Source organism: Malania oleifera, chromosome 13 (genome assembly GCF_029873635.1).
Source record: "Malania oleifera isolate guangnan ecotype guangnan chromosome 13, ASM2987363v1, whole genome shotgun sequence".
NCBI classification, from domain to species: domain Eukaryota; kingdom Viridiplantae; phylum Streptophyta; class Magnoliopsida; order Santalales; family Ximeniaceae; genus Malania; species Malania oleifera.
In genome coordinates, this window is record NC_080429.1 from 79,334,040 (window position 1) to 79,478,218 (window position 144,179).

Genomic DNA, 144,179 nt, shown 5'->3' on the forward strand with positions numbered 1-144,179 from the left:
AAGCAGAGTTGGGACCCCATAATCGAAAAATTCAACAAGTGGTTGACATCTTGGAAGGCAAACCTTTTTTTTTTTTTTTTCTGGTTACACAGGGTGTCCCGTGATCATTGGGTGCCACCCCTCTCCTACGGACTAGTCCCACGCCTACGTCGACTGTACTCTCCACCTGCGTAGGATGTAAATCACGGATATGCACTCAGCTGGTAGGTTCCGAACCTGAGTTTATACCGTCGAGCGGCCCGCCACAGTCTCGTCCATAACACCCGAGCCTATGCCAACACAATGTTTAACCAACACAAAAACAACCTGTGGAAAATGGTCATTTGCAGCAAATAAAACGTTCCAGAGGAATCTTAGGAACCTTCCTTTTGTAAATCCTTGCATGGCTGCGGCGTTTGGGAAGGCATATTATTCGCAAGTAAAGAATTTTGGGAAGTGGCTGGAATAATTATTGGTGACGGGACTCAAAAAACTTATTTTTGGACAGATAAATGGGGAGCAAAAGTTTCTTTGGGTGTGTTATATCCGCACCTCTACAAGACTACCACTTCCAAAAAGGCAAAACTCTCTTGACTAGAGTTTGGATCATGAATTTGTATTGCATTCTTTCTAAAGCAGAAGGTGAATCATTAAACCATCTGCTTTCATATTGTAATATCCTTATTTGGTTAAGGCTCTTCAAGCTCCTCAATTTACATTGGATCATGCCAGAATCAGTCTAAGCTAAATGGAGACGAACTAAATTCAAAGGCAAATTGAAGTACCTCAAATTTTCTATTCTAACAGCAACTTTATGGGGGATCTAGAAAGACAGAAATTTAAGAACATCTTAGGATATTTTAGAGGTGTAGATTTTGCTGAATCGAGCATTGCACTTAGTATTTCTCTTGTCAAGAACCAACCCCATGATGCAGAATCTCACTTGACACTTGGGAATAATTTCTTCATTTGCTTCCAATGATCTGTATTCTTTTTTGTGCAATCTCCTTTTAATTTAGTTCTTCTTCTTGATGTGTAATCTCTGTAGTTTGAAAACATCTTACTGCCAAACCTTTTGCTGGCTTTGCTAAAATACATCACCTTTTACCATTAAAAAAAATAAAAAAGATTCAAAAAAATTCATACCCTTTTCTAAAGCATGTAATGAAGTGATATTGAAGAAAAGAAATATGTTATAAGTGTTAACACCGGAGTTCATGGGTAAACTTGATACACATGGGTGAGTACCAACTTGACCCAAAAATTTAAGTCTATCAAGTTTTGCGTTCAACCATGTATATAAGCATCTATCATCCACTCTATTTCTTCAATGTGGGACAAACTTGCAAGTGAAATTATCAATAATATCCACCTCACTTGTGAGTTTCAACTGCTTCTCCTTGAACGGAAATCGTCTCCCTCATAGGAGTAAACCTAATTCTCCAGCAGTTTCTCAAGTGGATCTAACCACCACATCTTACGTGTCTCGAATTGCATTCCATGTGTTTCCAAACCAATCTTACCTCCTACCTTTTAACTCTATTCGAATCCATCTTCTAGGCGTAGATGATCTTTATTGGCCTCGGTCGCACACTTGGTCCTCCAACTGGTAGCATATCAAGAGAATTAACTTCATACTTCGACTTTTACGATGTCGCTCACCTATATATAAACCATTGACTCTGATACCACATTTTAGCCTGAAGGAGTCCATGAGTAGACTTGATATACATGGGTGCCAAATTGACCCAAAAGTTTAAGCCTATTAAGTCTTGCGCCCAACCATGTATATAAGCACCCATTATCCACTTTATTGTTCCAATGTGGAACGAACTAGCGAGTGAAATTCTTAACAATATCCTAAGGCAATTATCCAGTGTGGGTAGTCCCATTTTACCCAATTACAACCATCCAATAAGAAATTAAGCTAACAAATAAAACCAATCCTAGGCCTAGTTTACAACAAAAATTGCCTCCTTTAAACCAAGCTTGTTCATGGACACCATGCCTAGCATCTTCTTCAGCCTTAAGAATAATTTTGGCTTCAATGGTTTCATGAGCAAATTTTCAACCAGATCTTCAATCTCCTTGTCCTTCACTAGCTTCTTGATGTAGTGAAACTTGATATCAATGTGTTGTTGGCGTGAGTTTTCCTCCAAAAGAGTATAGGAGGGAATTTTGGATACAAATCTCTCAATTATAGGGTTAGCCTTCAATTTAGCCTTGACATATGTATATACAAATATAGATAAGTTTCTCTGTTATTGACTCATTCTGAATTGTGATTCCAAGTGTAGAAGTGTCAAGTTGTATCAAGGATAAGTCCGAGATCATATTCCACATGAACCACTCATTATCAAAGTATTTGTAAAATGTTGTGTGAAATTCTTTTTGGGTTTTTGTTTTTTTATGTTTATGGGAATAGTAAATAAAATGGGAAGTACTTAAGAAAAATGTTAAAATGAGATTGAACTTTTACTAAGATTTCAAAAATATAAACCCTATAATGCAGCCAAAAACAAAATAGAATCACTTGGGTTACGGGTTCAACGCCCTTTTGCTTCCACCATTTACTAATTTCCTAGGCTTTACTCCTCTTATTGTTGATCCAATCAAGGCATTAATAAAATGAAATTTGCAAACCTAAGTTCGAGTAAATTTGCCACATCCAAACGGAACAAAAGAAATACTTTCACTAAGCATCAACCGAAATTCGTGTAAAAATTAATTCATGAAAATCCTAGATTAAATCAAGGTTTTGTTGTGCCTAACGTCAACAACAAAGTAAGAAATAAGAGCAAGCAATTAATCAATAATGTCTTCAATTTTCAGTTTTAGCCAAATAAAAGTTTAATAATAACATTGACGAAAAGCTAATAAATCATGGAAAGCAACCGACATTGACCCGCAACTCAAGTTTTAGAACTTAACTGTAGAGACTTGAAGAATTATAGTAATTAAATAATAGAAGAAAGGAGAGAAAAGGACTTTAAAAAAAAAAAGGGTTTCACCCGAGTCTTGTCGACAAGCAAGGCTCTTGGACTCGTCGACAGGGACGTGTGTCTGGTCAACGAGAAATTATCAAGAGGACTATTTCCAGAGCCTGAAACTCATCGACAAGGAGAAGGTGTTCGTCAATGAAACTCCTTCTTGGACTCATCGATGAGGAGATGTGGCTCGTCGATGAGGCCACGTGGACAAGCATTCTATATAAGGCCAAGAATTCATTTTTTTCTGCGAGAAACATACATAATTTCTCTTTTTCTCTCTAAACTTGTCCCCCTCTCTCTAGGTTTTTGGCCCAGTTTTCCACCGGCTCGACGATCCAAAGCCGCCACGCTACTTCTGGGAAGCTTCTCTTCATATCTGTAAGAGTAGATTGTTGGTTAGACCAACTTGGGCACCATCCCAAAATTTGGATAAGTTAATTATTTTAAGCCTTGTTAGGTTTTTGGTGTTTCTGGATTGAGGAGAATATGTTAGGAAAGATAATACTGAAGTTTTGTTGGGGAAAATGTAAATTTCAAGATGTTAAGTTGGGGAACACTACAGGTATAATTTTAGAGTAATTGGTGGTCTTCTTAGTCGACGGTAAGGGGATAAACTAAGCTACTATTTTTCATGAAATTATTTACCATATTACAACATTTATTTCAAAAATTATTCTGTATTAGTACAGTGTTTGGGGAATATTACTGTTGAACAAGAAAATGGACTTAATGATATTTATCAGGAAATATGATTTTAGATCAGGTTTTATGCATAAAAGTATTATTCATACTTATATGACATGAGTACAATATTCATGAAATTATGTCGTATCAGAATATTATAATTTTTCCAGAATAAGCATGATTTACTCAGTTTTCAAGAAAACCATGAAAATAGAATAAGAACTATGATTTTATGAATATAATGTAAATCAGTGTAAGAATTTCATGTTCAGTATGTTATGATATGCCGGCACAGATGTCGTGATTTTCACGTTATGATATGCCGGCACAGATTCCATGATTCATGTTGGCTTAAATGTCGTTATTATGTATGATATGCAAGATTTTATGAAATATTAACATGTCAAATATTATTATGATTATGAAACAGTTATGTAACAGTATATGAAACGTATTATTTGTTATCAGAACCCAGATGGCTTAGTTTAGTTTTCACGATGCACGATACCGTAACTACAAGTTCAAGTTCAAGTTCGAATTCAAGTACAAGTTCATGATAGTGTTACCACACATCTTTTGTAAAGTGTGGGAGATGGAAATCGATGGGTTTCATGGTAGTGCAGGCGCTCACCTAGCAATCTGGACTAGGTGGGGCATGCCCATCGTACTTATAAACTCATGTTTGACTTAGCATGGTCGGCCAGCCATTGCTAGGTCCCGCCTTTGGGTTGCATAAGTCAGTTATGTGGGGGTAATACATGACATCAACTAGCTATCTATCTTGGGTATTATTCATGTATTGTACAGTTATATAATACTATTTCCACGTGCTATAATTTTGCATGTTATATCATGTTATGATGAAATATGTTTTACTCGGATACGATATAGACAGTTTTTACCAGATACGATTTATGTACTATCATTATTGTAAGGACCTGCTTATAAATTCATATAATATAATTAAAATACACAAAATAGTCAACCCGAGCCTGTGGGTAATGGGGACACCTATCAATCTCAGCGGAAACCTAAGCAGCAGTAAATATAAATCACATTCTCAAAACCATAGAATACATAATACCAGAGTCTATTGTAATTCCATAATACTGTGTTTATATACAATCTCCAAAAGTGTCAAAATAAACCTAGGATCATACAACAAAAATCTCCTGATCCTAGTACAAGACTTACCCTCCTAACGGGGTAACTCAATAAACTCAACGGCGGTCTCGCCCCGCCGGTCTCTCAGGGTCTCCTAAAAAATTTATTAAATTCGAGGGTGAGACACTTCTCAGTAAGAAAAAATAAACTAAATACAGTTGTGTGGCAACATGAATATTTATTGCAATTATACATACTCAGTACATTTCATATATTTAAAAACATACATCATAACATGGTGGAATAATCATATACTTTCATATTTTCTAATAATTCATATCGTTCATAAAACATCTATTATAACTGATAGTACTGAAAACATACCCAGGATGAATAGTTAGCTGATGTCATGTATTACCCCCCATGACGGGTTGTGCAGCCTGAAGGCAAGACCCGACAATGGCTAGTCAACCACTACCGAGTCAAAAATGTCTGTAAGTACGATGAACTCGCCACACCCTGGTACAGACTGTCAAGTAGACGTCCACACTCTACTGAAACCCACATTGACTATCCATCTCCCACCCCCTCGTGGGGTGGTTAGCACCAATCTGATCATAGATATCTGATTTATAAGCTATGGTACCGTGCTCCTAAACTGAACTAAATTAGCATTCGGGTTCTGATAACATATAATACATGATATTATAGCATTTTTCATCATTTCATAAATACGACCTCGCACCGGCCTCACGCCGAAATCATTCTATATATATGGCCTCACGCCAAACATTTCATAAATATGATCTCGCACCGAAATCATTCTATATATACGGCCTCGCACCGAACATTTCATAAATACGGCCTCACGCTGAAATCATTCTATATATACGGCCTCGCATCGAACATTTTATAAAAACAGCCTCGCACCGAAATCATTTCATATATATATATATATATATATATCATTCTGAAAATAAATCAATTATTATGTATTTTCAACATCATTTGTACTGTAACGTTTCATATTCCTGAAAACATGCTTCATCTGTAACAAAGTCATATCATAATACATTTCACATAAAGTAATATTCATGCCACACATTAGCTGTATAAAGCCATACATTGTATTCTAAAAATCATAATTTCTGGCGTCTCATCATATATATACATTTCAACATAATCGCAGTATTTTCCTAGACGTGCATTTCCTTTGTAATATACAGATATAATACATGCTTTCCTAAAAATAAGTTTACTCATACATAATATTAATTTGCATGGAAAATATCTGCTTTAGTTTATTCCCTTACTTGATTACTGAGAAAACCCCTATAAATTCTGGACTCACACCCGTAGGATTTCCTAATCAATAACCTGAAAATGAAAACTCTCAGTACTAAATTTTAGTATTTTCATGAGAATATAATTTCCTATAACTACAATAAGACCAAATTCGACATAAAAAGTCTTACCCCAACTCAGGGATGATTTTCAACGGAGTTCCACCGACAATCCGCTACGGCAGATATGCAAAGAACTTCTCCAGGAGTGTTGTAGTGGCTTCAGATTGTCAATCCGGCGAGCGACGGAGTCGAAATCGAAGAGAGAAGGGAGAGAAATCGAATGGAGAGAGAGAGAGAGAGAGAGAGAGAGAAATTTTTCTAAATTTTGATGTTTAAATCCAGATTTTTTATATTTATAGGACTGGATTCGTCGACGAGACACGTCACCTCGTTGACGAGTCTTGTATAAAGTTCATCGACGAACCTGCACCTTCGTCGACGAATTTCAGGCTTCCCCAAAAGCCTCTATCGGTATCTTCTCACCGGCGAATCTTGTCTTCACCGACGAGGTTCTCTTATACCCTCATCGACGAATCCCCTGTGTTCGTCGACGAGGCCTTAATAATTTCCCTTGGTTATTCCTTCCAAAGTGCAATGTCGTCGACGAAGTCGATTGCCTCCTTTTGTTACTATTTCTATTTCCCTTCCTCTTTATTATTTTAAATACATTTTTTATTATTCGGGTCATTACAATTATGCATAACACGAAAATACTCATGTTGCCACACACTGACGTTAGTTTATTTCCCTTACTGAGAGGTGTCTCACCCCAACTTACAAAACCTTTCATGGAATCCAAGTAAATGGGTGGACTGAGCTCCGCGATAATAGAGGCAGTTCTTACCACCCCGGTAGGAGGGTGAGTTACTGAGCTAGGGTCAGAGGGTTTTTGGATTATGATCCTAATTTTCTTTTTGGTCTTTTGGAGAATTGTATATTTGTATTACATAAATGTTATGGATTATAGTTAAACTTTGGAACTATTTGTTATGGAAATAATTTATATTTTCCATTGCTTAAGTGTCCGCTGTGTATGAGCTGTGCATGACAGGTGTATCCCCGGCACCCACAAGTTCGGGTTGATTTTGTTATATTGGTATCAAGGTTATTATTAAGTATGATATTTATGTATGTGAAAAAAAAATTATGGTAAATAAGCAGGCCGTTACAATTTTGGTATCAAAGCCTAGGTTGCTAGGTTCTGTATACTTTAGAATGTAGCGAAAACAGTACTAGAGTATAGCAAAAGGATTTAAGGTTTTGTTCTGCAATTTACAGGCGGGACTTCCGTGGTGGTTTTTGTGTCTTTCTTGGGGTGACAATTTTAGGAAAGTCATAGTAAACTATTTTCGGATTGTGTTTCTAAAGTGTAGGATTGAATCTTGATTTAAGATAAGGATGCTAAGATAGGGAGATGATATAAGATTTTAGTTGGATATGAAAATTATAAGATAGGGTCCCTAATTCATGTTTATTGTCTTTTCAAGATGGACCCTGGAGGTGGTAGTGCATATGCGAGTGGTAGTGAGGGTGCAGGGCCCTTGGGTGCAGGTGGGGCTAGCTCAGACGCAGTATTACACAGCATGGCTCAGTAAGTCATGGCTGAAATTACTAGAAGCTCCAGGGAGTTGGGAGGTCCATCTACTGGCCACGATTGTATGATTGAGAAGTTTACAAAGATGAATCATTCGTCTTTCTCAGGAGGAACTGTTCCTGCAGTCGCTGAGAATTGGATGCAGGAGATTTAAAAGGTGTTGGCAGTGCTACAGTGTACAGAGGAGCAGGGAGTTTTATTTGCCACGTATAAACTAACAAGAGAGGCTAGGAGATGGTGGACGTAGTGAAACTCTTTAAGTAGCAGAGGTCAGTGCCTATAAAGATGACATGGTACTGATTCAAAGAAATATTTTTCGATAGATATTTTCCTGCCACTATTAGAGAGGCCAAAGTTGTGGAGTTCCTGAATCTGAAGCAGGGACAGCAATCAGCCCAACAGTACATAGTGAGGTTCATAGAGTTGTCTCACTTCGCTCGGTATATTGTTCCTGATGAAGTAAAGAAGGCACAGTAGTTTGAAAGAGGTCTGAGGTGAGAAATCCTCAAGTAGGTAGCAGTTTTGAAAATGCAAAATTTTTCTGAATTAGAAAACAGAGCAGCTGTGGCTACGGCCAGTAAGCAGATAGACGTAGAGGAGTAGGGACATAAGAAGAGATCCACACCTTCAGGTTTCCAATAGGGGTCTAGTCGGGGCCAGTGGAGGAGAGGAAGCTATGGTAGGGGACAGAGGCAGGAAGCTATGGGTCATAAGGTCCAGGTGGTACAGACCTACCCTGTCTATCAAACATGTTAGAAGAGACACTAGGGAGAGTGTCGAGTGGGGAGGGGCGTTTGTTATCACTACATTCGACCAAGACATCTAATACGATATTATCTTACACTATCTGGTATCGCTCCTACTTCCAGACCTTATAAGGGAGGTTATCAGGTGCCCCATGGAGGCCCGCAGAAGAATGTAGCCCCGACAAGAGTTTACGACCTGACACCAGGTGATGCTGAGACATCTGGCGATGTGGTGACAGGTATGATTAACATGCTTTCATTTAAAGTTATTGTATTATTTGATTCAGGAGACACACACTCGTTCGTATCTATGGGGTGCATTAGATTATATGAGGCAGAAACACAGTTGTTTGACACCGAACTATTAGTAACTACATTGATAGGGTCAGTAGTGATGTGTAGTAGAGTGCTCCGAGGTTGTCCAGTTGATATTCAGGGGAAAGTCTTGCCAGCTGACTTGATAGTGTTGGACATACATGGGTTCGATGTAATTTTTGGTATGGACTGATTGGCATCTAACTACGCTAGTATAGACTGTCGTTTGAAAGAAATGATATTTAGACCTCCGGGAAGACTAGAATTTAGGTTCATAGGGTCGCGTGTGCAATCCTCGCCTCAGTTAGTATCATCCATACAGGCGAGGAGATTACTCCTGGATAGTTGCCAGGGGTTCGTGGCCTTTATAAAGGAAATGTCAAGACATGAATTAAAGCTTGCTAATACGCCAGTGGTGAAGGAGTTTTCAGATGTCTTCCCAGATGAGCTACCCAGTTTTCCTCCTGATCGCGAGGTAGATTTCTTTGTTGATCTACTTCTGAGGATGGCACCAATTTCTAAAGCTCCTTACAGAATGGCTCTAGAAGAGTTGGGAGAGCTAAAGGATCAGTTGCAAGACTTGCTGGATAAGGGTTTTATTCGGCCTAGTGTATCACCATGGGGAGCTCCAGTGTTATTTGTAAAGAAGAAAGATGGGTCTATGAGGATGTGTATAGATTACTGGGAAATTAATAAGGTGGCAATCAAGAACAAGTATCCTCTGCCCCATATAGACAATTTATTTGATCAGCTTCAAGGTACCCAGGTGTATTCAAAGATTGATCTGCGCTCTAGGTATCATCAAGTGAAATTTAAAGCAGAAGACATCCCAAAGACAGTCTTCAAGACCAGGTATGTGCATTATGAATTTCTGGTTATGCCTTTTTTTTTCTGACGAATGTTCCAACTGCATTCATGGATTTGATGAATAGAGTCTTTCACCAGTATTTAGACTAGTTCGTTGTAGTTTTCATTGACAACATACTGGTTTACTCAAGGAGCTTTGAAAAGCATGAGACGCATCTACGGTTCGTACTTCAGATGCTCAAGGAAAAGAAGTTGTATGCCAAGTTTAGAAAATGTGAATTCTAGCTAGAGAAAGTTGCATTTCTAGGGCATATTATAATAGGGGATGGAATTTTAGTGCATCCCAATAAGATAGAGGCAGTGGTAAATTGGGAAAGGCCGAGGACTGTTCAGAAGATTAGGAGTTTCTTGGGACTAGTGAGTTATTACTGTCGGTTTGCAGAGGGGTTTTCAGCTTTATGAAGGCCTCTCACGCGTCTGACTAGGAAGAATTTCAGGTTTGAATGGGATGATGTGTAACGACCTGCTATTTAACTGGGTTTTTTTTTTTCTATATACTATAACATTTAAAATGCTCTGATACCACACTGGATTAAACCCAACCATCAACCTAAGCAGCGAGAAGCAGATATCAAATAAACATAACCATATGTAATTATATACAATACCAGAGTGCTAAATTATTTCCCAAAATATACATGCACGACTGTTCCCCAAAATACCCTCAACTGGCTAGGGCTATACAGAAATACTCCAAAACAAATACTCACTCTCTACTGACAGGACAGTACTGAAGCCCCTCTACCTGCGAGCTTGATCTACTCGCCTACCTGGATCACCTAAAAAATATTAAATTAATTGGGATGAGCCAACGCTCAGTAAGACGAAATATGCTATTGCTAGTGTGTGGCAAATGAGTTACAATACTGTGAAAATCTATTACTATATAGTCATGTATCACTGAATTTGTAAAGTACAATACCAGTAATATAATCTTCATCTTTTACCTGTTGCTTAAAATTTCTGTGCTTTAGGTTTCTACTCAAAATACTGCTAATATATATATATATATATATATATATATATACATATATTTTCAGTTTCTGTAAACCTGTATAAACATAGTAATAACTGTAAACTTCCTTGTGGATAACTGTGTGTCATGATTTAACCCCTCATGACAGGGTTGTGCTGTTCGTAGGTGGGATTTACCTTGGCTGGCCAACCAGGAATAACTCACTATACTCCATAGTCTGATCAGCCCTCCTCAACCCATATCTGATGGGGAGCCTATTCACTCGTGGGCTTTATGCGATCGACCTTTATACCAGGTATTATCTGAATAGGTGGTTGCACTCTATATACTGTATGTGGCTACGGTACCGTGCTTTGTAACTATATGGTCCAACAGGGTCTAATACTACATAATACATCTCTATATACAACTATCTATTTTACCATGATTCTGTAATAACTGTATAAACCATGACGCTGTGGAAAACTATATCTATATCAACTGTGTTTCTGTAACTAACTGTAAATTTGTATGTTATGGTACTGTAAAACTGTATAATCATGGTATTTCTGTAATTACTATAAAATACATTCACTGTCTGTATATTCAGTAAAACACATCTCTGAAAAATACTGTAAAGCATGTTTCTATACTATATCTTTATTCTCAAGCCACACAGAAATTTTAAAACATATTAATCATACTTGATAAACTGTATAAATCTCTACTATGAATAATACTCTGGTAGAACATTTATAATTTTATACTGAAATCATACTCAAATAACCTAGCATAGCATATTTCCCTTACTTGTTTCCTACTAAAATCCCTTACTATAATGGGTCCAATACCCGCAGGGTTCTCCACTCAACACCCTGAAAATCACAAATCTTATAACAAAAAATTACTATTTCTACGTCTATTACATTTCTTACAACTTTTGGAAACTCAAATTCCGAATAAAAGACCTTACCCTAGATTTGGGATGAATTCCAACTTCGTCCCACCGACAATCCGCTCATGTGGGCTTGCAGAGAACTCCTCCAGGGGCGTCGTGGTAGTCTTAGATCGTCGATCTGGCGATTGATGGGGCCAAAATAGAAGGAAGAAGAGGGAAGATTTGTTGGGGTAGAGAGAGAGAGACTGCGGCAAATTTCTGTGATTAAAATCAATTTAGGGCTATTTATACTGCGGGATTCATCGACAAGCCACGTCACCTCATCCACGAGTCCTATTGAAAGTTTGTCGACGAATCTGCACCCTCGTCGATGAATTTCAGACTTCCCAAAATTCCTCTCTCTGTATCTTCTCGTCGACGAGGTCCTAAAGAACCCTCATCGACGAAACCCCTGTGTTCATCAACGATGCTTAGGGAAATTTCTTGAAATTATCACCTTCACGTTCGTCGATGAACTCGACTGCCTCCTTCTATTATTGATTCCATTTTCCTACCTTTTTATTATTTAAATACCATTATTACTCAGGTTGTTACATGATGATTGCAGTAGAGCTTTTAGGAACTAAAATAGAGGCTTGTCACTGCACCAGTGTTGATCATCCCGTCAGGGGGTGATGGTTATGTTATTTACAGTGATGCGTCTTTGAAAGGGCTCAATTTTGTATTGATGCAACATGGTAGGGTTGTAGTTTATGCCTCCTGACAGTTGAAAGAGTATGAAAAGAACTACCCTACCCACGATCTTGAATTGGCTGCAGTGGTACATGCGTTAAAAATTTGGAGACATTATCTGTACGGAGAGAAATGTGAAATATTTTCTGACCACAAAATTTTAAAGTACTTCCTTACGCAGAAGGAATTGAATATGCAACAAAGAAGATGGTTAGAGCTCATCAAGGACTACGACTGCACCATCAACTACCACCCAGGTAAGGATAATATGGTGGTTGATGCATTGAGGTGGAAATCGGGGAATGCAGCTCAGTTAGCAATAGTAATTCAGCATCCGACCATGATGGACTTGGAGAGGCTCGGCGTAGAATTAGCGGAGAGTGATCACCAGACATTTATTGCCAACCTGGTGGTGCAGCCTACTCTACAAGAAAGGATTAAAGCCGCTCAGGGGATGACGTAAAATCAGTAAAGCTAATAACTAAGGTGCAGGACGAACAGGGAGAAAAACTCAGTATTTCTGATGATGGGGCTTTTAGGTTTCGCATCAGATTGTGTGTGCTTGCAAATGCTGATATTAGGAGAATGATTTTAGAGGAGGCTCACAGATCTCTATACACGGTTCATCCTAGCAATACGAAAACATATAGGGACCTTCAGGAGTTTTTCTAGTGAAGCGGCATGAAGAGAAAGATTGCTGAGTTTGTAGCACAGTTCTTGACGTGCCAGCAGGTTAAGGCTAAGCACTAGAGACCGGTGGGTCAATTGTAGCCACTTTTCATTTCGGAGTGGAAGTGGGACCACATATCTATGGATTTTGTTATGGGGCTGCCGTTGGCATTGCATAGTCAGAATGCGATTTGGGTGATCGTAGATCTTCTAATGAAGACCGCCCATTTCCTTCCCATTAAAATCAACTACTTTATGGATAGACTGGCAGAGATTTATGTTCAGGAGATAGTCCATTCTCATGGTGTGCTAGCGTCTATAGTGTTAGATCGAGACCCACATTTCACGTCACAGTTTTGGAAGAGCTTGTATGAGGTTATGGGGTCTCAGTTATCTTTCAACATGGCATTTCATCCCAAGGAAGATGGGTAGACTGAGAGAATGATCCAAATTCTTGAAGATATGATACAGGCTTGCGTGCTGGAGTTTAGGGGTAGTTGGACCCAGTATATGCCACTGGTGGAGTTTGTGTATAATAATAGCTACCAGGCCAGCACTAGGATGTCACCTTATAAAGCGTTGTATGGAAGAAGGTGTCATTCCCTATTATACTAGGATGAGATGGGTAAGCGATGAGTTATGGGGTCAGAGCTAGTGTAGCAGGCATATGATAAAGTTCGGCTCATCAGAGACAAGACCAGTGCAGCTCAGAGCCAGCAGAAGAGTTATACTGATACTCACCGTAGAAAACTGGAATTTGATATGGAAGATCACGTGTTTTTGAAAATAGCTCCATTAAAGTGAGTTATGAGATTTGGAAGAAAGGGTAGCTTAGCCTTAGGTTTATAGGCACGTTTGAGATCCTTGAGAGAGTGGGGATAGTTGCCTACGGGCTAGCCTTACCATCCATTTTGTCCAAAATACATGACATATTACATGTTTCCATTTTGAGGAAATACGTCTCAGACCCCTCCCCATGTGATCAGTTATGGTGAGTTAGAGCTCAGGAAAACTTTGGCGTATGAGGAGGTACAAGTGCAAATTATGGACAGGAAAAAACTGGAATTGCGCAATAAGAAGATTCCTTTGGTAAAAGTCCTGTGAAGAAATCATGCAGTAGAGGAAACTTCATGGGAGCTCGAGGAGCAAATGCAATAGAAATACCCGCATTTACTCAATGGGGTTTAGCAGTATTTAGGAAAAGATGTAAATAAGTATGTAAGGTTCCTTTTGCAGGTTAATCAATACATGTAATAATCTTTTGGTATTAGGTAATATTTTGGTTTTGGGAGAATTTTAGTTTATGTATTTGTAATCTCTAAGGATCCTAAATGTAACCACGGTATTCCTCTACCACAAGTGAGGGTAAGTAATAAAATAAGTAACCCATTTTCTTTAAAGGATGGTGTCAATACAAATAGAAAGTTTTGAGGACGAATATTTTATAAGGAGGAGAGAATGTAGAGACTCGAAGAATTATAGTAATTAAATAATAAAAGAAAAGAGAGAAAAAGAATTTTTTTTTTTAAAAAAGGGTTTCAGCAGCATCTCGTCGATGAGCAGGAGTTTTGGACTCGTCGATAGGGACGCGTGTCTCGTTGACGATAAATTACTGAGAGGATTGTTTCTAGAGCCTGAAACTCGTTGACGAAGAGAAGGTGTTCGTTGACGAAACTCCTTCTTGGACTCGTCGACAAGGAGATGTGGCTCGTCGACGAGGCCACGTGGACAGGGATTCTATATAAGGCCAAGAATTCATTTTTTTAGCGAGAAACATGCAGAATTTCTCCCTCTCTCTCTCTCTCTCTCTCTCTCTCTCTCTCTCTCTCTCTAAACCCATCCCTCTCTGCCTTCTCTCTAGGTTTTTGGCCCGATTCTTCACCGGTTCGACAATCCGAAGTCGCCACGCTACTCCTGGGAAGTTTCTCTTCATATCTGCAAGAGTAGATTGTTAGTTAGGCCAGCTTGGGCACCATCCCCAAATTTGGGTAAGTTGATTATTTTAAGTCTTATTAAGTTTTTGGTGTTTCTGAACTGATGAGAATATGTTAGGAAAGATAATACTGAAGTTTGTTGGGGAAAATGTAAATTTCAGGATGTTAAACTGGGAACACCACAAGTGTAATTTTGGAGTAATTGGTGGGCTTCTCAGTAGGTCAGGTAAGGGGATAAACTAAACCAATATTTTTTATGAAATTATTTACCATATTACAACATTTATTTCAGAAATTATATATGTATTAGCACAGTGTTTGGGAGAATACTATTGTTGAACATGAAAATGGACTTAATGATATTTATCAGGAAATATGATTTCAGATCGGGTTTTATGCATAAAAGTATTATTCATAATTGTGTGGCATGAGTACAATTTCCATGAAATTATGTTATGTCCGAACATTATGATCTTTCCAAAATAAGCATGTTTTACTCAGTTTTCAGGAAAACCATGAAAATAGTATAAGAACTATGATTTTATAAATATTATGTAAATCAGTGCAAGAATTTCATGTTCAGTGCGTTATGATATACCGGCGCATATGTCATGATTTTCACATTATGATATGTCGGCGTAGATGCTATGATTCATATTGGCTCAGATGCTGTTATTATGTATGATATGTAAGATTCCATGAAATATTAACATGTCAGATATTATTATGATTATGAAATAGTTATGTACTAGTATATGAAAGGTAATATACGTTATCAGAACCCGAATGACTTAGTTTAGTTTTCATGATGCACAGTACTGTAGCTACAAGTTCGAGTTCAAGTACAAGTTCATGATAGTGATGTCCCACATCTTTTGTAGAGTGTGGGAGATGGCAGTCGATGTGGCTTCATGGTAGTGCAGGCGCTCCCTTGGCAGTCCGAACCAGGTGGGGCAGACCCATCATACTTACAAACTCATGTTTGACTTAGCGTGGTCGACCAGTCATTGCTAGGTCCCGCCTTCGGGCCGCACAACCCAATCATGTGGAGGTAATACATGACATCAGCTAGCTATCCATCCTGGGTATTATTCATGTATTGTACAGTTATATAATACGATTTCCACGTGTTGTAATTTAGTATGCTATATCATGTTATGATGAAATATGTTTTACTCAGATACGATACAAACATTTTTTACCGGATACGTTTTTTGTACTGTCATCATGCATAACGCGAAAATACTCTTATTGCCACACACTGGTGTTAGTTTATTTCCTTTACCGAGAGATGTCTCACCCCCAACTTACAAAACATTTCAAGGAATCCAGGTAAACGGGTGGACCGAGCTCTTCGATAGTAGAGGCAGTTCTTACCATCCCAGTAGGAGGGTAAGTTACTGAGCTAGAATCAGAGGGTTTTTGGATTATGATCCTTGCAATGACCAAAGCGTGCAAGGAGTTGCTTTGGATGAAGACATTTATACAAGAAATTGGCTTTACACAAGAGAGGTACGTGTTGTTTTGTGATAGCCAAAGTGTTATTCATCTTGGTAAGAATTCAACCTTTCATGTTAGGCCTAAACATATTGATGTAAGGTATCATTGGATACGAGATGTTCTAGACGCTAAACTGCTAAAACTCGAGAAAATTCACACCAATGATAATGGTGCTAATATGTTGACTAAAGTATTTCCAAGAGGAAATTTTGAAACTTGTTACTTGATCACCGGGATGGCGAGCTGTAAGAACCTGAACCATGATAACTGGGTTTAAATAAATAAAAGAGGGGTAAAATTGGTATTTGAACAGGTTTCGTCAATGAAGCCATAGTTCGTCGACGAAGGCCATGTATCCCTCGTCGATGAAGTTTAGAGGCTCATCGACGAGGAGAAGCCAAGGATTTTCGGGAATCGGTGATATCAGGATTCGTCGACGAATCCTCCGTCTCGTCGATGAGAGGACTATGGAGCCTCGTCGACGAGGACACCATCACGTCGACAAGTTTGCCCGGGTCAAAGGGGCTATAAATAGAATTCTCTTTACTTCTCAACTAAGAAAACTCAAATATCTCTCTCTCTCTCTCTCTAGAACTCTCCCTATTCTCTATCTCTCTAGATTTCTTCGCTATTCGTCATGAGGATCATGAATCTAAAGCTACCACGAGGATTGTGGAAGGATTCTTTACAAGTTCTATGGATTGGAATCCTGTTTCGGAGATTTTTGGGTTTTGGCAAAAAATCGAGGTAAGGCTCAGTTTTCAATTATAATCCAGTAGTTTTGTAGGGAACTTTCTTGTGAGTATATTTTGTACTGTTGATTGTAGGTTTTAGAACTCGGTTCGCTGTTTAGGGACCTTAGAGTTCGAGATTGGCTATTCGAGGAAAAGGTAAGGGGAATTATGTTTATATCGGTTATTTTTGAAATCGGACTCGATAGAACTGTGGTTCACAGTCTTGTGTGTGTTTTGGTTACTCATTTAAAGGGGATTTAAAGGGGAAAACTATGTGTTTTTCATGATTACAATTTTGGGAAAAAAGGGGCCGATGGGTTGCATCCTTGGTTTTGTTGAAAACCAAATGTATATGTTGATTTATACTGTGTTATAGGGATGGTTATGCCTTGACTTGTTTAAACTGTATATGTTTGGAAAATCATGATTTTAGATTATCAAATGAGTGTGATTTGTTTGGTTATAAAAGCATGCATATGTTGTATCTTGGTGAAATAGGAACAGCATTTCGAATTGTTCCAGGTTTGAAAATCTGGATTTTGCCGAAGAGTGCGCAATGCCGCTAGACTGGTTGGCTTTCGAGCCGAAGGGTCTGCGAACACCAGATCTGCACCAGTTCAATGATGATGTTACGCTAGGTTACCGGGGGCACCAGCGTTTGCTGACGTTGGCCGAATGGGTGAAATATCACCAGATTATAGGTTTTTACCGAAGGGTGTAAAATACCACCAGACAGTCCGGCTTCGAGCCGAAGGGTGTGATGACACCAGATTGTATTACTTGTTTTGTGAAAATACTGGAACTACTTTTTGATTGTTTTGACTATTGAACTATGCATGTTAGGATGTCGTGATAATACTCATATGCCACACACTAATATAACCTGTGTTCTTCCTTACTGAGAGGTGTCTCACCCCTACTGTACGTACATTTTTACAGGTGTTCGAGTAACCGGAACTAGCATCCTGGTGTAGGGAGCGTAGTGGTTGGTGCATTGTGGTTAGCGCTTGGGTAAGTGCTAAGATTATTTTTGGTGGGTTGCCATTTTGAGATGTATTTGGGCACCCATTTGTACATTTTTGGTAGAGCCTGTTTCTGCTCTTGTATAGACTCTGGTATGATACTATATATATATAGAATGACCTTTTCTGCTGAATATATTCTGTTGTGTTTGGATGTGTTAGGGTGCCTGGGAACCGCATGGGGTCGCACCCTCATCCTTTGTACTGTATCTTTGGACGTTTTATCGGATACAAAGACAGGTTAGATTGCATTTTCACTCCTGGGTCCTGTTTCAGGGTTAGGGGCGTGACAGTTTGGTATCAAAGCTAACCAGGTTGTTAGGTCTTGTAGACTTGGTTAGGCTTAGTTGTGAGTACCTACTAGAGTATAGGATGTTAGATATGGGTAGAGTTGGTTGAGAGTTGTTCTGATACTAGACTAGGATTTGTCGACAGTATTCCATGTTTTTCCTGGGATGACGATTCCACTAAAAGCAGGGCAGATCATTGATGACTTTCATGTTAATGCGATAGGACAGACTTGGACCTGGTAGGGGAGTGGTTAACACGATTAGTGCAGATCATTGTGTTAAATGTATGTGTTGCAGGGATACTGATGGATTCCTATTGTGATGTAGAATGGAGCCCCAGGATAATGACCTGGGAAGTGGCTCCGAGGAGACTGCGAATGATAAGTCTCCTTCAGTGCCTCGAGGTTTGAAGAGGTAGGTACTACAAGAGATCAGTCGGAGTGTGAGGAGACGTGAGCGCTCTCCTACTGCTACGGGGTGTACCATTGAGAGGTTCACACGCATGCATCCTTCGACGTTCTCTAGAGGACCTGACACGACGATAGCAGAGGATTGGGTGGAGAAGACTAAGAGGATTATGGAAGTCCTCCATTGCACGGATAGTCAGTGAGTCCTTTATGTCACCTTCTAGCTATCTGGGGAGGCGGGTCAATGGTGGACTGCGATGAATCTACTAGAGAAGCAGAGAGGTGGTCCTGAGGAGATTTTTTGGAGCCGTTTGAAGGAGGTGTTCTTTGATAGATACTTCCCGGCTTTAGTACGCGATGCGAACGCAGATGAGTTTCTGCTCTGACTCAAGGGAGTATGACGGTGTAGGGATATGTGGCTCGGTACATAGAGCTGTTCTGATTTGCTTCATGTTTGATCTTGAGCGAGTATAAGAAGACTCGGTGGTTCGAAAAGGGTTTGAGGAAGGATATCCACAGACTGGTGGGTATGCTTCAGATCCGTGAGTTCTCAGTGTTGGTGGATAAAGCCACGATGATTGAGACTGGTATTCGAGAGGACGAGGTGGATCAGGAATCGAGGAAGAGGACAGTACCTTAAAGTTCTTAGACAGGATCTCATCACGGATCGTGGAAGAAGAGGAACAAGGGCTCGAGTTACCGTCAGAATACCGAGCACCATCATTCTCATATGAGCCAGACTCATGGACATTGTACCAAATGCCACAGGTGGCACGAGGGTGAGTGCTGGTCATTTGGAGGTAACTGCTACAACTATGGCAAGTCAAGTCGCATGTTTTGTGATTGTCATGCACAGAGGCAAGACATGCCTGCATCTAGTGTGAACCAAGGGAGCAATTAGATACCTCGGGGAATCGTTCAGACGGATACAGCTCCGGCCAGAGTATACTCTTTTACTCCAGCGGACGCTGAGCATGCAGGGAATGTGGTGACAGGTACCTTATTGTTACTTTCAAATAAAGCCTCTGTTTTGTTTGATTCGGGTGCAACCCATTCTTTTGTATCTATGAATTTTGTGGGACAATCTGGGGTTGAGACCCGAGATATTCATGAAGTTTTATCTATTACTACGCCATCTAGGAGTGTATCTTTCTATAGGAAGATGTTGGTGGACTGCCCAGTGGAAATTTAGGGAGAGTTGCTACCAGTAAATCTTGTTGTATATGAAATGTCAGGGTTCGATGTCATTCTAGGGATGGATTGGTTGTCCTCCAATTATGTTGTGATCGACTGTCATAGGAAGGTGGTAGTTTTCAGACCTCCTGGGGAGTAGGAGTACGAATTAGTGGGATCGTGTGTGCATCCAATGCCACAGATTCTATCGGCACTACAGGTGAGGAGGCTACTCTTGGACAGATGTTAGGGGTACCTAGCTTGTGTGGAGGAACCACTGCGAGACGAGTTGAGGCTCGAGGACATTCGGGTAGTCAGCTAGTTCCTGGATTTGTTTCCAGATGATTTACCCGGTTTACCTTTGGATCGTGAGGTGGAGTTTACGATAAAGTTGTTGCCTAGAAAGGCACCAATCTCGAAAGCTCCGTACCGGATGGCTCTAGTAGAACTTCGAGAGTTGAAGGAGCAGTTGCAAGAATTACTGGACATAGGATTCATTCGACCTAGTGTTTCACCCTGGGGAGCTCCAGTATTGTTTGTGAAGAAGAAGGACGGGTCGATGCGGATGTGCATTGATTATCGTGAGATTAATAAGGTAACTGTAAAGAATCGCTATCCTTTACTTCAAATAGATGATCTCTTTGACCAGTTGTAGGGGACGCGGGTCTTTTCGAAGATCGACTTGCGGTCATCATATCATCAGGTGAGGGTTAGAGCTAAGGATGTAGCGAAGACAGCTTTTCGAACTAGATACGGCCACTATGAGTTCTTGGTCATGCCATTTGAGTTGACGAATGCTCCTGTAGTGTTCATGGATCTAATTAACTGGGTTTTCCATGAGTACCTAGATCGATTCGCGGTGTTATTCATTGACGACATTCTGGTATACTCGAGGAGTACGAAAGAGCATGTGGAACATTTGAAATTAGTGTTATAGACTCTGCGGGAAAAGAAGTTGTATGCTAAACTGAAGAAGTGTGAATTCTAGTTGAGTCAGATTGCATTCTTAGGCCATATGGTAACTGGTGATGGTATATCAGTTGATCCTAGCAAGATTGAAGCTGCGGTTGACTAGGTGAGGCCGAAGAATGTGCAGGAAGTTTGAAGTTTTCTGGGACTGGCAGGTTATTATCGTCAGTTCGTGGAGGGGTTCTCTAAACTATCTGGGCCTCTGACTCGATTGACCAGGAAAGGAGTACAGTTTGACTAAACTAGTGATTGCAAGCAGTGTTTTCAGGAGTTAAAGAACTGGCTGGTTACTACTCCAGTGTTGACCATTCCTTCGGGGGATGGTGGGTTTGTGATTTATAGTGACGCGTCTCTAAAAGGCCTGGGATGTATGCTTATGCACCAGGGTAAGGTAGTAGCTTATGCTTCTCAGCAATTGAAAGAGTATGAGAAGTGCTACCCTACACATGATTTGGAGTTGGCTGCTGTTGTATATGCACTAAAGATATGACGACACTATCTGTACGGAGTGTAGTGTGAGATCTTCACCGACCATAAGAGTCTTAGGTATTTTTTCACACAGAAGGAGTTGAACATGAGGCAGAGGCGGTGGCTAGAGTTGATTAAGGACTACGATTGCACGATCAGTTATCACCCGAGGAAGGCTAATGTGGTGGTTGATGCGTTGAGTCAGAAGTCGGGACCTGCGGTTGTATCTACGGTTGTAACTCAGCATCATATCATACGAGACCTAGGAAGCCTTGGTGTGGAGTTAGTAACTGGTGATCATTAGGCTTTCTTTGCTAGCTTGGTGATCCAGCCAACTTTGTTTGAGCGTATAAAGGTCGCGTAGGCTAGTGAGGCAGAGTTGACAGAGGTTATGGAAAAGGTACAGCAGGGACTAACTACAGAATTTAACATCTTTAAAGGAGGTGTGTTGAGGTTTGGGACCAGACTATGTGTTCTGAACGATGATGAGATCAGAAGGACGATTCTAGAGGAAGCGCATCGTTCTTTCTTTACGGTACATCCTGGTAGTATGAAAATGTATTGGAACTTGCGCCGGACCTTATGGTGATCTAGTATGAAGAGGCAGATTGCTTAGTTCATGGAGTAGTGTCTGACGTTTCAACAAGTGAAAGCTAAACATCAGAGGCCGGCAGGGCCGTTGCAGCCTTTGCCTATTCCGGTGTGGAAATGAGAGCATATTTCCATGGATTTTGTGACCAGATTATCGCCAGCACTTCACGGGCAAAATGCTATTTGGGTGATCGTTGATAGATTGATGAAATCTACTCATTTCATATCGATGAAGATTAGCTATCCTTTGAGTAGGCTAGCTGATATGTACGTGCATAAGATTGTGAGAATGCACGGAGTATCGGTGTCCATTGTATCAGATCGAGACCTGAGATTTACTTCTCAATTCTGGATAAGCTTGCAGGAGGCATTGGGGACGAAGCTTACTTTCAGTACAGTGTTCCCCCTCAAACTGATGGACAGTTGGAGAGGACGATACAAATATTTGAAGATATGTTGCAAGCTTGTGTGTTAGACTTCAGTGGTAGCTGGATACAGTTTATGCCACTTGTAGAGTTTGCTTATAATAACAGCTTCCAGTCTAGTATCGAGATGGCACCGTTCGAGGCTTTATATGGTTGGAGGTGTCGATCGCCTTTGTGTTGGGATGAGGTTGGTGAACGTCAGGTTTTAGGACCTGAACTTGTGCAGCAGGCATCTGAAAAGGTGGGTTTGATCCGGGAGAGGATTAGATCAGCTCAGAGTCGGCAGAAGAGTTATGCAGATGTTCACCACTGTGATTTAGAGTTCGAGGTGGGGGTTAAGGTATTTCTACGTATCACTCCGAAGAAAGGGGTGATGAGATTTGGGAGGAAGGGCAAGTTGAGCCCGAGGTATATCGGACCCTTCGAGGTTCTTGAGCGAGTGGGTCCGGTAGCCTACAGGATTTCATTACCTCCAGCACTTTCGAGGGTCCACAATGTGTTTCACGTATCCATGTTGAGGAGGTACGTGTTGGATCCTTCAAATATTATCAGCTACGATGAGTTGGAAATTAGGGATACTTTAGAGTATGAGGAGATACCTGTTCAGGTTCTGGACCGTAAAGTTCAGCAGCTTCGTACTAAAGATATACCGTTAGTGAAGGTATTGTGGTGAAACCACGACATTGAGAAAGCTTCTTGGGAACTAGAAACGAAAATACGCCGGAAGTATCCACAGTTGTTTTGAGCACATGTATGTTATCTTACTTTGGGTTGGGATAGGTGGTTAGTCGTCGGGAGTGTGTGTATTGTGAACTCCTGAGACAGTTGTACATGTAACCACTGTGTTTCTCCGCCATAAGTGATGGTATATATGTGTATGGGTATGGTGGTATTGCGCTGTAGTAGTCGCCAGTTTCTTGTTGATAGCTTTCGTGTATATATATTCCGTGTATGAGTTGTGAATGAGAGATGGCAAATTTTAAGGACGAACTTTTTGTAAGGAGGGGAGATTGTAAAAACTCGAACCGTGATAACTGGGTTTAAAAAAATAAGAGGGGCAAAATTGGTATTTGAACAGGCTTCGTCAACGAAGCCATAGTTCGTCGACGAAGGCCATACATCCCTCGTCGACGAAGTTTAGAGGCTCGTCAATGAGGAGAAGCCGAGGAGTTTCGAGAACCAGTGATATCAGGATTTGTCGACGAATCCTCTGTCTTGTCGACGAGAGGGCTATAGAGCCTCATCGACGAGGACACCATCTCATCGATGAGTTTGTCCGGGTCAAAGGGGCTATAAATAGAACTCTCTTTACTTCTCAACTAAGAAAACTCAAATATCTCTCTCTCTCTCTCTCTCTCTCTCTCTCTCTCTCTTTAAAACTCTCCCTACTCTCTATCTCTCTAGATTTCTTCGCTGTTTGTTGCGAGGATCGTGAATCTGAAGCTACCATGAGGATCGTTGAAGGATTCTCTACAAGTTCTATGGATTGGAATCCCGTTTCAGAGATTTTTGGGTTTTGGCGAAAAATTGAGGTAAGACTCGGTTTTCAATTCTGATCTAATAGTTTTGTAGGAAACTGTCTTGTGAGTATATTTTGTTCTGTTGATTATAGGTTTTGGAACTCGGTTCGCTGTTTAGGGACCTTAGAGTTTGGGATTGGCTATTCGGGGAAAAGGTAAGGGGAATTGTATTTATATCGGTTATTTTTAAAATCAGACTCGGTAGAATTTTGGTTCACGGTCCTGTGTGTGTTTTGGCTACTCATTTGGGAGGGATTTAATGGGGAAAATTATGGGTTTTTCATGATTACAATTTTGGGAAAAAGGGGGCGACGGGCTGCATCCTTGGTTTTGTTGAAAACCAAATATATATGTTGATTTATACTGTGTTATAGGGATGGCTGTGTCTTGACTTGCTTAAACTGTATGTGTTTGGATGTGTTTAGGGTGCCTGGGAATCCCACGGGGTCGGACCCTCATCCTTTGTATTGTATCTTTGGACGTTTTATCGGATACAGGGACAGGTTAGATTACATTTTCACCCCTAGGTCACGTTTCAGGGTTCGAGGCGTGACACGAGCACCTCCACATAGTTGGGAGGGGGAGATTTGTTGGGTTTGGGTATCCCTCCTATGTGGAAAAACCTATTCAATCCCTTAGCCCATTTTCTTTGGACTCTTTATTGAGATTTTTTAGAGGTTTTTTTACACCTCATTTAAGCAAAGAAAATTAGGGTTGGCAGTGTAGAATCCCATCAAAAAAGTGAGAGAAAGTGTGCAATAGAAAGAGGGAGAAGCAGAAGAGAAAATCTGGGATTTTGCTAGTGTGTAGTTATGATCAACCAATGATTGGAGGATCACCTGTGCTCCGATCAAGCTTATGTTTTGCGAGTAGATAGAGGGCTCATAGACGCTTTATTTTGAACCGTCATATTGGTAATCCAAACATTGTCGCGTCAGATATCAACTTTCGAATAATATCCTCATTGAGAAAAAATGAGTTTTTGCAATAGTTTGCGATTTTGATCAACCGATGATTGGAGGATCATCCATGGTCTAATTGAGCTGACTTTTTGTCAATAGATAGAGGACTTATATACGCAAATTTTAAATGGTCGAATTGGTCATTTAAGCATTATAAGGCTAGATATCGAGTTTGAACAGTAACCACATTTTAGGTGAAATTCTCATCTTTCCCTCTTTGATTTTTTAAGATCTCTTATTGTTAGCTAAAAATAGAGTTATGTACTTATTGTGATAGCTAAAAATTGAGGTCTTGTATGCACACTTTTATCACAGTGAAGTCTTTGAGTGCACTCTCAAGTCCCGTAGTTTTTACCCTTTGATTTGAAAGAGTTTTCCACATAAAATTATGTCTCGAGTGATCAATATTTGTGATTATTTTTTAGCTGATTTTGTGCTACTAAAAATATATATTTTTGTGGTGTTGTCATATCATAAGAACTAATTTTGTTAATTGGGAAAGAAAGAACTCCCAGTCGTGCTTCCGCGATTTTTCTAACAAGTTTCGTTTCTTCCCAACACACCACATCCAAAACAAATTTTTAAAAAATTACAAACAAATTTTCTTTCAATCAAATGAACTCATTTATCAAATCAATGATCATACAATTGCAATCACAATTTAAATACTTGTATGCACAAGCAGGCTGCTACCGAAGGGAGAAAACGGAAGAAAAAACTTCCAAAAGAAAAAACACAAAAAGATTGGAAATCTAACACAATTTTCTACCAATAGAATACTATATTTTCATAATTAATTTCTTTACTCTTAAAAGTCTTTTGATGATAATTGCCAATTTATACGCTGATGAAAATTTAATATACAAGATAATAAACAAAATATATCAGATTCATTTAGAATATTTAAAACTATGTTATGAAAAGCAAAAAGAATCTTGAAGATTTTCAGCTTTTTTTTTTCAACCATTATTCCTTTTCTTCTTAGATATACTATCACAAATTGAATAAACAAAAGTATGCGAAGACTTCTCAATATCTTTGAACTACAAATTTTACATGTAGAGAAAACTTTGGGCATGTTTAATTGGGAAAATATTTTTTATTTTTTATTTTCAATTTTCTAGGTAGAGGTAGCATGAAATTCAAATTTCTTGCAATGCGATACAAACAATAGAGCATCCATATGTTAATATCCAAGAAAAATAAACATAAGAAGGTATAATGAATTTCAAATTTGGCAAAACCAAATCCAGTAAAAAAACATTAGAACACCAATGAAACATCACATAGAGGGCACCAACATGGAAACGGAAGAGAAGGTTTTGCCACTAATTTCCGAGAAAACGAACACAAAGCATAACGAATTTCAAATTTGGCCTACCCAAATCAAGAAACATTCAAACACCAGTCAGCTCCACCAATCCCAGACATAAAAAACATAGCAGAGAGGACACCAACATAGGAAATGGAGGAGAAAGTTTTGCCCTAACCTTATTGGCAAAGCAAGGCCTAGGATGGAAGCAACGAAGCAGCAGACAACAAAGCTCACAAACTGAACCGCTGAATCAGATGCACAAATTTCCATCTTCTAATGTAATTTTAATATTGCCAAATAACTAAATCCCGAAGGCCGCAGTTGGTAGCCGAAAGAACAATGGAGTCCCTAGACAAACGCACATACCAGCAAATTACTCATTCCAACAACAAACCCCAATAAAACCTTTAATTCAATAACCAGTAACATTCTAAGCTCCAAGTCATCAAACCACATTTAATAGACCCTTAACAAACCAGCTCAAACATGGAAAACTGCGCTTTCTCCTCATTCTAACTCCCTCTGCTGATTGTCCTCAACACAACACAACCCCATCTTCGGTGCCTATCTCTAGCACCCCCAGCACTGTCTTAGCAGCAACTTGTACCCGTTTCTCCTACACTTTTCAAGATCTTGCCTACAGTCGATAAAAGGGCAAAAGGTAGAAAGATATTTTCATGGTGCTGATGATCGTCCTCTTCGTTTAATCAAGTACTAACTTGATTACTTTAAGCCCATGTATATCAACAACAGAGACGGTGGCAGCCTAGTTTCCACTCTTTCAATCTGAATTGAATGCAAAAAAATCACATTCGATGGCATCAAATGAAGAATTTTGAAATGAAACTGAAACGCATTCCAAACCATCCAAAAGGTGCATGGAAACAAGGATTGTAATACACGCAAAAAAATGTTTTCTGCAATGGCATATCCAAGGTTAGCCATAAGGCAAGATGAGGCAACAAAATAGCTCAGATATTACTGAGCCATAGATTACAAACTAATCATAAGCCGAAACACATCACTGAAACACCAATTGCCTCTCATCCTCCTATTGGTCAACAATTCACCATAAAAATTTTTACATATTTTTACCCTTCTCTCAAATCCTTCACAAGGCAGCTCGAACAAAAACACCTGTCTGAATTAATAGGTTATTGTAAACATATAGGGGGATGAAAAGAGGCCTCGATACATAGTTTTCTGCAAGAACGTAAAAAAAAAGTTCATAGACTAGAATTTTGATTGAGTTGAGCAAACTGCTGCCGCAACACCCTTCTCATAACCTTATTTGTTGCTGTCCTAGGAAGAGATGAGAGTGGAACAATATGAGAAACCTGCACAAATGAGTATCAAGTTAACAAGTGTACTGCAAGTGCAGTGGTGAAAGTTCCAATAGGAAAGGCCACGACTTGAAACCAGAAATCAGTACCCTGAATAAAGGATTTAATTTCTTCTGCACTGCTGAATTAAATGAGATCCTCAGCTGATTTAAATCTGGTGGTGAGGAATTTGAATCCTTGAACACAACAGCAACTACCAAATTCTCAGGTCCACCTCCCGCAGGCGGCACACCAATGGCAGCTGTCTCAAGGATGCTGTCATCGACTGAATTACAAATGCGTTCAATCTCAATGGAGCTTACCTGACCCAACAGAAAGGAAGCAGATTAAACTATTCCGCACATACAATTTTTTTAACAAATATATAAGTAATCCTATGATCTAATAATATCCTTTTGATCTATGGCTACTGCCAGTAAAGCATTAAACTGGGCAGCCCAAAAAAAAAAAAATCTGTGATACGTTAATCTAATAAGTGCAGGTGGGTGTACTTTTTATATTGAGTGTTCCAAATTTCTCCTAAAAGCATTTCAAGATTGACCTATTTGCTTTGTAACACTGGTAAAGTTAAAAAGCGCAGCAAATTGACCATACAAGAACCTCGCATTTGACTAATGAACACTGGACAAAGGATTATTTTAAACAGCACAATTCTTTTGACTACTCCAAGAGAGTCTTGTTAAATTGACAATACATGGACCTAGCATTTGACTAAGAAAATGGGCAATCAATCATTCTGGACGCTGGACAATGGATTATTTTAAACAGCACATTTTTTTTCTGACAACTCCAGGAGAGTTCAAAATGTCATGATCCAATACCATCAGCTCTTTAAATGTAACATGCCATCGTAGATCCTGTACCGAAAACATGTGGAACCACATGCGCACTATTGGTGTCAAGGAAGTGATGGTGCAAGTGTCATTGCAGGTCACCCCTCTTTTTAGGAATGCATGTCTGCAGGTGTATTTTGTGAGAATGGGTACAGACCTTAATACCCCCAAGATTCATGGTATCATCGGCACGACCATGTGCACGATAGTACCCTTGAGAAGTACGCTCAAACATATCCCCATGCCTTCGCAAAACCTGCACAAGAAAAAATCAACTGCAATGTTTCAATAAATTTGGAGCTAGATCTCAATCTAGCATGACGATCTATGTAGAATTTTGCCAACCTTCCCATTCCAAACAGGCATTCCTTTGAAGTAGACGTCATAGTGATCAGCGTTTAGTAGTGTATTTGAAGCTCCAAACATTAGGGGACCAAGGGCCAATTCACCAATTCCAGGTGCATCTCCTAGCTATAAATGAAAAAAATAAAAGGTAATCGGGTACAAATCATGAAGACTCCCATAAATTTTCAAAGACAACAATAATAATAATTAAAAAAAACATTATGCAGCCAACACTTGTTCAAGCAGTTGATAATGCTAAAAAATATTTTGTGAGAAAAGCAAAAAAGTGAACAAACAAGCACACATGAAAAATAGTCTATAAAATTTATTTAAGTTATAAATCTTATATGCAGTTAAACAATGGCCAGGATCAATAAAAGGATAATATAGGATTTACCTAGAAAAGAAAATTGATATTTTCCTCAGAAATGTTATGGTAAGTTTTCAAGACAAGCTCCTATACTAAAAACACATTCAATGCCCAGTGCAGAAAACTCTCACATCAGACTGGGATCTTCGTTCTTGTGTGGGTCAGGAGGGTGGGTAATGCCTTAAGGATGTCTGCATAACTTGAACTTGTGATCTTCTAGTTTGAGTGTAACCCTAAGCATGCCTATGCTGCATACATAAAAATGTGCAGTGTATTGGCAGGTATCAAGACAATTACCAAATCAGATAAAGGTTATATGAGCTACTAATATGTTATTTACCCAGTAAGGGTGTTATTTTCTCCATTTGGACACAGTGAAGAACTTCATGTACAGCACCATAAAAAATCGAGGACTTAAAAGAGGAGATTAAAATTAAAGGATTTAAAATATTAGCAGCAATTGGCAAACCAGGTTTCTCCACAAGTACATATGATTGATAGCTGTTAAAGCTTGGGATACATTGTTGGCCGCAATCTAATTACTTAAGCTTTAAGGTGAAGTGGTAATCTAACATGGTATCAAAGCTGGTTACTAGGAGGTCTTGGGTTCTAATCCTTTTGCCTGCGTTTATTGTGTGGTATTAAAACAATTATTGTATTCCTTGTAATGGGAGTTATTATCATGTGTTTATATCTCCACCTGCGGTCAGCTGCACAAGCCGGGGAGTGTTAAAGCTAGGTACACACTGTTGGCCCACAACCTAATAGCTTAAGCTTTTAGGTGAAGTGGTAATCTAACAATAGAAAATGTGCAAATTTTGATGTCAATATCAAGATTTGTAAGGCATGCCATGCGCAGGTGTGGCATTATAGTCTAAATGACAATTTGTTACGCAAGAAAGTAAAGATCAATATGCTATTTTTTTCAACTTGTAAAGAAGGGCAATGCTTACAATAGGATTTCCATCATCAGCGAGAATAAATAAACTGCAACCCATAGCTGGTGTGCTAAAAGCAGCCAATGACTGAGCCTGTAACAATGATCCAGAAACAAATCCGCCACCAATCTCTGTGCCACCACAATACTCAATGATAGGTTTGTATTCAGCCCTCCCCATCAACCAAAGGTATTCATCTATATTAGAAGCCTCACCAGTGGAGCTAAAGCAACTAGTGTATTCCCAAAAAAAATGAACACATTAAAAAAAACAATTTTAGGAGCAGCATTAATGATTTGTGTAAAAACTACATGCATTTAAAATCCACACCTTTAGATGTGCATACACATACAAGCATGCACTTGCACAAAGAAAACAAGCCTTTATTACAATTTACAAAATACTAGCAGCAATTATCTTGTGAATTGGGGGCTTTAGGGGGGTGGGGGGTGGGGGTGTGGTGGTGGGGATGGAGTGGGGTGGAACGTGGGGAAGTATAACATGAATTGGGATGTTATTTGTAGGTCAAGTATGAGAGCCGCCTGTGTCTCAAGAATTTGGGATCTAAGAACATTGCCCTTGTGAGAAAGTGGTCATGGCGTTGATGCTTCCGTCTTTGGCATGGAGTAATCAAGAGTAATTTTAGCTTACTAGAGATGCATTGGATTCAAATATTGGAATTAGATTTCTCATTAAATCTTGTGGAAATTCACGATGTAAATTCCACCCCATTTATTTCCCTACATTAAACAAAAATTGGTGGCAGCTCGGGCAGGTCTCATGTTGTTTTGGGAGGATTATTGGGTGGGGGGTGTTAATTTTTTTTATCTTTTATTTATTTATTTATTTACTTTTTTCTGTTTCCCTTTTTCTTTTCATTTTACTCTGCGTCCTAGGTAACCTATTTCTTATTTCTTGATTACTCGTGGATGTTTTTTTTTTTCTTTTCTTTTCTATTTCTTTTTTTAGATTTTCATTTTCCAAAGAATCAAAACAGGGAGACCAAGGAGCTTTCTTTGCCTTTTAGTTTATTGGATTCTTTTCAGCTTTCCTATAAAGGGGAAGGCAAAATTTGGACTCCAGATGTCTAAGGAGTGTTCTCTTGTAAATCTTTTCTGTGGATGGACATTCTTAATAAAGTTAACACTTGCAAATTGGAAGACTTCGCAAGAATTATCTCCTGATGTGTGTGATGTGTTATGCTAGCCATGAGTCCCATGCTCATCTGTTTCTCCATTGCTCTGGGCTTGGAGTTCATGGAATAAGCTTTTCAGTTTTCTTGGTGCATGCTAGGCATGCTCTAGTTTCTTGGAGCAATGACTACAAGTTTGCCCTCGATAGAAATTTCAATTTCGATATGAAGAAACATTGGAAACTTATAGTAAATTATGGAAATTATGGGTGAAATTTTGAGAAATATTAAAATAAATGATTATGCGTGATTTTGAGACAAAATGAAAACCCCCAAAATTTCGCCCTTTTTTATAGTTTCTTTCCAATACATGGACCTATTTGTCCAAATTATCAGGTATTTCAGCTGAAAATTTGCAAAATGAAAATTGAAACCTGTTTTCCTTTTGAAGCCTCCCAAAATCTGAAAATCTGATAGAAATTTCAGTGAAATTTCCAAAATATAGGACTGCCTTTGGGAGCATTAATTTCTAAGTGGTATAGAGAGATGCTCATATTTTCCCTGATAGCTCGTCTATTGATCTGATTTAAGACAGGATTGTCTTTTTTGCACTGCCACGAGTTTTTTTTTTTTTTTTCAGTAGGATCTGTTATCCTCGCTCTTGATCAGGTGCATTGGCAGAAAAGGATTCATGTAACCGACCCCACCTAGTGAGTCTTAAGGCTTCTTGTTGTTGTAATCCGTCATCCTCTTTGCATATTCTTCCTTCTAACAAAGTTTCTTTTTATTATTTTGAAAAAAAATTAGGAAGCTAATGGCAGCAACCCATGCAAATGCACGATTTCCAAACATTGGAACATGACAATGAATATTTTGTAAATAAAATATTTATAAAAAATTTTAGTTGGTCAGAAAACATTAGAGAGGGTATGGATGCAAAGAAGCAAATTTGGTACAAATAGGAATAAAATATGAAGTTGCCTAAACTCAACTTGCTTTGAAGCTTATTCACATTCAGAACTATGAACCTGACACTGCTGTAACCAAGTATTCGGATTCTCAGGGTGTCCGATTAGGGGACCAGGCCACCAGAGGTAAAATTCAGGATTAGCTTGTTTTATGGAGGAATTCAAATTTTATCTGCAGAGAATGGAAAGAACAGTGCTTGCAAGGGATCCTCAATTCAAAATGGAAAAATTAAGGGTCTATTTGGTATCATTGTTATTTTCTGTTTTTTATTTTTTTTTTTTCTCCACAGTAAAGAAACAGATTACAAAAACGAGTTTGATTCTATTGTCATTTTTTTGTTTCTATTGTTGGTTTTCAGTTGTTTGTCAAAAAATTGAAAAACAGATTTTATGATTTTCATTTGTTTTTGAAAACCTATTGCCAAAAATTTTAATATCCAAAAATAGTTTTTTTGAATTAAATTATTCATTTTATACACTTTTAAATTAAAATCAAAATTAAATGATCATATGAATTTAAATATAATTAAAAAATATGTATGCATAAATTTCAAAAACTAATAATAGAACCAATTACAAAATACTTTTACTAATTTTCAATTGTCATGTCCAATAAAATTTTTATTGTAAATTAAATTTTGAAAATTGAACAATTAAATAAAATAATTATGTGCATTATTTGTAATTTTATTATTTTAATTCTATTTTTATAATATTATTTGATTTAAAGATGAAAATGAGCATTTTTTAATTAAAATTTTAATTTGTATTAGTTCTATAAATGTTAACCAAACAGGTTGCCGGTTTCTAGTTTTTAGTATTTATTTCTAATTTTCAGCTTTCGTTTCTAGTTTTTGTTTCTCTAATTTTTGACAGTGATACCAAACAACTCCTAAGGGTTTTAGTAGGAAATACAAAGAGGGGTTTAAGGTTTATTAGGGGAATGTCAGAATAGAGAGAGAGAGAGAGAGAGAGAGAGAGAGAGAGAGAGAGAGAGACAACATTTTTCTTTTTCTCTTTTCATTATCCGAGCATATATATGAAAATCATTTTATTTGAAACAGGGTTTAAGATTCTCAATGCCAAAAATAATTGGAGGTTCACAGAAGGGATTTGACATTCTGCCAGCAAAATTAAAGCATAAGTCAAGTGCAGACTATGCAAGGTACAACTATTTTTTCGGGATAGATAAAAAAGAGAATTTATTAATATGATGAAGAATATAAAAGAGGATGAGAAACCCCCCTAAACAATGTGATTATGTGAATAACAATAGGAAAAACAAAAATGCATATAAAATAAAACTAAGATGGCGTACCAATTGACTGTTCAGATCAGAGAAACTAAAACCACTAAAATAACCAGAAGAGAAAACCTATGACAATGCAAAAAATACAATCGTGAACCAAATGAAACCAGTAGGCAAAGAACAATCATGGGAAATGCCAGCATTTCTCGCAAAGCCATACCAACCATAAAACAGCGAAAAATGAACAGCATCATGATCTGCCTGTTTCCTTGCACCTTCCAAAACCTCTTAAAGCAATCAGGAAAAAATGTCTTGAACGATGTAGAGCATAACCAAAACTCACCAAAAGACTAACACATCACATGCATCATAAGACAATGCCCAGTGAGACCTTCTAATCTACATCAGGTTGTTGGTGTTAAACTCTATTAATAATAAGCATCCAAACAAAATCCTCAACCAAAAAGGGAACCTTAGCATTCCACCAACAATTAGCAAAAGGAAAGGGATTAAAGGAACAAATCAAATAAGAATAAAAAGGTCTATAGAACTCATCAGAAACATCAAAAGTTCAAATCCTAGCATTTCTTTCATGGGCGGGATGAAAGGAATCCAAATAACAAGCAAAGAAAGCTCCTCAGCCTCCCTAACAATGAAATTCCTACCAAATGAAAATCTCACAAGGCATAATCACCATCACTAATCAGAAAAGAAAAAGCACGAACACTCAAGCACATAGTAAGGCTAAAAAGAGAAGGAAAAGCAATAGGAGAACAATGCAATCCTACCCATTACCCAAAGATCCTCTTAGAAAGAAACTTGACAACTATCCCCCATTTTAAAATTAAAGGAAAGAAAATGGGAGAAATAAGCAAGGTGGATTTCCATGTGCTTTCATGAAAAGCTCTAGTTCCAATATATATTCTTTTATAGAAACTGTATATCCAATATCAGCATCAGACGCATTCCCTTGCAAAACTAAATTTTCACTTGAGGCAACTCTTGGGAAGATTCTCATTATTAACAAGCTTCAGAAAGCAGTCTGCCTCATCAAAAAATGCTTTTTTGAGTGAGGAAGATGCTGAAAATATTGAACATATCCTCCTGCAATATTCTTGGGCCAGAAAATCTCTGGGATCTGGCCACTGCTCCCATCAGGCAGCAATAGGTTATTGCCAAAGAGAGTGATATCTGGGCCTGGAGAGGTACTAGTTCAAGTAAGGAAAGAAGGAAAGTTGAATCTAATTCTCCTTAAACCAATTTCTGGATTGTGCAGAGAGAAAGAAACGGAAGAGCTTTTGAAGGACAAGATACATCACTCAACATAATGAAAGATAGAAACCACTCTAATTAGTTGATATAGTGGTGGGTACGAGATACACACTTTACAATTCTAATTTTGCGTATGGATTCTTTTTTCTTTTGACACTGTATATGGGGGCACCCCTTTGGTGCCTTTTAATGAATTCTCTATGCCAACCAAAAAAAAAAAAAAAATCATTCCAAAGAGTGGCTTCCAAAAGAAAATGTCAATGGCTACTTACCCGCAAGGGTAATATTTTTAGACACCAAACTCTTGAGACCCAAGCATCCCTCATCCCTAGATAGACAACCACTTACCCACAAGGGTAATGGTTTTAGATGCCAAATTCTTGAGACCCAAGCACCCCTCATCCAACAACAACAAAAAACCAATCTTGAAGTCCTGCTAGGTGGGGTCAGCTAAATGAATCCTTTTTTCACCAATTTATGCGAACATGGGCCAAGCATCCCTCATCCCTAGAGCTAAAAACAAATTTTGAGACATGTAGTATGTCAACTAGGTGCCAACCAATTATAGAGAAAGCAATGTAATTAGAATCACAATTTTATTAGGAGATATAAGATGCCCACCCCAGTGCAGAGGTACGATAAATAGATAGATAGGCACCAATTTTTTTGTGGATTCAAAGGCATAAGTAAAGGGGTTCAACCTCTGGAACACAATGAGAGTCCTTTCTTATTAGGTATTAGTGTAATACATAGATATATAGATATGAAAATCATAGAGGGTTAAGGGCGTTGAAACGTACACTTACCGAATGGATGACCAGTCATAGCCAGTGATGCAATTCATACTTTTCCATGTCCGAACAATACTTGGGATCACGCCAAGCATTGTTACTTTAGCATCCTATACAAGTTGAAGGAGGAAATGAAATGAACAAAATATCAATAAACCCAAGGCCCATAAATATTTGAACATGTAACAGTTAATGATACACAAGTTATTACCAAGATCAGCAAACCTTTTGATGCCAAGAAACACATAATATTGCCAAACAAAGAAGCACATAATATGCATCAAGGAGCTTAAATTGAAAGATTATGCTTGGCTTTGTGCCTATTTGAAAACGTCAATAACAAAATCACTCTACCCTTACCCTGTACTTAGAAATTAACAGCAATGGCAAAACAAAAACTATTATTTATTAACATGATCATGATATACATACTATTTTATCTATGCTCTATTGTTCTTGTAAGCTTCCCCTAACTTCCTTTCAGCCAAAAGATTAAGCCTGTTAATATTCATGGGTTCAGAGCCTATCATCGAGGAAGTAGAGAAAAAAACTTGCTGGGTAGACAAGAAATCTTCTACTTTAAGGGGCAGGGCCCATTCTCATAAGAAGATAGCTAATCTTCCACTTTATTTTATGTCCTTTTTCCAATTCCTAGCTCAATGTCAAAGAGGGTTGAAGACATTCAAAACAGATTCTTATGGGATAACAGCAGAGATGATTTTAAGTATCGCTAGGTTAAATGAGGGATGGTTCAATAGCCCCTATATTTAAAAGGATTGAACAATAAATCTCTTGTTACTGCTTCAACAATGGTTCTCTTGGAAAATGGAACACACAATGCATAGATGGATAAGAAATCTTACAGAGAAAGATTATAATTTCAAAGTAAGTTTGACTGGGAAATCATTAAGGATGTAAAGCGGAGGGTATCATGTAGGCGTTTGGACTGTGGAGATGGACTAGGAATGGATAGTACATTTTCTGGCAACTTGCAGCTCTTGTTGTGGTAATGAAAATTCTAACCTTTTGTGGCATGACAAGCTGCATGGAAACCAAGCTCTCAAGGTTCAATTCTCACAGCACTTTTGGCTTCCTAAGGGAACACAAATGCTAGAGTGACAGATAGAATAAACTGTGTAAAGGACACAGTGGTTTGGAACATAAACTTTACTAGGCAACCATGAGATTGGGAGAACGATCCTCCGATGACTTGTTCAAATGGTTATATGAGCAAAAATTAATTATTCGAAAGAGTGGCTATATGGAAATTAACTAATGGGAGGTCCTTTCAGCATGAAATCTCTCCACGAGGAGATCCAAAAGCAGCACAACACTGGAGACTGCAAGATCAGCTTTTCCTAGAAAGCAATTTGGAAAGTGCAAGTTCCTACAAAGGCTGCCTTTTTTTCTAAAAAAGCAGCCTGGGAGAGAATTATATCTGTTGACAATTTGAACAGTGGAAATATTTACATTCATGTTTTTTATGCAAAGAAGGAGAAACTGTTCACAAAATCCTTCTTCACTGCACTTGAGCCAAGTAGCTATGCGATACCACACTCAATGAACGATCTTTTTTGGGTTAAAGCTGATTCAAACACCTAAGAATTATGGTCCAGGATTGGGCATTAAATTTATATAGTTAAGAAGACAAAACAGGTTATCCCCCTCACTGTTTTTTGAATTGTGTGGAGAGAAATAGGAGAGCATTCGAGGGACAGGAATGTTCTCTCTGCTGGCTCAAAGATAGATGGCTTAGAACTTCCAACCTTTTTGCTACAATGGTTAGGTGACATTGATGTAAATGCTATGATTAGAATACCACTTTATCTAAAAGCTTAAATTAATAGGTTGTGGGCCAACAATATATATCAAGCTTTAACACTCACCTGCATGTGCAGCCCAACAGCACATGGAGGGATAAACACTTGATAGATAAACACCCATTACAGGGAATACAATAACTTTTTTTTTTCAATACACATAATAAACACAGGAAACAAGACTAGAACCCAGGATCTTTTGGTAACCAGCTCTGATACCATGTTAGAATACCACCTTACCTAAAAGCTTAAGCTAATAGGTTGTGGGTCAACAATGTATATCAAGCTTTAACAGCTATCATTAACCTCATTCAACTTTTAAAACTGTCGGTGATTTGTACTGGATTGGCATCCTCTTGGTGCCCTTTAATGACATCTTCCTTTTTAGTGATTAAAAAATTCACAAATTTTGTAGATGCAGGTTCCTAGAGGACAATGGATGCAACTTTGCATACAAGTAATGGAATGTAGTTGTGAAGAGAGGAGAATTGGGCAATCCTAAGAAGCTCATTTTTCAGGCAGCAAGAGGATGACGTAGGGATTATGCAAGGATAAGGGAGAGACGTCCTTGCAACATGGATGGTGTGGTGGATACAAGGCTCTAGAGAGAGAAACCCTAGGTTAGAAACAGATTCTACAGGGAAAGTGAGAGTCAATAGATCTCCTAAATGGGGTAAAGAAAGGGGTATCTATAGTGCTAGCTAGGGGTGAGGCTATTATCCAATGAGGGGAAGTTATGATTGTGCATACAGCTTCAGCCAATAGGAGAATGTGATTTGAATTACCTAATGGTATAGCAAAAATATAGCCTAAAGAAGCAATGAGGAAAGGAAACATGTTGCGTGCAACATTTAAGTAGGCAAAGGAAAGGTTGAGGACACTGGCCAGCCCACCAAGCCAAACCTCTCCACAACATCCTGGGACCCAAGATTAATCGAGGGACTCTGCCACATATCCTATGATCAATCCTAGGCATGGAAGGAGGATCCAACTCCCTGCACAAATTATTGAGTTGAAAGTTAGTAAAGCAATTGAAATTTGATTGCAGATGCACCAAGACTAACAAGGCATCTACAAACATCAAACTCAGATAACCCAAATTAAGGATGTTTCTATAGGACATAGGTTTTGACAAGGCTGCAAAACCTCCTTTCAAAATACCATTCAATGAATATTTAAAATACGTTAGTCCATGAAAACTTTTTTAAAATATATTCCTCTGAGCATGCTAGATTCAAGATGGTTTCACTAATGTATCCGCTTTAGGATTCTTCAATATGAGTATGGATCGGCCATTTCCTTCATATAAAATTTCAAATTTCAAGTCAACTATTATCATTTATTTCTGTTCTGCCCAACTAGGTCATAATTCTCAGGCTGTGTCTACTAACAAAATTCAGTGTGGTTTCAAGTTCAGAATTCCAAACTAGCTGATTATTTAGGGTCCATCTAGTATCACTGTCAAAAATTACAAAAGTGAAAGCCAGAAACAAAAACTAAAAATGATAAACGAACAACTTGTTTGTTTAATATTTCTAAAACAAAAACAAATTAACAACTTAACTGAACAAATACTCATCTTTGTCCTTGAATCAAATAACAATAAAAAATAATATTAAAATAATAAAAGTGCACAATAATAAAAATTTTAAAAATTATAATAAAAATATAAATTTATTATAATTATTATGTTATTTCAAAATTCACTTTACAAGAACAATCATATAGATTATGACAATTGAAAAATAGTAAAAACAGTTTTCTAAATGGCCTCTATTATTTTTTTTTTAAGTTGGTTTAAATTTATGAATATTTTTATTTTAAATATACTTCAAGTCCATATGATCATTTAATTTTAATTTTTAATTTTTAATTAAGGACTTTGTACAAAATTGCAGTTTTATACATAAGATAAGGGAGGGGCGACTTAGAAGGTTTGGGCATTTGAAATGTGGGTCTAATAGAGCACTTGTGAGGAGAAGTGAGTTATGTTTTTTGGCATGAAAATATGTAGGGGTAGACCTAAAATAACTTGGAATGAAGTAGTAAGGAAAGATTTAATAGACCTAAAATAACTTGGCCTAATAGAGCAGTTGTTGTTGTTGTCAATCCACAAAGTTAATTATGAATATTAAAGGATTCTAACAACAGGTATCCAAAACAATTGAAAACAATAAAATTAAGTTTTCAATTTTTTTCAAAAACAGATGAAAATTGACATCAAAAATAAAACTGGTAACATAAACATGTGTTTTCATAATCTATTTTTTTCACTATACAGAAATGAAAATAAAAACAAAAAAGCTAGCCAACAGACCCTTAGTTTCCAAGATTGTCAATAGTGTGGCCAACATAATTCACCCTACCATCCCTAAATAGTTGAAATAAGGCTTTTCTGCTGTCGCTGCTTCATTTATTTTTATATTAGTAATTCTACACAAGGCCATGGTAGTTTTGTCCTTGCAATCGTTCTCTTTACGGACAGACCCACACCCAAGGTTTTGAACTTTAGATTTCAACTAAATTTTTGTGGCTTCAGTAAATAAAATTTGATGCCGACATCCGTTTCAGTTTTAATTTTTAAAAAAGATGGGAATTACTAGTAAAGCATGGAATGTTTTTAAGAAACTTCAGAAATGGTTGACAGACATTATAATGCAACATTTAGAACTAAAAAATAATTAGTAAAATAAAAAAATGACAAGTATATAGTGTGTAAAGCATAGGTGTCTAATTGAGATATGAATCATGAATCAAAATTTCAATTTTAGGAATTGAGTATCAAGAACTGAATCAAATTGTAATATTCAGTACAAAATTTCAAAACCTATTCCAAATTACATGCACAAATGGTCTACAACAAACAAAAGAGCAAAATATATTCATTTCTTTTTATAGAAAAAGAAATTCATTAGATAAAGATAGAATTTACAAGCAGGATAGAGGACATCTCCTTAAACAATTCTGATAATCCTCAGGAAAACCAAAAAGAAAATTGCAAAAATAACCAATGACAAAAACTAAACACGCCCTTAGAAGAGACTTCCAATCACGCTGAACTCCTGAAACACACATTCCCTTGAAATTTCCATAGCCCTACACTGAAACACCATAAAGAAGCCATAAACACTGTCTTTTCCGATGCCAACCAATATGGTAACTTCTTCCCTGGAAATATATGCGCATTACGTCCCTTCCACAAGCCTCAAAACACTGCAAATATAGCACAATTCCATAATGCAATTCCTTCCTTCTTCCTCCCAAGCCCCACAAAAGAAATTGCCAAGAACTCCTCCACTGTTCTAGGACAAACCCAACTTTCTTCAAAGTAATTGAATAACTTGTTCCGAACCTTCCATGCATGATTGCAGCGCAGGAAAAGGTGTGGAACAGACTCTGAACAATTAAAGCACAGCATACAAATATCAGGAAGGAGAGCCTTTAAAGGCCCCCTCATCCGCAACAAGTTGTTACTATTTACCCTATTAAGCACAACCAACCAAAGAAACACTTTGATTTTAGGGGAACTTTTGACCTTTCATATAACCTTGTAAAGAGGAAAAGAGGAATTTGTCTGAATCAAGAATTCAAAGAAAGATTTACAAGAACAGACTCCTAGAGAATCCAACAACCAATATCGGCCCATCATTTTCAGAGGATACCCTACAATTATTCAGCTTAATCAATAAGGAAGATAACACAATAGTTTCCCTATCATTAAAGGCTCTTCTGAATTCGAAATCCCAAGAGGGTAAAAGACCGTCCGAGTCTACTCTAAATGAAGAAATGGGATCATTTTTCCCTGAGCTCAATCGAAAAGGGCGAGGAAAAAAGGTCGACAAAACAACATTCCCCATCCATAGGTCTTTCCAAAAATGGATATTACAACCCTTACCCAAAATAAATTCAGTATGCGAAATAAAGTGAGGGTAAATCAGAGATATAGCTTTCCACGGACATTTCGAAGAGCATCTAAAACCCAAATTAGTAACCCATCCATTCCCATCAAATCCAAATTTACTTTTGATAACTCTTATGTCACAATGAAGAAACCTCCAGCGGTAACTGCCAGAGCCACTTAGCCAGAAGAGTCATGTTTCTAGACACCAAATTTCCAAGACTCAAACCATCCTTCCTCTTCAGTCTTACAAACCACCTCCCAACCCACCAAATGATCCCTAGAACCTGCTACCCCTGACCAAAGAAAATCTCTCATAATTCTCTCAATCCTACTAGCGACTCCCGTTGGAATTTTAAAGATAGAAAGAAAATACAACAGAATACTAGGAAGACAAGCCTGAATTAGAGTAATCCTCCCTCCCAAAGAAAATACAATAGATTTCAAACACTTGAAAGTTATTACTTATCAGTCATATCATTTTAGTAATAATATCTATTTTCAATAAAAATAAACGATTTATAAAGAGAAAAATACGATTTTTGGTTTTGAATCTCAAATTTAGACTCAAAAGGAATTTTTGTTCTGCGGTCAAATGTTTGAAAAATTCTTCTGAAATTCTGAGATTTTGAGAAATTTCAGATTCAACAGAAATTGACTACCATTTCAATTTCAAGGGTTGTGGAAACCAAAACTTGACAAAATTTCCAAACATTTCGTGGACATTTAAGACCATTGCACCATTTCTATTCTCTTCCATTTTTTAGCAATTGAAATCGAAGTAAATGAGCAATCCCCAACCCCAAACAAAGGTCCAAATAAAAATACAAAATAAAAATATGGAAAAATTACTGATGGAACACAACACCATAGAAAGGAAAAAGAAACGCACTCGGATTTTTATAAGTGAAAACATGAAGCTACCAATGAAAATAGGGTTATCTGATGCAGCAGTTTTGCTTGCCATTTTGCAGCCTTTGTTTCAAAAGGCTTCTCTTAACTGCTTTCCTGAAAGGTGCTCTTCCGAAGTGCAAACACTGGGACCACAACCACAAACAAATGCCCACAGAATATTGCCCACTGAAAAACGTTCCAAACATTCCTAGAAGGAAATCAGATATAAACTACACAGAATCATAGGGTCTTAAATAACCAAATTGTAAGCCAGAGGGGTGCCAAAGCACTTGTTTCCCCATTGCACAATTCCAAAAGCAGCTTAGCAATGCAGGCTGTCTTTCCATTAGACCACAAATGTTACCAATTCAATGCTAACAGGGGAACAGGAGCCCCCTACAATAAAGATAGGATAAAAACTAAAACTATGAGACCAAAAGCAACTCAGTAATACAGGTAATCTGTCCATCAGACCACACATGCCACTGATCCTAGGTTAAGACAGGAACAGGAGTCCCCTGCAATGAAGATAGGATACCACCTATGAGAAGGTCTTGCTGTCCAGTTTAAACTTGTAAGACACATCTCTCTAAATATTTGGGTAGGGTAAAATGCTGGGATTTGAAATGCAGCCTAACCCCATAGATTGCCCAGTGCCTCAAACAATTACCAAAAAAGAACCCCAAGGAAAAAGGAGAAAAGGAGAAAAGGATAAAAGGAAAAACAAGGAAAGAAAGAAATAAAGAAATAAAGGAAATATTGTAAACTTCCAAGGGCATCATACTATTGATTAATGAGGGATTTGATGGTAGAAGGAATCAAAGATATCACAAGTAATTTCACAGTACTCACATGGCAGAGCAATGTTCAAGCGTACAGGGGTTCAAATATATGTTGGTGGCAACAAGACTAGCATAATCAAAATTCACATTCCAAGAATTTTGCTTGGTGACCTAAAGGATCCCTGTAATCAACAGGATCATCTAAGCTCTAAACCAAAACCAAACTAGCATGTGGAGCATTATTCAGGGGATACAAGAGAAGGAATATTTGGTTCTATCATCCTACAAGCATATCACCTGATAACAGTCCTCTTAAAACAGTAGATATAAAATAGGCCTAAACTGAAAGGTTAATTAGTTGAAATATATCACATGCATGGTCTTAAATTTCCATGAAATTATAGAAATTTCCGTCAAAATTTCCACTTTCCATCACCCTCATAATTGAAATGATAGTTGATTTCCATCTTGCATAATTTCCATTGAAACTTCAAAGAATCATCCGAAATTTATCGCGATCTCAAAATTTTAGCAAAACTATTCAAAATTTTAACTATAGAGTGAAATTTCCTAAGAATTCAAATGTGAAATTTGGATGCAAAGTGAAGTTGCTCTCTTAATTTATCTTTTTTTCTATTGAAACAAAAGATTATTACAAGGGCATTTGAAATTACATGATAAATTAAAATTTCAACAACAATTTATTTAACCATTAATATCTAAATTATCTTTAATAAATAATATTTAATTCATTTATGAATTTAATTTATATTAATCTAATATGTTCTATACACATTATTGTACAACTATCGCACCTCATACACAACACAGATGTGTTTAATTTGAAATATATTAGTCCTAGAACTTACATTATTATGTCTATTAACCATTTCTAAAGTTTCATAAAAGAATTCCATGCTTTACTACTAATTTCAATCGTTTTTTCAAATTGAAAACAAAGTTCACATTGAAACAAAATTTTCATCAAAATTTCCGAGCTTCAAAATTTTAGTCAAAATCAAAATTTCCTTGATTTGTGTGATAACCAGCTTGCAAGAATAGCTAATGGAACAGCATACCCATACATATTCTGAAGGTAACTACCTGTCACTATTATATAGCTATTTAAATCTTGTATGCAATGGTTTTTCTACAGTATTCAAGAACTTCACTTTGGTAATGTTTTAGCAACCTTTTGCTTTTTTTTTTCTCTCCTTTTTGAAGTCTCGGTGCAGAAGTATGCGAAATGCAAGTCAACTTATAATTTAACCAATTGTTTTTCTATAGTATTCAAGAACTTCACTTTGTTAATGTTTCAGCAACCATCTCCCCCCCCCCCCCCCCCCCCCCCCCTTCTCTTAATATCTTGGTGCAAAAGCATGCATAAAAGAAGCCAACTTAAGTTTCAACAATGGTCAATACCAATTAGATGAACAAGATTAAGATTCAAAGAAACTCTTCCCAGTTCTTTTTTTAAAATTAATAATATGCATCAAATATACAAATAAGACCACCACCACAAACTTAATGAACATAACAGAATTACTGACTCAATCAACAAGTATATAACCCCATAAAAGGACTAAGGAGATAAAACAAAATAAGAACAAAGAAATAATAGTATGTAGAATTTCCAACCTGTACAAACTTTGCAAAGCTAGAACCAAGAGGTGATCCATTATATAAGGCCATAGAAGCTCCATTCAGCAGTGAAGCATAGACCAGCCAAGGACCCATCATCCAGCCGAGATTAGTGGGCCAAGCAACAACATCCCCTTTATGGATATCCATGTGGCACCATGCATCTGCAGCAGCTTTAAAAGGTGTTGCATGGGTCCATGGAATCGCCTTAGGATCCCCTACAAAATGAAAGAGGTCCAGTCAAGACAGCAAGTTGGAAATTATATAATCTTCAACCACTACTACTGCAGCGTATGTCTGTTAGTGAGTTATTTATTTACAGAGAGCTACTGCATAACATCTCTTTGAGCTAAATAAAGATGACACTCAAGGCGGATCCTTTAAAAAACAAATCAAGATTTTTCAAGTTATGGCATCAGTAACAAGTATCTTTTGAACTGGAAATATGCCATGACCACTGGTTTGTTGAGGTTAGGTGTAAACTTGCCACAAATAATATGCATTATAAACTTGTTATTGCTCTGCATTGTAGGGCTATGGAATTTAATGAGGGAGATAGTGTCATGATTCACATTAGACTTGAATGTTACCCAATAATTTCAATATGAAGCTCCATGCCCATGCTGTAGGTCCATTCTCCATCTGAGAAACTTTGACCTAATGCATATTTGCTTGATTTTCCTTATCATGCCATTAGTCTGGTTTTCAATGTGTGGGGGGGGGGGGGGGTGTGGTGACACCATATTGAGGCACGTTTGAGCCACCTACTTTGGATCCTAATGCTCATGCACATTCTGCAATTCCACAAGTTCCTGTCATTCCTCAAAGTAATTTTTTATGACGTTTTGTTTCACAAAGAGGTCGAGCTTTGGATGCTAAATGGATAATTGAATATGTTAATTAGAGTGTTTGTGAGCTATTATATATTTGCAGTCACTTTCTCTGAATCCAGTTTCTTCGGTCTAAGGCAAATGACAGAGGATCGCCAAAATCATTTAAACAGTCTATTCAATATACATATTCTAGGTGTACATTTATCATTTATCAGACTTTGTTCCCGTACTTTTTTGCCATGTTGGAATTAAATTGTATTAATGTATTTTAATTAATTGCAGGGAATCAATACACTTGGCAGTTATAATATGGAGTTAGTTCTGCAATTTGAATTAAAGCTTCATAACCGCTGATTTGTTTCCCTCTGGATAAACAAACCCTTCCAATCTCCAGTTTCTTCATCTTCTTATCCCTTCTTTTTCTTCTTCTTTCTCTGTCTCTGCCCTGTTTCTTTCTCTTTCCTTGCAATTCCCTGTTGTCCATCATCACCAGTTCATTTCTATTTTTACTCAAGAAAAACAAGTGCCTATTGAAAAATGCGAGAAATTTCCCCATGCAGAGTTCCTAGTGCCATGGCATTTTCCTCAATAATGTAGAAAAAGCTATCACAAAAGTTGCATAGAAGAGGCCACCATAAAAAATCAATAAGAAAAAATTTAAACTTTGGCAAGATGATTGGTAGCTGGGAAAAGAAATACGAATTTACATGTCAAATTAACTGTAGACAATCAGGAAAGATCTAAGAGGATGTAAATTAACTGTCTACGTACCCGTAGTTCCAGATGAGAAAAGTATGTTCGTGAATGCTTCTATTGGGCGTTGCACAGCAGCAAACTCTTCTCTGCAATTTGTCATGAAAGATGAGAACTCAGAATAACTGCATTAGAATGATTGATACTTGAATTTTTCCAAGATGGAGAGGACAACAACCAAGCCTGACCTTACAACCCTAGCACTTCTACAAAAGCATTAACATATAATGTGTAACAGATATAACAAATAGATCTTAAAAATAAATCTGGAACACAAAACTATAGTGGTACTAACGCAAGCACATATGAAGTGCAAGGACAATTACAAATATCAAACTTCTGAATCAATAGGAGGTTTAGTGTAGAAATCCCAAGGATTATTAGAAATCCCAAGAATAATGGGTCAATGATACTAGAGATTGTATAGGTATTTCTAGCCTAATACTTGGGCAGATTTCATGCTCCTATTTTAGGCAATGCTTTCCTTGTTGATATACGATTTGTATTATTTCTAGAGAGTTGTGATTGTACAAAATTAATTCAAGAAATACAAAAATCATTCATTCTGATTTCATGGCATTAGAGCTAGGAGATTAAACCTAGCTATCAATGGCGGAAACCGCCGGCCAAAGCAGAGGTTCAATGACCTCTGAATCTCACGAGGGTGAGAACGAAGCTATATCCACCATGGGCTCAACGGGACTTGACGACTCGTCCTTCCAGCTCACGGTGGAGAAGAATGGCAAGAATTTCCGAGAATAGGCAGAATCGATCAAACTTGTGATTGAGGGCAAGGGAAAGTTGGGATTTCTTACCGGCGAGACACAGAGACCTACCCCAACCGAAGTTGCCGCCCTTCAGAAATGGAAATCGGAAAACTCCATGGTCACAGCGTGGCTGGTGAACTCCATGAAGCCGTCGATCAGGAGGACTTATCTCTTCCTACTCTCGGCGAAGGAAGTCTGGGATGCTGTCCGTGAGACCTACTCCGACGCTGAGAACTCCTCGCGACTATGGTAGATGAAGCAGGGAGAAAGGGATGTTACGGATTACTATATAGAGATGACTGCTCTTTGGCAGGAACTCGATCTGAGTTTCAAAGAAGAGTGGGAATGCTCGGGAGATAGTGTCCAATATAAAAAACACTTAAAAAATGAACGGGTGTTTGAGTTTCTTGCTGGTTTAAATCGGGCCCTTGATGATGTCTGTGGAAGAATTTCGGGTCATCGTCCCTTACCATCAACACGCGAAGTTTTCTCAAAAGTGAGACGAGAAGAAAGTAGGCATAAGGTGATGCTGAAGGAGACAATTTCTACTAACCATACTAGACCAGAAATGTCTGCCTTGGTGTCTCGAGGGACTTTTCCAGGATCTAGTTCAAGACAACAGAAGGGACGCCCATAGTGTGAACACTGGCCACACTAAGGAGACGAGTTAGGAGATACATGGGAAACCAGCTGACTGGAAGCCACGGCAAGGCAATGAAAATCGGGGCTACCAAGCCACGGTTGCTAATCAAGCCGAGATACCTCAAGGGGAGAAAAGCAGTAATAGTTCCAATTCAAGTGGTGCATTTAACTCTGAGCAGTTGGAACAACTCTACAAGATGTTCTCTACCTTTCAGACTTCTAGTCAATCTTCCACAAATATTTCTTCGGGTTCTTTAGCCCAAAGAGGAAATTTTTTGCAAGCCTTGAATATAACCTCTAGATCCAAAACTCCTTGAATTATTGATTCTGGTGCCTCTGACCACATGACCGATGCCTATCATCTTTTCTCATCATATTCATGTTGTGCTAAAATTTGAAAGTTAAAATTGCAGATGGATCACTCTTGTCTGTCGCAGGTAAAGGGAATATCCGACTCTCCAACTCCATCACACTGGAGTCTGTTCTTCATTATCCTAATTTATCCTGCAACTTACTATCCATTAGCCAGTTAACTAAATATTCCAATTCTTCTGCTAAATTTTTTCCCTCTCATTGTGTTTTTCAGGACCTATCATCGAGGAAGACGATTGGCAGTGCTAAGGAGTGTGAGGGATTCTACTACTTTGAGGAGACTAATGTAAGTGAACAACGTCAAATTGTTATCTGTGATTCTGCATCTGTTCCTAAGGATAGTATTATTTTGTTATGGCATTTTAGAGTGGGTCATCCCAATTTCTAGTATTTGAGACAATTATTTCCTTCCATTTGCTCGAATAAAAGATCATTTGATTTTCAATGTGAGATTTTTGAAATTGCAAAACACCAACATACTTCTTTCCCAAAGTCCAAATACAAACCAACCTCACCGTTTACTATGATTCACAATGATGTATGGGGCCCGTCTAGCACTCTCAATCGTACCCACACAAAATGGTTTGTTACTTTTATCGATGACCACACTCGTATTTGTTGGGTATACTTGTTGAAAGACAAAACTAAAGTGCGTTCTGTGTTTATCAATATTCATTCCATGATTCAAACACAATTTCACACGAAAATTCAAATTATGCATACAGATAATGGCACAGAATATTTTAATCGTATTCTGGGAAATTATCTCCAAGAACATGGAATAATTCATCAAAGTTCCTGTGTCGACACCCCCCAACAAAATGGGGCTGCCGAACGAAAAATCAGACATATCCTTAAAGTAGCTCGTGCATTGCTGTTTACTACCAATATGCCAAAAAAGTTTTGGGTGATGTCATTCTCACAGCTACATATCTCATTAATAGAATGCCTAATCAAGTTCTCTCTTTTGCCTCACCTCTTCAAAAATTCCAGGCATTTTTTTCAAACTCTCGTCTCAGTTCAAATCTCTCAAAGTGTTTGGTTGTACTGCTTTTGTCCATATACATCATCGACATAAACTAGATCCATTTGCCCTCAAGTGTGTCTTTCTTGGTTATTCTCCTACCCAAAAAGGGTACAAATGTTATAATCCTGCAACAAAAAGGGTATTTGTTAGTCTTGATGTTACTTTCTTTGAAACTATTCCTTACTTCCAAAAGCCCCCGCTTTAGGGGGAGACTTTGAGTAGTAAAGAAGCTCAAGTTTTGGACTTCAATACCTTTATTACTAAACCTGAGCATGTCCCAAACACTAAACTTGTCCCAAACACTGAGCCTGTCTTGAAAAGTGCTTCTAATCTGCCAAATACAGAAGAAAACTTGAATTTAGGGCGAGATGCAGGAAAAAAATATAACAAGGAGATACTTGTTTACTCAAGAAAGCCAAAATTAAAGGACACTGAGAATCTCATACTTGAGGCACCAAGAGTCGGAATTGGTGATAGATACAAGCAACCATGAGTCTTCATCCACTCCTGATCAAGTAATGTCTTCAAGTAATCTTAAGTCCTCCTTTGATAAACCTGCACAGGCTTATCTCAATTTACCCATTGCTCTCAAAAAACAAACTCGGTCATGGATTCTCCATCCCATTTCCAAATTCATGTCTTACAATACTTTGTCTATAGGGTGTCATGCTTTTACCTCTAATCTTGACAAGACAAAAATTCCAAAGAATATTCAAGAAGCCCTTGAGATCCCTGAATGGAGAGAGGCAGTTATGGTGGAAATGCGGGCCTTGGAAAAAAAATGGAACATGGGATGTGATGAATCTACCGAAAGGGAAGAAACTAGTGGGCAGCAAATGGGTGTTTACTGTGAAATACAAAGCTGATGAGACAGTGAAACGGTACAAAGCCCGCCTTGTTGCAAAAGGGTTTACTCAAACCTATGGCATTGACTACACAGTGACTTTTGTACCCGTGGCAAAACTAAATACCGTCTGAGTTCTCCTAGCCTTCGCAGCCAACCTGGATTGGCCACTCCAACAACTAGACATCAAGAATGCTTTTCTGAATGGCGAACTAGAAGAAGAAGCCTTCGTGACAATACCACCAGGCTTGTGTAAAAGGGGTGAAAAAAACAGAGTATGCAAACTCAAAAGGTTCTTGTATGGACTCAAACAGTCTCCAAGAGCCTGGTTCGATAGATTTACAAAGGTGATTAGGAGCCAAGGATATCGGCAAGGACAATCATACCATACTATGTTCCTCTGGAAGTCTAAAGATGGGAAGAATACAATTCTGATTGTATATGTCAATGACATCCTCCTAACTGGAGACAACATAGCATAGATGGACAGATTGAAGAAAGTCTTGGCCATTGAGTTTGAGGTAAAAGATTTGGGACAAATGCGGTATTTTTTGGGGATGGAAGTTGATAGATCAAAGAAGGGAATCAGTGTTTATCAGAGGAAGTATGTCCTAGACCTCCTAACTGAAACCGGCATGCTTGGGTGCAAACCAAGCAATACCCCCATTAAAGTAGGAAAAAGAAGAGAAGACATCGGAAAACTTGTTGAACGAGAAAGGTTTCAGAGATTAGTTGGCAAACTAATTTACTTATCACAAACTAGACCCGACATCACATTTGCAGTAAGTGTGGTGGGTCAGCACATGCATTCACCAAGGAAAAGTCACATAGAAGCAATGTACAAGATTCTTAGATATCTCAAGGGATCTCCGGGGAAAGGACTATTCTTCAAAAAATGTGAAAGCAAAGAAATAGAAGTCTTCACAGATGCTGATTGGGTAGGATCAACAGAAGATAGAAGGTCCACTTCCGGGTACTGCACCTTTCTATGGGGAAACTTGGTGACTTGGAGAAGCAAAAAACATAACGTTGTGGCCAGAAGTAGTGTTGAAGCAGGGTTTAGAGGAGTGGTGCAAGGGATATGTAAAGGTCTGTGGTTACGAAAACTCTTAGAGGAGTTGCATGTCATGGTAAAGTTTCCTATCAAACTCTACTGGGATAACAAAGCAGCCATTAACATCTCTCTCAATCTAGTCCAGCACGACAGGACCAAACATGTAGAAGTGGATAGACACTTTATCAAGGAAAAGGTTGAAGAAGGAACCGTTTGCATGACTTATGTTCCTACCAAAGAACAAACAACCGACATCTTCACCAAAGGACTATCTCGACAAAGTTTTGATGATTTCACAAACAAGTTGGATATGGTCAACATTTATGATCCAACTTGAGGGAGAGTGTAGAAATCCTGAGGATTATTAGATTTCCCAAGAATAATGGGTCAATGATACTAGAGATTGTATAAGGATTTCTAGCCTAATACTTGGGCAGATTTTATGCTCCTATTTTAGGCAATTCTTTTCCTTGTTGATATATGGTTTGCATTATTTATAGAGAGTTGTGATTGTACAGAATTAATTGAAGAAATACGGAAATCATTCATTCTAATTTCATTTAGGTTGCTTTTAGTTTAACCAATAGAAATGCATGAACTGGAATTTCAGTCACTGTATCATGCAACATGTGTTCCCTCTTTTTGTGCTACGAACTTTAGAGAAGAAAGGAGGGTTTTTTAGTGGTTATGGACCTATGGTCATTGCACAAAAATAACTGTTAAAGCTTGATATACATTGTTGGCCAACAACCTAACAGCTTAAACTTTTAGGTAAAATGGTACTCTAACATGGTATCAGAGTTGGTTACCAAGAGGTCCTGCGTTCTAGTCTTGCTGCCCGCATTTATTCTATGGTGTTTGAAAAAAAAAAAATCGTGTTCCCTATTATGGGTGTTATTTATCATGTGTTTATCTCTCCACGTTTTTTCAGGCTGCACGTGCGGGGGAGTGTTAAAGCTTGATATACATTGTTGGCCCACAACCTAACAGCTTAAGCTTTCAAGTAAAGTGGTACTCTAACAATAACCACATTGTTGTTTGGAATGATGGAATCCTTGGGGCAGTTATGTACAAATATGTCAGCAAATGGCTTACTGTCCTAGCCTTGACCACTATTTTGCATATTTCATCTTTGCCTTCATTTGCAGCCAAGGAGAATATGCGAAGGTAGCTCCTGTTCATTCATTATTCTAAAATAAAATAAAATAATATTTAAAAATTTATAAATTAAAAAAAAAGGGATTTTTGCCTTTTGAAGAGCTAAGAGTCTTCTAACCTTCTTGCCTTGTTTTCTAGTGTTCACTAGCATCATTTGAACATATTTTTGGGAACCTATATCTCGATCATACCCTTACATCCTTTTAAGATTGGGGCTTTCATTTGGACTTCAATTCTTAATAAGATCACCATTGATGATATGCTATTAAAGAAAAGGCCTTACAAAGCCCTTAGTGCAGACATTTGTATGCTTTGCAATGAGTACAATGAGACATTTGTATGCTTTGGGTGGCTCTAGCTACAACTTAGGATTTTTTAAAAGTGAAAAGTTTTGGGGTTTTGGGAAGGAGAGAGAGGATATTTTGGGACTAATGTTTTTACAATTTTGTGGTCACTTTTGCTAGAAAGGAATGCTAGAGTTTTTAAAGATCAAAAGACTTCTCCAAATCAGCCAAAGGCTATGAATATATTATCGCTTGAATGAAAAAGCCCTGTAAGGTCACATAAATATAGGATAGGAAACCTTACTCCTATTAGGAATGTAAAATATCCCAATCCAAGTCCTTAATGGACTCAATCCAAATTGATTTGGGAATACTAACGCATTAAATAAAAACCCCAACATTAAATAATCCTAACATTAAATAGAATCCCAATTGATTTGGGAATCATAAAACATTTAATTTAAAATCCCCATTGATTTGAGAATCCTGTCATTAAAAAGAAAATCCCAATTGATTTGGGAATCCTAACGCATTAATTAGAAATCCCAATTGTTTTGAAAATCCTAGCATTCTAACCTCCTTCAAATTGGCCTTGTCCTTGAGGCTGAGCAGCAATGAACTCTAGGAATCTCTCCTCCAAGGATTGATAAGCTTCCCAAGTTGCATCTTCGGACTGTGAGACCAATGAACTAAAGCTTCTATGATGTCTTGATTTCTATGTTTGACCACTCGGCGATCCAAAATTACTTGTGGCTACACTTGAACCTCACCAATAGGAGCAGCATTAAGCAAGTGGCGTTGTACAATAACTTGCTTCCCTAACTTCTTTTTAAGGCAAGAGAGATGAAAAACTGGATGTACCTCAGAACCTATTGATAACTCAAGACGATAAGCAACAGGGCCTACATGTTCTAGGATCTTAAAGGCCCATAGAACCGAGGAGACAACTTCATTGAAAACGAATAGTCACAAATATCTGTCTATAGTACCCAAGGACTTAAATTTCGGTCGATATATCGAAATTTTGACCGAAATTTCAAATTTCGAGGGGTCCTGAAAGGAAATTAAGAGACATTTCCATTTGGAAAAAATTCGACCGAAATTTCAAGCTTTCGGAAAATTTCAAACGAAATTTCGAAAATTTAGGCTGTTCTTCCGAAATTTTCTGGAAATCATGTTGGAGGGAGGAATTTCAGCGCTATTCTGAGTATTCATAGATGTTATTTTGCTTTTCCCACGTGATTGTGCACATTGTGCAACCCATGAGTGTATACAATGAAAAGCAAAAATCTTGCAGAGATACTCTACAGATTCATCATTCAACCCAATAATTCCACCGCTTTACAATTTATTTCTATAAATTAACTTCATGCAGCAGTCGGATACATACCTCAAAGCCTTCTTCTTCTTCCATCTTCAAACTCAAAAAAAAAACCCTAGATTCCAAATTTTCTGCTGCCTCCTGCCTCCACCTTCGAAGTTCGAACTCCGAAAAGCCCTAGCCTTTGGATCCCCTCCTGCTCTGACCCTTCGAGCCTCTGCCTAGAGCCTTCAGCTTCACCGCTTCACCCTCCACCTCCATCATTGTCGCACACTCGCAGTCGCAGCCAGCAGCAAGAACTCCCATCGCTGCAAGCCTGCAATCTTCCTTTCAGCTGAGGCTGTTGCAGAGCTGCGAGCAAGAAACCAAGAGAAGAGAGAAGAGAGACGAGAGTCGAGAGTCCACTGTCGCCCCTCCCTCCACAAGCAGCAGTGGCTCCACGAAATAAAAGGGCTGAAAACTAAAGGCAATTTATGGTTTATGTTTTAAATAACATGTTTTAAGTTTTTTTATTTACTCAAAATCTCCCTTGCCCCCAATATATTTACGACAATGCCCTCCTCTCCCATTTACCCCTTAATCAGTTAATCATACTACTTTGCTAGTATAGTAAATAATAAGTTAGTATAGTAAATAATAAATTAATAACTAGTTAGTTTAGTAACTAAATAAAATTAGAATAATTTACTATTATTATCTTATTAGTATAAATTAATAAATTATTTCATTTATTTAAATATATTCATTTTAAAAATTTATTACTTAATAATAATTTTGTAAAAATTATCATTAATTTTGTAATTTTAATTTAATAATTTAATATTTCTCTTAGTTATTAATTTATCTATATTTAGCATCTAAATATTTTTATTTTAAAATTGTAGAGTAACATCCAAATAATTTTATTTTTTTTTTGCAAATTTAGAGTAATTTAACACCTAATCATTATAGCCTAGTAATTAAATAAATTAAAGTACTTATTAGCTTAATATAGTTTAAATTATTTCATTTATTTGACTAATTTAATTTCCATAATTTATTAGTAATTTTGTACATTATCATTAAATTTTGTAAATTTAATTTAATATTTTAATGTTTGTCTTATTTATTAATTTAATATTGATAATAAAACATCTCAAATAATTTTATTTTAAAATTGTTGACTAATTTAACACCTAATTTTTTTATTCATTGTTAGCTTGTAGGAAAGTAAAATTATCAACAAAAATGTCTAAAGGAAGAAAACAAGATCCAGGCACCAGCATGGAAACATGGGTACCCGATGCCCAATGTAAAGAATGGATTTATTTGCAAATATTGCGGAATACAAATGAAGAGTGGTGGTGCAACAAGATTAAAAATGCACTTAGCAAATTATGACCCGCAGCATAATATAAAATTCTGCGACAAAGTACCTCCAGAAGTTAAGCAGGAAATGAGAATTGTTTTAGAAAGAAAAACAACAGCTAAGGCCAAAAAAATAGAAAGAATGGATCAACTAAAAAATAAATTGCGTGGGAACTTGATGCAACCACCACATATTGATGAAGATGATGATGTTGACGATATTGCATACCCGCCTGACATTTCTTCCTATGAAAGGTCTGCATATCGTCAAGCATTCTATGCTTCAAAACAGACGGAATGGGAAAGAGACCAATCTCGTAGGTTTGCAGGTAGCCAAATTATTCATCATAAATTTCATGGTTTACTCGAAAAGGAAGCACAATTTTTTTCTAAAGTCAGTAGATGCTTCTGACAAAATAATAGACCATGAATACATATATTTCCTATTAAAACATGTTGTGCAAGAGGTAGGAAAGCAACATGTTGTCCAAGTGGTGACCAATAATGGCAGTGCCTACAAGAAAGTGGGTCTAAATTAATGAAAAAATTGATTTTGTATTGGACTCCTTGCGCCGCCCATTGTATTGATCTCACTTTTGAAGAGATCGGAAAAAGAGAGGCAATAAGCATAGTGATCTTGCAAGGGAGACAGATCACTGATTTTATATATAATCATGGATGGTTGCTTGCTAAAATGAGGGAGCACTATCAAGGAGATATTGTGCATCCAGGGGCAACATGATTTGCTACAAACTACTTGCCCTTGATAGCCTACCAAAAAAAAAAAGTAGGTTTAAAATCTCTATTCACATTTGATGAATTGGCTGAGCATGCTCTTAGTTGAACAAAAATAGGTAGAGAAATTGAAAGCACGGTTCTTAACCATCAATTTTGAGATAGAGTGGCAAAAGTTTGTAATATTTATGAGACTATATATTGAGTATTGCGTATAGTCGATAGTGAAGTGTGGCCAACATTAGGAGTTGTATTTGAAGCAATAAGGGTGATGAAAGAGGCCATTGACGTAGGTGCAAGATGGGTTCTCAAAGTAATCAAGGACTGGTGGGAAAGAACCCTTGAACATCCTCTTCATGCAGCAGGTATAAAATATTTATAAATTTCAAGAAATTCATATATCAAAATATTTATTACATATTTATATTTTACTTTATTTGATTGACAGCTTATTTTTTAAATCCAAAATGTCAATACAAAGAAGGTGTTGGGGAAGATCCTAATTTTCTTGATGCAGTTCACAAAGTTTTTAACACCCTTAAGCCACATTCCTCGAGCCTGGATCAAATTGGAAATGAGGTATATTTTTAAAATAAAATTTTAAGTAAAATATGTCTTAATCCATGTTAAATTATTCAATAACAATTTTTTTTTAGATTATTCTATTTAGAGATGCTAAAAGAAGCTTTGGAGAAACAGCTGCTAAAGCAGCTAGGGCAACCATGGCACCTGGTAAGTATTTATATATAAATGTACAATACAAAGTTACAAACTTCAAGTACAATCTACTAAGTACTAACTTGTGTTCTTAAAATATCTTGCACAGCTGATTGGTGGATGATGTATGGATCAAGTGCTCCAATCCTAAGAAAGCTAGCATTGCGCATTTTGTCACAAACCGCATCTTCATCAGCTTGTGAACGAAATTGGAGCACATTTGCACTCATTCACACAAAGTAAAGAAATAGACTAGCCTACACCAGAGTTCAGCAACTTGTTTTTTGTTATTACAACATGAAACTTCGAATAAGAGATATGGAGGTCGACATGGACAAAGTGGCTGAACAAGATCCCCTAGACCTTTTTGACATATCAGTTGAATTGGGTGATGAGGATGAGTATCCACTTTTTCAGTGGATTAGGCCATCCCATCTTGATGAACGAGAAGTCCCCATCCACAAATGGTCAAGCATGCACGAGATGACTTTGGCATTGATGTTAATCAGGTGATGGTAGAAGAAGTAATATCTAATAGTTAGGATTCACAAATGAATCTTGGGTCTAGATATGGAACTTCATCCACTATGCCCTCTGGTAATGATGATGATAATGACGACGATGATGCTAGTGGTGACAGATCTAACCCCGGCGATAGCAGCGGGCAAGGTGGTGATGGTGGGGACTATGGAGGAAATAAAGGATGGCAAGATTATAGACCAGAATTGGAATATACACGTCCTTCCTAACTAGAAGATGAGGGTCCACAAAGAGAAAAACGTCCAGTTGATAGGCAGTACAGTCGTAGAATGGGAAAAGGGAAGATGCATCAAATAGAAGAAGATACCTTTTCCCTTGGTATGGAATCTATGAGTATAAGAACAGAGCATGACTCTAATAGTTATAGTGGTTATGAATGTACACAGAACAGCTCCTCACAATCTACATATGGCCAACCGTTTTCATATGCAAATGAGCAGGCACAACAATATGGAAATTGGCAACCACACGCTTATGGGTATGGTTGCATGCCAAGAATATGGGTATGACCAGTATGCAAATGCAAAACAATCCTATGGACATACACAACAACTAGAACCTGCAAGAAGATATCCTAGTACACGAAGATCTTCTGGCCGAGTAGAAACTGCCATGAACCAGATGACTACGGAGGAGTATGAACAACACATGTACACCTATACTCAATATTTTGGAAATTATATGACATGGAGTGATTATTTTAAACAATATATGTCATCTCGAAATCCTAATTATAGGGATAGAAGAGATGACTTTGTGCCACCAAGAAAGTCCATGTGGTATTAGATCATTAACTGTATAATTTTTATTGAAAATGTAATTGTTTAAATGATAATTTGTTGCCTTAATTCATTAAAGGAATAGCTTCAAAACTTTAAAATCATTTGAATGTTCTTCAGTTCATAGTTTGTTTCGCGATATGTAGTTTAATATCCTACACACTAAAAACTTGTCATATATGCATTTTTTTAATGTATTTTGATACCATATTAAGCATAATCATCAATTCTAATATGCCCTAAAGTTTTATTGTAAATTTCCATCATTTACTATAAATTTTCGTAATTTCTTTAAATCGAAATTGAAATTTCCGTAAATTGAGACCATTGAAATTTCCATCGAAATCGAAATTTAAGTCCTTGATAGTACCCAATCTCCCACTGAGAATTTCCTTTCACATGGTGCTTATCAGCTTGTTGTTTCATACAAGCTTGAGCTACAATAAGATTTTCCTTGAGGAGCTGAAGCACTTTGTCTCAATCATGTAACTCCTTGTCAACTTGATCAATTTTGGTTGATACAACTAAATTCCTAGCAAGAACAAGGAGACCTTGACCATAAACAGCCACAAATGGAGTCAACTTGACGAAGGAATGAAAAGTGGTATTGTATCACTATTCAGCCCATGGGAGCCATCACACCTAATCCTTCAATTTGTCACTAGCAAAGCAACAAACATAAGTCTCTAAGCACTTGTTAACAACTTTAGTTTGCCCATATGAATGTGGATGATATGCATGCGTTCCTTACAAATGGAAAAGCTCCTTCCAACAGTTGCTGATAAAACTCAGTCATGATAACTGACAATAAATTAAGGAATTATATGCAACTTTGACAATATTCTCAACAAAAATACGAGCAACATCATAGCAGTATAAGAGTGATTTATGGCATAAAAATGAGCATATTTTGTGAGAGCCCACAATAACAAAAATAGTAGACTTACCATAATAAGATGGTAGTCCCTCACCCTCAATGAATTCCATGAAGATCTTAGGACAAGCTTCTTCTGGAATAGGAAGAGGTTGTAGAATGCTTATACTTTCCATGGTTTCCCCTTTCTATCATTGACAAACATCACATTCTGCCACAAACTTTTTTATTTCACCCTTCATTCCCTTCCAGTAAAATTCCTAAGAAATCTGCTTTTAGGTTCTAAGGAAACCAAATTGACCCGCAACCAATGATGCATGTAATTCTTGAAGTATGATTTGCCTGTGGGTTGAACTAGGCGCTAATAAAATCCTCCCCTTACATAGTAAGTTTAAAGAGTCCCAAAAGTGAGGAGGGACTGTAGTTGCTCTTTTTGTAGGTTTGGGATAATACCTCTAGTCTCCGAATTTTGCCACCATTCCTTCCTAATTTTCAGGTACAAAAATAGCTATGAATTCAACTTGTTTTGGAAGTCAGAGCGCATTTTCCACCACATTCTCGGTCCCTTTCTTGTTAATAATCTCATAGTCATAGCCCAGCAACTTAGTGACCCACTTCTGTTGTTCCATGGAAAAGATTCATTGCTCCAAGAAATACTTCAAGCTCTTGTCATCATTTGGATTTGGAAATGTCGACCAATTAAATACGGTCTCCACTTTGTAACTGCATGCACAATGGCTAGCATCTCTTTGTCATAAACAAGCATGCCATTGTGGGGTGGAGAAAGAGCCTTATTGGTAAATGCAATGGAGCAAAGACATTAAAACAGCATCGATGCCAACTCCTGATGCATTGAACTCAATGATGAACACCTTGTTGAAATTTGGTAAGGAAAGAACTGGTGTGGTGGACATTGACATTGCGTGCTTCAGCTTGACAAACTTGTTCAGCTTCCTCACTCCATTTGAATGCATCCTTTTTCAGTAGAGCGAACAACGGAGCACTAATCTTTATCATAATCGTTGACAAACTTGCGTTACTAAGCAATCAACCCCAAAAATCTTCGCAACATTTTGATTGTTTGTGGAACAGGCCAGTATGTCATCACTTGTATTTTAGAACGGTCAACTGAAACACCTCCTTGGGTAACAATATGCCCAAGGTATTCCACATGCAGTCGAGGAAAGTTGCATCTAGATTTCTTGACAAACAAATGATGCTCACAAAGAGCGGTGAGTACAGTTCGCAAATGACCAAAAGGGTCTCCAATAGATGAGCTATATATCAAGATATCATCAAAAAATATGAGGACAAACTTACGTAGGCAAGGCCGAAAAATGTCATTCAATACCTTTTTTTATTTCTACTTTCTAAAAATAAGGATAGCACATTATTAGGGACACTACTTGGCAATAGAGAAACGTGGTGATCATGAGTTCGCTAAGGCAACAATCCCTGTGGCTCCACAAATAGGTCAAAAAATTTTGAGATAAGAGATTCTAGCCCTTCATCCTAGACGGGAATAGGTATGTTAATATCTCTCCCATCTATGAAAGGATACGGAGCTTCAAAGAAAATCTATTTGCGGATCCGCACGTATCAACATGCAATTGGATTGATACAAGGAAAAGTCTATGCTACTTCAATCAAATTGACCCAGATAGATTACCACAAGATTTATTCAGCCCGGTGTAGCAAGTTTGATGTTGTAACTCCTATGGCGCTCGAAGTTGTACCAAGTAGCCATGTCGCTCCTTTTCAAGGAGCTTCTCCATATGACGGCTTGAAATTATTATGACATTACCACAACATTTGCCTTTAAGAGTCACTCTCTAGCCATTCACGGCAAACTTCATAATCAATATAGAGAAATTCCAAGCTATATCTCCCAATGTCCTTAACCATTCAAAACCCAAAAACATTTCATACTCTTCTAATGGCACCAAAAAGAAATCAACATACAGCCCACGGCTTTCCATAGTAAGTTTAACCTTCAAACACTTGCTCTGACATGTCGAGGTCCTTCCATCTGCAGCCTTCACATCAAACTTTTCACATTGCTCCACAAGATAGGCTAGTCGTTTAGCAATTTTAGTGTCCATGAAATTTTTAGTGCTATCGGTATAAATTAAGATAGTAACAAGTTGGCATTCTAAGAAGCCACTAATTTTCATGGTTCAAGGATTAGCATAACCGGCTAAAGCATGAACTGAAAAAGTGATAGATTCATCATTACCATCAAATTCCATACCTTCTTGATTTGAATAAGGGGGTCGTCCTCAACCTCTTTTAGCTCCTCCACTAGTTCAAACATCAAAGGTCGTCTTTTTAGCAACGATTCCCTCTATGCGACTTTTCATTACAATGCCTACCTTTTGTCGTTCGCTCTCTAAGTTCTTCTTGAGTCAATCATTTGGCAGGAGGATTGCAAGGAGCAAGTGTTTGATAGTGCAGCTGACATTTTTCTTGCTAATGGTCTTGTTGGAGTAACATCATTCTTTTTGTCTAACCAAGCAAAGGGAATTATAGCAATCATAGTCCATGACCCACGCACTTTGACCTCACGCTAAATGTCAGGTAAAAGACCTTCAAGAAAACTCATTCCAATCTATAATCATGTTTGATAGCCACTCAAATCGTGCCTAGTACTCCAAGATAAAGCTAGTTTGGTGTACTTTGGCAAGCTCTCCTTCAAAATTCTCATATCCAGTGAGCCCAACTCGGACAAGTAACCCAAAAACAAATTATGCCTATAAGGCATTCCATAACAAGCTTCAAACAAGTCATACCATTGAATAGCATTGCCATCCAAACTAATAGAAGCAATCACAGCTTTAGATGTATCTAGAGTACGGCGAAAGCAAAAGTATTTTTGAGCCCTAGAAACCCAGCCGATAGGGTCATCACTGTTGCACTAAGGAAATTCCACCTTCATACAAGAAGGATCATGATCACACTCTCCTTAGTAACCTCCTTCACGCATGCAATTAGCTAACGTAGAGGCATCATATTCTCTCTCTTCATAGGGAGATGAAATGAGTAGTTTAGAGAGTGATGCTTCAATCTCTTCAAATTGAGACTTAAACATATTGCTAAGTTTAGCCTTTAGCCTAGCTTCCATTTAGGACCCTACAAAATTTATAAGGCTATTGCATATGAGTGAAGATCGAGAATTCCAAGATCTTGCTTTTGTCGGCGGGCTAATGGCATCCACAAGAATGCCAGCTATGATACCAAATGATAAGAACATAGGGTTTCATCATAAAGAAATTAGGGAATTTGAAAGAAAGGAAAATAGTAAGAGAAAACAGGGTTGATCACTTTGAGTGGATCTACCTCCAAATTAACCAAAGACTATGAATTACGTTATTGTAATCCGCCCCTTCCTCAGAACCCGCATAAGTGGGAGCTTTTTGCACCAGGCTGCCCTATGAATTATGTTATTGCTTGAAAGAAAAAGCCCCCTAGGGTTACATATACACGGTTGGAAATCTTACTCCAATTAGGACTGTAAAATATCCTAATCCAAATCATTACTGGACTCAATCCTAATTGATTTGGGAATCCTTACACACCAAATAAAATCCCAACATTAAATATTCCTAACATCAAATAGAATCCCAATTGATTTGGGAATCATAACACATTAATTCAAAATTCCAGTTGATTTGGGAATCCTATCATTAAATAGAAAATCTCAATTGATCTGGGAACCCTAACACATTAATTAGAAACCCAATTGATTTGGGAATCCTAGCAGCAGCTTTGATGTAATTTCTTTCTTTTGCACTTTTTCTTGCGGAATTTCTCATTCAGATTTCATTGTAATTATATATTCTTTTCAATAGACTTGTTTTATTATCTAAAAAAATATCATACCTTTACATTTCTGCTATAGAAGCTCTGCTCATATTATTTTTCATTTTTGAGAGGTCATAAAAGTTCTCGAAATCATCATGTGTTATTATGTTTAATATTAAAAAAGGGAATGATGGAAAGCTTTTGGTGTTCAAATCTAAGACCTTGATTTGATTGATGTCCAACAAGTCAAACAGAAATATTACTCTATTAACAAAGAACGCAGATTTTTTTCCATGATCTTTGGATGGGATAGCAAAGAAGCTCTACATTTGTTAGAAAATTTAAAATATATAACTTAATTGGCCCCAAAGTCTATGCAAGCACTTGGGGTATAGTGTCATATGTGTTGCTTAAAAGCTTAAAGAGATGGGCCAAAATAAATAGCATCGCACAATTATTCATCCATTCTTTCATTTGCCAAGGAGCAAGTAAAACATGTTCAAACTCAAGAAGAAACTTGAACCAAAGATACAACCCACAAACCTCACCAACTATACTAGCTAGCTTTTTCACATGCTAAACTGAAGATATTTCCTATAATATAGGAAATATTTCCTGCTAAGCAAAAAAAAAAAGGTAGAGATACTTCCTTGGTGTAATATTGTGGTTTGAAAGACATGGGCCAAAATAAATAGATTCGCACAATTATTCATCCATTCTTTCATTTGCCAAGGAGCAAGGAAGTAAAACATGTTCAAACTCAAGAAGAAACTTGAACCAAAAATAAAACCCACAAACCTCACCAACTACACTAGCTAGCTTTTTCACATGCTAAGCTGAGATATTTCCTATAATATAGGAAATATTTCCTGCTAAGCAAAAAAAAAAGGTAGAGATACTTCCTTGGTGTAATATTGTGGTTTGAACAACACAAAGAGTATATCCACTCATTATTATATGCAGATTGCATTGAAAACAAAGGTATCCATGACAGTAAATACAAAGAGAGACAAACAAGATTGCTGAAATGGTATATAACAATAGGAATGCTTACTTTGAATATTTTACTCTACTAAGAAAATCGTTCCAAGAAATGTCACCATCGCGCAATTTTAAGCTATAGCTAGAACTTCTAACAGGGATCACAATAGCCATAGGTGACTGAGCATCAATTACTCTACTGCAAAACTGAAGCAGCAGTGTAAGACATGGCATGATAAAGAAAAAAGAATTACTAGATCACTTATCTGAAAGTCAATGAGAACATCACCTGTACAAGTGAAGAGTCTTGTTTCCACGCAAAATTAAATCCTGACAATAAAAGGTTAGAAGAATGATGAGTTAGGCAAGGCACACAACTATATACAAGAAAGGAGGAGAAACTCGCATAAGCATGTTAATTTGAATAACATGAATCTTGCTTTGGGAAGAATTGTGTCTGCCCTTTCACTTCTTTGTTTTCTACCTTTCTAATATGAATCTTGAAAATTTTAAACACAAGCTAAAACTTTTATAATTTTTTGAAAACTAAAAAATGAAAAATATTTTCCACAACTAGACAGGCCCTTATCTTTCCAAATCACAGAATAAAGGCCAAAAGAAACAACAATAGGATCCCAAATTAAATAAGAAAAGAGACTCACAGGAAAATTCCTCAGAAGAATCTGAGCTCCAAACTCTTATCAGTAACCAAAAGGACAGGGAAAGCATCAAGCATATTAAGGAAAAGTTCATTAGTCTCTCTCTCATTGAGGTTCCTCACAAAATGGAAATCTCAAAAGCACCCTTCCTCTTGCAAAAGTAGGAAAGCAGAAATAGGGGTTTCATGAACAGTAGATAACCAAAAAAGACAAGGAGGCACTTCTCCCAGCCGATGATCCTCCCAAAATGGATTTCTTTCCCCATTACCAACTTTGTACTGGACATTAGGAAAGAGATATTGATAAATCTGAGACACAAATTTCCATGGACTCAAATGAGTGATATTAACTCCCACTTTAGCATCCCACCCATTTTGTAGACCAAATTTACAGCAAGTTACCTTAGTCAAAGACAATTAGGTTCTAAAAGATAAAGTAATCACTTCCCCATCAAGGATATGCTTTTAGACACCAAATTACCAAGACGCAAACCTCCCTCTCTTATAGATCCACTAACAATTGCCCAACCTACAATGTCTCTGTCCCTCTCAAATTTCACCTACTCCCAACCAAAAAATTTCAGGAATTTAAAATTTAAAAAAAAAAAAAAAAAAAAAACTGAAGAAAAACCAGCAAAATTTGAAGCTTTTTATTCTGTTTCCAAATTATTCATAGTAATCTATTTTAATATTACCCAAAGTTCTTTTTGTTGTTATTTGGTGGACTCCTTGTCCCTCACGCTGTACCTTCCTTTTTTCCCTATCTAATATACCTTCTTTTATTAAACAACAAGAAGAAGAAGCCTGAAGTCCTACTAGTTGGGGTCGGCTACATGAAACCTTTTCCGCAAATTCACCCGATTAAGAGTGTTTTCCTCTATTAGATTAAGCCCTATTAAATCCTTCCATACTACCTCATTCCAAGTTATTTTAAGCCTATCCCTACCCCTTTTCATGTCAAAAACAATAACCAACTCCTCCTCACAAGTGCTTTACTAGGCCAGTCTTTCAAATGTCGAAATCATCTAAGCCACCCCTCCCTTATCTTGTTTTCAACCAGTGCTATGCCTAAATTGTTGCGTATATGCGTGTTTCTTACTTTATCTTTTAATGTTAAACCACTCATCCACCTTAACATTCGCATTCCAACAACTTTGACTTTTTGTACATGTTTTTTAGTTGCCCAATATTATGAACCATAAAGCATACTTGGCTTTATAGTCGTCTTATAAAACTTTCCTTTTAATTTTAAAGGTATTTTACAATCACACAACACACTTGATGCACTCCTCCATTTACCTAGCTTATTTTAATTCTATGCACTACATCTTCAATTTCCCCTTCATCTTGCATAATAGATCCATGATTTCTAAATATATTAGTGCTATTAATCTCTTAATTATCAAGTTTGATTTTCTCTCCATTACCACTCCTTCATTACTGAAATTACAAGTTTGATTCTCTCTCCATTACTACTCACATTACAAAAATTACTACTCCTTAATTATCAAGTTTGATTTTCTCTTCATATATTTTGTCTTATTTCTACTTATCCTAAACTCTTTATACTCTAATGTGGCTCTCTAAAGTTCTAGCATAAATTCCATTCCACTCCTAACTATCATCAATCGACACGATATCATCTGCAAACAACATATACTACGGGATCTCATTTTGGATATTCCTACTAAGTTCATCAATTACTAAAGTAAAAAGATAAGGACTCAAGGTAGAACGTTGATTTATACCTATTGTGATTGAAAAATCTCTAAATTCCCTTCCTACAGTCATAACGCTAGTCATTACTCTATCATACATATCCTTAATGACCTTAATATATCTACTACAAACCCCTTCTTTTCTAAGACCCACCAAAGAACTTCCCTAGGTGCTCAATCATATTTCTTTAGGTCAATAAAAACCATATGCAAGTCCCTTTTCTTTTCCCTAAACTTTTTCATTAAACTTCTTAAAAGATAAAGAGCTTCCATTGTTGCTCTATCAAGCATAAAACCAAATTAATTATCTGAAATCTTCGCTTCTAGTCTTATTCTATGTTCAATTATCCTTTCCCCTAATTTCATTATATGACTCATAATCTTAATAACACGATAGTTATTATAGTTTTGAATATCGTATTTGTTTTTATGTAAAGATACTAACATACTTTTCCTCCATTATTCTAGCATTTTCTTAGCTTTAATAATAGTGTTGAACATATTAGTTTAGCAAATATTTCCTATATCCCATAAACATTTCCAAACTTCAAATGATATTTTATCTGGTCCTACAGATTTCCCACTTTCCATTTTTTTAAATGTCATCTTAATTTCAAGGACTCTAATTTTTCGAATAAATCTCCTATTTTTAGTCTTCTTCTCATTCAGTCATTTCTTACTTCCAAGTTTAATCTTTCATTTTGGTTTTCATTAGACAACTTATCAAAGTATCTATGCCACGTCTCTTTTATGTCTTCTCCTCTAATTAAATCAATATCATTCTCGTCCTTTATACATTTTACATCACCTAAATCTTTGCATTTTCTTTCTCTAGCTCTAGCAAATTTATAAATGTTTTTTCTCCTTCTTTTGTATCTAATTTAGCATATAAAGTATCCTAAGCTCTACGTTTAGCTTCACTAATAGTATTTTTTGCATTTTTTTATAGCTTCTTTGTATTTTTAAATATTTTCTATATTTCTACAATTTTGCTATATTTTAATCCCACCACCAACTTTATATGCTACCCGAGTATCTTCCTTTAGACTCGTTTAAAACCTCTTTTGCCATCCTTACAATAGAATTAGCCATTTTATTCCAAACAATATTTGCATCTACCTTACCCCCTACTGTTCAATCACTCTTTAATCATTTTATCTTTGAATTTTACTAATATTATCTCCCTTCAAGTTCCAACATCTAGTCCTCTTGTGCTGATTTATGTTACTCCTTCTCTTCCATTTTTCAATATGTATAGCTTCTTTTATTATTTTAAAAAAAAATCCCATAGTTATTTCCATAATTTATTAGAATGTTTTGGTATTTCTTTAAATTGAAATCCATATTTCCAGCCAAATTTCCATAAATTGAGACCCTCAAAATTGCAGATATTGAAATTTTAGTCCTAGGATTGAGAAGGTCAAATTGACATGAATGAATGTCAGGGTCAATCTATCCAAGCATGGAGCTCTATCACCATTGCAGTTCTTAAGTAGGTGCCCTATGTATTACAAATAGTATCAGGGCAACTGAATGTCATTCCACTCATTGGTATCTATGTGAAGCAATGTTTTAAAAGGCTCAACTGAGGCTTGCATGCAAGGGATGCCTAAAACACTTCGAAGCTTAATCTAAAATGCCAAATCCCAAAACGGCTAACACATTACACGTTGATGCTTACGCATTTACACAAAAAGCACACCTTTTTTGCGCCTTTTGATCAAGGCTTATGCATTCTAGGTGTGTGATTCTCAAGTTAGATTTGACTAGAAAATTCCAACTCCATGTTTTGATAAAAGGAATGTCATAATATGAGTTGATTTCTAAAACTTTTGAACGTCAACCTTTCCAAAATAGTTGAGAGTTGTATCTTAGATCTTGAAAATAATTTGAACTTTGTAATATTATAGCTACCTCTTGTGATGATTTATGTAATAAATTCAAGTTAGCAATTTTTGAATGACCAACAAGTAGTTTGCAAATTACATCTGAGATTTTATTTAATTTTTATTTATTTCTAAAATATATGTAATTTGATTCCATACTTTATCTAAAAATAAAATTCTGAAAAGGCTTTGGCCTCGCCTCTTAAGGGTTAAAATGCTTGCTTTATGCCTTCACCTTTTAAAACATTGATGTGGAGAGTCAGGCAAGCAGCAAAAAGGTGTGTTACCCCATAGGAAGTTATACAGTGAAAAGAGCGAATTTGTGTCTCATTCAAAGGAGACTGGGTTCATGTTGCAACAAGGATTCAGCATACTTGAGTGGGAGATGATTTAGGTGACTTACAAATGCAAACCTACTACATATTAGCTTAAGCGTGTTTGGTTAGATGGCCAGCTCAATAAAAGACTTTGGGCATGTAGGCTTAGCCCAGAAAGTTCCAAGTAAAAATTGAACTTCACGTGGTACAAGTGACCCAAGAAGGTCGATGATGTACTACCTAAAGACAAGTATCAATTTCTCCACGTTCAAAAGCAACCTTGTGATATAATAATTTTTTTTTCTTTGCAATGCTCAAGCCCACCCACTAAGAGATACAAGCAGTAAAACACAATGAACACATTATTCAATGACCAAGGGATAGCCTCAATGCCTTTTTTTAGTTTGTAGATAGTGTAATTTTTACTGATTAAATAAGCAATGTAGATATAGAACACATTACTCAATGATAAAAGCTCTATCACGTGGAGAGCCCCATTGTTGTTTAGTTTGTACGTGGTGTCATTATGTGAAGGAAATCTTCAAGGTTCCTTGCCCAAGCTTTCATATAGCAGCATAATATTCAGCCCTATTCAGTGTAAAGCTTATATGTCTTAGGTGACTGATTTGTCAATGGTCAGCAGAATTCAGCTCAATTTCTTTTGGCAAAATCAGAAAAATAATTTCATGATAACTTTGTCAGCAAATCTGATCATTTGTGGTGAAAAAGGTAAAGGAAAAAAATTGTCTTTCCAGCTTTGCAGGGTAAGCCATCGACCTATAAAAAAAAAGTAAAAATGCTCCAGAAAATCACAGCATGGTTTTTTATGCGGAGCAGCTAGGTTAGTTTAGCTGTTTAGGCACATAAATATAGAGCCTGAATCACAGAGAGCTTATTCCATGGAGTAGCATAGATTTCCCTTGACTAACGGAAGACACAAACAACAGGCATGATAGAAAATAAGTAAATAAGACCTAGGAAGGGGTGAGAATGATACTAACCTGAGTAAAAATTGCCTTTGCTTCTGACAACCTCAGTCTTTTTGATATTTCAGAAGAAGCAAAGCTATCAGCGATGGAAACAACTACATAGCCAGCAAGAACAATAGCTAGGTAGATAACCACAGCATTGACATTCATTGGCATATCTATTGCAATTGCAGCTCCTTTATCCAATCCCAGCGTTTCAAGAGCATATGCAACTGACCTAAACACAGTGCAACAGAACTTTACTTCTTACATACCTAGAGTTGGGCCAAGATACCAAGGATGCACACACACACACACAGACATATATATTAAAAGCATCACGATAAACTCATCCTTTTCAAAAAATTTCAAGAAAAAGCGGCTGTATGATCCACACTACCAACATGAATAAATGGGATAAAGTTTTTTTTTTTTTTTTTTTAACTCTGATTCATATTGTTTTAAGAAAAACTCTGAAGATTCTAACTGCCTAGGCCTTCTTAACATTAAGTGAACAGAGCACATTCAGCACTACTAAACAAATGATGTATTGTATTCTAGTGTTCTAACCTTCTGACATACTTGCAGTATAATATCATCAGAATCAGAACTGCTAAATGTAACAACTAAAAAGATATTCAGCCATACACTTGAGAACACACGCTCATTTGGCTTAATGAAATTTGATATACAATAAAAAGGCTGGTCTAAGGAACAAAAAGACCCAAGTTTCCAAAAATGTTGATATTATAAATCACCAAGGCTTATGAAGAAGCAGCAGATTATAGTTAGAAATAATGCCAAATAGTAAATTTTATCAGCCTTCATGTTAACTCTTCAACCCCACTTGCTAACACACGCGCGCACACAAAAAAAAAAACTCTTCAACCCACCAGTTACAAAACTTGCAATAGAACTTTCCTATCATGTCCTGTTTGATGTTGCATCAGTTAAACCTCCATATTTGGACATTTGGATGATAGAAAGCAAATACCACAGGCAACTTAATAGCCTGACATTCAACTCAGACATGATAGATTTTAAAAGATGACAAACTATCCTTCATTCGTAGTTTTTAAAAGCACAGAAAAAAAAATCAACCAACATTGCCTCACACGCATTTACGCTCTAGCCTAACAGCGATGTTGAAGGGGGTGCAAAAGCAAAGTCATAGGAAAAGTGGAGAAGCACATTACTTTCTAATTGATAAAGCCAAGCAAGAAAACAACTAATTTTATTTTTCCAGGAATCTCAATGTTCAGTCCTTGTTTGAAAGCACCTTGTTTTTTCCTTCTATTTTCGTAAACTGCTTCAAGAATAAGAATATCTAAATTTTCTAAGAACTCAAACTTCACTCAACTCAGTTAGGGTTCCCTTATGATTAAATACAGAATTGCAAATCTTACAACCATCAGAACCACAGAATCTTAGAGAGAGAGAGAGAGAGAGAGGAGTCATTTTGGGAAATCTTAGAAAAGTGCAACACAACTCCACACGTCCCACAACCAGCCCCTTGTGCATGCCACACACGGCACCATGACCCTCCACAGTAAAAAAGTGCAGAAACAGCATTGGGTCACATCTACCCAGACATGCTAATTTACATTAAAACACTAGAAGATCATACCTAGGCTAGTAGCTGAAAAAATTTGACATTACTGCAAACCAAAAAATAGTCAAGCACTATCATAGTCAAAAGCAAACCCAAAAATCGGAAAATTTTTAATCCAATGCTTGTTCTCAGTAATGTAAGGAGTAGCGATAGAGAGAAGGTTAAACTTGATAATCAATAGATTAATAGCACTGATAGATTTAGATATCTTGGATCTATCATGCAAGTTGAAGGGGAAATTGAAGAGTATGTAGTACATTGAATTAAAACAAGTTGGGTAAAATGGAGGAGTACCTCAAGTGTGTTGTGTGATCATAGAATACCCTTAAAATTAAAAGGAAAGTTTTATAAGACGGCTATAAGTCCAGCTATGCTTTTTGTTTCAAAATTTTGGACAACTAAGAAACAACATATACAAAAAATAAAAGTTGCTGAGATGCGAATTTTAAGGTGGATGAGTGGTTTAACATTAAAAGATAAAGTAAGAAATGAACATATACATAATAATTTAGGCATAGCGACAGTTGAAAACAAGATAAGGGATGGGCGGCTTAGATGGTTTGAGCATTTGAAACGTAGGCCTAGTAGAGCACCTATAAGGAGGAGCAAGTTAGTTATTGTGCCTTGCATGAAAAGGGGTAGGGGTAGACCTAATATAACTTGGAATGAGGTAGTGAGGAAGGATTTAATAGCCCTTAATATAATAGAAGAAAATGCTATGGATTAGGCGAATTAGCGGAAAAGGATTTATGTAGCCACCCCAACCTAGTGGGACTTTAGGCTTCTTGTTGTTGTTGTACATTTAAGATTTACAATTCTTATGACTAAAAGCCCCCAAAAGAGGCTGAAATGAGAATATCAAACAGAATCTGAGATGACAGTAAACAGCAACAGATTTGACACTTGACATTGGATTGAAATAAAAAATTATTTGTAAGGATCCCCCAAATAAGGAAGTGTGTCATATGATTGAAGGAATCGCAAGAAGGGTTTAATACGCTGTTCTACTTTCTTAAATACCGCAAAGGGTACTTGCACTTCTTGGACAGAGTGGCGCAATATAGTTACTCTATTATGGTGGCCAGAAACAAGAGGAGGAGATGTCCAACTACTGCTTTTTGGGTCATGTCCATCTTGTCCTTAACCTCAAAGAAAGAGTAGACATAAGCCAGTCCAAGGTCAGGTTTGGATTGGATTTTGCACGATAGGATTTGATTTGGTAAGGTGTATGTGGAATGAACAATCCAAATCCATCATTAATCTGATGGACCATATAGAATAAAAACCAAATTTGACACTGGTACCTACCAGGCATCCGTTCTAACAATTCAATTCCAATATGGTAATATTAAAAATATAATGAAAACAAAAATTATGTAATCACTTTCATTACATTTGTAACCTAAAATATACATGGACTACCAGATTGATCTGACACCTCATACCATTCCACATATAGCTTGTGATGACAGATTTGAATCACTGATGGCCTAAGTATTTAGCAGTACAAGGAAAATACTTGAACAACAACTTGCATTTGCAGAAGTGAGGGTTTTGCTCTCTTGTGGGTTATCTGATTGGCGAGGAGTATTCATATTTTTTGGGGGGGAAGAGGATTTCTTGCTCTATGCCGTGGGACAGGATTCAGTATATGGCATCATTGTGGGCTTTCGCAGCTGGTTATTATACAGGATTGTCTTTTTTTATTTTCTGATTTTCAGCATGACTGTTGGCACTGATACAACTCCTGGTTTTGATTCCATTCGCTCAGCTCCTTTCCTACTTCAATTCCATTCCACAAACCAAACTGGGAGGTTAGATCTTGCAATGAGCAGGGATGATGCACAACAAATTCTCAATAATTCAAACCTTTGACTACAAATAATACAAAACAGCTTCAGATTTCAGTTATGGAAGGTCAAGCCTTGACCCCAGCAGCTGATGCTGAACAGCGGAGAGCATTGGCTTCCTTGAGGCCTTCAACAAGCAATCCCCTCTGTTTTGATACTACAGCAGCTAGCATATAAGTTCAACAACCATAGCAGCAATTTTTCTTAACCAACTACAAGAGGATAAAGGTTGGATAAAAGAGTATTCTGCAAATTTAGATTATGCTTGGTTCACAGAATGTCTAATCCTAGGAATAGAACGGTTATACTAAAAGCCTTTTATAATTTATAAAAAAAATTGTGGCATCACTATAGAGCAAATAATGATGCAAAAAAATTATAAATTGATAAGGAATAGGCAAGGACTATCTATTGCCAAATTTCATCATGGGAATTTCAATTCCTTTCTTACTCCACATTGGATGGAATAATGTAAATGAATAATGAAAACTTTTATGTGAGTGACTCCTTTCTAAATGATTACGTCCCTATACAATTTTCATTGCGTCCTCATTGTAGTCCACCTTAGTCTAGGAATAGCTATTCCACAAACCAAATGTTATTATCTTAGGGTGTGAAGTGCTAGGAGAAGATATTAGGAGTTGCATTAGCAGTGATTGATGCAGCGATGTCAGGACAACATGCTAGGATTGATGGTGGAGATGGCAGAATGACAGCAGTTGATAGAGAGAGTGGAGATAGTGATATGATGGGGGCAATAAACGACCTAGCCAAGGCTCTGATACCAAATGATGCAGGATCTGTGTCTTTACACACAAGGGATAAACCCTAATAGCTCAAACTCAATTCACAATATTCAACTTTGAATACTTGTGGGCTCTTCGGCTTGAGAGAAACATGAGAACATTTTTAGCAGGCACTGATTCTGTCCAGATTTATTACAGGTAGACTGGTGTTCTAGGCCTCCTTTTGGGCCCATTCATTTTGTTTTTTGGGGATCATTGCTGTCCGACCTTCAAAAAGATTGGAGGGCAGCTGTTTTGTAATATTTTTGGTTGTTGATCACTGTTCTTTGTGGGCACCTTGTCCTCAGCCCAATTGTACTTCATTCTGGTTCTTAATAAAATTTTCTCTTATCAAGAAAAAGATATTATTCAACTTTGAATAAAATTTCTCACAACCATTGCTCCGGAATCAAGCAAATACAATACGGAAACATAATAAATCTAATAAAGTTCTTTATGGCTAGATATATAAAATATATACTAATTTATGAGTCATGACCTAATGAAAAACACTATTACTACAAATCACGAAAATAGGAAAAAATGATAAATTTACAAAAATATTGAAATTGAATAATTGACTCCAAATGCCTTAATCTTGCTCATACATCACCTTTGGTGTTCTCCATTACCCAGCTGCTTTATCACCTGGCATTATCCTCAGATATCAGGCACCAATCAACCCCTCACTTCATCCTTTTCTTTCAATATCCACATAATCCAGGAGTATCATCTTCAATTTTAGTCCCATATGCCTTTACCTTGAAGACTGTTCTAATTACTTAACATGCTGGATTATTAAACTAACCAGGTTTCATGTTCTTCTGCTCAAACTAAAAATATTTTTTTACAACAACAATTTTTCTCAACCCACACATGATTTACAAGATTTGCTATCACCATATATTATAACATTAGTATATCATTAGTGTATCCATTGGTCTATGCAAAAGTAAAATGCATACGGTTTCCAAACATTTTGAATCTTTTCAGGGCCATAATGGCACACATCTAATAATAAAAACCACCATATGCTCATCTCACTTGAATTTAATCATGTAATTTAATTGAACTCGGAAAACATGAGGACTAATTACTTTGCATAATGCTTTGAACTTAGCATATTTCCTGTTATAACGAGCAAGCTACAGATTTTGGTTATGCCAAGAGAGAGAAGGAAGAAAGAAAATAAAGCAAAAGAAGAGCAGAAACCAAGGAAGAGTAAACATAAATGCATGTAATATGGAAACTAAACATAACTATGTGTAAATATAGCCTAGAAATACCAATGACCAGTGCATTATAGGTGATCTATACCACTCTACATGGAGAATGGAATATACTACATGTTACAGTAACTAGTTTAAATTCTTGTCTAAAAACCTTCATGCATATAACATCACACACAAAGATCTAAAGCATTAGTAAATGGAATAACCTGATATAAGAATGAGGTGGGAAGGATGAGACCATAATACCACCACATGCTAAACTCTTGCAAGAAAAATATGAGAAAGAAAATGATAGAACCTAGATAGATGATAAAAAATAAAAATTCACCTACATGCATGCATGCCTTGCAGATCATAAGAGGCAGCAATCCAGGCACAAACTACTGTAACAAAATCATGCCACAAGATACTAAACATAGCACAATGTTGTCAAAAAGTTCAAAAATAACATGCACCATGAAGGTATGGTGTGTATATCTCTGTGTAAGTGTGTGCACATGTGCATGGTATAAGCAATACCATACTACTAAACGATCATGAAGCATATTATAAAAGTATTAAATATAGCTTCAACTTTCAACAGATAAATAAGTATTTTTAACTAAAATCCCAAGAGAAATTCCATACCAAACCTCAACACACAATTCCTTTCGTGTCATCCTTTTCACAGGCTTATCATCATCACCTTCATCCCGCCACACTATCATTACATCATCTAGAGTCCTCTTGTTGTTTAAACTCAAGCAGTTCTTTGCAGGATTCACAAATGCTCCAGGTAGCCATTGACCTCCTAGGTAAGACAAGGGACTTCCTCCAGATGGATTCTCCCGTAAGATACATTGAGGAGGTACTGAAAATGATATGCTTATTTCATCCAATACAGTTTTCCAATAATCCTAAGAATTAACAAACGTAAAGATAGAAGATATCAATTCAAAGTTCAAATTCTTTAAAAAAAAAACTTAAAAGGCGTATGATTGATACCTCAGGTTTTGAAACTGAAAATTCCTGAAAATCAGTGAAGCTGGAAATTGGATCCTTATATCTTGAACCTAGGAACTCTTTCCCGCACCTCTCCAATAATTGGCCAACATTTGTAAAGACTGCACTCTTCCTATTCAAAGCATTTTTTTTTTTTTTTGGAGGTGGGGATAAGCAACAAGAAAATATTCAGTAAATATCAATGATGTCAGCAGTAGTAAATTTATACGTCTATCAAAATAATAAAAATTAATAATGTTGGAAACAACACACATTATCCACAGAGTTGTCAAATCGAGATTTCAAACATGAATCGAAATCCAATTTTGGGAATCAGAAATTGAAAGTCAAATCAAATTGTAAGGTTCAGTTTGAATTTCCAAAACTGACTCCAAATAACGTGCATATACTCCTATACATACAACAAACAAAAGAGTAAAATATAATTATATTTTAACAATAAAAAATTTATATTGCATGAGCATGCTTTCTCTCAATAATAAAAAATGGAAGGAATCAAAGAAAACTAATAAAAAACTGAACTTTATGTTGTTTTGAGGGAAGGAATCAAGAAAAAATAGTAAAGAACTGAACTTTAGCTGCTTGTCAACAATTTTAAAAAAAAAATTCATGCACATAACAACAACAACAAAACCAAGCATTTATTAATATATAGTTTAACAAACGACTTAAAAATACCAACCTTTGAATCTTAACAACATAGTGAAATGTGAGTACCACATTAGCAACCAGCATTCTACCACTCCTCAATAGCAAAATAGTATACAGGAGTGAAGAACGGTTTTCTGATGGCAGCAGAACACCCAAAGTTTTTTTTTCTTCGCTTTCTTAGCAGAGAACCAACATAGGAAGTGTCACAAACTAAACACTTCACGCCTTGTGAAGGGTCATGCGGCACTGGTTTTTTTTAATAGCAAAAGAAATTTCATTAATTGGGAAAGAATTTACAAGGTAGGGGAACAAGACATCTCCCAAAAAAATTTAGAACAAACCAGATAAAAACTAAAACAACGAAAATCAGAGATCAAGCCAACCAGTTCTTCCAATCCTATTTAAATCCTGAAAGCTAGCTCCCCTGAAAATTCCAGACCTAACACACCATAAAGAAGTTAAAAACTGAATTTTTTTTCCCACACCAAGAGAATTCAACTTCTTCAAACCCCATGAAACAGCATACTTGCTACCCTATCCTTCCTTCTTCCAAAGCCAGCAAACAAAGTGATAAACAAGTCCTCCACTGAACAGGGGCATGCCCAAGTCTCTTCCATAAAACCAAACAATTTATTCCAAGTCCTCCATGCAAAATCACAATGCAAAAAGAGATGACAGGCTATTTTGGAAATCCCATAACAGAGCACACAAACATAGGGAGAGAAAGCCTTCAAGGGTCTCCTAATCTGCAGCAAGTTAATGGTATTAATTTTGCTAAGCACAACCAACCAATTAAACACTTTAATTTTTGGGGGAACTTTAGCTTTCCAAAAAACAGGATAAAGAGGAAGGAAGAGTTTGAATAGGCAAAAAATTCAAAGAATGATTCACAAGAAAACACCCTCGAATGATCAATACAACGAGAATGAACATCCATGGCCAAGGATAATGTGCAATTGTACAATACAGACAACAAGGAAGACAACTCCACCATCACCCTATCATTTAGAGGTCTCCTAAAATGAAGATTCTAGGAGACCGCAAAGCCACTCACATTGTCCACAAGAAAGAGATAAATCTGTTTGGCTCAGAGCACAATCTAAAAAGACAAGGAAAAGTTGGGTTGGGGGGGGGGGGTGGGGGGGGGGGAATCTTTCCCGAGCCATGGGTCTTTCCAAAAAGGAATCTAGGAAACCCTCCCCACTACAAATTTAGTGTGAGGGGTGAAAATAGAGTAAATGTAGGAAATAGACCTCCACAGACTCCCCAACGAACATCTCAAACTAGCATTGCTATCCCTCCCATTCTCATATAACCCAAACTTACTACAAATACTCAATGTCATAGGGAATTATCTTCCAAAGTGAAGCCCCATAACCATTTAGCTAAAAAAACCACGTTTTTATACACCAAGTTACAATGACCCAACACCCCCACCCCCTTTTTTAGACTTACAAACCTCCGCTCAGCCTACTAAATGGTCACTATGACCCCCCACCACCCCCCCCCCCCCCCCCAAAAAAAAAAAAAAAAACCAGACCACAAAAAATCTCTCATAGTTTCCCTCAAGCTTGCTAACAACCCCCGCTCGAATTCTAAAAACGGATAAAAAAACAACAAAATGCTATAGAGACAAGTTTGGATAAGCATAAATCTACCCCAAAAGAGAAGAGGGCACCCTTCCAACCATCTAATCTCTTCGCAACCCTCTCAATTACTAGATTCCAAAAACACATTCCCTCTAGGATTCCCACCCAACGGAACCCCTAAATAAATTAGGGGCTAATCCAAGAAACCGCACCCCGCACATTCAAGGCTGCTAAACCACTTTTCCTCACATCAATCTTAAGCCCAAAAACCCTCTTAAAAAACATTAAGTATACCCAAAATTCTTATAAACGAAAGGTTACGATCATCAAGAAAGAAAATGGTATCATCAACAAAATGAAGATGAGAAACCACCACCGCCTCATTCCCCACATCTATTCTTCTAACCAACCCTCTATCAACGCCCTATCCACCATACTAGATAAAACATCATCTACAAGGACGAACAAAGAGGGCAAAAACGGTCTCCTTGTATAATGTCTCTCAAAGTAGTAAACCAAGATTTAGGTTCACCATTAACAAACTCAAAACCACACATCAGACAAACAACCCCTAGTCCACCTATGCCAACACCCCCCAAAACCCTTTCATGACCACCTTATCCTAGAAACTCTAGCTCGCTTTGTCATAAGCTTTATTGAAATCTACTTTAAAAACAAACCCCTCTTCTTATCCTAGAAATGTCCTCCACCACCCCATTAGCCACCGGAATAGCATCCACTATTTGTCTCCTTACAAAAGCACTTAGGGCTCTTGAAATAGTATCATTGAGCACTGCCCTCAACCTATTAGTTAAAACTTTAGTGATAATCGTATACACCTCTGAGACAAAACTAATAGGTAGAAAGTCCTCAACCTTAGAAGATCTAGCTTTCTCAGGCACCACTTTCTCAGGCACCAAGGCTATAAAATTGGAATTGATACTCTTGCTCAAAATCACGTTCCCACAGAAATCAGTGAAACCTTTCATCAAATTAGCCTTAACTATCTCCTATCAATCTTGAAGGAAAGTCACGTTAAACTCGTCCAAACACAGAGCCTTATCTCTATCCATCCCATATACCACCCCCATCACTTCCTCCTTTTCTAATGGTCTCCCTAACCAATGCAATTGATCGACAAAGACAAGATCGCAATAACCCTTAATCATAGGTCTATTATGACTATCCCTCGAATACAAATTATGAAATGAAATTAGTAATAATAGATGTATTAGAAGCAAATCATTAGTACACCTCCCATCCCCTAAATACAGCTCCCTAACCAAAATTTTCCTCTTATTACCATTGGCTAATTTATGGAAAAAAAAAAAGAATTGCAATCACCATCTTTCACCGACTTAAATTTGGTATTTTGCCTCCAACTCCTCATTTCCTAAACTATCACCTCTTCCAACTCATTTTAAATAGAGACTCTACTGGCCTCCTCACTCTCCGACAACATTACCTCCTCCTTTCTATCCAAACCCGTCAAATCGCCTAAAAGACTAGATTTTCTAAGTCTTACATCACCAAACTCCCCCTTATTCCGAGTTTTCAATTTTTCCTTCAGCCTTTTTAACTTCCTCATGAATCTAAAACCATCCAACCTCTCTCCACTTCCTCTCCCCATGAATCCCTCACCAAAGGCTTAATAGTCACATTGTTTAGCCACATGTTCTCAAACCTAAAAAGGATAGGAACCTACAGCACCTTACTAGACTCCAACAAAATAGGGAGGTGATCAGAAGTGGAGATAAGAGAGGCTAGGAAACTCATTCTTCAACTCACTACAAAATAGAAAAAAGAAAAAAAAAATCTATCTAATCTACAAGTCACAACTCTACGCCTCCCCCCCCCCCCTCCCCCACCCCAAAAAAAAAAAAACCAAGTGAACAAAGCATTCCCCAAAGGGAGATCTCTCAACCTACAAACCCTATTTATGAATAAAATTTAATCATACTCACAGTAGTTCTTCCCCCACCACACCACACCAAACACCCCCGCGCACGCGCATTGAAATCACCTCCCATGATCCACCTAGGGGAACAAAAGTCGAAGATAGAGCAAAGCTCTTCCCAAAAAAAGTTCCTCAATTTAGCCCTTCACTACCCCCTCCCTCTAATTTCGAATAAAACTAACAAAGAAAAAAAAAACCCATCAAAGTATCAATTTTAAAAATAGAGCATGTATCCCATAAAAACAAGAATACCCCTTGAAGTGCCTCTTGATGGGAAAAATTCCCAATCCCTACGATGCTCACCCCAAATAGTCTTCATTACGCCCCCATCTATTGATTCCAATTTAGTTTCCTAGATAAGAATTCTCATTCAAAACCTCCTTAATCAAGCTCCTCCTCCTCAAGCTACCATAACCTCTTATTTATCTTCGTAATCTAACGTGTTTACCACAATTCCTGACACCTTTCCCACCCAAATAATTGATTGATAACACCAAATTTTTTAACTATTTCTGGACTTTCTTCTTCCTTCTCTCGTATGTCCAAGGACTCAAACCCAACCTAATCGCTTTGCCAACCGGGTGTACCAACTCCAAACCCATGTCTTCAAGGAGTTGTTACGGGTCAAGGCAGTCTCACTCACCTCCCTTAGAGCTAGGATCATAACCCTCAACCCCAAAAAAATCATCCCTATGGAAAAATGTTAGCGAAGGTGGTGTAGGTTTAATAGGGATGGGAACAATACCTTTACTACCCTTAGATGTACAAGAGTCATGAAAGAAAATCCATTTTCCCAATATGATCCTCCCAATATTGCAACAATGAACAACCAACTTTGAAACAAGGTAGCAACTAAGCTCATAGCCAAGGTCAAAAGGCAAAATTCTTACTTTAAAGAATTTATATCTGCTTTTGCAATATCTCAATTCGAGTGAAATCTATCACTCTCCATTTGCTGCAAAAACTCAATTCTGGAATTTCCTGCTTATTTGCCTCACCCTCTTCTAGTTCTAGCTCTCCATCAGAATTTTTGAACAACTGATACAATCCTTTATCATCAAATTCAGCTCTCATTTGATCAACCAAAAGCTCCTTCTCATACTTTCACATGCAACCCAAATCTTCATTTGAATCTTACATCGAACAATATACCATACCCCCTTATGAAATCATGTCCATGGACTCAACATGAGTTGTTGTTAAAGGAATGACTTGCTTGCCAAGATCTGCAACCTCTTTATAAAAGCATTCTGTCACAAGTTCTCCTAAAAGTAGATGTCCTCTGAACTCAGCCCATCCACGTCTTCTAGATTCTCTTGTTGACCTTTCTCCATCTCTAAACCAGGCCTAGTATGATGCAGTTTTGAGGTCGCACTCTCAGCAATCAGCATTTGGCCCCTTATTTTTAATGACCCATATAGCTTTTATCTTCCTCTGCTTGGTATGCTTGGGCCGCTAATTCTCTCACATCAGCACTAGTTATAACACACTTGCTTAACTAGTCAGCTGAAAATATACCGCAGTTTCACCACATGAACAAAGTCACGACCATCCAAAGCAAAAGGAAGCAATAAACAATCATGCAAGCAAATTAAAGTCACAGGGTAAACTATAAAGCAACGCAATTCATTATTCACACCTCCACAAGCAGCATGTGATTAGCAAAGAGGCAAGTAAGTTAAACATGATTACAAAAGCGAGTAAGTTTTACAACGATTGATGGACACTCACCCTCTCCTAAAGTGCTTTTTATGCTATTCTCACTCTATCACTAAGAAATGTCAAAGTGATTGATGAGTCATACTCACTACTTCCACTTAAGGCATTATCTTACTCAAAAAATAAAACCTACGCTAACATTTACATGATACCCATCCTCTTGTATTGTACTCAAAGAATAAAATCTACACAAGTATTTACATGGTACCCATCCCATGCACACAAGACATGCGGTCGTAGGCAAGCATAATGCCCTAAACAAGCTTGGCTCATGACATTCTTCCTCACTTGTGGTCAACATCCTCGTAAACTTTGACTCTAAGTAGTCTTCAACTTTGACCACAAATATTTCCATGACTTCTACTAACATCCAACCGATTACTTCATCTCCAAGCCCCTCCACTTCACTAAGATATTTGTGGCACTTCTTCCTTGATGATGTCGTCTTACTATCTACAAGGGTATCTTCATCTTCTCATCTATCACGCCGCTATGCCTTCAACGGTACTACCTTTGGTTTGATCCTTAGTGTCGGCAATGAATGGCTCAAGGCAACTGACATGAAACACAGATATGCCTTCATCCAAGCCAAGGGATCAATCTTGTAAAAGGCCTCCTCAATTTTTCCAAGGGGATTGTCCTTCATATTCGCAAAATAGTCTCCTATCTCAACCTTATAGTAACTTGATTTGTTCTAGATGGAGCTTAACAAGCACCACGCATGCTTGGGTGATCTATGTCTCCATTCTTAGTGGGGATGTATGCTCTCAAACTCTTTCCTCTATTTGGCTTGTCCACTATGTAAGGTAATAGTGGTTGTTGGCCTATTACTAGCTCAAAAGGACTCTAATTTGTTGCTAAGCTCTTTTGGGCATTGAAACAAAACTGATCCACATCGAGTAGCTGCACCCAATTCTTCTAGTTGGCAGTGATGAAATGGCACCAGTACTTCTTTAATAGCCATTGAATCTCTCTATTTGTCTGTTGGTGGTAGCCCAAAGAGATGTCAAGCTATGAAGCAAGGATTCTGAAAATTTCAATCCAAAAGTTTCCTATGAATATTGTGTCTTAGTCATTGATGATATCTTAGGAAACATCCCAATACTTCACAATGTGCTTGAAGAACAATTGTGCTGTCTCCTCTATTGAGCATTACTTCGATGTGGGTTAATACTTTAGAAAGCTATCTGTAACCATAAGTATAGATGTTATCTCCCCGACACTAGGCAAGTTGGTGATGAAGTCAAGTAAGACACTTCCCCATGGTCTTGTTAGTACTCGAAAAGGCTCCAACAACCCTATAGTCTTCTTCCACTTAACCTTGTATTATTGGTAGATGAGACATGTTCAACTATACTCAACCACCCTCATCAACCATGTGTGGCCACTAGTATCTCTGCCTCAACAATGCCAAAGTTTGATACTATCCTAGATGGCTTGGTCCCATGGTGTCACGACACTCTTGCAACAATGTCTTCTTTAGCTCGCCAGTTTGAGGCACAAAAAATTGATTACCATGCATCAACGATAATCCATCCCCTAACCGAAACTAGTCCACTTTGCCCTTTCCCACCAACTTCATTAAGTTTTGGACAATTGGATCTTGGACAAGGTTCTACCTAATAAGCTCTCACATTGTCGTGTTAACCATATTTACCATCAAGTCTATTACCAATTGTAAGGCTGCAAGTTCATCCTTCCTGTTCAGTGCATCTATAGCCGATACATCTCCCCCATATTGTGCTCCAAATAGAAATTAAATTCCACCAGGAATTCTTACCAACGTGCCTTCTAGGGTTATAAAGATTGACAGTATCTTCACCACGAACTTAGAACCCAAATAGGTAATACCGCACCACACACACACAGACAATGAATCACCCCTAGCATTTCCTTCTCTTGAACTGTGGACTTCTGCCCATCTTCACTAAGCTTACGGCTCTCACATGCAACAAGATGTCCAATTTGCAATAAGACTCCAATGCGGCAACGCATAGTCTAAGGCATCTATTTCCACCTCAAAAGGTTTCATGATGTCCAAAAGTGAAAGTTCTAAATCTCGTATAAGAGTTTCTCTCAAGTTGTCAAAGGCTCCCTAGCACTCTGCTGTCTAGTTCCACCTATGACCTTTCTTCAAATATTCAGTTAACAATGCAGTCCTCCTCAAGTACCTCTCCACGAACTTGAGATAGTAATTGATGAGTCCAGGAAAGGATCCTTAGTGCCATTGGGATCATCCAATTTTGAATAGCTCTCATCTACTCCATAGCCATCCAAAAATGACCTTGTACAACAACATGACCAAGGTATTCAATACTCCTCCGAGTAAATGAGAACTTCTCTTTCTTCACATAAAGGTTGTTCTCTTTCAACCTATTTACACCTTGCGTATATGCTATGTGTTCCTCCAGAGTGAAACTATGAATAGAAATGTCATCCTAGTATACCTCAACAAACATCAACAAACCGCACACATCTGCATGCTCCTATCATGTTTCCTTTAAAACAGCAGTAGTGCTCCAAATGGTGATTTAGAACGATGTATATAACCCACTTCCAATAACTTATCAACTTGCTTCCTCAACTCTATTAACGAAAGGCACCATCCAATATGGCCCTTTAGCAGGAGGCTTCACCCCTATTAACAATGTGATCTCATGCTCCACACTTCGTCGAGAGGCAAGTTGTGCGGTAACTTATCCAAAATCACAACTTTGTATTCCTTCAGCGCTTCTTGGATTGTAGTAGGCACCCACTTTGTTTTACATTTCATTGGACTCGCCCTTCCCAATTCCTTCTTGAGTCGCATAGCTGAGAGGAACTTCTCATTGCTCCCTTTCTTCACGACATCTTGCACCATGCAAAGCTTATTAAACAAAGGAAACCAACAAAGGGCATCAATACCGCCTTAGTATCCATTAAGAATTATGAAAGTCATCCGGCTACAAAATTTGCATGCCCTACTCACCATTTAAGCTTCACAAACACTTGCTTGGACACTTATGTAGTAGTTTAGGCTGCAAAGTAAACTGCTTTCATGCATCCAAAGTACTCCAATTTCGAGTTCAATCTCTGTGCTTTCCCCTCTAATACAAAGCTACGAGTAGCCCCATTATCAAGTATAGAGCAGGTGCTCTTCCCATTCCACAAACATTAAACCTTTAGCTTAGGTAACTTATGGTTCATTCATCTATCTTTCAATGCATTGAGTAGTTGTAGTGCAATCATCCTCGAGATTTTCTCCTCATCCTCATCCAATCTTTATGAGTTGCATTCCCTCCACAATGAAGCCAAGCATTGAGCGATGACTCATGGGGGCAATCAACAACCCTATAGGAGCCTCAACATAAAAAGCAAGTCAACTAAAGATCAAGAAAACAAATGCTTTCATTGATTCATTGATGTTGGCTTCCCCACTTTGGATTTGCCGCTACTACAAGACTTTCTGCTATTTCCACTCAACGTACCACTCTCCTTAAACGTGGTGGAACTCTCTCCACCATAGTCAATCCAGCATTCTGCAATGGCCTGCGCAATAGGCAAGTCTTGAACTTTCATTAATGAAGTTCAGCACTTGCCGACAGTTTCAATCCTTCAAGGAAATAAAATAACTTGTCTTTCTCTAACATGTCATGTATACCCAACATCAAAGTAAAGAATTGTTTCACGCCCCCTTACTCTACCATGCTTAAGATCTCACAATTTTCCCCAAGCATTGTACTCAACATTTTGAATCTCATCATACTTGATATGCAACCACAAATTAGCATCACCACTCAAGTACAATCGAATACTTTCGCCTCCTCCAAGTTAGTCCTCACCGAACAGAAGTATTGCTCTATGTCAAATAAGAAGTTCTACAACTCCTTAGCATCACGGGCACTTACATACACTCTGGATTTTGGCACCCTTGTTCTTCCATGTTCTACCCCTGTAGAATAGGTATTCCTAATACCATGAAACAACAAGTTCATCTTCCGACAATTATTCAATGGAACCTCGTTGATTGCTATTACAGGATCCCTTCGATACATCAACATGTTCTGCAAGTTGGCCATCTTTATGACGACATTGTTGATTGCCTCAGCCTATGGCTCCAACACATCAATTCTCCTAGTATGCATTGCATGGCTCTGTTACCAGCGTTTCACACAATTCCACAATCCAAATGGAGCCAAATCACAAAGCTATTAACCAAGTTCTAATATCGTCACTTACCAAACACTTTACACCTTGTGAATGGCTGTGGCACTAGTTATAGCACACTAGCTTAACTAGTCAAGCGACAGTATATTGTGATCTCACCACATAAACAAATTCACAACCACCCAATGCAAAGTAAGCGGAAGCACTAAACAATTATGGAAGCAAATGAGAGTCATGTAGTATACTATAAAGCAACACAATTCATTATTCACATCTCTATAGGCAGCATGTGTCTAACGAGGGAGGAAAGTAGACTAAACGCATTTACAAAAGGTAGCAAGTGTTACAATGATAAACATTCACCTTCACCTAAAGATATTTCTATGTTATTTTCACTCTGTCACTAGGAAACAACAAAGCGAATGAAGATTCATACTCACTATTTTCATTGAGGTGTTATTATACTCAAAGAATAAAACTTACACTAGTATTTACATAATGGTGCCTATGTTACACATAATATGTGAAAGTATCAATGTAGAAGTTCTCATTTAGTAGGGTTCCTCACCAAGTTGGACAGGGAAGTGGCGTTTCCAGTGCTAGACAATTAAGAAGTGCTTCCAATTATTGCCTGGCACCAAGACATTCATAGATTACTCTACCAAATGGGAAGTGGTGTTTCCAATGGCGAACAGGTGAGTAACGTGTAAGAACTTGCGCTTGGGAGGGGAACAACTAGAAACAGCTGACCTCTGCCTCTATGCCCTGCGGTAATGATGCCTTTGGCATTAGGATCAAATTGTATTCCTTAGAAACCATATTATCCATCCCATGCACACAAGACTAGCGCCACAAGCAAGCATAATGTCATAAACAAGATTGGTGCAACAAGAAGTCATGAATGGCAATCACACAAAAATAAATAAATAAATAAAGTTTTAAGGGTTTTAAACCAGTCATATTTTGACTAGATTTGATAGTTTTAGAGTTGTGTGAATATAAATTCATATTGACTCATTAGATTTGGAGTGTGAATCCATAGATCGACAACAATTCAGCTGTTTTTTTATTCTCTAGTAAGATTCGAATTGATTTGACGAGGAATTGATACAAATCGTACAAATTGAATAGTGAATCATAAACTATGGTCCACACTATCATAGAAACAAACAACCATATCTTTGTCTATCACAGTCCCATTTTATGCCACATATAGCCAACCCTCTCATAATTAATAATCATGCAAAATAAAATTTATTAGTTAATGTAAGTATTCAATTATGACTTTTTAACGTTAAAATTCTTAAACCAATGGAATACCTTATATGCATCCTTCTAGGTATACTCTCACTTCCCAAAATAAATTGCAGATTAAATTTATATTATGTTATTAAAAGGGAAGGCAAAAAACCTAGAGTATCTTAAAATCTCAAGTAGCCTTTAAGACCTAAGAAAGTTGAATTTGTTGCATTTGTTTAATATTTATATTGTAATTCGATCTGGAGTAAGTAAACATGTTGTACTATTTTTCACCAAACTTACACATCGTAGATATCAAATTTTCAACACATATGAGCCTTTGGTGCACCCTTATCTTCCTTAAGATCAATAGTAGTATTTGTATGCTTCAAGCACTCACTTATTATCTATGGCAATATTTTTTATTGAAAAAAGAAAATTGTGTATGGTTTTGCATTTCAATTCACAAAATTAAAATAAAAGTGATTGTTTCTAAGAAATTATTAACCATTACGTAATGAAATTATTAATTACAACCATGGAATCTGAAAATTGTATCACCATTGTTGCTTAGTACTTATAAGAGGGTTTGTGACCCAAAGACAGCCCAATAGTCCTTCCAAAAACTATGAACATAATGGTAAAATAAACTTCCCTTCTAAACTACACTAATTCAATTTTTTTAATCAAAAAAAAAAAGTGTATTAGAATGTGGAAAAGAAGTTGCAAACAAAAGTGGATAGATCCACTCCCCAAAAAAATTTAAAAATTAAAGAATAAAAAATATTAAAAATTAACAAAGGAATCCCCTCTTTAATCCTTTTCCATCGTAATTCACAAAACACTTCAAGTTAACTCCCTCTAACCCTTCTAAGTTGTGTTATTGCCCCCCATCAAATTGCACTTCATTTCATCCACAATCACACAACCTTAAATCTAAATTATCCATAAGATCTTGAGCTTCTAAATCCTTCCTCGGAATCTCCTCCATAAATGTAGGTAAAATTCTGTATTTGCACTGCAGCTCATTAACCAAACCATCATCTTCAAAAATAGAAACCCCCTCCAATCCTTCCAACAAGGATGGATGTATATATGATAAGACCCCTAGAAAATAATAAGAATCAGAATATATCCATATTGCTCCCTAAACTCAATCCAACAGCAAAACCCCATCACAATCAAACTCACTAAGATTGTCATTATCATTATCTTATAGATCCCCCCATTTCATTTACACCTTTCCTTCATTAGCTACATCGCAAGTATTGCCTGTCTTCTTAGCAAAAATATCTTCCACAATACTTAACTTTTAAATTTCTCTTTAAAATTTTTGGCACTGTCTCACCAGATTGCTCTTTATTTTCTTAGCATAACTTTCTAATTTCTGCACCCATCAAAGTAGCCTTCCTACAAGCATAAACCTTGAGACCCTTTGATCTACTTAGCCTAAAACATTATATTTCCCACCCAAATTACCATCTCCTTTATTAGAATTGGCAACACCAGCCTCTTGTCCCTCTGTAGTATCAGAATCATCACACTTTTACACTTACGATTTTTCCATTTTTATCACTGAGAGACTTTATCGATAGACCTAATTAAAGACCTGACTCTTCTACAAGAGACCCATATGAGGCAAGCCATCCTTATCATCCAAAATAGGGCCCGGAACAATATAGGACTATTCAATTAAGTGGCCCAATTTATTAAGAAAAGAGGTTCCTCTTTTATAAAATATCTAGCCCAAATCCAAAATAAGTAGTAAGCAGCCCAGCCCATGTTTCTTGGCCTCCTCTTCCATGAGCAAAACCCTTGCCGCCTCATCTGGCATTGTAGCATCCTCCGAAATCCTAGATGCCTTAGCAATTTGAGCAAGCCCAGCTACATTAGCAGTATGAGTTTAATCTCCAAACGAAGAACTTCCAACATCACTCTCCAGAAACCTTCAACTACAAGTCAGCAACTCGCCCCCACACCGAAGGCACAGCTTATCTTTCCCACACACCCCCTACTTTCCTGGTTGGAATCTACTTGTGCAACCTTCTCCTTCACCTACCTCCATTCCATCTCTACCTGGCTCCACGATCTGGGAACAGGATGATTTGCAACTCCTCTGCCTCCAGTTAAGGCGAAGGCCTTTAGCTAATTCACAAAACTTGCTTGCAAGCTTCGCCAGCCAACCCCTTCTGCGCCAACAGGAATAAACACAGAAAAATTCTTACCTTTTGTCCCAACCCTAATTCCAAATATTTCCCCACCCTAGTCTGCCTACTCATCATCTAGTTCTAGAGATTTCTCAAACCAAACGAAATTTGATACCATCAGCAAACCAAAAAGCTGCCTCTTTCGAGAGTGTGAGAAAGGTTATTCTCGAACACAAATAAAAATTAAATCTCTCCCACCTTGTTCAATCTAAAATCAAAGGTCTTTCCTTCCATCTAAGTCTAGTGATTTGATATCGCTTGCCACTTTCGAAGCCACAGAAATTCATGAGAGAGAGAGAGAGAGAGAGAGAGAGGGAAACAGGTCCATTCTGAAAGAGAAAGCGAATGAGAGCCTCTCTTCTTCTTTTTTCCTTGTACATATACATCACCATTATAGGATGGTTAAAAACATTTTTCTTAATAATAAAAATTCATTGAATCTAAAACAGAAGAGATTACACATAAAAAGGGAGAGGCATCCTCCAACAATAAAAAAGCAGCCTTCTAGCCCTTATGGATATCGTAAAATGATAGACCCTAGAAAAACCCCAAAATAAGAAAAAGTAACTTTCTCCCTAACCAAGCTTGCAAAAGTCTTCTAGTCTTCAAAAATTTCAGCATTCCTTTCAAGCCAAAGTGTCAATAAAGCAGCAAAAATTGTGTAAACCCAGAATTTCTCCTTCTTCTATCCTTTTCAAAACCAAAAAATTTCACCGCTAAAAACTCATGAACAGACTGTAGAGCCACCCAATCCTCACTAAAGCAGGAGAACAAATTGCTCCACAAAGGCCTCAGCACACCACAATGCAGAAATAAAAGACAGTCGGCTTTACACTAAACAAATGGGGGGAGGGGGGGGACAATGACAACTAGGCAAAGAATTTGGTGCCATTGGATAAGCAGTTGTTCGTCTAATGTGTGGCTCTCGGTGATTGTGAATGGTGAACCGAAATCCTAGTTTTAGCGTTCTAGGGGCATTACACAAGGTGATGCATTATCCCCCTTTTTATTCATCCTTGTAGCTCATGTCTCGAGTAGGATGGTGGATGGGGCTGTGGAGAGGGGGTTGGTTAGAGGCCTAGAAATAGGGAGAGAAGGAGTGGTGGTTTCCCATCTCCAGCTTTCAGATGATACACCATTCTTTCCTTGATGATCATAGCCCTTCTTTTAAGAGAATTTTGGGTATTCTCCAAATTTCGAGAGTGCATGGTCTTTAAATCAATATAAGGAAGAGAGGTTTAGCAGCTTTGAATGTGCCCGCAGAGAGAGTCAGGGAGTGGGCTACCGAAGTGGGGTGTGGGATTCTGGTTTGGCCTTTGACTAACTTAGGGTTTCATTTTGAAGGCCAATCCTAAAGCTGCGGATTAATTGAATCTAGTAGAGGAGATTGGAGAGGGAAAAGAAGAGATTAGATGGTTTGAAGGAGGCTCTTTTCTCTTTTAGGGGAAGAATAACCCTGATTCAGGCCAGTCTTTCTAGCATTCCAATATATTTCCTGCCCGTCTTTAAGATTCCAATGGGGGTTCCTAGCGAGCTTGAGAGAATTATGAGAGATTTTTTGTGGTCTAGTGTGGGGGTTCACAAGGACCACTTAGTAAGCTGGGGTGAAGTCTAAAGGCCAAAAAAGGAGGGAGGTTTGGGTCTAAGTAAGTTGCTGTCTAAAAACATAACTCTTTTAGCTAAATGGCTATGGCGCTTCGCTCTAAAAGAATTGTCCCTGTGGCATAGAGTAATAAGAAGCAAGTTTGAGTTTGATGAGAACGGGTGGGATACCAATATTAATTTTAAGATGTTCTATAGGAAGTCCATCAAGGTCCATTTCTCAAATTTATCCTTCTTTCACCCCTCACGCTAAACTTGAGGAGGGGAGGGGTTCTTGTATCCATTTCTGGAAATACTATTGGCTGGGAAATGCATCCTTTTCCACTTCTTTCCCTCATCTCTTTCAGCTGAGCCCTGACCAAAATAGAGTCATATCTTTCTCTGTTGGATCTGAGTAGTCCTTTGGTTTCTTAGAACCTCTATTTTAGGAGATCTCTTAATGATATGGAGATGATGGAGTTGTTTTCTTTGTTATCTTTCAAGGAGGGATGTTCATTCCAAGGTCTTAAATTTCGATTTCGACTCAAATTTTGAAACTCCAAAAGTACAGAAATTTCAACAGAAATTTCGATCTCGATGTCAATTTCGATTTTGATTTGAAAAAAATAATGAAAATCAGTAGTAAAGCATGGAATTCTTTGTGAAACTTTAGAAATGATTAACAAACATAATAATGTAAGTTTTAGGACTAATATATTAGAAGTTAAATACATCCATGTTGTGTATGAGGTGGAAAAGTTATAATATAGTATGTGTATCAAACATATTTGTAAGATAATGTACAATAAACATATTCAGCTCATACAAATGAAATTATACAAATAATGATAATTTAGACATAAATGGTTAAATAAAATGATGCTGTAAGTTTATTTTTTCATATAATTTCAAAAGCATTTGTAATAATATTTTGTCTCGATAAAAATAAATAAAATAAATTAAAAGAGAAATTTCACTTCACTCCTAAATCTCTCATTTGAATTCCAAAAGTTTCACGGAAATTTCGAGACTTCGATAAATTTCGAGATGATTCGTTGAGATTTCGATGGAAATTATGCAAGACAGAAATCGACTACCATTTCGATTTCAAGGGTGACGGAAACCAGAAATTTCGACGGAAATTTAAGACCATGGTTCATTCTTGGTCTTTGGAAAGGGTGTATTGCAAAAAAAATTTCGATTCTTGATCTGTTCATTCTAATTCTTCTTTCTCAATCTATCATTTTATATGGAAGGTGAAGGCTCCCCCACAAATTAAGGCTTGCACTTGGTTGGTTGTGCTTAATAAAATAAATCCTAATAATCTGCTGAAAATCAGGAGACCCTTGAAGGCTCTCTCTCCCGATATATGTGTGCTCTTTTACAAGAACTCTGAGATAGCTTCTCATCTTCTTTTGCATTGTGTATTTTCATGGAGGATTTGGAATAATCTTTTTGGTATTACAGGAGACAGCTGGGTTTGTCCTTCTTTGGTGGAAGAATAGTTGTTAGCCATTTATTTCGCAGACTTTGGAAGAAGGAAGGATAGGGCAGCTTTGGGGAGGTGTGGCTTTTTTTGCAGTTGTATGCGGGATATGGCTAGAGCATAATGCGCGGATATTCTCCGGGAAGAAATTAAACAGGGTGCTGGTTTGGGATAAAATCCAGTATCTAGCCTCACTGTGGTGCACTGGTTTTGGTTTTTTCAGAGGGATTAATTTCCAAGAGTAACAAAGAGCTTGGAGGAACCTGCAGGATTGATCTTTTTTCTTTAGTTGTTTTTTAAAGTTTTTTTTCTGATTTATTCCAGTTTTTTTGGGGAGATGTCTCATTCTCCCTCATGTAAATTCTTTTCCTATTACTGATATTTTCCTTTGCAATCTAAAAAAAAAAAGGCAAAGAACTAAAGTCCTCACAAAATCAAAATGAAAAAGAAAATAAAAGACACATTAAATAACTAATAGATAAAAATATATCATATAAAAAACTAATAAAATTTTATAAATTTTATTAAGACGTATTACATAAATCATGTGCATGCAACGCCTAGAAACAACACAAACCATTCTACCAATCTAAATTGATGTTATAGTGGAGATTGTACATAGTTGCATGAAACTTTAGCAAGGTATACAAATATTCAAAATTATTTTAAAATAAATTATACAACATAAAAGAAAAGCTTTACAATCGTATTCTCACAATTAATGCATTATTCAAGATCATTTCTTTGATAGCAAAATAAATTTCATTCAAGATCATTTTTTATACATTATTCAAGATCATTGTCAACGTTTAATTAAGTTTTTTCTTTTCTCCATGCATGTTCCATTTATTTCCATTTTTTCCCACCAAAAACAGTACCCATTTAAAGTTCACACCAAACAACTGTATCAGTAAACTAAACTTCTTTAAATTTTAAAGTAAAATATTTTCTGTGAAGCTATCAAATCAAATTCAATATGTTTACCACCTCAATTTTTTTTCTAGGACATCATTTTCAAACATTTGTCTCTAACAAATTCCAAACTTCACACCCTCAATTTGGCTCGAGAGAAAACTGCAAATAAGAAAATAACACAGTTTATCACATATTTTGCATCCTTCATTTTTTATTTTTTTTTAAACAAAACCACCAACCCAAGAAGAAAAACGAAAAATCAGCAAAACCATTGTAGAGAGCACAGTTAAGCTCAGGATTACACTTTCTAGGAGCTGAAACATACCAAGAGCACAAAGTTTCAACTTTTTTTTTATTTTTTTCATGCCTTTTTCCTTCAAAGCAAACACAAATAAACTTAGTACTAAATTTGTTGGAATACATAACAAGGAATATGGTTGCAGAGAATAAAACAAATAAAGAGACAGCGAGACTTAATGCAACTAAGGCATAAGGTGCCTTGTCCTTAAGATAGATTTTGCCCCTTGTCTGGTTTAGAAGGTTTGCCGCGACCACCTCCCAATATTCACCTTTCTCATTGTGCATGCACTCACCAATGAAAAGGCAGGAACAACTTCAAATTCCATCAGCCCAGTAGAAAAAGTTCTTAAATGGCTAAGGTTTTGAATAATGCAATAGAGTTTGATTAAAGTTGTATATTTATCAAAAGTTTCAAGACACAGTACATATGAAGATAAACTCCTTATGAGAAAGGATGGTGTATTAAGAAAGAAAGAAGAGAGATTAAAACTCCTTTTCCTCATCATTGCTACCCCTCTCACTTGTAGCAACCGTTCTGGATGTAAGCGGGTAAAGAAGTTAGCTCAAGAGACTACGATGAGATTAGCAACTTGAAATATAGGACCTTAAAATTAAAAGCATGGAGATAGCGGACATAATGATTAGAAAAAAAATTAATGTATTTTGCCTTCTAGAAGAAACTAAATGGGTAGGTGAGAAAGCTAGAGAAATTGAAAAATCAAGATTCGAACATTGGTAAAGTGGAAAAGAAAAACATAATAATGGAGTTGGAATCATTGTAGACAAAGACTTAAAAGATAGTGTTGTAGATGTCAAAAGAGTAGGGGATAGAATCATAAAAATCAATATGGCCTTAGGTCAAGAGATAATAAATGTTGTTAGTCCTTATGTTCCTCAAATAGGCTTAGCAAAAAACCTTAAGAGACAATTTTGGAAAGATATGAATAATATCATACAAGGGATATCAAGGACTGAGAAAATATTTATAGGAGCTAATTTAAATAGACACATTGGAAAGGATAATAAAGGTAATCAGAGGATACATGGAGGACATAGATATAGAGATAAAAATGAGTTTGAGGATATGATCTTAGACTTTGTCATGTCATATGATTGTATTACAATAAATACTTGCTTTACGAAGAGAGACGAACACTTAATATCCTTCAACAGTGGACAAAATAAAGTCAATTTGATTTTTCTTAACTAGAAGGGTAGATCGTTTATCATGTAAAGATTGTAAAGTTATCCCACGTGAAAAATAAACTACACAACAAATAGTTTGTGTTAGATATATGCATGTATTAAAAAATGGTAGAGAAAGGACAATATCAATTAGTGCAAGAGAATTATGTCATAGAACCTAAAGGGGTAAAATATAATAAAATATAAAGATAAAATTATCAAAGATGGTAATTAGACAATAGAGGATGGTGTAGACACAAACACTCTTTGGAGTAGAATAGCTAGCTCTATTAAAAAGATAGCAAAAGAGACTTTAAGTGAATCAAGAAAAAGATTCTCGAATAGCAAACAAAGTTGTTGGTTGGATCAAGATGTCCAAAGAGTTGTAAAGAGAAAAAGAATTTGATATAAAACATGGCAAAATGTAGAAACATGGAAAACTTTGAAAAGTATAAAGAAGCGTGAAAAGAAGCATAAAAAGTCCTTAGTGAATCTAAACATAGATCATTTAATAATTTATATGCTAGATTAGATACAAAAGAAAGAGGAAAAGACATATTTAAACTTGCTAGAGCTGAAGAAAGAAAGAGAAAAGACTTGGGAAATGTAAAATGTAAAAAAGTGACAATGATAGTTTCTTGGTTAAGAAAGAAGGCATAAAAAAAAGGTGGCGAAGTTACTTTAGTAAGCTATTTAATGAAAACCAAGTAGAAGGTTTAATTTAGAATTGAGAAATGACAAAAAGACTAAAAATATGAGATCTATTCACAAAAATTAGAGTTAATGAAGTTAAATTGCATTAAAAAAGATGAAAAATGGAAAAATTATAGGAGCAGATGACATAACAATTGAAGTTTAGAAATGCCTAGATGATAACAAAATTATATGGTTAACTAATTTATTTAACACAATTTATAAAAACTAAGAAAAAGCTAGATGAATAAATAAAAAACACTTTAATATCTATATACAAAAATAAAGGGAGATATTCAAAATTGTAATAACTACCATGGAATTAAACTCATAGCCATACAATGAAATTATGGGAAAGGGTAGTTGAACAAAAATTAAGGTTAAAAACGAGGGTTTAAGAAAATCAATTTGATTTTATGCGTAGGAGATCCACTATAGAAGCTATATATCTTTTAAGGAAATTAATGGAAAATTTTAGGAAATATTAGAGGGACTTGCGTATGGCTGCTATTGACTTAGAGAAAGCATATAATAGGATACCTATGGAAGTTCTATGGTGGGTTTTAGTCTAGAATGAGTTAATTTCTTGTGGAAATAATTTTCATTAATCATAACATAGGTACAGGTCTGTATAAATAGATGTACAGCAAAAGAATAGAAGGAAAGAACCAAGAAGGAAAGAACCATAGATGCTAACTTCTAAGGAAACTAAATATTCTAGGATATTTACACATTTACAGCCAAGACTCTCTTAGAAAAATAGGAAAGTTGATTAAACAGATTTGAAACTTTCCAACACTCCCCCTCAAGTTGGCTTGAAGATATCTTCCATGGCCAGCTTGCTAATGAAGTTTTCAAACCATTTCTTCGGCAGTCCCTTTGTCAGTATGTCTACTACTTGCTTAGTTGTCAAGATATATGGCAGATAGATTACTCCCCATCTATTTTCTCCTTGATAAAATGCTTGTCTACCTCCACATGTTTAGTTCTATCATGAAGAACTGGATTGTGAGCGATAGCTATTGCAGCTTTATTGTCACAATACAGTTTCATTGGTAGTGAATTAGTAATCTTTAATTCTTCCAATAACCTTTTGATCCATAGTGCTTCACAAATTCCATGAGCAACAGCCCTAAATTCTGCCTCTGCACTACTCCTTGCCACCACATTTTGTTTCTTGCTGCACCATGTTACTAGGTTTCCTCCAACAAAGGTGTAATAGCCAGAAGTTGATCTTCTATCAGTGATACTTCCAGCCCAATCTGCATCAGTGTATACTTCAACCTATAAATTCCCATGTCCTCCAAATAATAAACCTTTACCTAGAGTCCCTTTTAGGTACCTTAGAATCCTGTACACGGTATCAAAATGCTCAGGTCCTGGTGAGTGCATAAATTGACTTACCACACTTGTTGTAAAGGCTGTATCAGGACGTGTATAAGAGAGATAAAGGAGTTTCCCTACCAATCTTTGGTATTGCTCTCTATTGATCACTTCTTCAGCCTTAGCTGGTTGGAGTTTTATGTTCAGCTCTATAGGTGTTTCTGCTGCTTTGCGCCCTAGCAAACCTATTTCTCCAAGTAAATCAAGCACATACTTGCATTGGGAAACAAAAATTCCTTTCTTTGACCTTACAAATTCCATACCAAGAAAATACTTTAAGTTTCCTAAGTCTTTGATCTCAAATTCCTAAGCAAGGATCTTCTTTAACCTCTTTAGCTCATTGCTATCATCACCTCTCAGAAATATATCATCTACATAGACAATAAGGATAGCCATTTTACCTTCACTCGTGTGTCTATAGAACATAGTATGATGGGCTTGACCTTGGCTGTAGCCATGACTCTTTACTACCTTCCCAAAGCGTTCAAACCAAGCTCTAGGAGATTATTTGTCCATACAATGATTTCCTCAATCTGCACACCTTGCCTTTGCCACCTTTCCCTTCAAATCCTGTCAGTAGATCCATAAAGACTTCCTCCTCTAAGTCTCCATTTAAGAAGGCATTCTTCACATCTAGTTGATATAAGGGCCAATTAGAGTGAGTTTCTAGAGAGAGCAACACACGGATTGAGTTCATCTTGGCTACATGAGCAAATGTTTCCTGGTAGTCAATTTCATATGTTTGAGTGAACCCCTTCGCCACAAGTCTGGCTTTGTACCTTTCTATACTCCCATCAGCCTTGAATTTTACTGTAAACACCCATTTACAACCAACAGTCTTCTTCCCCTCTGGTAGGTCACCAATTTCCCAAGTGTCGTTAGCAATTAGTGCATCCATCTCCTCTTGAACAGCCAATCTCCATTCCGGGTGATCTAGTGCTTCCTGAATGGTTCTTGGAATAAACAGATGAGAAACATTTGAAGTAAAGGCCTTATGCAAATCGGAGAGTCTATTATAGGATAGATGGTTGGAAATAGGATGTGTGGTACAGGTTCTAACTCCTTTCCTAAGGGCAATGAGCAAGTCAAGATCAAAAAAATTATCAAAACAAGGATCTGAAGAAGAAAAAGGACCTGGAGTATGTGAAGGAGGACCAACTTGTGTAGGTGATGATGATTGGCCTTGCTCTAGATTTGAAGAGAGAGCTCTATTATTCTGATGATTTCTTCTTCTGGTATAAATACGAAGCTCAGATGAAGGAATATTTGATAGTACTTCTACCCTGTTTGTGAATCAGGTATGCCTTGTATGGGTAGACTAGGATTTCCATTATTTTCACCAATTAAAGTATCGTTTCCTGACCCTTTAAAGAGTGGATGTCAATGTCAATGAAAACATTTGGAAAAGGCTTAGAGGTTTGCCATAACTCATCTTCAGTTTCCTTTTTCTCCCCCTAAAGATAGTTATGGCCAAAAAGAGGCTAGTTTTCAATAAAAACAACATCCATACTAATATGAATTTTTCTGGTCAGAGGGTTAAAACATTTGTACCTTTTTTATTAGGAGCATATCCAAGGAAAACACATTTTTCTGCCCTAGGATCAAGCTTGGATCAAAGATTGGTAGGTATATGAACAAAAACAGTGCATCCAAACACTTTTAGTGGCAAGTTTGATGTTATCCGACATGTAGGAAACATTTTTTTTAGGCAATCTAAGGGAGTGATGTATTTAGCACTCGAGTAGGCATCCTATTAATAAGATAACATGCAGTTAAAATAGCATCACCTCATAGATATTTAGGAACTTGCATTGAAAACATTAGGGCCCGTGTAACCTCTACAAATGGCGATTTTTTCTCTCAGCAATGCCATTTTGTTGTGGGGTGTCACGACAAGTAGATTGATGTTGAATACCCTTTGTTGAAAGAAACGTTCCTAAACATCTATTAAAATATTCAGTACCATTATCAGTTCTAAGGACACTAATTTTCGTTTGGAAGTGGGTTTCAACCATTTTATAAAAATCCTGAAATAAATGTTTAACCTCAGATTTGTAACTCAATAAGTACACCCAACACAAACGTGTATGATCATCAATAAACGTAACAAACCATTTCTTACTAGACGTAGTAGTGATTTTTGAGGGACCCCAAACATCACTATGAATTAAATAAAAAGGTTTGGAAGAATGATAAGCTTTTGATTGATAGGTGCTTCGGTGACCTTTGGATATGTGGCAAACATCACAATGAAGAGAATTGCAATCCAGTTTTTTAAATAAGCTAGGAAACAAATGTCTTAAATAAAGAAAACTAGGATGTCCTAGTCTAAGATGCCAAAGCATTATTTGTTCACGTACAGAAACAGAACTAGTACTATTACTCAAACCCTAAGCTTGTTTATTGTTGAATAACGTCTCATCAAAGTAGTAGAGTCCATCAATCATCCTAGCACTACCAATCATCCTACCCAGTTTTCCTGAAATTCACAATGGGAATCAAAGAAAATGACACAACAATTAGAATCCCGTGAGAGTTTATTAATAGACAGTAGGTTACAAGCAAGTTTAGGGACGTGAAGAACAGATTTGAGTTCTATTTTTCAGAGATTTGGACAGAACCTATTCTAGCAATGGATGAAAAACTTCCATCTACAATTCTAATTTTTTATTACTAAAACAAGGAGAATAAGATTGAAACTATTGTGAGGTACTGGTTATGTGATCAAATGCACCAGAATCAATAATCCATGGTGCAAGATTTAAGCAAAAAGGGTAGGCACTAGAGTTATCATTTGTTTGGGCCAATGAACTAGTAGGAAGACCAGAGGCAGAAGTAGGTTTCAACAATTGAAGACGATGATCCACCTGCTTAGCACTTAGGAAATTAGCTTCATTGGCTTTAGGGACTGCATAATTGCTACCAGTGGGTCCAGATGTGTTGCTCATCCAATTTGCTGGCTTTCCATGGAGTTTCAAGCAATTTTCTCGAGTGTGGCATTGCTTATAGCAATAGTCACACCATACTCAAGGCTTATCTTCCAACCTCCTTCGATTAGAGTAAGGCCACTGTGTAGAAATATTGGCAATAGATAAATCTATGTTATTAGCAGCATGAGGAGCAGGATTATTGGCAGCAAGTAGAGCAGAATTTTCCACAGTCTTATCCTCCTTTTTCTTCATCATCACACTCCTTCAACAATCTTTTCGTCATACTTCAAAAAATACTTCCCCGAGTGGGGGTAGAGGCTATCTCCCTACGATTCTTCCCCTTACTTCATCAAACTCATCATTAAGTCCAACCAAGAATTTAAAAATTATTGCATTCTCCACCATCTTCTTATTGTGATTGCAATCAGCAAGATTTTTCCATTCATAATCATTGAATAAATCCAGATCTTGCCATAGGCCCTTAAGAACATTGAAATACCTTGCTACACTGCCATCTCCTTGATAAGTATTGCTGATCTTCTGCTGCAGTTCATGAATCTAAGAGTAATTCCCAAGGTCAAAGTACATCTGACTCACATTGTCCCAGAGTTCCTTTGCAGTAGAATAGCACATGTAATTAGCACTAATCTCTTCATCCATAGCATTCACGAGCCATGCCATCACCATGGAATTTTCAGCATCCCATATAGCATAAGATGGGTCTGTCTTCTCAAGCTCCTTAGCTTCACCAGTCAAGTACCCTATCTTCCCTCTTCCACGAATATACATCTTAACAGATTGTGACCACCGCAGGAAGTTGGCCTCATTCAATCGTATATTGGTAATTTGGACAGAGTAAGGTTCAGAATGGGTATGTCTGGTTTCAGGTTTGGTTTTGGGTTTAGCTTTGTTTAAAGTTTCAGCCATGGCTACAGCAACAAAAGAGATTAGGGTAGAGTTGAACAAGGAAGAAAACTGTATAAAGATTAGGGTCAGATTGGAGCTGCCAAGGGAAACTAGGGCTTACACAAGGCCAAGAGCTAGACCTAGCTCTGATACCATCTAGAATGAGATAGCTTCTTGTGGAAATAATTCTCATTAATCGTAACATAGGTACAAGTCTGTATAAATAGATGTATAGCAGAAGAATAGAAGGAAAGAACCAAAGATGCTAACTTCTAAGGAAACTAAATATTCTAGGATATTCACACATTTACAGCCAAGATTCTCTTAGAAAAATAGGAAAGTTGACTAAACAGATTTGAAACTTTCCAACATTTAGAAATAAAGGGCATATATAGTAGGTATATTGATTTCATTAAGGATATGTAAGATGTTGTAATGACTAGTATTAGGACTACAAGTGGAGAGGCTAAGGAACTTGCAATCACAATAGATTTACATCAAGGATCAGCTTTGAGCCCTTATCTAAGTGTTGGCTAGGTGAGCATCCTTTAGTAAGAGGAATAGTTATTAATGGATGAACTTACTAAGCATATCCAAAATGAGGTTTCATAGAGTATGTTATTTGCACATGATATTGTCTTAATTGATGAAACTTGAGGAGGAGTTGAATCTAAGTATGAATTATGGTGAGAGCTTTAGAATTTAAAAGTTTTAGGATATGTAGAAATAAGACAAAATATAAGAAATGTAATTTTAGTCATAGTAGGAGGAATATTGGAGAAAAAGTTAAACCTGATGGTCAAGAAATCAATATTGCTAGTAGATTTTAATTTCTTGGATCTATCATCCAAGTTGAAGGAGAAATTGAAGAAGATGTAATGTATAGAGTTAAAGCAAGTTGGGTAAAATGGAGGAAGTGCTTCAAGTGTGCTATATGATCATAGAATACCCTCAAAATTAAAAGTAAAGTTCTATAGGGCGACTGTAAGACCATCTACGCTAGATGGAGCAGAATTTTGGGTGACTAAGGAACAACATATCCAAAAAGTGAAGTTGTCGAGAAGAGAATGCTAAAGTGGATAAGTGGTATAGCATTAGAAGATAAATTAATGAATGAAAATATTCGCAGTAAGTTAGGCGTGGCTCCTGCAGAAGATAAGATATGGACGACTCAAATGGTTTGAGCATCTACAACATAGGCCAAATAGTGTGTCAATAAGGAAGAGTGAGATAGTTACTGTGAGGGCCAATAAAAAAGGTAAGGTAAAACTTAAAATAACTTGGAATGAGATAGCACGTAAGGATTTAATAATCCTGAATTTGTTGGAAGAATTTGCCCATGATTGCTTAAATTGGTGGAAAATGATTCATGTAGCCAACTGCCAACCCTACCTAATGGTACTAAAGGCTTGATTTTTTGTTGTTGTTGTACAGTACATAAATTTCCTTCCAAACTTCTTAAAATTTTTGTCATTTTCTTCTCATTACCACTGCTAACCCCCTCACTCATAAACCCTTCTGAACATTTGGATCTTACAAAATACATAAATTTCCTTCTGTGTTTTTCCTTAGTTTTTCGTTAATATCCTGCCAAAATAATCTCACTTCTCTTCAAAACTTCTCCTCATTTCAACATCCATATGTGCCATCCTTCAACAAGCACAAATCTTCTAACCACTAAACTTGTTAGAGTTGGTTCCCTACCAACAGATTTTTTTCCCACCAAAAACACAGGTTCACCCTAAATCTCGTCCACACAAGCTTCTTGGTCCTTGGTAAGCATTGCCCCCCCCCCCCCCCCACAAAAAAAAAAAATCACAAATGGACGATAAAACTATTCAAGAAGAAAGCAATTGATAACAGTTAATTAATGGCAAAAATTAAGGAGAAAATGATCCAATAAATGGTGTCAATGAAAGGATTTGGTTGGGAATAGTGCAACATCCATATTGGATGTGCCCTAAGATTGTTGGAATGAATAACAAAGAATATGGAAACAAAGGGAAAAAAAAAAAAAATGGGGAGAGAGAGAGAGAGAGGGAAAGAGAGATTTATCAAGGTGAATCGTCATCATGGTTCGAAATCGCGGGTAACGTCGCGTAATGGTCGCGGGATGCGGGAGACGCGGGTGTTACATAACGGAAAGCGGGCGTAACGGTCGTGAATTTTTTTCACGCATGCACAACCATGCCAAAATGTTTGGCATGAAATCCATTAATACATGATTTTTAATGAATTTTAAAGGTCTTCATTCAACCTACAAATGTTTTTTAATAGGCATTATGATTTTTATATTAATTTTAGTGCGCTGTTTACAAAAAAAAAAAACATATTTTTTAATAATTTACATTACTTTAAAATTTACAATTTAACAAAATAAATATGAAATTGTAAATCTTACAAAATAATTATTTAAATGGTAATAGACTTGAACTTGAGTCACTAAAGAGTTGAGACTTGACTAATTGTGTACAAATTAGAATTTATTATAAATTGTAGATCTAATATTAAATTATTAATTGTCAAAGACCTCAAGGTATTAAAATAAATAAATATGTAGAATATTAGTTAATAATTTTTTACTAAATATGTACTCTAAGTTTCTAAGTTCTAAGTTATAGGTTCTAACTCTCTAAGAATCTAACTAATTCTATAAATTTTATATTTTAAAAACTTTATACTATTTTTTTTATTTTAATTAAAAAATTCTACTTATACAATCATTAATAATTTGCAATTGTTAATTTGTATTCTAATTAAATAATAAATAAACTAAATTTATATACTAATTATATTTATAAACTGAAATTATAAAACAAAATTTACAACTTATATACTAATTAGTAATTAAATAAACTATAATTTATAATTTATATAAACTATAAATTGAAATTATAAAACAAACTAAATTTAAAACTAAAATTTACAATTTAAATACTAATTAAATGAACTGAAATTTACAATTTATATACTAATTAAATAAACTGAAATTTAAAGCAAACTGAAATTTACAATTTATATAAAGCAGCAATAAAGCATAAATTGAAATAATAAAACAAAATAAATTATTAAGCAATAAAGCATAAATTGAAATAATAAAACGACAAACATACTACATACCCACTGGCCACCACCCACTTTCCAGTTACCACTTACCCACTCTTGACTCCCACTCCCATGGAAGCTGCGGCCCTGCGACTGTGAGAGAGCTGCTGGCCTGCTGCAGCTGCAACCTACAAGCCTCCAAATTTTGGAGGAATCGAAGGCTTGCTGATTTTTGGGTTCTTGGATGAAGGAGATGAATGACGGACTGAGGGAGATGAAGCTGTACGAAGCAGATTTTGGGGGTTTTAGGGATTTCAAAGCTTCAGATCAGTAGATCGAAGCTGTACGTATGAAGGAGACGAAGAATCGAAGAGTGATTCAAGTGAAGAGGGAACTGAACTCAGCTTGCGGACGACAGATGCAAGGGTTCGAAGGCTCGAAGCTGCGTAACGGACGTTACGTTCCATAACGTTAGTGTAACAGCCGTTACGGGCCGTTATGTTTCCGTAACGGCCGTTACCCATGTGAATTTTTGGCTCGCCACTAATGCGGCCTGAAACGGTATCGAAGACCTGTTTTTCCGTTACATAACGACCGTTATTTAATACCATGATCGTCATTATATTAGATTTAACCCTTCATCCAGTGCACAAGGTTAGCAAGTTGGCAACCACCTCCCAAGATATAACAGCCCTTGTAGTTATATGTACACTCACCGATAAGTAGGAACAGCTTTGAACTTGATCAAAACAAATGGCAGACAAAGATCAGATACAGCTAGGGGTTTTAATAATACAGTTAAGTTTGATTAGAAGTGCACCATATTTATTGCAAAGACCAGAGATAGTACATATGAAGACAAACTGTTTGCAAAGAAAGGAATTGATAACAACTAATTAATGGGCTGTATTAAGCGCAATGTCAACAATAATTTTGTAAGGGTCAAAAGTCGACAATCAAAATAGACAATTGGGTCGGACCTGTGCCAACGGGTGGATTTGCACCTTCCAGTGTGTGATAACTATGTGTGCAACACCCAATTAATCCATTCCTAGACTGGCTTCCCTTGAAAGGAATGGGTTATGGTTTGTCTCGTGCACACATGGGGGGTTGCTAGGTAGTGTTTGGGAGCATGGATGCAGGGACTTGGATTTACATTTATGTGGAATGTGAATTGGAAGAAAATATACTATATTTTATCCAAATCCATGTAAATCCAAATCCAAGTTCAAATTCCATGCTCCCAAACACAAGTTAGTCCTTGTATACTCACAAGGTCCAAAAATACACCCATATATAAAAAGGTCAAAATAATGGTAAACGTGCATGAGGCACAAGATCTAAACCAGAACAAGCCAATGAGCAGGACACCAAGGTATGACCAAAGAGGACACCCTCTTAACTTAGAAGACAAAAACTCAAAAAACAACCAATTTACCAAATATTCGTAAAGAGTCAACTAAATCCAGATATGACAAAAAATCAACAACAAAATTCAAAAAATTCAGCCAAATTATACAATATTCAGATTCATCACTCCCAGAAAAGGTGGTTATATTTTTATTAGTTTAGTTACAAATTCAGTCGACATAATTGTTCAAATTCAACGGAAAAATTAAGTATTTAAAAAAAGTGGAAATTCTGATTAAACAATTAAATTTCCTAAGCTTTCACTGAAATAAATAAATAAATAAAAGGCGAACTATCCAAACACAGAAAACGAAGAAAGAGCTTACGGGTCAGGGATCCAAGCAGGGGGATCGGTGCCGAAGTCCCGGTAGCATCCGTAGAACATCATCTGATGAAAGGAAAAGGGAAGATTGGGGTTTAGGAGGTGTTTGGAGATGTGGCTCCAAGTGGTTGGAGTGGCAGGTCCGTGATTACGGATGATTTCAGTGAGATTACGGTGAAGTTTCTCTGCAACTACGGGAGGTATGCCGAGAGCTTCAACGTCCGCTAAGGTGACGCAGTCGAGGGTTTTGTACGCCATGGAATTAATTCAGTAGAGGAATTAAGGTTGCCAAGTGAGAAAGCGAAGATGATAAAGTTTCGGGATAGAGTATGTTAACTGTGAACTATGGAGGGAGCAGCGGAAGGGATGGCGGGTGTCGGGAAATGCTTCTCGTCGCAGGGACAGGATCACGGAGCTCACAGTTCACGGGGCAGCCTCGCCTCAACCCCCAGTGGAAATACAGAGTGGTGCGGCAGCATTGCTTCCAATCAAGGGATGCCACGCGTCCCCAAGTATGACACTTGGGGACAAAAAGGTTTTTCCAAGTTTATCTTTATTTTAAAATAATATATTAAATATTTTTGTAAAATGACCTTTTTAAATCATGTTAAACGAGATTTGCGACGTGTCAAGACTAACTTTTATCCTAAGCAAATCTCATTAGACCAAATAGTGCAATTTACTCGTCACGCGTTAATACTAAATTGAGCTAACATTTAAATCTCGCACTTATTTTAACGAGATTTGTGTGCATTTATTTTTTTTATTAATAATCCTAAATATTTCATTTTCAAAAATCTTTTTAACTGCAATTTGTAATATGGACTGTTTCAATTTTTTGTGTTCTCCTTTTTTATTTATTTATTATAATAATAATAAATTAAAGTATTGGAATGAATAATCATTTATTAATTTAAACTTTCACATAAAATAAATTAAATTATTGAAACGAAGAATCATTTATTAATATAACAGTCATATATACACTAGTAACAAGATTATTTTTAATTAAAAAGGGAAATCTTATATTATTTTATTCAATATAAATATTTAAATATTAATTAAAAATTATTATTGAATTTGTTAACTAAAAATCTTAATAATTCTAATTTAAATTGTTTTAAAAATAATAATAACACTTATTTAAATACAATCAAATGTCACTTATAATAACACTTATTTCTGTAGAATCTTCTTTTAAAAATAATCATATCAATTCATGCACCTATTCAAAGAAAATATTTTTACTAGACAATCGATATCAGTATGTTTGCAAATTTCATTCACAACTTTCATACACATCCAACGTATCAAATTACTATAAAAATTTCGACAGAGTCTCTTTTTAAAAAATGATTATATCTCATCCATGCACCTATTCAAAGAAAATATTTTTCCTAAATAATCGATACCAGTATGTTCACAAATTTCATTCACAACTTTTATTCACATTCAAAGTATCAAATTAATGTAAAAATTTCGGCAGAGTCTCCTTTTAAAAAATGATCATATCTCATCCATGCACCTGTTCAAAGAAAACATTTTTCCTAAACAATTGATACCAGTATGTTCACAAATTTCATTCACAACTTTCATACCTATTCAAAGCATCAAATTAATATAAAAATTTCGGTAAAATTTCGGTAGAGTCTCCTTTTAAAAAATGATCAAATCCCATCCATGCACCTATTCAAAGAAAATATTTTTCCTAGATAATCGATATCAGTATGTTCACAAAGAGCACATGTTCAAATGTTTCATGTATAAGTCCGTGGAAAACAATACATAAGAGTACCTGTTCAAATCTATGCAACTATTAAAAGAAAATAATTTTAATCGGGAAGGTGGGAATGGTCATAACATTCATTTACAACTTTCATTCATACCTGTTAATCGGAACGTTCATTCACATATACATGCTATGGAAAATGAATAAATATTCCTAATTATACATAAATAATGCAATGATGCTATACAAATGAAAAAAAATAGATGATGTACAAATGAAATAAAAATAATCGATCCTACTACTTCGTATCGCATGGAGGTCATCTTCAATTTCGGGGTGGCTGCCGCCTGCATCTGCCCTCTGGATGCTCATCTATGTCTGGTGTCCTGTCCCGTCGATGTGTTGTATGTCCAACATCTCCGCCAATAGGTACTGCATCATCTATATCCATGTAAAGCAGATGGGGATCTAACGCATATGAAGGCTCTAGACGAGACCGAGGTGGCATAGCGGGTGCATCCACCTCCTCCACATCGAGAAGGTAGTCTAATAGGTATGACATCAATGGGGTGGCAGCAAAGTTGGATGGGGCGTCTGCCTGTCTACTAGACAGACCCACAATATCGGCCCTCATCGAAGGCGCATACGGTGCGAATGGACCGAATACGTACTCCACATATACAAAGGGTGGCAAGAAGGTCGGACTCAATGGACAACTGGAGGAAGCTGCTCGACGTCCTCATACTGGAGCTGGTCGACCTCCTCGTGAAGGCGGGGCTCGTCGAGGCATAGGGATCCATCGGTCGTCCTCGTGGACAAGGTCCAATCCATCTCTCACTAAACTCTGAACAGCGGAATCTAAAGAGATTAGATCAACCTCGTGTAGTACGTCCACCAACAATATATGAAAAAAATGTGTTACCACATTGACATCATAACGTAGACAGTAAAAAAGTAGGTGTGCATTAAAGTATTCTTACGAGGCTCATGTAGATAGCAGTAGTCCTATCCACGAAGCGTTGTGTGATGGACCTACACCACATATAGTATGGGTCATCTGGACGCATCAAATCGTCCTCCGCCACTCCCTGTATAATGTACTATCACCGATGATGCCATGTGTTGACTCTACGAGTCCAATCCGATTTTGATAATGACAAATCACTTAGTATTTTGATATGTGCATTGAGCTTGTGACTAGGAACTATATTAAGCATGCACGGAAGGATAACGAGTCATGGAATCCATAAAGTAAAGCTGACATATCTTGGCAAGATCCATGGAACTCAAAGAGTATGTGAATCAAAATGCAAACGGCAAAGTTCAAGAACGTCATGGGAATGGGTACTTAGAACTCATGTATTTACATTTTCGTATGATTTAATTTGAAGCTCAACTTATACCTTAGAATGACTTTAGGACTCATGCATTTCATGAACATCATTAGGGGACATTCATGGACTTAGAAATAATGCCAAAACCCTGGAAAATGTTTTTATAAAAGAGTCAAGAAAAAAAGCAAAACAGATTTTTGAACTAAAAAGAAAATATACAGAAATTGGGAACTTCAGATGACTGAACTTTAAGTTCAGTTGACTAAAGAATTTCCTCAGACGTATGAAGAATAAGTTCAGTCATCTGAAGATTTATGGGTGAAAAACTGAAACTGGAAGAAGCACCTCAGATGATTGAACCTTGACCTCGGTCGTCTGAACTCGACACTTCGGTTGTCTAACCCTTGACCTCGGTCATCTGACCCTGTGTCCAGGTTATTTTTTCGAAAGATAAAAATGACTTTAGTCGTCTAGGTCCTTGACCTCAGTCGTCTGAACTTGCGGGAAAGATTAAAAAAGTAATTTTTATTGAGCAAACACGCGAGCTATCTTATAATCCAACGGTTGAGATCAATTCTAAAGGTAAACTATATATACTGCAAATCTAAACCCTAGTACACAAGAAAAAAGAGAAACGTGAAAAGCTAACACACAAAAAGAGAAGAACACATCTTGTTGAGAAATTTGAGCTGATTGCAATACGATTGTCTGCACTCCTACCGATATTCATCTTCTTTGTTTTAATTAACTAAGAAAACTAAAAGGGATCTCACTCATACATCCTTTGTTCAACTTGGTATTGTGGTTTGATTAATCTATTTAGTTTTATCAAGAGACTCTCATATCAACATCTATTTTTGAACATCTTTAGAGAAGTTTGATATTAAGTTTTCTCATTCATATAAAGATTGATTTTGACATGTTCATAACTTGAGAAAGGTTTTAGTTATTGGTTGAATCAAGAGTATATTTATTTTTCATAGAGCTTTTCATTGCTAAATCCATTTTTGAATATTTGATAAGAGGTTGATTTCGTGTGTGCATATAGTAAATCATTTTTGTGAAGATTACCACTACCACTTGAGAAGAGGTTTAGGTATTAATTAAACACGTTTGGTTCAAGTGAGTTTTCATTCAAAGAATTGATAGTTTTCAATATAATAAAACTACTTATTTGAAGATTCTTAGTGTTTCTAACTATATACATATTGAAGGATATTTTTTGAAAATCATATAGTAAGTATGTTGATCCTTGGTATTCTCATCATATAGATACATATATATACATTAAGTCAAATATTACCAAGATCACATTGAGATTGAAATACATAGAGAAATATTATTTTGACAAAGTGTGTTTCACATCTTTGCAATCTTCAAAGTTGTTTTTGTAATCAAAGATTTAACCTAAATTCTACGAAGCATTGAGTTATACAAATATTTTTGGGAGATTTAATAAAAAGGGGTTTTGTGTGTTGAAGCATATCATTCATAAATGATTGTATCGTTTCATACATTCTGAACTTCAAATTTCATCATATGACAAATGTATTAGGATTTTGAATTGTACTCACCAGCTTTGTTTGGAAGCAAGTTTGAGTGTTTTACAGATTTATTGTATTCACAGTTCGGTGTGCGAACTAGGTTTGAGGAGAGAGTTGTATCTCTTGTAAGCAGCGGAGTAGGAGGAAGTTGTACCTTTTGTAAGTAGCGGATTATGAAGGAAGCTCCATCCCAATTTAAGGAGTAGGGATTTTAGTGAAATCCTTGAGTGGGTTGCTCAAGGCGATGACGTAGGCTGAGTTGGCTAAACCTCGTAAAAATTGCATTTGTCTTCTCTCTTCCCTTAACTCTTTATTTTCCGAATTTCACTTTATTATTCATATTGCATATGTATGTTGAATAGCTCTACACACATTTAATTGGGTAAAAAGAACTCATTGATAAAATCAATTTAAGTTAGTCATAAATCCCAGCAATTGATTTGGTAAATATACAAATAGGGATTAAGTGGTAAATAGGTTCAAAGAATTTTAAAATACCTAATTCACCCCCCTCTTGGGATTACACCTTAATCACCACCATGTAGTTACGTACATCTCATGCTCGGCAGCCCAGTTCGTGACCCCTCGACCGTGTTCATCAATCTCGTGTAGGTCCTCCTCATGTATATTTACCCCTGACGTCAAAAAGCGATCAAGAATGCCTTGCCAATAACCAAACTGACACATAACTCGGTCAGGAAGATACCACTTGATAATTTGAAAGCATATGAGTGGCACTCAGGCTACCCACAAGTCCCTCCCGATTGCATAATCAGTGGGTAGGTCGGTTAGAATATCATCCGTGTAGGGCGTCCATATGAATTGCACTTAAACATAAGTAAAATGTAAGAGGTGGGTCATGTATCTGATAGAAAACAATTATGATTTGTTACACTTGAATAGGACTATGCCTCATGCTCCTGGGGCATGTCCAACCAAGGCAATGTATGTTGCGCAACCGACAACGCCATCAACTCATCCCTCCATCTATACAAGAAAATACGTAAGTTAATAGGTGTAATGACTAGTACGTACTACAAATTAGTATTCGTAGTACTCATACCACGAATGCATTGTGAATGAAGTTACTAATCAGAATGCGAGTGGGACTGGGTCAATCAAACGATCGTGCTCGTCCCTCTCAATATGCAGGACACCGCGGCGCGTGGGAGCTAAGGAAGTGAATCTCTTCCAGGCCCAAACTTGTAGTAAGCAGAGTGGGTCAAAGATCTCCCGCTACGACTGGTCAGCATTGCGGCATATCTCCCTATAAAGCCACACTAACATCGCGGACCCCCAATTGTACGAGTGTATCTCTATCGGATCTACAATGAGTGGAAGGAACATTAGATGCGCATAACTCCTCGAAAGGTCGCAAAACAGCGTCCCACATATCAAACGCAACAGGTGGGCTCATGCATGGCACGTTATAGTATGCGCATCTGCATCAGCCAAGAGCTGGTGAAACATTACCCCCTCAAAAAACCGTATGCTGATGCGGGCACTAACCATCTCGCTATCAGGTGGAACCACCCTTAACAATCGCTCGCATATACGGCGCGGTACTCCTCCCTGACCGGCTGCCCCCTCCTCTATTGGTCTAGCAGTACGACATATGACGGGCCTCCCATCAATCGGCAATCCGAACAAAATTGTAACGACCCAAAGAATAATGGTATTTAAATAATAAAAAGAAAGAGAAATGGAAGCCGAAAACAGAAGGAGGCAGTCGACTTCATCGATGACATTGCATTTTGGAAAGGATAATCCCGAGAAATTTTTTAGCTCCTTGTTGACGAATACATGGGACTCGTCGATGAGGATAGGATTCGTTGACGAGAAGATACCGAGAGAAGATTTTTGGAAGCCTGAAATTCGTTGACGAGGGTTGGAGTTCGTCGACGAAATTTCTATAAGACTCGTCAACGAGGTGACGTGGCTCGTTGACGAATCCTGTAGTATAAATAGGATTAAACGAGAATTTTCAGTCATTTTCCTGTGCCAAATTCTTCTCTCTCTTCTCATACGGTTTCTCCTCCTTCTCACTAAGATTTTGGGTCAGATTTTCGCCGGTTCAGCGATCTGAAGCCACCACGACGCTCCTGGGAAAGTTCTCTACAAGTCTGCCAGAGCGGATCGTCGATGGGGCTGAGTTGGAAACCATCCCAAATCCAGGGTAAGGCTTTCTACTCAGTATTTGGTTAATTGATAGTTGTAGGAAGTGATATACGTGTAGAAATACTGAACTTTAGTTCTGAGGAATGCTGTTTCCAAGGTGTTGAGTTGGGAACCCTGTGGGTGCGGGATAGATTTTCTTAGGGGCTTTTTAGGAATCAGATAAAGGGATAAATTAAGCTAGTATTTTATGAAAAATATGTATATTGTTATAGCATTTGATTTCAGGAAAATAAATATATTTATATATGATTTATATTTGAAAAAATACTGTTGAAAATGATGGTATGTTGAATATGTGAAAAACCTGTTAGTGTGGCATGAGTAAAAATTGTTATGAAATACTGTTTTTTGGGAATGTGTTAATGATACGGATTTTTATAATTGGAAAATTGGCGTACGAGCCGAGATTTTTATATGTTTTGCCAGCGTACGGGTCGTGCTATGTGTATGATTTGCTAGCGTACGGGCTGAGCTATGAATATATTTTGCCAGCGTACGGGCCGTGCTATGGATGTGATTTTCCAGCGTACGGGCTGAGCTATGTATATGATTTGCCGACGTACAGGCCGAACTATAGATGTGATTTTCCAGCGTACGGGCTGTGCTATGATATGATTTATCAGCGTACGAGCCAAGCTATGGTACAATGTGAAATACCGGCATACGGGCCGATGATTTTTCATGATATACATATATATGCAAAATGATATGATTGATCTAATAATTAATGATATGAGATATCCATGTATCACAGTTTCAGTATATGTTATATGATATCATAACCTGGTTGGCTTGGTTTAGGCTAGCACTTGCACGGTACCGTTGCTATGTGTCCATGGTCTTCATAATCATGATATTTGTGTTAACACCGCTGTATGGAGTGGTGTGAGATTGGATGGTCGATGTGGTTTTGAATAAGTGTGTGAGTGCCCCTGGTGTATAGACCAGGTCAAGAAAACCCATCAGACTTACAAACTGTACTTTTGACTTGGCAGTGGTCGACCAACCATTGTCAGGTCCCGCCTTCGGGCCACACAACCCAGTCATGTGGGGGTAATACATGACAACAGCCAGCTAACCTACCAGGAATGTTTTTGTATTATTATTATTATATGAGATGACATATGTTTATGAAAATGCAGTATGTTCTACCATGTTTTGATGATATATATGTTTTCCCATATTTGACAAAACAGTTACTGAATATGTTCTGTATGGTATATGTATAACACTGAATACTCATGTTGCCACACACTTGTATTAGTTTATTTCCCTTACTGAGAGGTGTCTCACCCCAAAATTTTATAAACTTTTCAGAAGCCCTAGATAGGAGAGTGGGAAAAGCCCTGTTGATCTAGTGTTGTTTGTCTGCCCTCTTTGAAGGGTAAGTTTTTAGTAGGCACAGTTGGATTTTGTGGGAAATGTCCCTAGATCTTGTTTTTGGGATGTATATACTGAAATACAGTAGATATAGTGACTCTAGTATTTATGATAATGTGATGGATGTTTTCGTATTTATAATAATGTGATTGTATGTTTCCTGCAACTTAGGCTTCCGTTATGTGTTCTGATGTATCCCTAGTACCCACGGGTCGAGGTGGATTATAATCTTCTAAGTTGGGATTTGCGATATTGATTTAAAAAAAATGTGGAAATTAAGCAGGTCGTCACAGTTTGGTATCAGAGCTTAGGTTATTAGGTTCTGTAGACTTTAAAATTCAGTAGAAACAATACCAGAGTTTAGGAAATGATTTAAGGTTGTTGTACAGTCTAGAAGTAGGACTTCCGTGGTAGTTTCTGTGTTTTTCCTGGGGTGACGATTTCAGGAAATCCATAGCAAGCTATTGTGGGTTGTGTTCCTATAATGTAGGACTAGGGATTAGAAATGAGTTAGGAATGTTGAGATAAGTGGTGAGGATAGGTCGGTAAATTATAAGGATAGAATTTCTAAGTTGTGTTTGTTGTTTCCAAGATGGATCCAGGAGGAAATGGTGCCCATGCTAGTGGCAGTGATGGAGCAGGACCATCAAGTGCAGTTGGGACCGAACCTAACGCGGTATTACGTAGCGTGGCTCAGCAGGTTATGACTGAGATCGCTAGGAGCTCGAGGGAGCAGAGTGGTCCACTTGCAGGCCATGGGTGCACTATAGAAAAGTTTACGAAGATGAATCCTCCGGCGTTCTCTGGTGGAGTTGATCCTGCAGCTGCTGAGAACTAGATATAGGAGACCAAGAAAGTCTTGGCTGTGTTGCAGTGTACTGAGGAACAGAGGGTCCTCTTTGCCACCTATAGACTGACAGGAGAGGCCGAGAGGTGGTGGACTACAGTGAGACTATTGGAGCAGCAGAGAGTGACTCTGATAGCTATGACATGGGACAGGTTTAAAGAATTGTTCTTTGATAGGTATTTTCCAGCTACTGTCAGGGAGGCTAAGGTAGAAGAGTTCCTGAGTCTGAAGCAGGGACAACTATCCGTCCAGCAGTATGCAGCGCGTTTCATCGAGCTCCCTCGTTTTGCCCTGTATTTTGTTCCTGATGAAGTAAAGAAGGCGAGGTAGTTTGAGAGAAGCTTGAGGCGGAGTATATTCAAGCAGGTGGTGGTGCTGCGGATACAGGACTTTGCTGAGTTGGTTGATAGGGCGGCCTTGACAGAGATTGGTGAACGTCTTGATGTAGAGGAGCAGGGATAGAGGAAGAGATCCACATCTACCGGCTACCAGCAGGGTCATAAACCAGGTCAATGGAGGAGAGGAAACTATGGCAGAGGGTGGAGACAGGAGACGAGAGGACGCGAGGTGCAGGCGGGGTAGGGTTCTCCAGTCTGTCAGACTTGTGGTAGGAGACACTAGGGAGAGTGTCGAGCAAAAGGGGTGGTGTGTTATCGCTGTGGTAAATCGGGGCATATGGTGCGAGACTGCCCTACCCCACTAGATGCAGTTCCAGCTCCCAAACCATACTAAGGAGGTTATCAGGCGCCACGTGGGGGCTAGCAGAGAAATACGGCTCCAGCCAGGGTATTTACTTTGACGCCGGGCGAGGCTAAGACACCCGGTGACGTGGTGACAGGTATGGTTATTATGCTTTCTTTTAAAGTTATTGCATTGTTTGATTCAAGAGCTACACACTCGTTTGTGTCCTCGGGGTGTGTTAAATTATGTTGGGCTGAAACACAATCATTAGATGTTGAATTGTTGGTATCTACACCAACTGGGACAGCAGTGAGGTGTAGTAGAGTGCTCCAAGGTTGTCCAATTAATATTTAAGGAAAGACTTTGTCTACTGATCTGATAGTGCTAGACATGCACGGGTTTGATGTTATATTTGGCATGGATTGGCTAGTAGCTAATTTTGCCAGCATAGATTTTCGAGCACGAGAAGTGATATTCAAATCTCTAGAGGAAGCAGAATTCAAGTTCGTAGGGTCGTGAGTGCAATCCCCGCCTCAGCTAGTTTCAGCTATCTAGGCCAAAAGACTACTGCTGAGTGGTTGTCAGGGGTTTGTGGCTGTTGTGAAGGAGATGTCAGAGAATGAATTGAAACTTGCTAGCACACCTGTAGTAAAGGAGTTTACAAATGTTTTCCCAGACGAGTTAACAGACTTGCCACCCAATCGTGAGATAAATTTCCCTATTGATCTACCTTCCGGTACAGCGCCGATTTCTAAAGTACCTTATCGGATGGCACCAGTAGAATTGGTAGAATTGAAGGATCAGTTGCAAAATCTCCTTGATAAGGGCTTCATACGACCCAGTGTATCTCCGTGGGGAGCTCCAGTTTTATTTGTGAAGAAGAAAGACAGATCTATGAGGATGTGTATAGACTATAGGGAGATCAATAAAGTAACAATCAAGAACAAGTATCCTCTACCCTGTATCGACAATTTGTTTGACCAGCTCCAAAGTACACGGGTGTATTTGAAGATTGACCTCAGATCCGGCTACCATCAAGTAAAAGGAAAAGCAGAAGATGTCTCGAAGACGACCTTCAGGACCAGGTACAGGCATTACGAGTTTCTTGTTATGCCGTTTGGTTTAACGAATGCTCCTGTGGTATTTATGAACTTGATGAACAGAGTCTTCCACCAATACCTAGATCAGTTTTTTGTTGTTTTTATTGATGATGTACAGGTCTATTCGAGGAGCTATGAGGAGCATGAGACGCACTTGAGGCTGGTTTTGCAAACACTTCGGGAAAAGAAGTTGTACGCCAAGTTCAGTAAATGTGAATTCTGGCTTGAGAAGGTAGTGTTCTTGGGGCATGTTGTATCTAGAGACGGTATTTTTGTGGATCCTAGTAAGGTTGAGGCCGTAGTGAATTAGGCTAGACCGAGGAATGTTTAGGAGATCAGGAGTTTCTTGGGGCTAGCTGGCTATTACCGCTGTTTCGTTGAGGGATTCTTAGCTTTGTCGGGACCTTTGACATGACTGACGAGGAAGAATGTCAGATTTGAGTGGGATGACAGCTGTGAACAGAGTTTTCAAGAACTGAAACAAAGATTAGTCACAGCACCAATACTGGTTATTTCGTCAGGGGGTGAGGGGTATGTGGGTATGTCATTTACAGTGATGCGTCCTTGAAGGGACTTGAATGTGTGTTGATGCAGCATGGCAAGGTGGTGGCGTACGCATCCAGGCAATTGAAAGAATATGAAAAGAACTACCCTACACATGATCTTGAATTGGTTGCAGTGGTACACGCATTGAAAATTTGGAGGCATTACCTGTACGGCGAGCAGTGTGAGATTTTCTCCGACCACAAGAGCTTAAAGTATCTCTTCACACAGAAGGAACTGAATATAAGGCAGAGAAGGTGGCTGGAGCTGATTAAGGATTTTGATTGTACCATCAGTTATCACCGAGGGAAAGCAAACGTGGTAACTGATCCGTTGAGTAGGAAATTTAGGGAACCAGTGTTGGCGGCTATGGAGATCTAGTATCTAATCATGATAGATCTGGAGAGACTTGGCATAGAGTTGGTAGAGAGTGATCCTCTAGTATGTATTGTCAGCCTAGTAGTACAGTCTACTCTGCAAAAAAGAATTAAAGTCACTCAAAAGGAAGACCCAGAATTAGCAGAGGTGATGGATAGAGTGCAGAATGGTCAGGGAGAGGAATTCTGTATTTTAGATGATGGAGCTTTATGGTTTCGTTCTAGACTGTGTGTTCCTTCTGACGCTAACATTAGGAGGACTATTTTAGAAGAGGCTCACAGATCCTTGTATACGGTTCATATCGGCAGTACAAAAATGGATAGGGATCTGTGAGAGTTTTATTGGTGGAGTGGTATGAAGAGAGAGATTTTCGAGTATGTAACCGAGTACTTGACGTGCCAACAAGTAAAAGTTGAGCACTAGAGGCCAACAGGTCAGTTGCAGCCGTTATTTATCCCATAGTGGAAGTGGGATCATATATCCATGGACTTCGTTTCAAGGCTATCATCGACATAGCATGGCCAGAATGCGATTTGGGTGATAGTAGATTGGTTGACTAAGACTGCCCATTTTCTCCCTATCAAGATTAGTTATCCCCTCAGCCGTTTAGCAGAGATTTACATTCAGGAGATAGTTCGTTCTCATAGGGTGCCAGTATCGATTGTGTCAGATCGAGACCCGCATTTTACATCACATTTCTGGAGAAGCTTACAGGAAGCTTTAGGGTCTCAGCTATCTTTCAGCACGACATTCCATCCTTAGTCAGATAGGCAGGCTAAGAGGACGATACAGATACTAGAAGATATGCTTCGAGTGTGTGTATTAGATTTTGGGGGTAGTTGGACTTAGTTCATGCCGTTGGTAGAGTTCGCGTATAATGACAGTTACCAGTCCAGTATTGGCATGACACCGTTTGAAGCTTTGTATGGTAGGATATGTCGATCTCCTTTGTTTTGGGATGAAGTGGGTGAGCAGCGAGTAGTGGGGCCGGAGCTTGTGCAGCAAGCGTGTGATAAGGTTCGGCTTATCAGAGATAGGATCAGTGCAGCTCAAAGCCGACGGAAAAGTTATACTGATAATCGCCGCAGGAATCTGGAATTTGATGTGGGTAATCATGTGTTTTTGAAGATAGCTCCGATGAAAGGGTTATGCAATTTGGGAAGAAGGGTAAACTTAGTCCTGGGTTTATTAGTCCATTTGAGATTCTAGATAAAGTGGGACCGGTAGCTTACAGGCTAGCTTTTCCATCTGTGTTGTCCAGGATCCACGATGTATTCCATATTACTATGTTGAGGAAATATGTCCCAGATCCTTCTCATATTATCAAATTATGATAAATTAGAGCTTAGTGAATCATTAGTGTGTGAGGAGGTACCCGTACAGATTCTGGATAGGAAAGTACAGGAGTTACGTAACAAGGAGATTCTTCAAGTGAAAGTTTTGTGGATGAATCATACCGTTGAAGAGGCTTCTTGGGAGTCCGAGGAGCAGATGAAGCAGAAGTACCCACAACTATTTCAAGAAACTTAAGTAGTTAAGTAATATTTCTTTTCAGGTACATGTAATGGTTTAATTAGTGTAGCATTTTAGTTTTGGGAGAATTTTTCTTTTGTATATGTAATCTCCCAGGACTCGGAATGTAACCACGGTATTTCTCCACCATAAGTAAAGGTAAGTAATAAAATAAGTAGACCATTTTCTTGTTAAGGGATGACTAGTTACGTGAATAGTAAATTTCGAGAAGGAAATTTATAAGGAGGGGAGAATGTAACGACTCAAAGAATAATGGTATTTAAATAATAAAAAGAAAGGGAAATGGAAGCCGGAAATAGAAGGAGGCAATCGACTTCATCGATGACATTGCATTTTGGAAAGGATAATCCCGAGGAATTTTTCAGCTCCTCATCGACGAATACAGGGGACTCATCGACGAGGGTATAACAGGAGCTCGTCGACGAGGATAGGATTCGTCGATGAGAAGATACCGAGAGAGGAATTTTGGAAGCCTGAAATTCGTCGACGAGGGTTGGAGTTCGTCGATGAACTTTCTATAAGACTCATCGATGAGGTGACGTGGCTCGTCGACGAATCCCACAATATAAATAGGGTTAAACGAGAATTTTTAGTAATTTTACTGTGCCAAATTCCTCTCTCTCTCCTCATACGGTTTCTCCTCCTTCTCATTAAGATTTTGGCTGGATTTTCTCTGGTTCGACGATCTGAAGCCACCACGACGCTTCTGGGAAAGTTCTCTACAAGTCTGCCAGAGCGGATCGTCGATAGGGCTGAGTTGGAAACCATCCCAAATCCAGGGTAAGGCTTTCTATTCAGTATTTGGTTAATTGATAGTTGTAGGAAGTGATATACGCGTAGAAATACTGAACTTTAGTTCTGGGGAATGCCGTTTCCAGGGTGTTGAGTTGGGAACCCTGCGGGTGCGGGACGGATTTTCTTAGAGGCTTTTCAGGAATCAGGTAAGGGGATAAACTAAGCTAGTATTTTATGAAATATATATATATTGTTATAGCATTTGATTTTAGGAAAATAAATATACTTATATATGATTTATATTTGAGAAAATACTATTGAAAATTATGGTATGTTGAATATGCGAAAAACCTGTTAGTGTGGCATGAGTAAAAATTGTTATGAAATACTGTTTTCTGAGAATGTGTTAATGATAAAGATTTTTATAATGGAAAACCAGCGTACGGGCCAAAATTTTTATATGATTTGCCAGCATACGGGCTGAGCTATGAATATATTTTTCCAGCGTACGGTCCATGTTATGGATATGATTTGCCAGCGTACGTCTGAGTTATGTATATGATTTACCAGTGTATGGGCCGAGCTATAGATGTGATTTGCCAGCATACGAGCCGAGTTATGGTAAAATGTGAAATATCGGCATACGGGCTGATGATTTTTCATGATATACGTATATATGCAAAATGATATGATTGATTTGATAATTAATAATATGAGATAACCATGTATCACAGTTTCAGTATATGTTATATAATATTAGAACCTGGTTGGCTTGGTCTAGGCTAGCACTTGCACGGTACTGTTTCTATGTGTCCGTGGTCTCATGATCATAATATTTGTGTTAACGCCGCTGTACGGAGTGGTGTGAGATTGGATGGTTGATGTGGTTTTTAAGAAGTGTGTGAGCGCCCCTAGTGTACGGACCAGGTCAAGCAGACCCATCAGACTTACAGACTGTACTTTTGACTTGGTAGTGGTTGGCTAACCATTGTCAGGTCCCGCCTTCGAGCCACACAACCCAGTCATATGAGGGTAATACATGACAACAGCCAGCTAACCTACTAGGAATGTTTTTGTATTATTATTATTATTATTATTATTATTATTATTATTATTATTATTATTATTATTATTATTATTATTATATGAGATGAAATATGTTTATGAAAATGCAATATGTTCTACCATGTTTTGATGATATATATGTTTTCCCAAAGTTGAACAAAACAGTTACTGAATATGTTCTGTATGACATATGTATAACACGGAATGCTCATGTTGCCACACACTAGTATTAGTTTATTTCCTTTACTGAGAGGTGTCTCGCCCCAAAATTTTATAAACTTTTCAGGAGCCCTAGATAGGAGAGCTGAAAAAGCCCCGCTGATCTAGTGTTGTTTGTCTACCCTCTTTGAAGGGTAAGTTTTTAGCAGGGACAGTTGGATTTTGTAGGAAATGTCCCTAGATCTTGTTTTTGGGGATGTATATACTGAAATACAGTGGATATAGTGACTCTGGTATTTATGGTAATATGATGGATGTTTTCGTATTTATAATAATGTGATTGTATGTTTCCTGCTACTTAGGCTTCCAATGTATACCTGGTCCCACGGGTCCATGTGGATTATAATATTCTGAGCTGGGATTTGTGATATTGATTTTAAAAATAAAAAAAATAAGGAAACTAAGCAGGTCATCACAAAAATTGCAACGACCTAGAGGGTGATAGTTACTTCCCCATGCAGTAGGTGGAAGGTGTGCGTCTTTGGTCTCCATCATTCCCTAAAGGCAGTCACCAAATGCCAATCCAATTGGATATGGTCAATCTGATATATCTCATAGAAGCCCGCATCTCGTATTCATCTAACAATGTGGACTTCTACATCTATCCGGTCGTGGACTAACTGTGTGCCCCCTCGATAGTATAAGGGGTTAGCATAAGAATCAGCCCACGCTGGATTGGTCTGGTGGGAGTTGCCCATCGTCAAGACACTATCATCAGATGACCTTGGATCGATCCTACAAAAGGTACTAGTGAAATACAGTCAATATAATAATAATAGGATGTCTACACGAATCCCTATAAGCGATAAGTCAGTGCGAAGGCCCAATTGCATCCCCAGGTTGTGTCCTTCTCGGACACCTTGTGCGGTTATGTCCTTTTTGATGACATATGGTGCACATGATATTCTTCCTACCATCCCTTATGTCCATCTCATTGTATATACGTGAGCTCCTAGGCCGACCTTTATGTCGAGCATATGTAGGATTTTCCTGCAAAGTTGACAAAGAGGATGCTGGCCAATATGCCTCGTGCATAATCAGATGAAAATCTAGGGCATAACTCGCATAGTGCTCGGTAGTGCTCCAACATGACTCAACATACTGGACAACGTTCATCCGTGTCTCTGCATATGCATCTAGAAGGTGGGAACTGGGAAAGTGTAAAGCTTGCCACTTCCCACATGAGCATTCATGTCTACCCTGAATGCTCAAAGTTTGGACGTTGTTTCCTTTATGTGGCCCCAATTGCGTGGTTGTGATGCTAAAACTACCCCTAGACTGGTTGAACGTTGTGACTTGATGTTCGGTCGCCTTCAGCTTCCTTCTTTCCATCGTTAGCAGGATATGCGGAGTGAATGCATTTCCTTGGGATATTGCATTACGAGCAGCCTCCCATTGGATATTAAAATAATGTGTAACGTGATAAAATGTTAGTTGCACAAGGGCTGTTTTTAGGAGACTACGAACGCCTTTGAGGACGGTGTTGAAACATTCCACAAGGTTAGAGGTCATGTTCCCATACCTTCTTCCACCGTCGTGGCACTGAGTCCACATATGAGGAGGGATCTGATTGAAAAATGACTTTGCTGCATATATACAAAACATTTTCTCATCCTACATATCACAAACCATACACTAGATATCTTATGACTTTCTACTGCATGCAATTCACAAGTCACTGAAACAGCCATGCAGGTGGCATTCAGTTCAATCAGCATGCACTCCTAATCAACTACTAGCATACATTTCACAATATTGCATCAATCATATAGTTGACGTTCCAGATTAATCATGCCCACATAGTATATTCAATTGTATATTCGTTATTAATTTTTTTTAATGGTATTTTTTTTAATTTTTTAAAAGGCTCAGTTGAGGTTCTCCTCAACGCAAGGCATGCTTAAAATGCATTGAGGTTCAATCTAAAATATCATATTCGAAAAAGGGTAACACATTACATGTTGAGGCCAACGTATTTTTACAACAAAAAAAAAAGAAGAAGAAGCTTTTTGGCCTTTTTAGTTGAGGCGTACGCATCTTGGGTGCGACGCCTCAATTTTTCATACTATTTATTTTCAATAAATAGCAAATATTCATCAACCATCAGCCACGTCAACAACTCTGATACCACTCACATGACCCGGCCTGCATTGGGTACTGGGTAAGCAGGCATTTTATTTATATTAACCTAACAACGGAAGATATAATGTATATTCCATTCAGAATACAATACCTAGAGTAACTATATCCATATACATGCATTTCTATCTCGTACCCAAAATAATACAACCCTAGGGGACTCACACCTCCCTAGTCCAAAAACTTGCCCTGTATATCAGGGTCCCAGCTTCCTACTATCTCGGAGCTCTAACACCTGGTGTCACGACCTGCTCATTTTCCCATTTCTTTTTATAACAACATCAAATCATAAAATCAATACCACATATCTCACATTCCAACTCAGCAGGTCACCATCCACCTGGACCCGTGGGTACCACGGATAAAACAGAACATACAGCAGAAGTCTACGCAGCAGAAAGCATATAATCATATACACCTTATCATAATATGCATTATAACATACCAGAGTACTAAAATCACTATCTCTCAGTATATACATCCCAAAAATAAAATCTAGGGACCATTCTCACAAAAACCTAATTGTCCCTACCAAAAACTTACCCTTCCAAAGAGGGCAAACACTGCTCTAGATTAGCGGGGCTTTTCCCGCTCTCCTATCAAGGGCTCCTGAAAAATATATAAGATTTAGGGGTGAGACACCTCTCAGTAAGGAAAATAAACTAATACCAATGTGTGGCAACATGAGTATACCGTGTTCTACATATACCATACATAACATATTCAATACTGTTTATCAAATCTGGGAAAACCTATGTATATCAAAACATGGCAGAACATACTGCATTTTATAAACATATCTCATCTCATATCATAATAATAACATAAAAGCATCCCTGGTAGGTTAGTTGGTTGTTGTCATGTATTACCCCCGCATGACTGGGTTGTGTGGCCCGAAGGCGGGACCTGACAATGGTTGGCCGACCACTGCCAAGTCAATAGTCTAGTCTGTAGGTCCGATGGGTCTACCCAGACTGGTCCATACACTAGGGGCGATAACAGCACACTTCTTGAAAATAACCACATCGACCATCCAATCTCACACCACTTTGTACAGCGGTGTTAACACAGATATTATGATCACGAAGACCATGGACACATAGCAATGGTATCGTGCAAGTGCTAGTCTAAACCAAGCCAACCAGGTTCTGATATCATATACATATACTGAAACCGTGATACATAAATATCTCATATCATTTATCACATCAATCATATCATTTCACATATATGCGTGTATCATGAAAATCATCGGCTCGTACGCCGGTATTACACATTTTATCATAGCTCGGTCCATACGCCAGCTACACATAGCACAGCCCGTACGCTAGCAAACCATAATCACATAGCACGGCCCATACGCAGGCAAATCACATCTCATAGCACAGCCCGTACGTCGGCAAATCACATCTCATAGCACGGCCCATACGCCAACAAATCACATCACATAGCACGGCCCGTACACCGAAAAATCACATCACATAGCACGGCCCGTACACCAGCAAATCACATCACATAGCACGGCCCGTACGTCGACAAATCACATAAAAATCTCGGCCCGTATGCCGATTTTCCATCATAAAAATCCATATCATCCATATTCCCAGAAAACAGTATTTCACAACATTTTTACTCATGCCACACAACAGATTTTCCACATATTCAACATACGATCATTTTCACAGTATTTTGCAAATATAAAACACACACACACACACACACACACACACACACATATATATATATATATATATATATATATATAAACATATACATTTTTCATAAATCAAATGATAAGTATATATATATATATAAGCATCTTCTCAAAAACAAAAATTAGCTTAGTTTATCCCCTTACCTGGTTCCTAAATAGCCCCTAAGAAAGTCTTCCCCACACCTGTAGGGTTCCTAACTCAACACCCTGAAAATGAAAACTCACAAATTAAACTTTAGTATTTCTAAGCATATAATACTTTCCTCAACTGTTAAAAACCCACATATTGAGTAGAAAGTTTTTACCCAAAAGCATTCAAATTTAACACCTGAGGGGTTCCTTGACCAATACCCTGAAACTGAAAACTCCCAGTATTAAACTTCAGTGTTTTCATGCGCACAACATTTCCTATAACTAGTGCAAGACCAAATATGGCTTAAAAAGCCTTACCTCAACTCTGGGATGATTTCCAACTAGTTTTCTCCCACGATCTGCTCCAACAGATTTGAAGAGAACTCTGCTAGGAGCGTCGTGGTGACTTCGAATTATCGATCCGAAGAAGATTTGGCCTGAAATCAATGAAAGAGAGAGAGAGAGGGGACTGAAGGGGAAAGAGAGAGAGAGAGAGAGAGAGAGAGAGTGTGTGTGTTAGCTTCCCTAAGAAGTTTAAATTTCGAATTTCCCATATTTATAGAACAGTAGAATTCGTCGACGAGCCCGACCTTTGTCGACGAGTCCTTCACAAATTTCGTCGACGAGCCTGACCTTCGTTGATGAGTCCTTCACAAATTTCGTTGACGAAATCCACTCCTCGTTGATGAAATTCAATCAGCTCAGAAACCCTTCTCGGCATTTTCTCGTTGATGAAGCCCTGTGTTCGTCAACGAAGCTTGGCAGCTTCCCTTCTTTTCCCAACTTCCATTTCCCTTTTCTTTTATCATTTAAATTCCATTTTAAATTCAGGTCGTTACACCTGGTCTGTCTCTGTTTCCTAAAAAGTTAAGATAATTTGGGTGAGACACATCACAGTAAGACAAAATAAATTATTTACAATGTGTGACAGTACGAGTTCAGTTATAACACATTTTAGTTTTCAATTCATCAATTCATCTAAGAAAATACACTGATATATATGCTCATAATCACATAGTTATAAAACACAAGCTTTTATAAGCTTTTAATTCCATTTCCAAAACATTCTCACGCAACCCACGTTTACCAACAAAGTTCCCGAGAATAGGAAAGCTTACCTGCCCATACAAGTAGCTTCCCTCTGCCTTGATATTGTTTGTATCTTAGCCCGAATAACTCGGGTTCAGCTACAATTGATACTTATCAGGGCACTCACTTTACTCAGTAAGCCCTTAGGCGGAGAGTTTTACTTCACCTAAATTATTTATGTTATTAACTCACACACATATCCATTTCTAAATTTCATCATTCTTTATTTCTCATTTTCCATTATTTCTTTCATTTTTATTTCACTATTCGGCACATGAGCCTCCTAGTACCTAGTACCAATGTCGTGTTTGTAACTCATGGCTGCCCTGAGGATCTCTTTTTCATGCCATGCTTCGCCCCATGGTCAGGGTTGTGCGGCCTGAAGGCAGGATCTAACCGTGGTTTGCCGACCTGGTTAGATCAAAATATCAAATCATATATCCCGCATCTATAGTACGACTGGTCGGCCTATAGCCTTGATCCGGACTCAAGGGGCACAACAACTCTACTATACAGCTTAGTTGACTTCCATGCCACACGCTCCAAAAGTCCGTGTGGTTGTACTATCTCCACTAGCAATGGTATCGTGCTTAATATCACAACCCATCATTAGGGTTTCCATAAATGTCTGTCAGGGTTTTCATTACCACATACCCGCAATCGTTATGCGGTATTGATATTTCATCATTTACATTTCAATGATCCCATTGTAGCTTTCGCACTTTGTAATGTTTACATTTCCTAGTATTTACATCTATCATTCTCAATTCAATATTCATGTTTCAGAAAACATATTTCAATATTCATATTGCAGAATTTACATTGCAATATACCCATTTTCATATTCACATTTCAAAAGTCACATTTCACTAGAAATATTCTCATCATTTTCTATGCACATTTCATCATCTCATAATAGTATATATATCATGTTTCACGTGTTTCAACATTTCTCAATAAAACATGTCTTCATTTCATAATCATTTTCCCGTGAACATATCAATGTTTCACATATCAATATTTCTCAAAAAATACTCATTAATGTTTGTAGACACCCCATTTTTACCCAGGCCCAATGTATGTATTACTATTATTATTATTATTATTATTGTTATTATTATTTTCTTTATATTATTCTTATTCTTATTATTATTATTATTATTATTATTATTATTATTATTATTATTTTTCATTAGTATTATTATTATTTATTTTTACTTCTATTATTATTATTATTTATTATTATTATTTTTAATTTTTATTATCATTATTATTAATGTTTTTTATTACTATTATTACTATTATTTTATTTGTTATTATTATTATTATTATTATTATTTTTCACTATTATTATTATTATTATTATTATTATTGTTATTATTATTTTCTTTATATTATTCTTATTATTATTATTATTATTATTATTTTTCATTAGTATTATTATTATTATTATTTATTTTTACTTCTATTATTATTATTATTTATTTTAATTTTTATTATCATTATTATTAATGTTTTTTATTACTATTATTTTATTTGTTATTATTATTATTATTATTATTATTATTATTATTATTATTATTATTATTATTATTATTATGTTCATTGGTCTTATTATTATTACCTTTATTTTTATTTTTATTTATATTGTTTATTATTATTATTATTATTATTATTATTTATTATTTTCATTATTATTGACATTATTTTTAATTATTATTATTATTAATGTTTTTACCTTCACTATTATTTTATTTATTTATCTTTGTTATTACTATTATTATTATTATTTTATTATTATTATTATTACCTTATTATTATTATTATTTTTATTTCCTTATAACCATAATGGTAGTATATCTTATTTCCAAAAAAGAGAAAAATACCAAAAGTTGAAAAAGGTAATAATGTTAGGGTTTTTTTTAAAAAAAAAAAATTTTTATAAGAGGGGGGGGTGCTGCGCACAAGGATAGGGGAGGCCAAAAGAAAAAAAAAAGGTTTCTTCTTCTTCTTCTTCTTCTTGAAGCCATCGACAGCCGCCACACTCATTGCACCAACCCTCCTACTTCCATCCAAGACCCCTCCTTTCCATCACCCCACCATCAAATCTCCAACCGTCTCTGCCCTCTGGTGGTCGCACATCTAGCCTCCCTCATCGTCACTGACCGGTGTTTTCGTACCAGCCACGGATCGTCCTCAGCCGTCTCCAACCAGCCACGCTCAACCTGGTAGCCACCATAGCTCCGGCCACTCTCACGCAGCAAGCCGAGCAGCTATTTGTTGCTCCTCTCGGCCACTCGCAGCGACACCCAGCCACACGAGACTGAATCAGCGCCGACAAGCATCCCAACTCCGGTCAGCAACTTCGATAACAAGCCAGCTTTCGCCACCTATTTTCCCACACAGCAAGCCACCACGCTCCTCTCCGCCAACCTCGCGGCCAGCCTCTGCTCCAGCCATCCTCTTCGGCATTCCTCCGTCACGCCCACAGCCTCATACACACCTCTGTAAGTCCCTCCGCTCGTGCACACTGTAGCACAACCTACCCGTGCACACACACAAACCCACACAAGTACCGAACGCACACACGCACGCTGTTTGGATTTTTAGATTTAAAACTTTAAGTTTTTTTTTTTTTTTTTTTGTACATGCATATTATATGATTAATAATAGATGTTTCATATGGCTACTATATATTTGTTGTATATTAATCATAGAATTTCTATTGATATTGTTATTATTATTATTATGTATTAGTCATGTATTATTATTAAAGTGTTTGTACAAGTATCGTGATAAAGCTTTTATTATTATTTTGTATTGACATCATTATTTTATATGTACGTAATGGCTTGATTTAATACTTTCATTATTCTGATATGTAATAGCCTGTGTGTATTCTTTATTTATTTGACATATATTTTATCATCCCATACATGTGTGTTATTGACTTATGGTATTAATTTTTGTAGGTTTATTGTGTATTTATTGTCCATGTGCTTTCGCATGTAGTATATTTTGGGAGTTTTAATTTATGTCTAAATTTATTGTATATATTAAATAATATTATTATTATTGGACTTTATTATTGTAATATGTGTTTTAACATTTAATATCCATGCAATATTTTCCTTGTTGTTATTTTTGTGTTGTAATACGCATTGTAGTATTTCTGATGTTGTAACATTTGGTTAAATGATAATATCCAAGGTTATTTTAGCTTATTGGGAAATATCGTAATATTGGTTTATTTTTGCACAAGTATATATAAATATAAATATATGTTTTATTATTGAATGTTAAGCTCATGTATATGTATATTTACGTAATATTATTGTTGTATTATTGTGTAATATTGTGTATTCATATTATTGTTGTTATATTGTGACTGTAGTTCAGTGGTGAGAATTCTAAGCTATTGCCGGTAAGTGATTTTGTATTATTTAGCATGTATTTTTAATCGATGTTGTATTATTTAACAATTTATATTGTTTAGTGTTATTTTACATTTTGTTTTATATGTTAGTATTTATGTTTTTAAAGGTTAGGTTTATCATGTTAATACGGTTTAATTTTTCTTGTAGTTTATTTGCGTTATTTAAATTCGTTCACGGTTTTGGTTATGATTGTTTATTATTTAAATCATTTCATATTTTATGTGTAGGTTTGTTTAGGATTTTGGTAGTTTTCACGTTTTTAGAAGGTTGATAGTTTTATGTTTAAGTATTGTTTTAGGGTTTGAGTTATTTGCTTATTATTATTAGTCTTATTATTGCACATTAATTTTCGTCCACATCATCGCATATCAATTTCTAGTATTTTCATATTATTGAACACTCCTTGATAAAACTAAATTTATTTCCATATTTATTTTTAGGGTTCCCCTCTTGTGGCATATTGATTTCTCTAGAGTTTGTATATACTTCCTATTAGATTCATAACTTGAATTGTTTCCATAATTAATTTCTTTCCCTTACATGTTTATAAAAGTATATAATTTCTAGGGTTTAATTTGTTCCCCACATTGTCATTGTATATTAATGGTAAGACTACCATTGTTTCCATAACTTTTATAGTATACATCCTATATTTATTCTAGGGATTAATTGTTTCCATAATGACTATTGTATATATCGTTATTTATCTTGGGAATTAATTGTTTACATATGTGCATATATTGAGGTTTTGATTATTTATAAGTGAGTATCATTATATTTATAGAATGTTAATATCTTACTATATGCTTGTGTATTATTATTATTATTATTATTATTATTATTATTACGTGTAGTATGTCATTATTAGTATTACTGTTATTAGTATTATTATTATTGTTATTATTGTTATCGTTATTGTTATAAGTTTAGTATTATATTATCATTCTTATTTTTGTGTGTATATCATTACTATCTATTAGGTGGGTTTATTATTAGGACATGTCATTAGGTATTATAGCAATTTATTATTATATCCCTATTATTATTACACGTATTATGGTAATTTAATTTCTTAGTTTATTATCTTATTAATATATATATTAAAACCTCCCATACTAATATTTTCCTATAAAATTTTACATATAATTTCAAAATTTTGGGAGTGTATTTTCTTAATTATTATCCCTATGATTTTATTGCGAGGGGTATGAGCCTTCGGGCTTCACGTACCTTAAGCTCTGAGGGAATATATGTGTATATTTATTTATTTATTTATTTTACCTATGTATTTATAAACTCATAAAAAGGAGTAATTTAAAAACTTATTAAATTAACTTAGGGATAATTTCAAATTAATTAGGTACCGTTCGTAAGAACGGGCGCGTAGGGGGTGCTCGTACCTTCCCCTCGCGTAACCGAACTCCCGACCCCAACTCTGGTAATGTAGACCGATTCTACCCCTAACGGGGTAGTAATCATGTGTTCTAACCGCACTAAAGGTTAGTGGCGACTCCTATACCATGTTTTTTCTGAAAATATTAAAATGATTTTTATTTCGCCGCCCGGGGCACACGCGCTCCCGGGACGTCGCGACAATGTTTATCACTTTTTATCACCTTTTGTATTTCAAAAACCAGAACACCACAATTCAATATAAATCATATGCCACACAACTTTATCTGATATTCATATCATAATAATTTAAGGCAAAATATCATATACTCATTTTCATGTATTAACTAAATCAGTAGTTCTGAATAATAACTGTAATAATTTATTCCCCTTATATGGCTTACTGAGAGGTTCACTAACACCCTAATTCGTATGCTTCGCGGCGTTCACAGCCCAAAAATCTGAAATTCATTTTTTCCCAAAATTATTCAACATAACCTCGACAACATTAACATTCATTATTCCCCAAGCTCTATATACTCCAAATTAATATTAAAACCCTAAAATACTCCACTTACCCTGGTTTTGAGATGGTGCCCTAGAACTCCAAATTGAAAATCGGCTTCGTCTAAATTGCAGAGAATCTTCCCAAGAATCTCATGGTGGTTCTGGATCGTTGATTTGGACTACGATCAAAGCAAAATCGTAGAGAGAAGAGAGAGAGAGCTATAGGTTTACAAAAGAGATATAGAGATTTTTATTTTGTTAAAAGAAAATGAGCTCGCGGGTCTTCTTATCTCGCCCACTGCAGAGAAAACCGTCAACAATTTTATTCACTGTTCAAAAAACCATCTATAGTTTGGGCTTTAACTCGCCTATTTTCACTGTTTTACATGTTACCTACCCATGGTAAAAAGAAAATTGTCAACGATTTTCTACGGCCCTCACAAAATCGTCCACGATTTGGGCTTCCCAAACCGAATATCCTCTTTTCCCCAATTTCTTTTATTATTTTATTTTTCAGGTCTCTACATTGGGTGTGTAATTCTCAAGTTAGAATTGGTCTGAAAATTTGAACTACATGTTTGTATAAAAGAAATTTTATAATATGAGTTTATTTCCAAACAATAATTCATTTTCAATTAAAATTCAATCAATAATTCAATTTTTTTCTAATACCCAATTTAAAACACTAGATTACAGCATACTTGTCAATTAAATTACACATAACACATATAACAAATGAAAGGAAGTTTTGATTATTATTTTTTACTTAATATAATTCACATTATTACTTTCTAATTAACAACAATACATATATGTGCACATGAATGTGAGTTCGCATATGTATATTTGTATACATGTATAAGTATGTGAGTATGTGAGTATGTGTATGTATAGATATATTTGGTAAGCTTGTATGTATAATTATAATATAGTGAATTAACATATGATTGTGAAATTTTTTAATAATATTTCACCATTTTTAATTATTATTTTTATAGTTAATATAATTCATATTGTTATTTTTTAATTAAAAATTATATATTATGATGCATTTTTTCTTGGCCAAATCCACTACTCAAAATCAAATAAATTTTTAAACACACCCTTAATTTTTAAAACCAAATCATTTTACCACAATAATTATTGCATAATATAATAAAATTATCAATAAAAGTGTAGTACCTGCAAATAATATTAGCAAATAAAACACATTCATTTAGATAAATAATAACATGACTTTTGAAAAAAATTTAGAAAACAAATTTAGACCTAGAAGTGCCAACAAATAATAAATTTTAAAAAATAATTGATCATTATGTGAACAAAAAATAAGAATTATATCTTTTTTATATGCTAATAATTAAAAAAATTGTACTATTGCTATAGTTATAAAGCAAATTAACCAACAATATTTAATAAATCAATATATAATAATTTTAATTTGATAAAATACAAATAATAAAATAAAAGCCTTACCTCAGATGGGGGGTTCTAGATGCAGCTTCCAAACAACAAATTGAAAGCAAAATACGAAATTATGAATCTATAATAACAAATCTTCGAAGCCAATTCAAATTACTCTAGAATATCAATGAAAACAAAATAGATTTAGGGTAAAAAATACATACCCCATTTCTCCCCTTTTATAGCTTACTCGAGCTGCCGAACGGTCACCTGCTACACCGAATGGTCACCTGCCACAACGAACAGCCACCTACTAGCCTGCTGCTGCTGCTGCTATCCTCCTCCTTGGCTGACTCTCTGCTGTGACCGTGCGTTCGCAAGGGAAGTGAAGGAGAAAGGAGAAGTTGAAAGGTGTCAAGGCAAATCTCGCTGGACTAAGCAGCGAGATTTGTCACGCATCACACACGGATCAATCGTTCCATTTTCCAGGCAAATCTCGTTGCTTGGTCCAGTGAGATTTGCCTTGACACACGCCAACACTCGATTTGCCTAACCGTTTAAATTTCGCTGGACCAAATAACAATATTACGTGAGTGTCATTCTGGAAAATATTTTCCTGAAGAGGGTATTATTTAATATACTATTTTAAAATAAAGATAAACTGGAAAAAAAAAAAAAAAAACTCTAGGGACAAAAGTATATGATTGATTGATATATGATAAGGGCTGAGAGGTGGTTGTCTAAAACAAATAAATATCACGAAATGAAGAGATTGTTGGGATAGTGTCCATGTTCTTAAAACTCTATTTCTCTAAACAAAATATCACGAGAATGAATCACAAATTATGTACCATCAGATAATTTGATAAAATTAATAAGTTTAGTCGCAAGGGAATTATTTTTTATTTTAATTTTTTTAAAAATGCATTTAATGTACTTTTTACTTTTATAATATTTATTATAAAATAAATAAATAACAATAGACAGTTAAAATTTTTCATCTTATTTTTTAATTTACTAAATTTTCACTTTAAATTTTTTAAATAATTTTTATTATTTTAAAAAAATGTTGAACTCTTACTTTTTATATAAAGCTCATATATATGAGTTCAATTTTTTTGAATTATAGATAGGGTTGCTTTCAAATCTATACAAATTCTAATTCAAATTTCAAGATTTATAATGTTAGAACCGGAGGAGCCTATGGGTGAGCTTGATACACAAGGGTGAACACCAACTTGACCCAAAAGCTTAAGTTTATTGGGTTTTAGGCCCAACCATGTATATAAGCACCCATCATACACTCTAATTTTCTAATGTGAGACAAACTCACAAGTGAAATTTTCAACAATCTCCCTCTCACTTGTGAGTTCCAACCGCTCCCCCTTGAACGAAAACCATCTCCCTTATGGGAGTAAGCCCAATTCTCCAACAGTTGCTCAAGTGGGTCTTACCACTGGCACCTTACGTGTCTCAAATTGCATTACACATGCATTTGAACCAATCCTACCTCTCACGTCTTGACCTTATTCGGATCCATCCCAGGCCTAGATGATCCTTATTGGCCTCAGTCACACACTTGGTCCTCCAACTGTTAGCATGTTAGGAGAATTAATTTCATGTCTCAATTTTTACGATGTCGCTGACCCAGAGTTTTGAACTGTCAACTCTAATACCACTTGTTAGGACCGGAGGAGCCTATGAGTGAGCTTGATACGCATGGATGAACACCAACTTGATCCAAAAGTTTAAGCCTATTGGGTCTTAGAGCCCAACCATGTATATAAGTACCTGTCATACACTCTAATTTTCTAATGTGGGATAACTCACAAGTGGAATTTTCAACATATAATCTCAAACATTAGTTTATATAATTTTTAAAAAAATTTAAAAATTAATCTTTTATAATTCTTTTCAAATTTGTAAATAAAAAATTACTTTTTACATTTGAACAAACTCGTTATTTTATATCTTTTTAATACAACTCTTGAAAATTTGAAAAATGAGCTAAAGTTTTATGTTTCTTTGAAAAATTAAAAATGAAAATAAAAAATATATTTTAAAGCAGGCCTAAGAGTTCCTTCAATTGTATTAAATATTTTTTATTTTCTATTTTTAAATTAAAAAAAACTATAAAAAGTTTGTCATATTTTTTTAGTTTTTTCAATATTTGTATTTAAAAATTTAAAAATAATGAGTTTGTTTAAATGTACAAATTTATTTTTTTTGTTTGTAAATTTCAAGATAATTACAAAAAAAGACAACTTATTTTTCAACTTCTCAAAAATTATGTAAGATACCATTTAGGATTAAGAAGAAAACTCAATACATAATCCACAAAAGTTAATGTTCAAGATCTAAATTTGATACTCAAATACATACTATAAAAGTTAGAAATCTATAAAATAATAAATAATATTTTCTAACTTTATAATTAAATATCAGGGGTTTTTGATAACTCAATCAATTAAATCTATCATTACTAAACTAAATTGATACTTTTCGTTTGTTAATTATTCAAATTGAAACTAAACTGAACTATTGGTCATTCGATGCTTTAGTTCAGTTATCTGATATGAATTGATTATGAGAATATAAACTCCGAAATTATAAAATTTAAAAATAAAATCTACTTTACAATCCTTGATCTTATTCTTAGTCAAATATATTCTTTCTTGCAAAATTTTTCCATAATTGAAATTATAAATTAAAAAATAAAATCTACTTTTCAATCCTTGATCTTCTTCTTAGTTAAATATATTCTTTCTTGCAAAACTTTTCCGTAATCTTTTTCACTTCAAAACCCTTTTTTTTTTGAAGATTTCACCATCTTGGAGAGACAGGGCCGGCTCTTCACAATATGGGGTCCTAGGCGAATGATTTAATCAGAGACCTTTAATATTTTGTTTAATATTTTCTTTTTCTTTCTTCGTTTTTCATATCCAGATTCATATTTTCTCACTGATATAATTAAATTTCAAAATTAACACTAACTATAAATTCATAAATTATGTAAACAAATAAAAATAAATTTAATAAATCTATAGAAATAATAGATTGAAACAATATAACCTGATTATTATTATTATTGCAAATCAATCGACGAGCAAGGCTTTACAGATATCGGATTCTTGCCGGATACAATGCTCTAACCTCAAAGCTTCCAAAATCTAAGAAAAAATAGAAAAAAAAATTCAGAATGAAAATAATAGGAAAATGATGCACAAACATTGAAATCAAAATTAGGGTTGATAAAAATTACAGAGAATCAGAGGCTCGAAGATGATGAACACAAGAACCGGAGCAAAAATCATAGAGAGACCGAGAGATGAAAGTGAGAGAGTGTGAGAGATGAAAAATTTTTTTTAAAGAGGCTAAGAGAAAAAGATGAGAGTAATAGATAGTTAGAAATGTAATAAAGTTGTTAGTTGGGAAGTCAATGAAACTTGAAAAAAAAAAAGAATTAAATTACATTTATTTTACATTTTAAAATACAATTTCATTTATTTGTTAGTTGGGAAGTCAATGTATGCGAAGAGAGTATAATAAATAATGCAAACATTATTTAATTAAAAAAATTTGGGGTCCCAAATATATATTATTATATTAAAAAAAATTTGGAGGCTCCAAAAGGCGAACACCTTAGCCACCTAATGGTTAGGCCGGCCCAGTCGAGAGAGAGAGAGAGAGAGGGGATGGTGTATGTCGGAGAGCAAGAAGGTGCACAACTTGTCCTCACTTGCAAATCATTGCGCGAGACTCAGGATGAAGGCTTGCTCATGATTGTGCGTCGCTTAATGAAAGTGGTTGTTTGATGGTTGTCCTTTAGATATTTTTGGGAGAAGAGGGGCGGAGAGTAGGGAGGGGAGGAGGGCAAAGTACAGATGGAGCGGAGAATGGAGAGAAAGAGGGATGGAGGGCAAAGAATGGAGAGAAGGAAGGATGGAGGGTGAAGAGCAGATGAGTGGAGAACGGAGAGGAGGGGCGGAGGTGAAGAGCAAAGGGGCGGAGAGGTTCGATTGTTCAAATCAAAAGCGTTAGGTTTTGGGATTGGATTTTATGTTTTGAGTTTTGATTTGTTGTGGTTACTTATACTTTACTACGTACACTAACCATTAAAAAGTAGCTGTGTAAGAATTTTTTTAATTTAAAACTTTATATTTATATAAATATATAATAAATAAATATGCATCAATTTTGGTTTGAATGAAAAAACTAAATCGAAGTTGAACCAAAGAAATCGATTAATCAAAATTTTTATTTGATTTAGTTCAAATCAATTTTTTGAATCGATTTGATTTTTAGATTTTCAATAGACAAAGGGGCTGCTTTGTGGGGCCCATGCACTAGGCATGTACCTAGAGAGACCGGAGGAAACCACATGAAAAAAAAAAAGGAAAAGATGAGCCAAAAAAATCCCCTTCCCAAAATGCCCTCATCCTCCTCAATAATTACAAAATTCATGTGTCAATCATATAGGCCACACCAATGGTTAGTAGATTAGGACATGCTTAAAAATGTGTACATGTATTATTAAGATTAGTATTTAGAAATGCATTGAATTTAAAATTAGATAACTATGAAATTAATTTAGGCAAATATTGGATGTTGTTTGTATTTCTATGATTGACCTAGACATAGGTATTAACACTCCTAATGACAATTTTGTAAAGGCCATCAATTCAATTCACATATTAATACAACTAATGCAAAAATTAAATCACCCAATGTCTAGGGGTGTAATCAATTCTTTTTAGTTAGATGATGGGCAAAATTGGTTAATGTGCTAAACTAATAAGTTTTTAAATTACTCAAATCGAAAATGAAAGTTTAACTGTGAATGATTTTTTTAGATTTAGTTAAGTCTTTTTTACTTATTAGTACAAATTTTTTGTTGAATTTTTGAGTCCTATCTCGTTTTTGATAATGATAAATACAAGGTATTTAATGTTAGCAAAGTTTGTGTGCAGGATCAAATTGGCTAAATCATATGGCGGCACATAGTGACTTGAAGAAAAAAATACCCAAAGTGTTTAATTTCTTTATATTTGTAATTTGGGTATGTAATATTACTTAAATTCTAACGGTCTATAATAATTTATGCATATCATGCATGTAGGAACCTATAAGCTTAAGACCGTTGAATGACCTTAGGAATTCAGTTGACCGGCACTGGATTTTTGGGTCTAGGTAAAAAGACCTTAGAAAGACCCTAGGACCTTGTACAGACACTTAGAATAAGTCCCCACTCTCAAAAATACTATTAGGGGAACAAATATTACTTTGGTCCTAAACTATTAAGGTTTTGGGCGACCTAACCTAGGTGTTGAAAAACACCTCGATTGACCCAACGTTTGAAAAAGTCAAAGTATTGACTTGACTTCGGGCGACTGAACCAAAATGACCTTAGTGTCTTCGATCAACTGAACATTTGTCCTGACTTTTTCCAACAACTCAGGCACTCGAACATTTACGTTCAAAATAACCTTGGACGACTGAAAGTGTAAGTTTGGTAAACCGGACTTGAGACCAGGCGACCGAACCTCGAGCAGGTTGGAAATCGCCTTGGTTAGCAGACCGCATATTTGTTCAAGCACCTAAACATGGAAAATCACTTTTTCTCATGTGTATGTTCGGGCGACCAAACCTATGGCTCGGTCGACCGAAACTCTCGAGTTGGTTTAATTTTTACCGAGGTTAATTAGGGTTAAACAAAGTTAATTTTTTAAACTCAATTAAAATAATTTTAATAATTCCCTTGATGTCCCCAACAGTCATAATTTTGGGTATATCTATAAATATGTGCTCATTTTCAAAATTAAGAGATAATTAAGGATTTGATTAGCCAATTTTTTTTTTGAATTTTTGAGAGCCCCTCTTCATACCCAAAGCAAAAAACACTCACCTTTTGTCATTTCTTTTGCTAAATCAAAGTATCTTTGAGTGATTTAAAATTGTCCCACTTGCCAAAACTCTCATTGTGTTGATTGTGCGTTTGATTTATGATTGGGAGTTTAGTCAAAGTTTTTCCCCCCAATTTAATTAATAAATCCTTGTGTGGGGAAGAATTTTATCTAGTGAGACTTTGCATCATTATTGCAAGACTCTTTAAGCTTGTGTTTTGATTGTGCAAAAATTATTTTGACAAGCTTATACTACAAATATCTCTTGTGCTAGATTTTTGAGAAAATCATTTTTGAGATATTTTGATTACACTTGTTGGATATCTTTGAAACTATACTTATGATTGAGTTACTTTGATATATTGTTTCAAAGATTGTTTGAAAATACACTCTTACAATTAATTGCCTATTGATATTAGATTGAGTGCTATTAGACATCGTTGCACTATGCTTATAGTTCTTATCTGTTTGAGGTGCATTGATAATTGCATGTGTGTATTGGTACATATCTGCTTAGTGTAAGAAGCATTTTGATTGTACACAAATTTGTATCTCATTGTTGTATTTCATGCGTGGCCTAAGGGGGTTTGATCTAACCCGTAAGGATCAGGTTGGGGTGAGCCCTGTGAATTTGAGTTAGGACCTTATCAGCCCCGCAAGGAGAGTTTAAAAAGGCTAAGGTTAGCCCTGGGAATTTGATCTGGTTGTAATCGGTGTCACTCCACCTGTTAAGTGAGCAATAGTGATAATCCTCGGGCTTGCGAGCTGAGGTGGGGACATAGGTACAATTAGTCGAACTCCAATAGCATATCGTGTGTGCATTTTACATTTCCACAATTTTTTTACTGCATGTGTATGTTATATTATGAATGTTGCGCATGATTTAATTTCCGCATCTTACATTTATTTGCGCATTTGGGTTTATGAGTATATAGACAGACCCTAGGTTGGGTATTACTGCTGCTGATTTGGACATACGTAGGAATAAATTTTAAATACCCAATTCACCCACCCTCTTGGGAATACACCAATTCCAACAATTGGTATTAGAGTCTCGTGACATTAACTTAAACATTTTTGCTAAAGATTGAGATAACTCTCATTGGTGTATCCTCATTCGGTGTGGGACGATCCCTTTCAGATCCTCCACGATTTTATGGTGAAGATTTTATGGCTTGGAAATTTAGAATGAGCGTTTTTATATAATCTAAGAATTGGAGGGCCTGACAAGTGATTGATAAGGGAACTTGTATGTAAACGAATGAAAATGACACTATTTTAGTGCATGCAATTTTATATGCCATGGAGATTCTATATTGCGCTTTAGATTCTAACATTTTTATTAAGATGATGGCATGTACAAATGCAAAGGAAATCTGGGATGAATTCGAAAGGAAATATAGAGAATCCTTGAAGAATAAGATCACCACTCAGGAAGTGATAAGTGAGAGGACATTTGCATTAACAGACAAAGAGTTATATGATCCTATCTCAGCCTCTATAAATGATTCAGTTGCTAAATTCTATGACATATCATATGCTGAATCATCTATTGAATATAATGACAGTTCTGTTGATAATGCATGCAATGATTCATATGAAAAATGTTGTGATATTACTTATGATGAATCATCTGTTGCTTCCGATGATATTACTACATGCAATGATTTATGTGATATTGATTATAAGAATTCTTATGATGAATCATGTATTGAATTTGCTGTTGAAAGCATACCTTCAAACAAAGAATTAGAATGTACTTTATCTAAAATGCATAAGCTTCTAGTTCAAATGTCTAAACAGAAAACAATTTTGAAGAATGAAAATAAGAAAGTGGCAAATCAGTTGAAATAATTGAAAGAATATTATGCCATTCTTGAAAAGAAAAAGATTAAGAAAATATTCAAAATTATCTGCTTGGAAGAAGTAATGGATGTTTATTCTAGCATAACACCCAAAGCAAATAATGAAAGGAATAATTTTTGGTAAACCCTTAGGAGTTAAAATAAGTGAATGTTTCAAAAAGGGTTTATCTTACAAAACTTATTGCCATGCCTCATTGAGCAAAAAACAGAATAAATAAGCACAATCTTTTATGTATATTCAATACTTGCCTATTTTGAAAAACTATGTGGCATGTATGATTTAATTGTTTACTCAGAAGTTCCAAAGGCTTAAAAAAGGAAATGAAATGGATAATCAGCAAAACAAACCCCGTAAGTCCTAAGGAAAAATGGATCTAAATTAATATTGCATAATTATTTAATTCTTCCTTATTTCCTAGGTTTAAGGGTAGTGATGACTGTAGGCTTGGGAAGTGGTTGGTGCTTAAAATGAAAATTCTTAGTAGATGTATTCACTATACACTATATTGAATACTAAGAATCCTATATAATTAAGTCAATATGAAAAGTCAAGTAAATATCCAATCTAATCATTTAATGAAGAAATTTCATGGTGATTGGACAAAATATGAAAACATTGGTTGTAGCATACTTGAATGAAAATCCACTTCAAAATGGACAAAGCACTCTTTGGTAGTTAATTCTAAATGCTTAACCCATGCTAACATGAAAATTATAAGTTTAAGCATACTTTTTTCCATTGCACATAATTGAGCTTTAGGGAATCCATCCTATTATATATCATTCATCCCTAAACTCATTTTCAAACATAAAAGCCTGGATTAACACTCAGTCACCACTCTAGGCTTAAGCACTAATGATCATAAATTCCTATTCTATTATGTGCTTATCACAATACATCCTTTCTCAACCTAATCAGAGGCAACCACAAGGGGATTTTGGTTTCATAGATTAATCAAAATTTGCTTTATGCTTAAAATGTAAAATCCTCTATCTTGGTTTACCATTCCATCCATAGGACTCTTTACCAAACCACGATCACATTCGGTAAAGAGTCACCTATCCCGTGGTTCGTATCCTTACTTTAAATTGTGATTATATTTATAGGATACTTTTCATTCTCTAAAGAGCATTGTTCACAACATTCACATCTCCTATATGCTCTTTGACCAAGTCTGGACATGATTACCATCACGAAAATATTTTGAAAAAATGTCCTGTTACTACCAAAATACTCTTTCAAACCAAATAGAAATTTAATCCCTAATAGTAATTGGTCAAATTCCTTTCATCAGCTCTCAAACATTAAATCAAATCTTTTAGAGTTTCAAATTGTTTGAAATGTGTTGAATGGCTAAAATGATTGCACTAGGTTTCAAATCTAGATGGTGAAATGAAATTTGAAAGAGACCTATGCATATGTAGTTAAAATTCAACGCCATTCGATCTTGTGCCTTTTACACGTATTCAGATTCTTGAGAAAAGAGGCAGACATAGGCTTATCATCTTAATGAATACTCATTGTGACTTTTTGGTCCAATAAGCGTAAAGCATTTATGTCAAGTTTAAATCCATTGAAAATCCTAATAACCTTGGCTAAAGAAAGTAGATAATTAAGAAAAGACATAAATTGAATAAGTGTATAACTCAGGGGGAGCATTCATGTAACGACCTGCTATTTAACTGGGTATTTTTTTTATTCTTTATATACTATGATATTTAACATGCTTTGATACCATATTGGATTGAACCCAATCATTAACCTAAGCAGCAAGAAGCGAGAATCAAATAAACATATCCATATATAATTATATACAACACCAGAGTGCTAATAGGTTTCCCAAAATACACATACTTAACTGTTCCCCCAATATCCTCAACCAGTGAGGGCTAGACCAAAAATACTCTAAAAAATATACTCACTCTCTCTCTGATAGGGCAGTACTATGACCTCTATGTCTACGAGCCTGGTCCGCTCGCCTAACTGGCTCACCTGAAAAATAATTCAACACTGGGATGAGTCAAAACTCAGTAAGACAAAATATGCTATTACTAGTGTGTGGAAAATGAGCTACAATATTATGCAAATCTGTTTTCATATAATCATGTATCACTGAATCTGTAAAGCACAATAACAGAAATATAGTCTTTATCTTTTACCTGTTACTTAACATTTCTGTACTTTAGGTTTCTATTCAAAATACTGCTAATATATGTATATATTTTGTATTTCTGTAAAGCCGTATAAACATAATAATAACTACAAACTTCCCTGTGGATAATTGTGTGTCATGATTTAACCCCTCATGACACCAACCAGGAATAAATCACTATACTCCAAGTCTGATCAGCCCTCCTCAACCCATATCTGATAGGGAGCCTATCCACTCGTGGGCTCTATGCGATCGACATACCACGTATTATCTGAATAGGTGGTTGCACTCTATAAACTATATGTAGCTACGGTACCGTGCTCTGTAAACTGTATGGTCCAACAGGGTCTTATACTATATAATACATCTCTATATATCACTATATGTTTTACCATAATTCTGTAATAACTATATAAACCATGATGCTGTAGAAAACTATATCTATATCAACTGTGTCTCTTTAATTAACTGTAAATCTGTATGTCATGGTACTGTAAAACTGTATAATCATGGTATTTTTGTAATTTCTGTAAAATACATTCACTGTCTATATATTCTGTAAGACACATCTCTGAAAATACTATAAAACATGTTTCTATACTATATTTATATTCTCAAGCCACACAGTAATTTTAAAACATATTAATCACATTTGGCAAACTATATAAATCTCTGCTGTAAACAATACTTTGGTGGAACATTTATAATTTCATACTGGAAACATATTCATATAACCTAGCATAACATATTTCCCTTACCTGACTCCTGCTAAAAATCCCCTACTATAATGGGTCCAACACCTGCAGGGTTCTCCACTCAACACCCTGAAAATCATAAATCTCAGAACAAAACATCAATATTTCTTGGCCTACATCATTTCCTACAACTGTCAGGAAACCAAAAACTGAATAAAAGACTTTACCCTATATTTGGGATGAATTCCAATTTCGTTTCACCAACGATCCGTTCTGGCAGACTTGAAGAGAACTCCGCCAGGAACGTCGTGGTGGCCTCAGTTCGTCGATCCGGCGACTGACGGGGCCAAAATCGAAGAGAGAAGGGAGAGGGACCGTAGGAGAGAGAGAGAGCACTAAAATTTGAATAAAAATTCAAGTTTGCACTATTTATAGGGCCAGATTCGTCGATGAGACACGTCACCTCATCGACGAGTCCTTCAGTAAATTCGTCAATGAACCTTACCCTTCGTTGACGAAATTCAGAGAAGCCCAAAATCCTCGCTCGGTATTTTCTCGTCAACGAAATGGGAGTCGACGAGATCCTAAAGACCTTCGTCGACGAATCTCTGTATTCGTCGACGAAGCCTGGAAGTTTCGTGAAATTATTATTTCCTCAAAAATTCAATGTCGTCGACGAAGTCTACTGCCTCCTTCTGTTCCTATATCGATTTTCCTCCCTCTTTATTATTATAATACTATTATTCTTCGGTTCACTACAATTCATCTTCTATGGTTACAAATTCAAAGGTTCTTTTGATCTTACATCATATGATATGCACATATGTCTTTATGGGAACTAAATTGTACATAGCTATCCATAGTGCATTGATTGATAAAACTACTGGATAGTTTTATTTTACATGATTTGTTTTTGAGCTACCGGATTACATGCTTGTGTTGAATGCCTTTTGCATGGTAGATGCAGTTGATGTGTATTGCATGCTGGTAGTAGTTTTAGGTTCTCGTGTGCCTTGAACTGAATTAAAAATTGCTTATTTGAATCTATCAGGTACTGGTTTTATGAGAAAATGTCTGATTTATAAACGACATGCTGCTGAATTTTCGGTAGAATTTTCTTAAGTAAAACCTTGTCCAAAAATGATTATAATAAAATGAAAGTTAAAATATTTTTGAAAGGATGAGTGAAAATCAATTGAATAATTGAATTTCATCCTTGCATAATCATCGAGAATATTTAGATGAGCTCAGCTCCCTCCCTATAGAAAGAACATAAAAGACTCAAATGCATCACTTCGCTTTTTGAAATATTGAGGCTATTCTAGAAACCCTGAGCACAATATCCAGCTTTCATGGTTTTGTGATCGAGATATGGATTGCTCTTGGTAATGAGCATTATAGAATGTCTTAATATCTATTTCCGATGGACTTGTTGCCTATAGGGAAAACTATACTGATACAGATAAATATAGTTGATTAATTAGTATGGTTGGTTTA

The 144,179-nt window shown here is 36.6% G+C and overlaps 1 protein-coding gene across 1 annotated transcript; it reads right to left on the reverse strand.

Moving 5' to 3' along the window:
• Window positions 1-27,080: 27,080 nt before the first annotated feature.
• On the reverse strand, window positions 27,081-105,461 carry LOC131146117 (probable acyl-activating enzyme 17, peroxisomal). The gene is made up of 14 exons (XM_058095471.1): window positions 104,991-105,461; window positions 75,305-75,434; window positions 74,948-75,216; window positions 68,875-69,079; window positions 63,584-63,624; window positions 63,368-63,493; window positions 46,070-46,140; window positions 44,463-44,683; window positions 35,446-35,540; window positions 30,034-30,250; window positions 28,711-28,836; window positions 28,523-28,621; window positions 27,622-27,834; window positions 27,081-27,526 (listed from the first exon to the last, which is right to left on the reverse strand). Exons 1-14 carry the CDS (start codon window positions 105,242-105,244, stop codon window positions 27,416-27,418), a joined length of 2,178 nt encoding a protein of 725 aa, XP_057951454.1. The 5' UTR covers window positions 105,245-105,461; the 3' UTR covers window positions 27,081-27,415.
• Between the last annotated feature and the right edge of the window lie 38,718 nt (window positions 105,462-144,179).

Bases quoted from the DNA above. Each gene is read 5' to 3' on its own strand.
- LOC131146117 (XM_058095471.1), bottom strand. From the start codon at position 105,244: ATGGCGTACAAAACCCTCGACTGCGTCACCTTAGCGGACGTTGAAGCT. The intron at 44,684-46,069 runs GTACGTAGACAG...TTCATTTTGTAG, and splicing joins TTTCTCATCTGGAACTACGG to GGGATCCTAAGGCGATTCCA. The intron at 35,541-44,462 runs GTTGGAAATTCT...CAACTTGTATAG, and splicing joins GCTTTGCAAAGTTTGTACAG to GATGCTAAAGTAACAATGCT.